The following is a 142,680-nucleotide window of genomic DNA, read 5'->3' as shown; positions in this document are numbered from 1 at the left end:
CCGTCTGCACAGGTGGCCGAAGCTCTGAGGAGGCGACAGGACTCTCTTTATTGTGTGCTGCTGGACAGCTCCTCTCAGTTTCACAGCAGGCTCCCTCTGCTGCTCTCTCACCCAGATGAGGAGATTAAAGCTCAGGTGGCACGGCTCCTCACCTAGCCTCTAAACCCGGCTTCACTTTGCCTTTAACTGCCACAGCCTTGCTGTACCTTATGAAGTCTGTTGCCTGGCCAGTGCACTTAGAAATACGCCTCGTACAGGTGTTCAAGGGGAATGCCTCAAAAAAAATCATTTTTCATGTTATCATTGGGTATGTCATGAAGACTAGCAAATTTTCAGTCAAACAGTGAACAATGAATAGTTGGTCTATGTAAAAAAATATAGAATTTTGGCCAGATTTCTCTGATAAACACAGAGGTGTAGCTTTAGCATTGGGTAGCAAAAGGGTTTCTGTACATCTGAGAGGTTTCATGAATTTCTTTCTCTCCTTTGTGCCTGTATCCCTCCTGGAAGGCAGCAGAGGAACTAGATGGGACACAGAAAAGAAATAGGAAGCCAGATTTCTCAGGCTGTTTTACAGCGAGTGGTGTTCGCTAAGCAAATTCCTCTAGAGAGTTTTGCTTTTGCCTTGTCTGAGGCTCATGATCTCACTGCCGAACCCTTTTCTAGCCAAGTGAATGAATGTTTCACTCTAGATGAATTCCTATGTCACACAAAGTGCTTCCTATACCTTCTCAGTCTGAAGAAAGGATTGTAATGTGTGGTTGCTGATATTCTTGCATTGCCTGTGAAATTTATGAGTGTTAAAAGAAATGATGGACAACGGGTGCATGAAGTAAAGGGTTCCATTTTTTCCTGTATGAGATATGCATGTTATGAGAAGCGTTTGGGATATTATCTGAATCTATTAAGCGTAGTGAGGGAGCTGTTTGATTGTTTTTTTTTTTCTTGTTTTATCTGGATCCCAGACAGCAATGCCAGCATTGTGAAAATATATATGTATTGTACTTGCCAGTACTTTGCCACACTGATTTTTTTTTTTTTTACCTGCTGTGATCGCGAGGGAATGACATTGTACAGTACAGTGTAACATGACAGTACAGTCATCGCCACTGTTGATGATGATTGGTGCTCACCAGAGACCAACAGCTTGGCTTCAGAGGAAAAAAAAAATATATCAGATAGGTTTAATATCGGCTTTGGACTGATATGTCACATTTGGAATGCTTGTTGTATAGGTCTATTTTAATTTATTTGTATTGACATTGGAAATAAATGATTTATTTTAAATGGATATTGCATGTACATGTAATGATTTGATAGTAGCTAATCTTAAAATTGGGCAGACACACAAACAAGAGGAGCCTAAGTAAACAGTGTGTGTGTGTGTATTTATATATATATCGCTGTTGTCGGAAGAAAACCTCGTATCTCCAAAATGGTAACTTCACAGGAGAAGGAAAAAAAACACTTTACTCTTAATGTAAGTCAATGGAACCAGACTTTTTGTCTCAAGACATTTTGGGTCATTTCTTTTAGTCCATTCAACATGAAATTTACACACAATGTAAAGGGTAACAGGCATTTTTTCAAATTATGTTAAAAACTGAAAAACATCAAAAATGGAGATACGAGGTTTTGTTCCAACAGCAGCGATATACGTTCTCATGTAGTACACAGACATCATGAGAAACAGGAAACCATAAACAAACCAGCACCATATTTTTGATGGTACTACTGCATTTTTATAGGCCATCGTCACTTCCCGCAGGTATACATGCAGACCAACAAAACCAAAAAGGCGCACAAGAGTGGACTGAGCATCACCCATGAGGCCGTATGTCTCACATTAGATGATGACACTGGTGATCTGAACCACAAGAGAGGCTATGCTGTGTGTGTTTGTTTGTATGTGTGTATATATACATATATATATATATATATGTGTGTGTGTGTGTGTGTATACATATATATATATATATACACACACACCCTGACTAATCACACTTCCATAAGTGATTCTAAGAGTGTTTTAGTGAATCAAGGTATTCATGTAACCCAACATTAGTCAATTATTTTGATGAAACTAATGCAGCCCAGTCTTTTACAATGGCTTCTTATTGATTCATCGGTGTCTGTAATACACTGCACGGCATATTGCAGTCATAATGTAGTAACATGACGGCAACACTAGTATTTTGTCCACTTCGTGCTGCCCTAGTTCCTCCCACCGTCAGTCATGTGGTTCTCCGTTTGGTCAGCAGGTTCAGGAGCTGTTCGTCAGTACCGCGGGTGTGCAAAAACTACAATTCCCGTAAGTCTCATGGTACGCTTTTAGCTCGTGCGGAGAATGTTGCCGTCACATGAGCTTTATTACTGTAGTGCAACTGGCGAGGCACAGGTTCTGAAATGTCCACAGACACAGAAACTCGGAGAAGGACAGTCAGTGACAACAGTGATATTCAAGGTAAAACTTTGAATTGTTTACATCTTACGACACATCAGTAACAGTGTCTGTTAACAGAGTCGCTTATCCGTGTGAAGAGAGCTTGTGCGATAACGCAGGACTGTACTGTACTTACCATATACAGTGAAATATGAGGAGAATAATGTTAATATGAGACTGATTTGCAAGTGACATCTCTCAAACGATGCTATTAGGTTAGTACTAACAGTTACAGCCCCTTTAACATCCTTGACAGCTTCATCCTAGCTTCTATATACATGAATGCCAGGACCCCTCCTGCACGTTTTGCCTATAAATATAATAAAACCTTGCTTCTACTGTGCATTGACTGGATTTCAGCCTGTCTAGACTGTCTTGGCAATAAGGGAACAGTGTTTGATTTCGCCCAGTGTAGTTCTCTGTTTTGAAATAGTTCTGAAACCTCAAGCTTTCTTACAGTTCCCCTGCTGATTTCCTCTCTTTGATCATGAAACTAATCAGAAGAAACCAAAAAAGTGTAAGTGATGATTTTAGACTCAGAGTTATGCAGTATGGGGGTTACATTATTCTGTTAGCAGCAGTAAACTGGAGCACAAGCTGTAAGAGTTTGCCCAGATGAATCTGGTTCTGTCATCCAAATTTTATTTAAAGCTAATAAAACCTGACATTCAGTTAATGTTTCCCAATATAGACATTATAGACATTATAGAAGTTGTTTTTGAAGCTTGGCAAACAGTGACTGTCACTGAGTATAACATCAGTTGTTCAGATGTGCTGTTCTCCACTGACCTAGAGCCTCCGCGGGACCATGGGTGAAGTCAGAGGTTGTGCTGCTGCTAAAGGTCACCTTCCAGGCTCCTGTTGTGACCGAGTGTGTATGGATCACTCATATTCAGAGACCCCCGAATGTCACCTGAATTTGCCCTGCAGCCTCCATTCCTGTGGCTCTTTCACACTCAAACACAAAGGTAAGGAAGCCCCTACGCAGTGCTGAAAACTCTTTCTTGTTTTTTCATCAGTACTGTTGTTTCTGTGCCTGATTTAGAGTAGTTTTTATAAGGATGTCTTTTTATTTGCCCCTTTTGTAGGACACAGCACACATGCAGCTGATGGGATATGGGAAGAAGTTCCAAGCAAGACCACCATAAGTGCTGAGAATGAGGTGGAGGCACAGAAACTTGCCAATAATTACAAGGTATGTAATTGCACTTAACTTTGAGTGTGAGAATGTGTAAACGTAAATAATGTTAATGTTTGATATGGTTATTTGTGTGTTTTCTTCATGTTAAGTTTGGATTCAGAAAGTGGAAGAGCCATGTGACCGAGAGACCCTTCGAGGACAGATCGGAGATTGTGAAGGAGCTCTATTCAGAGCTCAACATCATTAAACCAAACACAGGTCAGCTCACATGACATCGTTAAACCAAACACAGGTCAGACTCACTCAACATCATTTAATCAAACACAGGTCAGACTCGCTCAACATCATTAAACCAAACACAGGTCAGCTCACACTACATCATTAAACCAAACACAGGTCAGACTCGCTCAACATCATTAAACCAAACACAGGTCAGAGTCACTCAGCACCATTAAACCAAACACAGGTCAGACTCACTCAACATCATTAAACCAAACACAGGTCAGAGTCACTCAGCACCATTAAACCAAACACAGATCAGACTCGCTCAACATCATTAAACCAAACACAGGTCAGCTCACACTACATCATTAAACCAAACACAGGTCAGCTCACACAACCTCATTAAATCAAACACAGGTCAGCTCACTCAACATCATTAAACCAAACACAGGTCAGCTCACACTACATCATTAAACCAAACACAGGTCAGCTCACACAACCTCATTAAATCAAACACAGGTCAGAGTCACTCAACATCATTAAACCAAACACAGGTCAGACTCGCTCAACATCATTAAACCAAACACAGGTCAGCTCACACTACATCATTAAACCAAACACAGGTCAGCTCACACAACATCACTAAACCAAATACAGGTCAGACTCATTCAAAATGATTAAACCAAACACAGATCAGACTCATTCACTGTCATTAAACCAAACACAGGTCAGACTCACTCAATATTATTAAACCAAACACAGATCAGACTCATTCAAAATCATTAAACCAAACACATATCAGACTCATTCAAAATCATTAAACCAAACACAGATCAGACTCATTCACTGTCATTAAACCAAACACAGGTCAGACCCACTCAACATCATTAAACCAAACACAGATCAGACTCATTCACTGTCATTAAACCAAACACAGGTCAGACCCACTCAACATCATTAAACCAAACACAGATCAGGCTCACGCAGTATTATTAAACCAAACACAGATCAGACTCAATCAGCACCACTAAAACAAACACAGATCAGGCTCACTCAGCATCATGAAACCAAACACAGGACAGACTCACTCAGCATCATTAAACCAAACACAGGTCAAACTCAATCAACATCATTAAACCAAACACAGATCAGACTCATTCAACATCATTAAACCAAACACAGATCAGACTCATTCAACATCATTAAACCAAACACAGGTGAGACTCGTTTAACTTAATGAAACCAAACACAAGTCAGACTCAGTCAACACTATTAAATGAAATATAGGTCAGACTCATTCATCAATAAAGTTTCTGACCACAAGGATCCTTCATTGTTGCCTGGATAATTTAGTTTTCTCAGGTCAGCTGTGACACCGACATGTAAAAACTCAAACAACACTATTGTGCCTGACATACCACTGCCACTACCATGCCATATCACTATCCACCACCCAAATAATATCTGGCTTTTGGTGGTCTAAGGTTTCTATTAATAAATGGAATAGAGGGGGTGCTGATAAATTGTGCAGCAACAGTTGGGCTACAGTCTGTAACTGTAAACCTAAAAGGTGCATTAATATGGTGGGTTCACCAACAAACTGCCAACTCAGTGCAAATACATATGACATGATTTTATGTATAATAATCTCTCTGCTTTCCTCTATCTTTCTCTCGCACTCTGTCTTTCATGTTTTATCAGGCTCTTTAATTACCTGTGGCAACGTCCTGTACGTGTTTTTATTTGGCTGGTGGATTTCTCTGGTCTACCTTCTCATTGGTGTGCTGATGTTCATCACCATTATTGGAGTCCCTCATGGTAAGGTGTGGTTTTACTGTTGTTATTATCTCACATAAACCCTTCAACCTTTGATTTTCATTTATTAATCTAACTTGCTTACCTCTTTCTTTTTTAGGGAAGTTGTGCTTCAGACTGTCCTGTTATTTTCTATGGCCGTTTGGAAAAGCAATAGAAAAGGTTGCACTCTTATTATATTGAATACTACACATTGCCCTCTGGCATTAGCAAGTTTGCAAGTTAACAAGTTTGTAATTTATTTGAATGGGTTTAAATGAATGCAATAATATACTAGTCTAACAAGCCCTGTTGATAGTTACACTAGTCAGCTTTTAATGGCTTGCATACTATCTACTATGTGGCTACTCTATGGAAATGAGGTATGGGTTTATTATTGCTTTTTGGTTCATGAATTGCAGGTGCTGTAGCTGCCAAATGGACTCAGATAGTATTGAACAAGCAGCTATTGCATCTACTGCCTATCTGTCTATGTGGTGTTTTACTGAGTTCTTTTGTATTTGCTCATTCAGGTGAGTGGCTCACAGTCTAGTTTCAGTGTAATGCTCCACAATGATGGTCTTTTGGAGAATCATGATGAAGGGAAGGTAACCTCCCCCCTCCTGCTGCCTACTCCAGTGGAAAACAACGTGGAGGAGCAGCGCAGGCCTCCAGAGCAGCACTACTGGGTAAAGTGGTGTGAAAAAGAATATGGGAGAAAAACATGTCCCCCTAAAAAAAGTTTGTCTGTTTAAACTATAACGGGATTACTTAACTAATTACTTTTTGGTAAAGTAATCCAATAGAGTCTACTCATTACTTTGCTTTTGCATTACTCTACACTGTTTATTCGCAGTAAATATTTTACACTATTTGAAATGATTTACTGTAAATTTACAGTACTTTACTGGCAACAAAAACTGTACTGTAAAGTTAAGTCAATTTTAGCACCCATACACATCTATACCAATTGGAAAGTACATAGAACTTTATTAAGAAAGAAACAGCCAGTCACAGTAAACATCATTTTTGGCTAATCTTTATGAATACAATGTAAAGCTAACAGAGCTGTTCTTGAAGGAAAATTGAGTCTGGTCTGTTTCACTGATGTTGGGGCTTTTTCTCCAGCATGAAGATCTTTATCGAACAGTTTCAGATTAGCGTGATTAGACCTGGCGTGGATAATCAGAGGAAGTGTATGTTTTAAATGCATCGTGTGTAATTAATATTGTTCTCTTAGAGACAAAAAAGTAACATAATTTTTATTAAGTCAGTAACCGTAATGTGATAACAGGAATTAAAACTGTAACAGTGCACACTACTTCTCTCTAGATTTTCACTTAAAAAAGATCTGTTCTCAAAGCCAAATGGATTACTCTCTTTACAGCCCCTCCCTCTGTAATCATGTATTTAAATTAAACCTTTTCTTGTAAAACTCCAAAATATAAATGCACTATTATCAAGAAATTAGGTCAACTGTTATTATAAAGGTTCCTGGGAGGAAATTTCTATGAGTGCAAGGATTCTGATGAAATTAGCTGGAATGATAGCCATTCAGTAAATGTGTTAAGACTAGATAAAGTGTGTGTTTTCTTACAAATACTACTGAATACATCCACCAGCAGTTACTGAGTAAATGTATTGTGTTTTCTCTTGCAGAAGCGGGTGAATACGTACGTGTGGCTGTTTCTGGGATATCCCCCTCTGGCTGTGGCTCACTGTGTGCTGGGGCTGTTCTCCTGGCTTCTGGTTTTCACCATCCCTGTGGCCAAAATGAGTGCCAGGACTTTGAGGACCATCCTGCTAATGCCTCCCTGAGCAAGTTCACATAAGTTCCGGAAGGAGGGTGAGGTGCTACTTATTCCTGTGCCTCACTATGCCTACAGCCATAATGTTATAAAATATTATATACTAACATTGTGTTACAATTCCACATAGACCATATATATAAACATTTTGGCATCTGACATAATAAACCATTAGTATTCAGCTTCTATAGAATGCATATAAGCCATTTCAGAGAAAATCCGTGAATATCAGTATATGCATTGTTTATGTATTATGTATAATGAATTGCTGAAAAATAGATGCCAATTTATTAGCCATAACACTCAACCCTAGTGGATAGCTTGTCGAAAAACCTTTATCTAAATTAGTTCTCTGGCAGTCTTGATATGAAGATTGACCTACTTTCACACATAAACACTCAAAATGGAATATTAAAAGGATCAGTGCTAACAATTAGTGAAAGATGGTAGCATCAGTTGGTATAAATCTCATGCCCTTTTTGCTGTTATATATTAACTTTTTGTTTGAACCTCAGGAAGAGGAAGGGAAAGCCATCCTCTGCTGCTACCATGCAGTGAATGTCTACTACTACAAGTACACGGTCGATGGGATCAATGTGTTTGCCGTCAGTATCCTTCTAAAAAGCAGATTAAAGTCAATAGGCTCATTCACTCACCAGTCTATAGGAGGTCAAGAACTGGTAGCTACATTTGAATGAATTTGTTTCACATGGCATGGACTGCTCTGGCTAAGGGTTAATCTAGTGTGTGGTTCTCAGTTTGCATGTTATTTTCCTTAGATAACTGCTGTCTTCTAGATCTCCTCCCTCTAGTTGTCATCTCAATGGTGATTGGCTATGTGGACCAAGGCAACCAGGTTGTCAGCTCTGAGGTGAAGTTTGCCACAGCAATAAGTTCCATCATTCCATTATCCTACTATATTGGTATGGGCATAGCCAGGTGAGCACGCCTCCCACACCACCACCGCCACCACCACACACGGGTGTTTTTTGTACAGTTTGAAGATGTGAATATACATATCCCATATGTGTTATATTTTATATAGATAAGTAGCTTTATGTAATAATAATATATTCCAAATTCAGTCTGTCAGAACAAAACCACATATCTCAAAAAAGTGACTTTACAGCAGAAGCAAGAAATGTTTCTAACTTGCTAATTAAATGACAGTGTAAGCTCATCTTGGTGCTTACTTACATAAACCTACATTAACATAAACTTACATAAACGTAAATAAACCTGCATAAACATTCATAAAGGCTGCTTTTGGCAACTGTAATGTCAAGTTGACATAACACCTGTGTCAGGTGACATCGATTTTGTTTAGACACTGGGTTGTGGCATGCCACTTTTAAGGCGTTATAACAACTGACTTTGAAGCTTAGTGTGTATCACAATGACGTAATGTTAATCATGTGACATAGCTTAAATCTTATAAATGTAAAATAAAACATTTTACCTAAAGGCCACAGAAAATCTTTGGTCAACCAGTCTGACATGGCAATCTGTCATATTTTCAGCATTAAGTCATTGTGATGTACACTGAGCTAGAAAGTATATATTGTGTCAACCCAGAAAGTGTTATGACACAACTTAATGTCAGAAAATAATCAGTATTACCTGACATAGATGTTATGTCCATAAGGCATTAAAGCTAGAAAATGCAACCTTTATGACAAAATGATGAATGATACCAACTGGCATAAGTGTTTATATATGTTTATGTGGGTGTGTGTCAGTTGTCATGTGATCTTTAAAAATCTAATTTCCCTTTATTAGCAGATTTAATGACCATCATCAATACCTGCCTATTCTGTTGGTTAACGTTCGTGCAGCAGAGCTAAACTGAAATGGATTGTCTATGTGTGTCTGCAGTATATCAGCGCAGAGTAACTTTGCAGTCGGGGCAGTGGTCAACGCCACATTCGGCTCCATTACTGAGCTGACCTTTTACATCACAGCCTTGTTAAGGGGCCATCGCCAGAACAGCAAGTGCTTAGAGGAGATTGTGAAGTCAGCGTTGACAGGCACACTGCTTGGATGCATCCTCTTTATTCCAGTGAGGGATCAAAGACATTACATCAGTACCACATTCACTGTAAACTGTGACATATTGGGTTTACTGGGAAACCGGTTTTCTCACTTTCACTAAGTAAATTAACAAATTCATTTGAAGTTAAGTGTACAAATTTGTCTTCTGAAAACTTCACATCTTCCAGTTAATTATCAATTCTGTTGTAAAATAAGTAAACTTGCTTAAAGCCTCGTAGTAAAGTTTACCACATAATACAATGTATTTACCGTTCAATTCTTGTGAAGTAAATAAGGTGATAAACTATTAGTTTAAACCTGTAATTAGTTTAAACCTGTTCTACTAACTCACTCTCTTTTTTTACTCAAAAAAGAGAGAAAAATACCTGCATTTCTATAGTGCTTGTCACGTATTCCGTATTCAGCTCAAAGTCCTCTCTCAACTTCTTTTTCACTCTCTTGTTCTCAGGGGATCTGTATGATCATTGGTGGGCTGAAGCACAGGGAGCAGAGGTTTAACAGTCGCTCAGCAGGGGTCAGCTCCTCACTGCTTTTCATATCTATCGGAGGTGAGGGCTCACTCTCTGTCTGTCTCTTGCTCTGTACATATCAATGTATTTGAGTATTTCAGAAACCGTGGCTGTCCTGAGATTTTCAGTCTCTGGAGAATTGTGCAACAGACAGAAAAACACCCAGTGTGTGGCAGTTCTGCGAGCACCTTGTTGATAAGAGAGGTCAGAGGAGAATAGCCAGACTTGTTTGTGCTGACTTGAACAGTACAGTAACTTGGATACCCCACCTTTACAACAGTGGTGATTTGAGAATCACCTCTGACAATATTTAATTCTTTTTGTGATAAATTTTATTGTGATAAGCAATAAAACGCTTTTCTGGATATCGTCAGTATTTAAAGCATGCCAGTCGACTGCATGTTAATTAATGGATTTAGCGCAGTGTAGTATATGAAACAGTAGCTGCGTTCCAAAGCCTAAGCTGCGGGTCCTGGGTAGGATACATCTGATGCGTCCTTGAAATCACTCCAAACGTAGGCTGCATTTCTAGGCTGTAAACGAAGGATCATTCACTTTGGAACGGCCTTCTGTGACAGCCAAGAAATGCAGCCTACCTTGGCTGCAGCCTATGCTTTGGAGCGCAGCTATTGAATAAAAGTCATTGTTTTTTCTTATATTTGTTCCTAAGAAAGGTCCTAGGAAAAAGTCTATTTCAGACTCATGACGTGTTCTTAAACTGCAAAATTGTTTGCGCTTTGATGCTTTTGAGTGTGTGCAGATTCTGTTCTTACCTAAGAATAAATCACAAATAAGAAAACACTGGTAAATGTCAGAATCTTTGTCAAAACTGTGTAATTGGGTTTCAAGAAGGAATGTCTTCTTAAGAACGGTTTGTTAATGAGGCCCATTGTGTTCATAGTTTTTGATATCAGTTTGTGTCAAAGCTGATCAAAACGTGTGTCGTGACAATATCTAGAAGCATCTTGACGTAATATTTTTGCTATATCGCCCGGCTCTAACTCAGCCTGCCTTGTGTTAGCAGATCAGTGGTCTGGAGAATGTTTTCCTGGCGCACATTGGGCCGCTGAGGACCAGTCCAGTGTTGTTTGCGAAAAATCCTGAGTATTGTTGCTGATATGCATCCTTTTATGGCCACTATTTACCCATTTTCTCTGGCTACTTCTAACATGATCACAAAGTATGACTGGCTCCATGTGGTTGTTCCTCAATGGGCTCTACAGTCACCAGATCTGAACCTAGTAGAGCACCTTTGGGGAAACATGGTAGAAGTTTCACAGCATGAATGTGCAGCTGACAAATCTGCAGCAATTACATGATGCAATCCTGTCCAGATGGACCAGAATCTCTGAGGAATGTTTCTAGCACCTGATTTGAACCATGTCACAACAAATTTAGACTGTTCTGAGAGCAAATGATACTATCTATATTATTTGTCTTGCACTCTGTCTCTCATTATCTCTGTCCTATGTGCTCTCTCTCTCTCTGACACCCACACTCTCTCTCTTACTTTACCATTTTCTCTTCCTTTCTTTCTCATTATATGCACTTTTTTCAGTGATCACCGACACTATGCCATCTTCAAACGTACATTTATTTATCAACACTGTGTGTTTACTGCTAATCTAATTGACCTGTTTGTTTTTCTGCGGCAGGTGTGTTTGCCCCCACACTGTTTTCTAAAGCCTATGGGAATCTAGTGTGTGAAGACTGCACAAACTCCTCTGGGACCAACAGCAGCAATGGGTCATTCACTTGCAAAAACTGTCACTATGACCTGGTAAGATACTTTCAAACCAATTGAAAATGCCATTTTCATGGTGCCGTTTCTTTCTGTCCTAGGCTTGTGCCTGGTGATGGTTAACAGAGTTACTGTGTTAACAATGATGGCAAAAACTCATTTACTTATCGTTCTGTTACTGATTTATTTCACTCGAACCATAAGAACAGACTATTATTCCCTCACATGAACATGATGAAACATTTAAACCTGTTGGATAATGTGATATCCTTTCAGTAATACCACATTTATTGTACCTAACATAGATGAGCTTGTTCTAGATAGGCAGACATCAGATGAAAAAGCTTCAGGGAAAAATATATAAGGAAAATTATGTTTAAGTTCTCATACAATCAGGTGAAACAGGCCATTTCAAATGGCCTTGGGCGGATTGGCTTCAGAGAAGGAGGCCTCAGGCCTTGGATGGTAAAGTTCATGTTCAGTACAGTTTCATGGCCAAATTAAAGATGACAGGTTACTACAACCACAGCTTTGTTGAACTAGATTTGTTTTATTTTACAAAGATTAAGCCTCAACTCACACACTGCACACTGTGCTTGCTTACAGGATTCAGTATTAGAAACTGTCCCAAAATTACCACCAAAAATTGTTATTTTCCACATGGGTATCCAAACAAGAGGACTCTGTTACCGGCACAGGCCTGTTTACTTGGTATATGTATCTGTGTACCATTCTGGTGATAGGCTTATACTTACTGAACCACTGTATTTCTTCAGAGTGAAAACAACTACAACCTGTTTTACAGCCATATAGAGTAAGTAAGCATCCTGCTACCAACATATCATCTACTGCACTGCTAGTATTGCAACCTAGAATTAAGTGCTGTGTTTCTCCTCACTGTGGTCTGTGGATTTTCACAAATGTTTCTGTGTTTTAGACCGCTAGTGTACACAGTGTCAGTTCTGCTGCCGGCGTCGTACATCATCGGCCTTCTCTTCACTCTGAAGACCCACTCACACATCTATGACATCCACATTGGTGATAGTCATGGTGAGATTCTTTTCTACATCTTAACCCTTTAAACTGCATGTGGACCCACGTGTTAATTCCTCATTCGCATTGACAAATTAGTTTCATTGTAGTTAACACAAATCATTTTTAGAGATTACTGAATAATAGACCTTATAGGTGTTTTAAAGGTTAAATGCCTTAAATGACCAGAAGCTGCCAACAGAACCGTACCTTTGTTACACACTTCTGTAACCTAAGCATAACTGGTAACACGCTATTTGAACCCTACTGCATAACATTGACATTACTGTGCCAAAAACGTGGAATGGAAGATGTCATACATGGTCATGAGTTGTCATAGCAGATTTTGTTCAGTAGTATAACGCTGCCATGTTACCATTAGCAGTGATTGTCAATACAGATGGCATAGTGTTTGATGTCATAACAGCTTATCACGTGCTAAGTGTACTGTAGTTAGCCACCGTGACGTTAATCATTGCAACATATGCCATGACAATTAACAGTAACGATAACATGACACTTATATGACAGCATATTGAATCTTCTATGACATGTTTATGGCATGGTTATGTTAATGTTATGTAGCAGGGTTCAGTTAAAGTGTGACCAAATGATGCAGCCAGTTTGCATTGTAGTATGTAGGGTGTAATAAGCCTAGGAAAGAAGGGGCTAACAGTCATTAATAAAAGGTCCAGTCACTGATCGCTGGTCCTTTGTTGTAAAAACTTGATGTACAGGTGTGTGTGTGTGTGTGTTCGTGTGTAGCCTCGGGTCATCTGGATGCAGTGGTGCACTGGTCTCGCTGGAGAGCTCTGCTCATCCTGATCATCGCCACAGTGCTGATGTCCGTCTGCGCTGACCTGACCACAGAGCACATTCAGCCCATACTGAACCACCCCGGCATCTCTCAGGCACATAACACACACACACAGAGCACATCCTCCCCATACAGAACCACCCCAGCATCACTCGGCTGCATGCAGCTTTTAAGGCAGAAACATACTTCATGCAAGTATGCGAAGGCTTCGAGCTACATGAAATTTGATTTCCTTGCATTCTAACATCTGTAAGCTTAAAATTCATAATGCAATGCAAGCAAAATTCTGAGAATTGCAGAAAGATGGTGCATTTAGTGGGCATGAGGCTAAACGTGAAAGACTGTGCAACAAGTAAAGCAACACACACTCCTCAGTATTCATTGTTGCTGTGGTTATAGGAGTAATAGCAGATCCAGTTTACAGACACTCTAAAAGGGAGACAGATTTGGACTGTGGGCAGGCCAGTCCAGCACCTAAACTGATCACGCAGACATGCTGTGTGTTTGTAAATTTCATGATGAATGGACTAAAAGAAATGACCCAGAATTACTTGGAAAAAATCCTGGTTCCATTGACTTACATCAAAAGTAAAGTATGTTTTTTCCTTCTCCTGTAACATTACCATTTTGGAGATATGAGGTTTTCTTCCGACAACTTTAATGGTGCCTTCATAGATGTGCATGTTACCCATGCCATTGGCCTTAATAATATAATGAGATACCCTGGCCTTTGAAATTTGTGCTGGTAACAATCTAGATAGCCCTTTTCTTCTTTGGCTTGGAGAATGCAACGTCCATTATTTCCATAACTAATCTGTAAGGTTGATAATACATGCTTCCACTGTACATCAGACCATTTTAGCTAAGCTTGAGCGCAGAGAATTTCTGGTTGTTGTTGACAATATGGCTTCCACCGTGCATAGTGCAGTCTTAGCTTGCATTTATGGATGCAGTGACCAGATTCAGTTTATTTACAATGGTTTTTCATTAAAAGGGTAATCTTTTAATGATAATTTAATGATATTATCCACCATAGAGTCTGTCCCAGCGTTTTGCAGATGTCAATTTCAAAATGAGTGTATATTGAAGTTTATAAGGTAAACCATTAAATATCTTATCGTTGTACTCTTTTCCTTTGAAAACATGTCAAAGTGGATTTACAAATCACTACTTTCTGTCTGGTTTTTGCATTTCACATACCATGCCAACTTTTTTAGTATTGTGGTTTGTTCATGCGTCTGGTATGTTTCTGGCCTTACACTCACAAACACACACTCTTAGCCAGGCATGTAACACACTCTCATCACACATGCCTACGTCTTCACGTGCATAGGGCATGCAGCCTGATCTCAATCATCACAACATCTGTTATGTATAGTTGCATGCAAAAGTTTGAATATCCCTGGTCAAATTACATGTTTTGTTGATTTTCTAAGTGAAAGTAAGTTACCACATCCTCTACAGGGAAGAAACTTAAATATTACATTTTTCTACACATATTAGTGCTCAGTTTCTGTTTGTTTACAGAATTTAACATATTGGAAAAAATAAAACGTAAAATCTAAAACTGTGCCATAACTTTTGCACAGGCCACAATTATCTTTAATATATTCCAGTGTGAAAAATTCAATAAATAAACAGTAATTGTGCATTAAAAAGTGCAGTGCGTTCTCTGTAGAGGACGTTTTGAACTTATTTTCACTTAGAAAACAAACGAAACATCATTTGACCAGGGTCGCCCAAACTTTTGCGTAGAACAGTATGCATTGGAGACACACACTGACATATTCCACATTCTTATCTTTGCCATCATCTTTATTTGACTCTTTGCATGTGTGTTTTCAGTATTTTATAGGTGTGACCATTCTGGCCATGGTCCCCGAAATCCCAGAGATAGTTAACGGGATTCAGTTTGCTCTGCAGAATAACATCAGCCTGAGGTGGGTCTCTAACTCAACCACACAGACCAAGTGCATATTTATCATTATGTAACAGAAACATGATTCAGAAACATGATTCTACGTGGTTTCTTTGTTCCTCCTTTAACAATTCAGCCTTTCATCTTGGTTCTGCTTTTGTTTCTGGGTGTGTAGATTAGATGTGGCATTAATTCTCCACATGTTCTTCTCTATAGAGGGTGTGTGGTTGTTTGCCCTCACACAGCTGTCTCACTGCTCTGGTGTTGTTCTGTTGCAGTTTGGAGGTGGGGAGCTGTATTGCGGTGCAGGTGTGCATGATTCAGATCCCCATACTGATCCTCTTCAACGCCTTTTACGTGAGTCACTTCCTCAACCAGTCCAGCACAGCTGCCTCAGCGGCACCGTACTCATCCACAATGGTTAATTAACGCTACATCAATTATCACCTAAAATAATTCATTTAATATTCACACTGGACGTGTTGTAAGACATCATTGTCATTAGAAAATAAGAAAATTCATTTTTTAATGTTCTAATGTTTTAAATAATCTTTTTATACACAATTTGTGAACATTCCATGACAACCAATAGAAATTTTGAAAAGCAGATTGTTTATTTAATGTTTTAACAGACGTTCAAAGCTTCAGTGTGAGTTATTGGGCTCAGACTTAAAAACAAGTGTCTTTCATGTGGCCAGTGTATTCTATTATTATTTGTTATGTAATTTGTTAATGAACAATTGAGCTAAAAATAATAATAACAATAATAATAATAATGTTTATTTATATAGCACATTTCATACATTAAAAATGCAACTCAAAGTGCTTCACAATACGAAGTAAACACAACAGAGGAAGGAAAGAAAAAAGACAAAAACAAAAATAATAAATAATAAATAGCAGAAAAGGGGTATATTAATAATTACAGTGAGCACAAGATAAAAGTATAGTATAATATATAGTACAAAAAAAACTAGTAAAATGCTCAAGTGAAGAAAAATGTTTTTAGCTGTTTTTAAAAACATTGACAGAAGGAGTCTGATGGATGTTTATTGGTAATGTGTTCCAGATCTTTGGTGCATAAAAACAAAACACTGCCTCTCTTTGTAAGTTTCATGTGTGGAATATGGAGAAGCAGCACTAGATGGTCTTAAAGCTCGATTTGGAGCATCATCTATCAGCACTCAGAAATGTATGAAAGTGCTAAACCATTAAAAGATTTAAAAACTAGTAGTAAACTTTTATGATCGAGGAAACAGGCAGCCAGTGCAGAGATGCTAAAACTGGTCTAATGTTATGTTGTTTTCCAGTCCGTGTTAATATTCTTGCTGCTGCATTTGAGTGAAGGAAATACAAATATTACAACTTACCCCATACGAGGGTTTAATTGTAACAGTCTGCTTCTGTGTTGCTTCAACCAAACAAGTTTTCCAACCAATAAATAAATAATAAATATGATTAGTTAAATTTGTGAGAGTCAAACACATATTTTTTTTTTATCACAAAATGGAACAGGAAATATCAGCATATGACATTTTAATATTTATTAATATTACGTATATAGTAAGTTTTGATGAGTCTGTGATAAAATTCCCAACAATTAATCGCTTGAATTTTTATTAGGCGGGGCTTGGACTTTGTTTTTGGGAGGCTTAGTTGTAAAACTAAACTATGTTAAAATTGACCCTGCCGTGTGGAGGCTGTTCTGTATCCCGGCTAGCCCTCACTGTGAATTATTTATATTCTTCAAAATTGTGCTTCAACCACCAAAAGGATGATTATATATAATATAATAGAATAATATATAATACAGGTTTGATTTTACACACTGCTTATTCATTTAAAAACATTTACAGTGAAAGAAAACTTTCATGATAAAGGAACAGTCATCAGTGTGAATGGTCGAGGAATTTTGGCTAGATAGCTGTCAAAATTCACAGACTACATTGCTGTGGATTACAAGAAAGTGATCAGGAGCAGATTCTACTGAAACCTCTTCAACTACATTAAATGCCATGTTACATTTTACCCCGCGTTGGGTTGTGCTGCCCTCCTCCCTCGTTATGAGAGTGAGGAGTGGAAGTGTATATTGACACACAGGGCCTTAGAGTTTAAGGAGTTAAAGAAAGTATCATTTCAACAGCCACTGAACAGTTCTGGAAATATTCCCACTAGGATATTTTGAGCTACTTCATTGCTGTATGTTTTAGACGTGACTGACCTGTGTTTAATTGAGTGTGTTGTTTCTGCTCTTGAACAGGATGTTGGCTTTGTGCTCATCTTCAGTGACCTGCATCTGTGGGCCAGCATCTTCAGTGTCATCATCGTCAACTACATCTTCATGGACGGAAAGTCTGATTACTTTCAGGGTAAGAGTGGCTGACCTGGAGGATGTGCAGTGTAGTCTGAGCACTGAGCTTCTCCCTAATGATGGTCAGAGTATATTGACAGAGCAGGTTGGTCAGTTGTATGTATCGGTAATATATGCTATAGGGTTTGGTGGGTTTTATTGGGTTTATGTTCCATTTTTTATGCTAGTGGTGGACGATGTGGTACAAATATAATATTGTGACACTTAACAAGATACACACTGTGTGTCATGATATTCAGTTTTTCTGAGGTTTGCAAAGAAGTTGAAACTGTCAGAACATTCACTCTCTCCTGCTCTCTCTCCCTCGCACTCTCTCTTTCTCTTACACTCTCTCTCCATTACACACTCTCTTACACTCTCTCTCCTTTACACACTCTCTCTCTCCCTCGCACTCTCTCCCTCTCTCCCACACTCTCCCTTTCTCTCTCCCTCTCACTCTCTCTCTTACTCTCTCCTTTACACACCCTCTCTTACACTCTCTCCTTTACACACTCTCTCTCCCTTGCACTCTCTCTCCCTCTCTCCCACGCTCTCCCTTTCTCTCTCCCTCTCACTCTCTCTCTTACACTCTCTCTCCTTCTCTCCATTGCACTCTTTCTCTCTGTTACACACACTTTCTCTCTCACTTCCCATACACTCATTCTCTCTCTCCCCTCCCTCTCTCTCACTCTCCCTTTTTCTCCCTCCTCCTCCGTCTCACTCATTCTCTCCCCTCCTTCTCTCTCACACTCTCCCTCTCTCTCCTTCCTCCTCCGTCTCACTCATTCTCTCTCCCCTCCCTCTCTCTCACTCTCCCATTCTCTCCCTCTTCCCTGTCTCACCTTTTCTCCATCTCTTCCTATCTTTCTCTCTCTCTCACTTTCTCCGTCTATCTCTCTGTTCCCCCTCTTTCTGTCTCTCCTTTTCTCTTTCCCCCTTATTCTCCTCCTTTCCTTCTTTTTTCTCTCTCACTTTCTCCCTCTCTCCATTGTTCTCTCTCTTACTCTCTCTCCACTCGCTCCTCCTGCTCTCCCACTCTCTTCCCCTCCCTCCCTCTCACTCTCTCGCTCTCCCTCCCCCACCTTCTCTCTCTCTCCCACTCTCCTTTCACTTTGTCCCTCCCTCTTTTTTTCTCGTCTTCTCTCTCTCTCTCTCTCTCTCTCTCTCTCTCTCTCTCTCTCTCTCTCAGGTACTGCTCTGGTGGTTGTGTATCTCATCCTCCTTGCACTCTATTTTTTTGCTCCGTCTCCCGCTGGTTGTTGAGGAGGTGAAAGCTGAGCTGCTCTTATCCTCACCATCACTGAACCAAACTGAACCAAACCCACTTTAAAAGCGAATTCTGCATTTGACAATTTACTTAATCACATCTTTACATTCTTAACTGCTGCTGATTGTAACATGAAGAGCAAACTTACAGCTTTACGAAAATAAATGGCATCTAGGTACTATTAGTTCACTTGATCTTCTCAGATTGTGCTCTTTTAGGCTGCAATATTGTTAATTATTAATACTGATTTGTCTAAAGCACAGAGATGAGATGTTTTGCACTATTCTGAAAAAACTGTTGACCGTATTCTGTATGATACGAAATGAAAAGCACTTTACCGAAATGCATCAGAGCTTGCTGGATTTTCTTAAAAGCTTCAGTGGGTTAGTGGGCTTGGATTTTTCTTTTTCATGACCACTGTTGACCAGCCTTTTGTAAGCAGAAAATACTGTTTAGTCAAGCCCACTGGCCAGCTGTGATTGGTTTATGTGGAAAATTCATCACAAGAACATACGGCACAAACATAGAACGCAAATTTAAGGTGGAACGGGTAGTTTAGCCAGCTGGCTACCGAGGCATTAGCATACTATTAGCGATTTTTTATACTTGTTATGTAGAAAATGACCATAATACATTTAAATGACATTGAACTAAAACAATACAGTGGTTATTGTTTAACTGAGGAAATTCTCACATTTGTGGGTTTCTTTGGTTGCTTGTGCAGCCATCTTGTCGGTTTTTTTGTTTTTTTTTGTCATAACACTCTGGAGTGACTCTCTGAAAAACCTCAGTTTGGAGGGCCATGTAGCCCTAGCACTTCGCCCTACCCCTCTATCTCAACAAAAAAATCGGGACACACCTAGCCCCCAGGGCATGAACGCACAAAACGGAGGGGTAAGGGGTAAGTGGTAGGGGCAAGGGGGAAATGGGATTGGGCCCAGGTTATCTAAGCAATATGATGCCTGTGCTTTAGAAAAACATGTTTTTCTGTCCACTATGTAACAACATTGTCAAAGAAAGAGATATAAATATTTCTTAACACACAAACAAACAATAAATAAATAAGTAAATAACCTACTTTTATGTTGTGTATGTTATTGGATTACAGTAATCATTGTAATGTAATAATTCACTATTAATATTGTTTGTTTGTTTTCCTGTTGAGTGAAATTGTAACATTTTTAACTGATATTTTACAAAGTAGGACCATGAAATAGCTGATAGTTTTTCATGTCTCTCTCTCACTCTCTGTGTCAAGCAGTATTAAAAGACTCTGTAAGGCCTCCTGCTGCTCATGAAAAACATCCTCCACGTCACGGTTATTATGCGTTTACGTAATCAAATACTTGAACACATATTTATAATGTTTATTTATTTGACGATTACAAACATACAACCATAAAACAATAACTGTGCGTAATGACATTTTTGCTCTTCAATTAAATACATAAATAAATTATCAAATTTAAGTAAACTGTGGTCTGTAAATATGAAACTGAAGAAAATGTTAAAGGGGAAGATTTAAAAAGTCAGAGAGGTGCGAAGCAGTGCTGCATATTTCATTTCAAACAGAGGCAACGGGTGTTTATCTGTGCTTTGATGCTGACTGGCCCAACTGACAACTCCTTTCATTCATTTCTGTGTCTGATGTTGAATTGCTTACAAAACAAAATGTCAAATATGTAAAAATAAAGCTGATGTAAGACTAAAAGAGGATGTTTACTGTGGTTACTTTGGGACAGAGCCTCAGACATAAACCTCAGTGTTTATTTTAACTTTTCAAGCCTGCAGAAATTTGAAATTCAGCCTTTGAGATGCAGCTGCCCTCTTCACCTACTCATGTGAGATCCATGGATTTCAGAAATGAATGCAACTGATTGACAATATGACAAGTTTATCATTGTTGTCCAGAAATAAACATCTTCATTTTGGTTCATTTTTATTTTGTAAACACGGCAGCTGTCCTGCACATTCTGTGAAAATGTTATGATGAATGTTTGAATAGAAATGCTCCAAAATGACTTGGAATAAAACCTCTTTACATTAACTTACATTAAAAGTTAAGAAAGTTTGTGCCTTCTCCTGTAAAGTTACTGTGTTTGAGATGTTTTTCTTTGGACAGAGATGTTATAACTGAAAAACTGAAATTGTCTTCTATCTTGTAATAATTCTTGCCACTCCTGCACGGATTTACATCAGAAGTGAATCTGTTTGCATATCCAAACAGGACCACTGTTTGGCATATTTGGATAAAAGTTTCCATTTTTCATGTCACTGTTTACCAAACAGTGCTTTGCATTTGTTCTTCAGGTAGTAAAACTCGTTGCGGAACTGCGGGTTGACCGCAGCGTAAATGATGGGGTTGGTCAGGGAGGTCATGCAGGCGATGCACACCGCAAGAACCTCCAGCTCCTGAACGCTGTCCTCCTGAAATATTAGGGTTAAGAAGCAAGAGGTGTCAGTTTTGACAGATTAAACAGTGTCTATGACAAAAAGGATTTGAGAGCCGCAGATTTACACACGCAGTTTCACTCCAGCGGAACGCATGCGCAGTAGGACAGCGCGATTGTGCCATGTAAACAAAGTCCTCATAGGAAAGTTGAGCCTTTCGAGCGTCCCATTCATGTTTCAGCCATCCTCATTTATAGCGTCTCTGATGTAAACGGTGACTGTGCTGGTTGTAGGTGTCTCTATGCATATTACCATTCAGGAAGGGAGACCGTGGCCAATATACGAGTCTCCATTTTTATTATAGAGACTCCTATTTAAAAACCACCAGAAACCAAAAGAAACACTTAAAGGTTTCTCTAGGTGTTTTCAGCAGGGATACGTTCAAAAAAAAGTTAGTTTTAGCCTAAAGCTTAATATTATTCTCAGTTTAAACCTGCTTAAGGCAAAGTTTTATTCCTGCACATGTAATGTAAGTGTACACATAAAGCTCCCGTACTGAGGGTAAGTTAACTGAGCTATATGTCGACATAACCCATTAGTTTACCCAGGACACATAAAGCTCGTGTAATATTGACCCTGTGAATCTCTATATGCGTTTAAAACAAAGTTTGTTTCAGCCTAAAGCGTAAAATATGACGTTAGCCCAACGCTAATTTATCACAAATTAACCGGAAATCCAAACGAGCTGAAATGCTGATTAGCCTAAAACCCGCTAAGAAAAACCGAAACACGTGTCGCTGGCTTGAACCTGCTGGAGCGAAACTGTGGCTCTGCGGTTCTGCAGACAGATATTATTGTGTTTATGACCGCAGAGTCGCCATTTCTATTATAGAGACTCCTATTTATTATCTATACTGAGGCTGTTTACAGATGAACGGCTCGGACTTACGCCTGGACTCTCTTTTCTGTCCAGAAAGACGTTCAGCACTATCGTCCCGATCAGCGGCAGCCAGAAGACGAGGAAGGTGAAGATGATGTATCCGGAGCGCTTGGCCAGTTTACTCTCCTTCTTCTTGTTTGCTCTGTCCCTGTTGGCGAAAGACGGCGGCATCATGCACACCTCTCCCACCACCTCCTCAGCCTGGGGCGCGCTCTCGGGTGCGTTCTGGGGCGCGCTCTCGGGCGAGTTTTGTTGTACGTCTTCATGCGCATTTTGATGCGCGTTCCCGTGCGCGTCTTGATGCGCATCCTGCGGTGCATCTTGATGCGCGCTCTCGTGCGCTTCTAGGCTCGCGATCTGGTGCCCGTTCTCACGCGCGTTTTCGCTCGCGCTCTTATCTTTGGTCGGAGACGCGTCATCGCCCTCCACATGTGTGAGTCCTGGCGCGTTCTCGTGCGCGTTCTGGTGCCTCTCGGACACACTCTGAGTGCCATTAGGCGCCGGGGACGCGCATTCTACAGTCTGCTCTTCTCCGCGCTCCACATCTGTGAGTTCTGGAGCGTTCTCGTGCGCGTTCTGGTGCCTCTCGGACGCACTCTGAGTGCCATTAGGCGCCGGGGACGCGCATTCTACAGTCTGCTCTTCTCCGCGCTCCACATCTGTGAGTTCTGGAGCGTTCTCGTGCGCGCTCTGGTGCGTCCCTGACGCGCTCTGAGTGCCCCCGGGCGTCGGGGACGCGCGTTCTGAAGTCGGCTTCTGTCCGCGCTCCACATCTATGAGCTCAGGCGCGTTCTCGCGCAGCTCAGACACTAAGGTCACACTGTCTTGGGGGGTTGGAGTTTGACCTTCATTACTTGCTCGAGCGTTAACGGGCTCGTCGTGACCACCGTCAGGCAACACGGTCTGCACTGCTCCGTTTATCTCGGGTACTAATTGGGTTTTATCAAGCTCATGCGCGATCGGCACGTTCCCTTTCACGTTCCCCGAGCCTTTCTTCTCTTTTTGTTCGCCTATTTTCTTCCCGGGCGGGAGGAACACGCCTTTATCGAATACCTTCCTGCTGTGCGCCCTCACCACAATGAAAATGTGCGCGTAGCACACGGCTATGACCGCCAGGCACGCGCACCACGCGGGCAGCAAAACGTACCGGCCGAACGAGTCGAACGTGCGGAGGTCGTACGCGCGCACTCCCCTGCACTTCAAGTACACGGGCGAGTCCCGGGCGAAGCGCGCGCACAGCGCCGACGCGAGGGCAGGGGCGGCCCACGTGAACGGAATCCACGCGGCCACACGCTTCCGCCGCTCGCCGCCGCCTCCGCCGCCCTCGAAAGGTTTCGTGACGGCCCGGTGCCGCTCGACGCTGATTCCCGCCACGGTGAGCAGCTGCGCGCCGCAGTTCAGAGAGAAGCTGGCGAGCTGCGCGCTGCACAGCGCTTGCCCAAGATCCGCGCGCCCCCGCGCCCGCAGCACGATCAGCAGCAGCAGCGGGCAGTCCGTGGCGCAGCGCAGCAGGTCCACGAGCGCCAGGTTGACCAGAAGCGCGTTGGTGGCCGTCTGGAGGGACTTGTGGCGGCGCACCGCGTGTACCACGAACACGTTAGCGGCCGAGCCCAGCAGAAACGTCACGAGCAGCACCGCGTAGTCGGCCACGACGAAGGTCAACTCCACTTTACCTGCCCACGCGCCCCACTCGTCCACCTGGCTGAAGTTAGCGTTCATCTCCAGAACGGCGCGCGCGGTTTTAGGCCCATTCTGTCAGTGCCATGTTCACAGGGTAGCGGAGAAAAGGCGGCTCCGTTGCTCTTTGTACGTCCACAGAACACGACTGCTTCATTTTACCCTCACACAGAGCAGCTTATCCGCTCTGCTGACGTCCACAGGCCCATTCTGTGTAATTAACACCCTGCCAGGCCGAGAGCATCAGGGAATAGTTGTTAGTAAAACTTCACTCGTTAGCCGATATTTATATCCATCCTGGTGCAAAATTAATTACACACAGAGAGGGGATAGGACTAGGTTCTTATTCTTATGTATAGGTGGATAGTCTGCTTATAAAGCTACAATAGATAATAATAATAATAATAATAATAATAATAATATGATAATTATAATAATACAAAAGAGCAATGCTACTACCACTACTACTACTAATACTAATAATAGTACTAATAATAATGCTACTAATACTACTATTAATAATAATAGTAATATTAATAATAATAGCAATGCTATTACTTAGGCTAGTAATTTTTAGCAGTAATATATAATAATTACGATCATAACTACTATTATACACTGACCAGGCATAACATTATGACCAGCTACAAATAGTAGCACACTACTTAGCTACTCCCCCATCCCTATAAATTATATTATATACACTGATCAGGCATAACATTATGACCTTGTTTCTACGCTCATTGTCCATTTAATCAGCTCCACTTACTCTATAGGTGCACTTTGTAGTTCTACAATTACAGACTGTAGTCCATCTGTTTCTCTGCATACTTTGTTAGCCCCCTTTTACCCTGTTCTTCAGTGGTCAGACCCCCATGGACCCTCACAGAACAGGTACTGTTTGGGTGGTGGATCATTCTCAGCACTGCAGTAATACTGATATGGTGGTGGTGTGTTAGTGTGTGTTGCGCTGGTCTGAGTGGGTCAGACACAGCAGGACTACAGATGGACTACAGTCTGTAATTGTAGAACTACAAAGTGCACCTATATAGTAAGTGGAGCTGATAAAATGGACAACGAGCATAGAAACAAGGTCATAATGTTATGCCTGATCAGTGTATATAATATAATTTATAGGGATGGGGGAGTAGCTAAGTAGCGTGCTACTATTTGTAGCTAACTACATATTTTTGTAGCTAATAGCTGTTGCCGCTACAGTTTGATGAAATGTAGCTAATAGCTGTAGAAATAAATTTTTTTAGCTACACAAATTTTTGTGTAGCTATAGCGATAATTTTTGCAACAATTTTGCTACAAGCTTCAGACGATCCACGCAAAATCTGAACCATAGAACGTGGTCGTTAACTGGGCTGGAGGCGACTGTGCAATCCTGACTAAGCTGCGCACAGTTCAAGCAAACGGTCACACGCTGATCACTCCGTACTAGTAGGCTTAGCTCAGGGGTCGGTAACTGAAATGTTAAGAACAGCCATTTTGTCCTTTCAACAAAAATAAAACCACTTTGGGAGCCACAACATTTTATGTCCATTTTACCATCTTGGCTGTACATAAGTCACAGTGTGCTAATGTGCTCAGATAGGCTAACAAATATAAATGAAAGCGCAGACTTCAAACTCAAACTTTTCCGCGAGTTTCTTTTAAAATGTCTCTCAATGTTCGACTTTTCTGAGGCTGAAGTCGCTTCTCATTCACCAGCTTTTCGTTCAAATTGTCCTGTTCCACCTCAAACGTAGAATGTACTACTGCGCCATTTAAGGTGGAATGGGAAAATTCGAATGAGAAGCTGGTGAATGAGAAGTGACTTCAGCTTTGCAACTTGTTGCAGATTAAACGTATGAGGAAATCCACTGAGTAATTATATATGCGAATAAGTCTGTTAGTCTCCAAACTATCGATGTTCGTCTTAAATCTCTCTCTCTCTGCCTTTTCGTTATCTGCATTGCTATGTGACCAGCAGTCTGCGCGTCTTCAGTGTTAAAGGTTGGTGAATTAGCAGTTATACATTAACAGTTATAATTATATGAAAACTGTGTGTTATAACGATTTTACAACAAAGGAGGATTATTTTATGTTATTTTATCTAAAAATCTAGTTCTGCTGTGGAGCCGCAGCAGCTCTGCAGCAGTGGAGAGATTATTCAGGCCTGATTCTCACCCCAAACAGAGCCAGCGTCACTGATGAGGATTTTGAGGCTGAAGTGTTGCTGAAGTTTAACAAAGGACTCTGAATGTCATGCGTGTATATCTTGCTATCTTGTTTAAATTGGAGCAGTTTTATTTAAACAGTTGACAATGCTTTGCACAAAATCGTTTAGTTTGTATTCAGGTATTTTTGTTGACTTTACTTAGTCTAAATTTTTCTTGGATATCGCCTTTGGTTGTGTAAGTTTGATTTGTTGGTTACACTTAAACTCACTTTTTGGTGATATATGCAGCTTTTCAAATGCAGTGTCTTGTTCACATTTTCAGTTGGGCTTGTTTGGTGTGTCACATGGAGATACAAAACATTCTGACAATCACGCTTTGAAAGTAGCTAAAAAGTAGTGCACTACTTTTCAAAAATAGCTACAAAGTAGCCACTACTTTTTCTGGAAATGTAGCTAAATTGTAGCTAGCTACACATTCTAGTAGTAGTAATATTAATAATTTTTATTGGTAGCAATATATTACTACTATTATTACTACAATTATTACTACTAACAATGTCCTAAAGCTATTCTCATTATTTGTTACAGTTACTCAATACATTAATCATATTGTGGAGAGAGACTCTTTGATGTCCATGTACTGCATGTTAATAAATCTGGGATTAGACTTTTCACTCTGATCCTTCAGGCGATTTATATTAGCCTACATCCATCAAATCTACATTTCACCTCTTACTGTCTCCATCCTGTTACATAACAGACATATCACATATACCCAGTGCTGAAGATTTTATTTAAAAATCAAAAGCTTATTTAATTTTATTCATTTGCTGCTTTCTCCACAAAGAGTGTGAAATTACTCACTTCAGATGAGAAAACAAGAGTCACAGCCATGTTGTTAAAACTGCCACAATGTCCAGTATAAACCCAGCACTTTTTACTCAGATGGGCTATGCACTGAAAACGTAACCCGTCTTATAACCCACACATTTCCTTTTGTTTAAAGCATATCTGAGGATCTACAATACATAAGACCCACAATTCTGTACCATGTTTTGGACTTCTAATGAGTAATGTGTGATATTACATATGTTGCTTTACTGTAAGACTGCATTATTTTCTTAAAAATAAAAAAGTAAACAAAATCCCTCCAGAACTACAGTCAGCGCTGAACTGTTCCAGGCCACCTGCAAAAACCACAACACAACTACAGAATGTAATTAAACTGAGAAAGTTTACTGAATAAAATACTGATGTATACAGTGAAAAGAAAAGTGATTAATACAGCATACAGGGATATAAATCCTGTTTCAACAGTTTCAGCTGACTGAAATGGAATCAGTTAAAACTATAATGAAAATGATTATCTTCACTGAATAATTTTGATGAAAAATGTTTTGAACTTTAACAGTGGGGAGTGATTAATTAGTTATTAATGCATTGTGTCAAGTGTGTGGTCAGGCGGGCGTTATTCTGCTGTCTATGCTGACCCGACTCGTCCGTAAGGAGCCCATCTCCAGGCTGTCCGAGCTGCCACGGGGGATGTAGCGGCCGCAGGACAACACCTCCAGAGCACAGTCCCGAAACTGAACACATCACAGCAGTCAGTGATAAAAAGAAACAGATGGATGAATGTTTGTTTCCAGTATATTAAATTTCATACTCTATATTCATATATGGTATATAGATTGTAGCTCCAGATGTAGGTGTACAATATGATACAACTTCACAGAATTGAAAACCTACAAAAATTTAAACACAATCTGTGGGAAGTTACACTTTCTTTTTCCTATATTAAACCAGTTTAGATATCATATGTTTTTATATTTGTTACCATATGGCTACAGCATGTGACAACAGAATTGCAATACTTCATACTTTTCTGTATTCTTAAAACATTTATGCATAAATGGCAATTATGTACATGACTTGTTTTCAAGCCTGGATGACAGAAGTGGCAGATACCCAAAGGCAGTGCACTGGCTTAGTCCCATTGCATTATTGCAGATTGTAGGTATGTTGGTGCATGCTGTTGCCATATGGCAACAAAATGCAAAATGCAATTTTTAAAAAGAATCTAAAGAAAATGATAAAAAATGTATTTATATTTCAGAATTCATGCTGTAAAGGGTTAAAAAGGTTAATATTCATATCAATATTGATTCATATCTAGTGCTGATGAGTGCTGATATTAACAAGAGGATAAACTGCATGGCTTTGATATTATTCCCACTGTAGTACTTTTGATTTCAGTATAACACACCTGCTTGTTGGTCATGAAGTAAATTATGGGATTGTACACAGGGCTGGTTTTGGCGAAGTACATGGGCATGGTAGCCACTAGAGGAGGGATATGGAGCTCAGGGTCCACCACCACCACCATGGAGATGGCAGTGTAGGGCAACCAGCAGGTGAAGAACGTTCCAATCATGACCAGAACCATTTTAACAGCTCGCCTGTTCTCCTCCACATGGGATTTACCTCCCTGCAGCTCCACACTTTTATTCAGCTGTGGAGAGAGAGACACAGGACACAGGGAGGCATCACGACATCTTATTTATGATAAAAGAAAAAAACACTGAAGTCCAGGAGCTATTCTCATGGAAACATCACTGAACATTAGTAGATGTCAGATATGAGAGATGAAGACATTTGTTGCCTGGGTTTCTTTCTTATAACCCTCATTTGCTTGTGGTACACTAGGGGCATAGCTACGAGTGGGCCTGGGGCCACTACCCAGACTGACCAAAGACCTTCTCTGTCAAATGAGGAAAGAATATTCATTAAACCAAATTTTTTAAGATAATGAAGTTTGATTTATTGTCTGAGTGCCAAGCTCTGCCTATGACTGCACTGCTGTCAGGAACAGGCCTACATTACAATGTGGGACATTGGCACATTTGGAAATTGTATCTACCAAGTTGGCCTACCCTTTTTCATGGGCCTACCTAATAATCTATTTTGAGTTACACCACTGTGGCACACTATAAACCATTAACCTTCATTCAACATAAAAATGCACACTGAAAAAAGTCACGCATTGAATATAATTGAATGAATTCTCATTTTCATATTAACTGTAGAAATTATGCACTCGTGTGTAAAACAGTAGCCATTAAATGCAATTTCCACCTGTTTTAGAGGCCCCTCAGTCATGCAGTGTTTTCTTCAATAACATTGATGGACTATATTTTGATGGAAATGTGGATGTTATACTTTATTAATTCTACAAGGGGAAGTTGTCATTTTGCTACCCAACTCTGCTTACTCTGAAAGCAGCACAGCGTCGCTAACAGGGCCACCTGAGGCCTTTTTATCCTATTTTCTATTATGGCAGTTGTACAAAGTTTTTTCATGTAAAGAAAGCTGCAGTTGTGCTGTCAGTTTTATCTCAGCAAGGCCATTTTTGTGGAGAGAATTTTCACAGGAAGGGGTCTCCCCACTTCCCTTTAACTCCTTATTGCTCGCTAGCAGCTCAACATAAGGTCATAACATTTCACACACAGAGGGCCAACAGTGTCTTTGTTACTCTGATAAAAATATCCTATGAAACAGCCACTAGAGGGGCTGCATGAAAAGCTCCCCTGCTAATTTTAATCAAGTAAATTCAGAACATTACTTTTCCCAGTGTTCTTCATGTGGTAACACAGTTTATTCAAGTCAAATACATTCTTTGATTAAAACGAACAGTTTGAATGACCCAAATCTCTGTTCTTCATTAATCTGAAATCTCACAAACACTAGCAATTTCATCACAGCTGATACACTCTCTGCTTTGTAGACTCACTATGTCAACACTACCTTGCACATGGAGAGCAGAACGTTGGTGTAGCAGTAGATGATGATGGCTGTGGGGACAAGGAAGCAGAGGAGCGTATAAAGGAGCAAATAGCTGTAGTTACTCCACGATCTCTCCTCCCAGCCTAGAGAGCAGGATGTCCGGACCCCCTCTGGACCATACGAGCTCCAGCCTAGCAGTGGTGACACAGCCCAGAACAGGCAGAACAGCCAGATGAAGGCCAGGCCTTGACAGCTCTTGCGAACATTCAGCTTAAAGCCAGCCATGGGTTTACAGACCACGTTGTAGCGCTCATATGCCAGCAGCGTCAGAGTGCAGAGAGAAACCAAACCTAGAGGAGAAACATTCTGACTGTTATCTGCCATTCACATATATATGTGCCATGCATGTACCCCTCCACCATGCATGAATTTTAAAAATTATGTTCAAAACTGAGATTAACAGTATCTCAGGCATTAAACAACATATTCATAATCAATTAATGAATTAACTTCCTGTGAAGAGCTTTTAGAGGCATTCAACTCCTTAGTTGTCTGGTTCCTATCACCACCACTATGAACAATTTGTGATGTTCTCTACAACTTCCCTAGAACTTCCTTTAGAGCAAACCACTCTAAATGATCTTAATCAGTTAATTATGCAGAAATGTTGAAAAATCAGTGGAAGTCACCTTTCAGATTAATAACTGAATAATGCACACATGGTTCTGGGGAAGTTTTGTGAAAATATTACAATGAAAATGGAAAGAAAAAAGATAATATAGCAATTTTGTTCTTACAACACTTGGTGATGATCCATTGGCCCACAGTTATTAAAAAAAGTAAATAAGAATAATACTAAATATAATTAAAAAAAACCTAGGGTTAAAATAAAATAATTGGTATAATTGGTTAAATACTTGGCATCAAAAATGACCAAACATTCTCTCAAATCTTACATGCATCTATTTTGATAACTGTACCTGGAACAGCTAAGGGTCCACAATTCAATTCAGCAAGTTGCTGATGCTGCTGTTACACAAAGTTGCCGCTTCACAAGTCTGAGCAGTCTGAAATTTCTTTCAACCAAAAACGAAAAGCAACCGCAAAGCCAGTTAATGCTGAAAAAAGACCATTAGAATCATTTGGATTAAAACCTTCCAAAAGGTAATTGGCTTAATGGTTTCCATTTGAGACCACTATTTTCCTGTAGGACTTTTAGATTCCATTATAAAAAAAATCAGATGGATCTGGAATCAGCCCAAGAACACCTGTTACACCATTAGAGTCCTTTACACTGTGATTTCAACTCAAAAAACACACTACACCATTATTACATTATATACTATTGGACACCACCAGGAACCAACAAAATTTTTTTTCAGCAAGGAAGTGACACATGAATCAGGGTATTTAAAAATCCTTTAGAACTTACCAAAATAATTCACAGCAAAACCTTGGAAGATGCAGAATTCATCACCTAAGAAGAAGGAGCCTTTGTAGTTGGTGATAGTGACGATCGCAGAGCCACACAGGGCTATCATGAGGTCAGAAACCGCGAGGCTGAGGATGATGACGTTCATGGCGTTGAGAAGATGTTTGTTCTTCAGCATCACAGCAATCACTAGCGAGTTATTGAAGACAGAAAAAAGAGTGTTGATAAACATGAGATAGGAAAGAATGCTGTAGCCCACTCTTGGGAAAATAGTAGGCGCTATGTTTGTTGGTGTGTTTAAGTCCCCATCCATGGGAGAAGATCTGCTCTCCATTGTTTGGCTCCTGTCTCCCCAAAGTCTCTCAGCAATGCAATGTTCTTTCACCAAACAGCCTCTGCTTATCCATGTCCAATAGGCCTACCTATTCTTGTCTGCCCACAGTATAGATGGCTTGGATTTAATTGGGGTCACCTCATCATCCTTATCTTTGTGATCCTCTGTCATTTGATAAATTGCCTGGCAGTGTAATGAAGCAGCTTTGAGACTATCTTACTGATTAAATCCAGACTGCATAAAGACAAATGGAAGCCAACTGAATAAGGGGTCACTGCAAAGACTTACTGAATATTAAGTATCAGCTTAATAAAATCTAGGAGATCCATTTTGAAGCATTGATAACCTATTTTAGAAACCTCAAATGCCAAAAAGCTGGGAAAGTATGGTAATAAATGCTAATAAAAACAATAAGCAGTGACTTGTTAATTCACTTCGGCCTGTATTTAAATGAAAGTTACGACTGTACTATGCACAGCGGACGTCACATGTCAACATCATTGAGAAAATCTGAAATGGACTTATGCACAATGGAAACCTCAAGAGTTTAATAGCCAGGGTCTCTCATACTATGGGAGTATACTGGTTGCTATGGCATGGGTAACTCGCACTTCTGTGAGGGCAACATTAATGCTGAAAAATATACATACTGGAGCAATGTATGCTGCCTTCTAGATGATGTCTTTTTCAGGGACGTTCATGCTTATTTCAATGTGATGATGCCAAGCCACATTCTGCACATTATAACAGCATGACTGTGGGTGCTAGACAAGCTTGCCTCCAGTCTAGACCTCTCTCTTATTGAAAATGTGGATGCAAAATTTGTGTGACAGCAAAGGCCCAGCAAGGTAAAACCTGGATTAATCAGTGTCTTCAATCCCCAAATGATTATTGAGTGTTGTTAAAAACTGTCCCAGCTTTTTGGAATGTGCTGCAAGCATCAAGTAAAAAACAGGCATACATTTACTCTCCAAAAGTACTGTATTTTGTGCTTTTTTCAATTTAATATAGGTTAAGCAGAATGTACCAATGTTTTTTTTCTGTTTCTAGCAATTCGCATCCCAACTGTTACTGGAACTTAGGTTCTCAGATACACTTAAAGCTGGATAAAAAATGCATTTGAACACATGAATCTTTCAGGTAATTGTTTAATAAATACGTCACACATGTAACCCATTCTGAATGGGGGTGGTCACAAAATAAATCCAGCAAACTTCAAACAAAAGTCAAAACAACCTCAGAATACCGTAGTCACTCAAGGCTTTTGTGTCAGAGGTCCAACCCATCAGTCTGTCCCTTTTCATTCATAAGAAAGAAAAACAGCTACATCTGTTCATTGGGCATACACACAAAATGAACCGTATAACACCATATCTGAAAAACAAAACAAAACAAAAACAAGTGCAACGCTATTTCAGTTCCTTCACGAGTGATAAACATTTATATATCGTGTCATGTCATGTTGAAAGCTGGCCAGAAAAACAAAGTTTTACAATACACTGGTCATTAAACTGAGCAAAATGACAACAGGATAACCAGATAGAATATACACACACAGAAAACATCAGATTGTAGAATGAAAGTGAGCACTTGGGCCTCATTTTTTAAAGACAGAAAGCTCTAATTATACAGTATTCTATAGTCAATAAACCATCAATAATATTAAAATTACGTTCAGCAGAAAATGTAGTAAATCAACACAATGCATAAATAAAGCATACAAGGCATTTAATAGAGAACACCAGGTTTTCTACCGTCTTACAGGCATCTAAAGCACTTATGCATAAAACTTTTTCATAAAACTTTGTAACTTGCTAGAATTTGTGCGTATCAAATATTTTATTCAAGGACGCAAAGCAAAACTACAAAAACCAAGTTTAAAATGCTATGAAAGATAAGCTCTTTCTTCATTTCAACGCTGTAGGACAAATGCCGTACTTCAGATTGCTGTTCGCTTTGGTGGTGTGCTCAACGGTGTTGGTATAAGAGGCTCTGCTGTTGATCCAATGCTAGTTTTGGGTGTCACAGCACTTTCACAGTTTAGTGATATCCCTACTGGACGCCCACCTCATGCAGCTCATCAGTTAATTATTAATTATTAAAGCCTTTATGAGTTGAATCAGTTTATAAGAGCAGGGAAAATAATAAACTGTGCAGTGCTGTGGTCCTCTAGAATAATCCATCCCTGAGTTAGGGTTAGGATTTGGGTTTGAAAAATAATGCTGGTGACAGAGCAGAAGGGAAAGTTAGACCCTATATATTGCTCTTTTCAGCAAGCATGTAAAGCCAGAAAAGAAGACGACAACTACTCCCATTTTCCTATGAGCAGAGCACAGATTTTAGAGATGCACTAAATACAAACCGAAGCTATTGCTTATTTTTAAATCTCCACCACACTGAGGCACATTCTGATAAAAGAGCAAACACTTTAGCAACAAATCAACAAAAACAATCAAAAAATATGCATTTCAATTCTCCAGTTAATTAAGAGACACTAACTGAAGACCAAAACATTCACATAGAGTTCAGATATGCTGTAAATATAAAAATAAGGTAGTGACAGTTTTAAATACTAAAGAGCTATGGCTGTGTTTTATGCCTGGTGAAAAATTACCCACTCTTACATTCTTTTTTAAATATGTAACACTGGCGCAATGTGAATCTTTGACTGGCAACGTTAGTGTACTAACTGCATGATTGTTTAGCCTAGAATAGCTGAACTCTACCATTTTTAAAAATACATCAAGAAAACATGCAAAAAACAGTACTTCATTTTGTTTTTTGTTTTTTTTACAGTGGAAATACCTACATCACTACTTTAGGAGATGTGCGGCACGTCAACTGAACAAGGTTGTTTAAACTCCAGCATTAGTAAATACCACATTTATACAGCTGATTTGTCTGCTTAAATAAACAGTTTGGCAAAAAACTAATTAATTAAAAACGTATTTGCACAATTTTCTACTTACCCTAGGTTTAGCTGATCAGCTAAGACATGTTTGGCGTCCAATTTTGCATCTTTAATTCAGCATTGGAGCTTTGAGGCTAATATAGCTAACAAACACCAGAACTCAACAGTCAACCAAATCGTTTTTGTGATTCATCCCAAAAAACTTCTCTCAACCTGCTTAAACTGCATCCAGGTCTTCACTAACATTGTCCAGACTAGATGAATAAAGCTTCACCACTGTGGGAGCCATTTCAGTGTGGTTATAAATTATAGGACTGATCTTGGATCAGATTCCTTCATATTCATGATAGTCACTGTCACAAAAACTGATACTACATCAGCACTCCTAATCCTAAAGTGGTTTATGAAGAGATCCTGTTGTCTAAAAGGCTCCCCACAGTTTTTTTCATTTTTATAGTTCACATTAAGTCATACTGTATCCTAAACCACACTGTCAACTCTGTGTGACCTTAGATAGGTCCTGGAGGCAGTTTGAACAGGTTGGGAGAAGTTTTGGTGATGTATTTCCACAGAAACTATCTGGGCTATTTGGGTGACTACTGGGTTCTTGTGTTTGTTTACAATGTTTACATGTAGCTCAAGTCGTAAACCAAACAAGCAAAATTTAGACTCCAAACACGTCACCTTGGGTCAGCGCCAAAGTGTATAAATTAGCTTTTCGTCAAACTATTACTTTAAACACTAGTAACAGCAGTCGCACTGTGGTATATAAATATACACATTATAGATATATATTTTGCTCTATAACCGTAACGCCACCTGTCATCTGTCCAGGCTTATTCAGATCCTGCTCGCGTGCTCTGGAAGGGTATGTTCATGGCCCCTGCACTGGTCTGCTCTGGCCAGAAGGGGGCCTCGTGTTGCAGCGGAGTGCGTCTGGGGTAGAAAGTGTGTTGTAGGTCGTAGTTGAGCAGGCAGCTGATGGAAGCCATGTAGATGTCGGCGAAGCGGGAGAGGCGACGGGAAAAGTAGGTTGGATTGTGATACGTGCGGAAAAGACTTCCGAACTGAGGGTTGAAGATGTCTTTCGCCCGGGATCTGCCACAGCAAATCGTACAGAAGTTCATTCATACAGCCATTTAAAGTCAATGTAGAAAATGGCTTATACTGAAAAGAAAAAGCTCAGATGCAGCGATATAATGCATGTTTCTTCCTCCCATGTCTATATACAATGTTGCTTATGCATATACACGTGCAGAATACATGCTTCAGTATAAAACATATAGAATACGCTACGATGTGTTACCTCATGTCCTCCCTCTCTTTGACCCAGTGCTGAATCACTGCCTGTGAGGCAGCATCTCGGTGCACCTGCAACAGACACAGAGAAAGAAAAACGTCAGGAAAGCCCAGTAAATTCTACATAATCTTATATATATATATATATATATATAGGCACATTGCTAAAATATGTTACTATAAAGGCACACTATGTGGTGATAGACAAATAAGCTTACCACAAATTATTCAGTAACTACTTTGAAGCCAATATATAAAATAATTATGAAAGTCAGAGATGGATGTCTGGACCCAGTGGACCCAGTGACGGTCCCTCAATAGTTTAAGAGGGTAAACTATACTGAAAAATTAGCCACTTCCTAAAAATATCTGATATGAGTAGTCAACTGTGGCACTATATCACACAAAACGCAGCACAGCATGTAATAACGACGCATTAATTCTTCTCACCTGTTTTGTTAATGGTTCATCCTCTACATATGACTGAGTATCAGCTGAGACATTATAAAGGAGGAGGAGAGAATTCACTGGCTGAAAAAGTGAATAAGAAAGCTTGCAACACTAAATACGACATCTGTTTATGAAGAAAGTCCTGCCTTTTAATAAAAAGAGCCAACTGGCTTGCTTGTAAAGCAAGTGTGTTTTTTGAGCCAAACACTAAACTACTCATGTGGTTTTGGTCATATTTTACCAGTGATTTTAAATATGGTTTTGGAATGTTAATGTGGCTTTTAGTTTCAGGTTTTACCTCTTTACCCATTGTGAGAGATAGGAGTTTGGTCTTGTGTTACTGGACATAACTGCCCAGGGGTGTTTCCAAGATGCACAGACTTTCCTATAAGGACTGGTATGAGCAAACCCCCTACAGCTATGGTCTGCTCCTGAGTGCCCCCCCTCAGTCTCACCTGCATGTGTTCCAGCAGGTTGGTCAGGCTCTGCAGCCAGGTCATGGTGTGCACATATTCCTCCGTGTTCATGATCTTGATCTCCTTTCGCAACTCAGGGATGATGGCCCCAGTCCTCCAGCCATGCTTCAGAGTCAGATCCTAAACAGGGCATCAGTCTTCCATCTTAACACCACTCTTAAAATTAAATTCCAGTTCGTTAGCCCCCTTTTACCCTGTTTTTTAAACACCTCAGTGTCACTGCTGGACTGAGAATCGTCCACCAACCAAAAATATCCAGCCAACAGCGTCCTGTGGGCAGCGTCCTGTGACCACTGAAGAAGGACTAGGGGATGACCTATATAAATCGTGCAGCAGCAGATGAGCTATCGTCTCTGACTTCACATCTACAAGATGGACTGACAAGGTAGGAGTGTCTAATAGAGTGGACAGTGAGTGGACACAGTGTTCAAAAACTCCAGCAGCACTGCTGTGTCTGATCCACTCGTACCAGCACAACACACACTAACACACCTCCACCACGTCAGTGTTACTGCAGTGCTGAGAATGATCCACCACCCAAATAGTACCTGCTCTGTGAGGGTCCATGGGGGTCCTGACCACTGAAGAACAGGGTAAAAGGGGGCTAACAAAGTATGCAGAGAAACAGATGGACTACAGTCTGTAATTGTAGAACTATGAAGTCCACCTATATAGTAAGTGAAGCTGATTAAGTGGACAATGAATGTAGAAACAAGGAGGTGGTCATTATGTTATGCCTAATCGGTGTACAGCTGAATGCAGAATTTTAAAAACACTCCAGCTTAAACTGCATGTTTTCTAAGTAAAAATTAGTTAACACATCCTCACCCTCTTAACAAACTATGGCATTTTTCTGCACATTTGAGCACACAAGTAATTTCACGAGAGATGCCCAAAGTTTTGCATATGACTTTATACCCCATTATTTGTGTTGTGTAAACTACACGCCTAAATCATTAAACGCTTGCCTCATACATGCAAAATTCTGTTTGAACTATGCAGCATATTCTTGCCATTTTTATAGATAACAATGTGTCATACAGTGCCTGAAACCACATAAGCAAGTCTATTTGAGATTATGATTATTTAGGCAAGCAATTTGTACAATGCTAATTAATAGGGTATAGGCTCCCATTACTTGTTAACTACATTAGCCTTACAGCTTCAGAGCAACACTAAAGAGACTTCAGACACCAACCATGTCTGCTACATTTAGCGTGAGGGGGAAAGTTTTGCCCATTTGATTTTTCAGTGAAATATAACTTAAAGTAGTTGCCAAGTTTAGGATTCTGAGAAACTACTGCACTGCACAATTTTATGTTTGTAAAAAATACAACACTGAAATATTTTGAGTGCTGTCTGCTTTCATGCTGTCTCTCTGATACTCTCACTTTTGTTGCTTTGTTGCTGCTAACATGCCAATATTCTCTCTGCTGTAATGTGAACACAGGAGGTCAAATATGCCTAGCAGCATTATTTTTGATGTATGCCTGGTTCAAAAATGTTCAGCAGCATAGACATTTGTGTTGGTGCGTTGCTCACCGCAAGGTCACTGTAGATGTGGTCTCCAAAGTACAAAACCTTTGAGCCCCTCCAGCCAGTGAGTCTCAAGAACTCATACAAGTTTCCCTGGAAACAGGGAAATGCTGAAAGTCACTAGAAGTTTGAGAAAATTCCCACATAACAATGACAAGACTCTCATGCTGTACTTCAAACGTGTCCACATTATTCCTGTGGCCCACGATGCTTTGAGAGACTTACAGGCAGAACCTCCAGCAGAGTGTAAACAGACAATATTTTAAATGTTTATAACATTCCTAACAAAGAAATACAGAAATAATTTTAATAAAATAATATTTCAGCAGAAACCTGAACATGTGTGGGAGAAATGCTTTTGCCAGACAATTCTGTTTATAGCCTACATGAATGACTTATGGTAATAAAGTTATTTCACTTAAATTTTTTTTTATTTTGTTTATGCTAAAAGCCAAAATTATTAAGTGTATACCAGTGTTCTGTAACAATGTTTAATACAAAAATGTATTAATTCACTTAAGTCTAACAATAAAACCAACAAGAAAATGCAATCATAATGCTCATCCCTGCATTTTTTTTTTTTTACCTTAAATAAACAATAAATATACACTGCTAAAGCTCTCCTAATCACCTATTTTCGGCAGTAGCGCTTTAACTATGCCGACGTCCGTGTGGCTTCGTGTTCGTCACAGAACAACATTGGTGTCAACGCAAACATGAATGCAGTACTAGCGCCAAGCTAGCGTTAGCTCGCGGTATTTGACTGATGTCAGCTAGTTTACAGACATTTTAAGCTTGTAACGGTCATATAATTAACATTCTTTACTTTTCTTTAGTTGCACTATTACTGTAACTTCTTTTTTAAAGGCTTAAACTCGAAGTCTGTCTTTATTATTATTTATTACTATTGGAACGTTAGCCTGTTAGCTGGTTAGCTTTCCACTGACCTCCTCAGCCTAACTTACTCTCCTTAGGGCAGAATATTTCCAGTTACAACAACAATATAAAGTGCAAACCAGTTGAAGAGAGTCAGTTAGTAGTAACCAGTGATCTGGTTGGATTTTATGGGCAACTAGGCTTTTTCAAGGGGTCATTATGAAGCCAGTTTGTCTTCTGAATTACTCAGCTTTCTTGAGTACTTCATGCTTGTAAAAACCCTGGTTTATGCTTGTAAAAGTCCTGTACTTGCCATATTTTCATCTTCATTCAGCTGTAGTAGCAGCTACAAACTGTATGTTGTCCCAAAATGCCTCAGAGGCATACAAATTTAACATCTAAAGCAGCTTTTCTTGTTCTTTACTGTTGGTAAACACCGGATATTTTGGCCATTATCTCAAAATGAAAAACTCTTTTGTAGCTACTGTTGCCAGGCCAGGCAAGCTTTGCACAACAAAATAAAATCCTATTTAACGAGGGAAAGGTCACACGATTAAGACAGGTCAGAAATAGTCTTGTGTAATACAGCAAACATTATGGTGGCAAAATAGATGCTGCCTAGTCTAAATTTAGCTACAATGCAGTCCAGCTCGGAGGTGCTTTACACGTTAACTAGTGACTATATACAAAGATCTCTACAATTTCCCATTAGGTTCAGTGGGATTTCTGGCAGCATTCTCTAAAGCTTGTCTAACCTTTACACAAAACAGTAGCTACAAAAGAATGAAGTATGGATAGGTCACTTAGTGGAAAAACAATACAGACCAACAGTGAGAATATACATGAGCTCTCTGCCATTTTTAGGTTCAGCCCAGAGGCCATACAGCACCTGTTTATAAATCTGCCCTTTCTCCAGATGGTGAATCCTGTCCCATAGCAACACTCCTTTATCAGTAACTCGCCTGAATGGCCTTTAGGAACACAAAAAAAAACATAGAGAATTGGTACTCTGGTTTGGGCAGTATTCCACAGTTGTCATGGTTAACTTTTCAGCTTTGTCACATGCAACTGTGTCAGGACACGGGCAAACAAAAAGCCTGAGGGTGCTGTTATTGTGTAAAAACGTCATTCATACAAGTCTAATTCAGCACTGCCAGTTTCAGTTGAATTACTCGCTGCGTTTCCAGGAACTCACTTTCTGCGGTCGTTAAAGAAACTTGGCTTGTCAGCCTGCACTATGACCACATCGAATAGGTCCCTCCAGTCTTTTCCAACGATGTAGTTCATTCCTCGATTTCTAAAGAGTGACCAGATCACAAACACAAACCATTCTTAAAAATGTGGCCTCAGTCGGGTTAACGAAGGAAACAAGTACAGAGTCTTGCTCAGTTTAAAAATTTTGTTTATGTCTATACTGTCGTATGAAAAGGTTTGGGAGCCCCTGGTCAAATTACATGCTTTGTTGAATTTGTAAGTGAATACAAGTTAAAATATCCTCTACAGAGAACACACTTCTGCACAGTTTAATACAATATGACTGTTTAATTGCTGAATTTAACATATTAAGGGTGAAAAAAGGCGAAATGTGGATTGCACAAATGTTAAGCTATAAGCCATTTTATATTTTATGGTCTAATTTTCTCTAATAGGATAAGAAAATAAATAGAAATTGTGCACTAAAATTTGCAGAAAATGCCATATTTATTATATTCTGTTCCTTGTAGAGGATGTGTTAACTTGTTTTCACTTAGAAAATTAACAAAAACGTAACTTGACCGGGGGTGTTCAAGCTTTTGCATACAACTGTATGTAGAAATACGCCAGTAGTTGTACTTACACAAAGTCCAGGGGGCTGTTGGTGATCAGAAACATCTTCTTTCCATTATCTGAAAGCTTTCTTAGAACTGCATGGGTCTGTTCACCATAACAGATGTACTTCTCTGCAAAAACATTAAAAAGCAAAGTGTGAGTGATATATTGATTATATATTTTTCATATACTTAAGCTAAAAGTGACAAATTCCAAGTGAGAGAGATCGACCACAGTAACTCAATATTAACTCAATAGTAACTCTTCAATTATTATAGTATTTTATATTACATTAAGTTTCTATTTATTTGTTCAATTTAATCTGACGAACCTTGCCATCTAAACAACAGTATGGCATTCTGAGATAAAAAAACATTTTAGCATTACCAATATCTGCCTCAACAGCTCGATACATAATTCCCCTTACATGGACATCTCCTATGGCCTCCTGGAAGCAGAGAAAAATAAACCAGACACAAAATATCAGAGCTGAGAACAAAGGCACAGTGTTCTGCATCAAAAGAAGCCAGTGCGGCCCTGCCAGTGGCCCTCCTGTGCCTCATTAATTTACCTCAGACAAAGTGACAATTATAGGGACTTTTATCCAGCATAGAAAGAACACAAGATGAGGCTGCTTTCAGCGTTTCTTATTAGATCTGAAAAAAAGCTGTCAAAACTGTGGGCTGTTCAGTCATCAATCTTCTCTGAACCATAACCCTACACCCCAGCAGAGTAGGCGCAGATGGTGCTGGAAGACATGCCTCTGTAAAATGGTGAAAAACACAATGCATAACCCACACAAACAGCAATACTTAAGGCCAAATTTATTAAAGAGTGTTTATCCTCTTTATCTGAGAGTTCTTACATCTTTATCTTCAGATCGACTGACCATAAGCCCCAAAATGTAGCTGCTGGAGTTTTTTACACCACCTGTACATAACTGATGACTTGTTTTGTCTTCTGGTCTAACCTTGACATCTTTGTAGAGATGTACAGGCTCATAGTCGATGTTGTGCTTCATGAAGTAGTCATTAACACATGAGAGCAGGGTCATCTCAGGCAAAGAGAAGATGTCCATAAACTGCTTCATAGTGTGCCCATGGGAACTCTAAACAACAGTGGACAGGATATTAGCAGACAAACATGATTAAAACAAGACAAACAAAAACCTATTTTTGGACTATTTGATGGAAAAAATAGCAGTGCTTTTTGAGATTATTATGATTGTTTTTATGATGCTTAATGGAAATCGGTCCTACATAAATCACCAACCTTGCCATAAAAGTCACTCATGATCTCCAGAGGGACATGGGAGCCCTCATACATAGCAATGACTTCTTTATCTGAGACAGGGTGAAGTCCCCTACAAGAACACACACATGCTGATAAGTATGGACAATATGGCAAAAACATATGATACTTGAAGACATTTTCATAAACTATATGCATCACTATCATATTTATTTTCCTGAGGTTTGTGAACAAGTTAGAACACACAAAATGCACCAGCAAAACAGAACTGCCAGTTTCTCAGAAAAAAAAACAAAAACTGTAAACGAATGGTATTTTGCTAGGGACAAAAACGCAACCCAAAAGTATAACAATCCTCAACTGTTCCAATAAAAGAAACGTTCATTTGAAATCCCTTGACGGTTAACAAGATTATTTTTCTATTGTGAGAAGCCCACAAGCTTATTGTTCTGTCAAACTCCCTGATGTATTTGGATCAACATCATGTCGTGTGTGATTTTACAAGTTTATTTGGCATTCAGTGTTTTTCCCCAAGATTTTACAGGCCAGTTAGTAAACCTTTAGAAGCTAACAGAGACAGAGCTGTCGTGCATATGTGATGTCATGAAACGCATGGGTCTGGAGTAGTGTCATCATCCAGAATCATTTTTAAAAAAAACTAAGTTTTACATTCTCTATACATTTACATCCTCTAAACAGTTCTCATTAATTAGTAGTAATATTGTTATTTATAGTCTGCTAGTTCATGTCAGAAGAATTCATACACAACAGAACACTATGTTTCATACAGGGTCAAAGAATAATTTGCATGTATGTCTATAGAACTGTATAAAAACAGTATTAATAGTTCCTTAATAAGTACTGTTTGGATTGTCAAGTCAAGAAAGGCCAAATAGATCTGCTCTTCATTATTATAAACTGAAGAATGCTATAGGAAGTTTCTTATGTCTGCAAACATCCAGAAGGTGGAGCTCTCTTGTTATTACTCGTTGATAAAACATCAACCAATAAAACACATCTTTTAACACCATATTTCAATAAACCGCCACCAATAAATTCTGTGATTAATGCCTTCTGTGACTAACTTAGATGACAAAGGACTACGGTACAGACATTATAATAGAGGTAGCTAAACGCTGCTCCACCAGTACGAACTAGTTCAACTCTGCCACACACTGTGATATAACACTGCTGTCTCAATGACCAAATCTTATGATAATCTGAATTTAGTGCATCTTTAGTTGTAAAAACAGACTGAGAATAATTCTTTGGCCAAAAATGAGCACATACCAAATAAAAGCCGAAGCAAACAAGCCAGGCGGTTGTATGATGGCAGGTCAAATGCTGGGCATATATCTGGTATTTTTGTGCTTAGGCTATACATTCATTCCGTAATCACCACCTATAAGCAGACAATAGCTCTGCATGTCCTCTGTGCTGTTCTGCACACTTTCACATAATTTTGTGAGTCATGTGTCATAATGTGAGAAACCATTTAACCAGTTAGCATGTCTGCATTATTAAACAGAGAATTTGCTGACACAGTTGACAGAGTTTAACAATGGATTTTAATTTATTTTGATCATAAAAACCTTCAACATTGACTGTTTCATAGCTATATGCTGGAGCAATTTACTGATTTATAAACAGTAAAACTCCATAGCTTGGGTGTGGAGATGTGCATATCAATACAAGCACAACTGCTGGCTCTAATAGTTTTCTAAACCTACTATTTTATTATATCAGTTTACATAAAAAGGAACGATATTAACTCTTTCTTCATTTTGTTCTATCCAGTTTAGGAATGCTAAGGTGGGGCTAGAACACAAGACTGCAAAATCTTTATATTATGCATGCAACTGCACTATTAAAGAATATTCAGAAAAGTGCACTGTGGTACAATTTACCACAATAATCATAACATACTGACCAATCTCAGGCTTCAGAAACATCAATCTGGCTTTAATAAATAAAATAAAATAACATTTTGATTACACTGAATATTTACACCATGCAATTGGCTGAATTGAAATGACTAGTCTGTTAAATTCAGTCTTCCCCTTTCATATTACCTACCTATACACTGTTCCAAGCTGGATATAATGAAAAGCATCTATCTTCATCAGTAAAGCCTGAATAAGAAGAGAGATCAAGATAATTATACCATATAAAAGTGTGACCTAAACAAACACGCACATCCTCATCATATAAATCTATCAGCAACAGCTACACACCTTCTGAACATCATAGTGCAGCCCCCGAACCACAAAATCAGGGATGTACTCGTACTCCTTCAGTCCCTCTGGGTACTGGACCAAAGACAGAAATTAAAAAAAGGTCAAATATTACTGTGGACACTTGTATCTTTCTTCACATCCAGCTAGTACTAGTTCCAGTGTGTCTACACAAGTAACAGGCACACTCTAACCTCCTTATTGCTTCATACCAACAACTTTAACAGAGCATTCAAATGTCAACATATGCAAAAGCTCAGTAGTACTTTGTTCCTGCACACAATGCTCACATTGTTCTGGTGCATTTACAGGTATTTACACTGTAAGAATAAGTAAGATAAAACTACATTATAACTGACTTTAAATCTGTGCACTTCTTATGACGAAACTGAGTACTGACCCTGTGTTCTTGGATGAGAATATCCCGAGCGATGTTGAAGATCAGGGTGTGGAGATTGCTGGAATAGAAGGCTAAAGTGTAGTCGTAGTCAAAGCCATAGATTTCAATATCCTGCAAGCTCATCTCATTGTTGGCGAAGATGGTGTCCGGATTCACAAAGTTGTTCGATATTGCTGGGATTAAATCTGTGGAGAAAAACAGTGTTGTGTTAATTTTAGTGATCAAGAAACATTCATTTAAATGTAAAGCTATTTTCTTTCTCTTACTTAAAATCTCTTGGGTAAGAAGTGTTCTCTAGATACTTTTGTGCTACGCTCTTAAAAGAGATGGTGCTTTAAGGGTTCTTTAGTAAAGAAAATGGTTCTATATAGAACCATGAACACTCAAAGAACCCTTTGCATGATTAAAGGGATCTCTGTATCATAAAAGGGTTTTTCAGACTGATAGAGAATGTGCTGTAGATGGTTCTATATAGAGCCTTTTTGAAAAGCGTTCTTCTATTGTCACGATGTCAAGCCTGTAATAAAAAAAAGAACCCTTTTGGGTGCTATATAGAACCATTTTCAAAAAGTTTCCATAAAGAACCATCTATAGCACATACATGCATATCCTCCATCAGTCTGAAGAACCTTTAATGATGCTAAGAACCCTTTAATCATGCAAAGTCCACTTTGAGTGTTCTTGGTTCTATATAGAACGATTTTCTTTACTAAAGAACCCTTAAAGCACCATCTTTTTTAGGAGTGTAAATAAAAAAAGTTTGAAATCACTTATTCTGTTATCCATGTCTTGGTAGTTAGTCAGCGATTCATATCTGCATGTAAAATAACATTTTTGTCATGATGGGAATTCTGTAAAATCATCTTAAAATGACATGGATTACCCTTTTGAAATAACAGGAATTTAGTAAGTAAGTAAGTAATTAAGTAATAGTATTACAGTAATTTCGACAGGATTTCTTAGGTTCTTATGGTAAATTCAGTTTAATTCACTACGGAATGTTACGGAAGTATTATAGATTACTTCAAGATGGTACTACAGGAATATTAATATAGAAATTAAAATATAGATTACAGAAGTATAATACAGCACAACATAAATCTTACCACAGTTTTAAGTTTACACTGTAATAATACAGTTTAAAATATACAATTTAACTAGTGCGTCTATGACTAAAATTACAAGTTTTGTTCATATCCCCATGTACATAAAAGATCTGCAGTAATACTATAAGCAACTATATTTCTATAATGCTGTATAATACTTGTGTAAGTTAATTATTTATAACAGTTGCACTTGTGTATAATATTCCTGTGGTACTATATAATGGTAATACACAATAACGTTACATGTATAGTAGTAAACTAGAATGACTGTCTGAATTTACTATAAATTAAAATAAATAAATTCTGTAGAAATTCCTGTGCTTTAACTATACAGACCACTATAGAATCTGTAGAGAATTACATTATCGCTATCTTAAGTGTTTAGATATAAGCTACGAGACACTTAAGAGAAAACAACTGGCAACCCAAATTTAGGAAAATCAATCCCCGTATGACGGGGCAGAAATCGGTTGCCGTTGCACCTTAAATGGTGCAAATAGTGCTGCGGTTACAAGCACAAGGATGTAACTGCTACACCATTTAAGGTAGAACGGCAAAATTCGAACAAGGAAGCCGGCGAATGAGAAGCTGACTTCAGCTGCTTCCCCTCCTGTGGGGTGACAGGTGACAGTGGTCCTCAGAGGGAATTCACTAAACCCACCTTCAGTCTGCCGTTTGGTTTCATTGTAAACAGACCACAGCCAGCCGGTCACGTCTCCGTCCGCGGAGCTGGTGCTCATGCCGGCTGTGGAGAGCCGTGCCGGGGAGGATAGGTTTCGATACGCCGGTTGACATTTCTCAGAAATCCCTGTCCCGCCAGGTGGGTGGAGAGCCGTACAGCGAGCCAGCAGCTTCCCAACACCGCTCCCGCTTCTGGCGAGGCGAGAGAGGGGCAAAAACAAGGTCGGCATGGTTCCTCTCTGCCCCACAACCGTTCCCCCTGTGTAGGTCCTATCAACCGAGAGCGGCCACAGCGCCGGCTACATGAGCCTGAAACTCAGCTCCTCTCCGCCGGGCTGCCTGATAGTGCCCACTGCAACAGCCTGTCACGGGTAAAAATACTTGGGTACTTTCCGTTTTCACGCTCACAGCCTCATTTCATAATAAAAGTCATTCCATAAAACAGCAGAACCAGAGCCGGTTTAGGAGGAGCTTGGCCTCTCCTTATTTCTCCAGTTATGTCAAAAAAGCACTACAAACGCCAGAAGGCGCCCGCGAGCGAGTCATCGTTGAATGGGGGTGAACGGAACTAAACGGCTAAAAATGAAAAGTTAAAATATTTTCTAACCATTCGTCCAGAATCTTCCTTTAATTTTGAAAAGTAGAAAGCAGAAAAACAAAACAAAAACCGTGCCTATATATTTCCTTTTTTCAAAAGCAAATGGGTTTTGGGCAGTAGGATGCTAGCGTTACTGCTACTGAGTGCTGATTGGTTGGCGAGCGAAGCAGCTTATTGGCTGAATAAAGGGGGTTGCGCTTACTGACGTCGTGAAAGTACATAAGGCGCCGTTATAAACTCTCATAACTGGAGTTCACAACACTCAAAAATATAACAGCAGTGTTAAATTGTTTTCTGTGTTCATTAAATGTATACATTCTTCTAAATAAAAAAATGATTATATCAACCCATTCATTTTGGACTTGCTCAGGAGCGCCCTCTAGTGTTTCATAAACCCAGGACACATTACGGAGTGGCAATTCTTAATCAATATTCTCTGGTAGAACTACGAGTCTGTTGTGTGCACCCCTACACATTCAAAAATACATTAACAAATAAATAATTATAAACAAATAATTGTAAATATTACAAATATGAATGGCACTGGGGAGAATTAGTATGTTTGTTTATGTGCGCACATAAATGTCTAGATTTTCTATTTTGAAAATGCAAATTAACAGTTTAAACAGTTTATCAGGGTTCCTTAACTGAAGCACAGCTGGTGATTTAGCTACTCAAACACACCTCATTCTACTCATCTGTTAATAGCCAGGTTTAATGGGTGTGTTTGAGTAGGGCAATCAACAAACCGTGCTGGAAACCGGCCCTCCAGGACCAGAGTTGCACACCCCGAACACTTAATTCACTCTGCTATTAATATTACTATATGTATATTCTTATGTAACTAATCCTTTTGTTTATAATTGTGAATTTTGTGTATGTGTATACATTCGTGCAAAAAAAACATCAGTCAGATCTACATTGATGGCATCAGCTTTTGTTTTATATGGAGTGATTGTACAACAAATCTACAAATGTCTGTTGCACACACTCGACAAAGTACAAATAACTTTATTCCAGCATTATACAAATTCACAAGAGGATTCAAAAGTTGTCTGCATCATGTTTACAATATTCAGTGTATATGTACAATTAAATATAAAAAGTGACATCAGTGTTTCTCTGAGGCTGCCTGCTTTGCTTTCAGCCCAAGAAGTTCTGTCTGCAGTTCCCCAGGCTTTGGGGGGACCTCTGGAATAGTCTGAAAAATAATAATTATACTCATTAATTTATTAATAAAGTATGTTTCTACATATTCATAAAAATAAAAACAGATAAAACAAACAAACTAATAAAATCAAATGCAGCACTATCAAGATATACTACCAAATCTGGTTGGTAATACCGATGGACGACCTCGGCACCAGCAAACATGGACAATACGCTAGCACCAAACATTTTCAGGTATCTTGGCCATGACACACCAGCAGGCATCTTCTGGTTAGGGATTATGGACAGGAAAGTTTTTTTGCAACTGGATGAAAAAAGAGAACAGTTATCGTTTAAATTGTGTGCTTTTCTTGTATCAATACATATTTAGAAATATTTGGAATACAAAAATTAAGTATTTGTAATTAGTCCAGTTACAGTGTGTAAAGACAGTATACAGAATGCAGTTACTTTTTATATTTGTAGGAGAATGCTTTTAGAGTGCTTACCTCTAAACAATAAAAAAACATTATTCAATATAAACATCATTAATGCTTGTTTATTAACTATTTTAGAATCAGCACACAACAATCAGCAAACATGCTTGTTAAACTGAGGTTCTTACTAAAGCCTGAGTAGACTGATAAATCAATGTGACAATCGGTTATTAATCTCAGTGTTACTGAGCTCTGCTAAAGCCTGAGTAGACTGATAAATCAATGTGAGGATCAGTTATTAATCTCAGTGTTACTGAGCTCTGCTAAAGCCTGAGTAGACTGATAAATCACTGTGATAAACAGTTATTAATCTCAGTGTTACTGTGCTCTTTTAAAGGAATGATGAAACTAATAATCTCAGTATTGGACATTGGGTATTGGGTTTGCAAGTAATAGTGAAGTTTAGCATCAGTGTTGTACATCTGCACGAGGGATTGTGGGAGCATCACCGGACAGAAGCAGGTGGGTTTTTTTTTATAAGGATTTTTTATGAAACGTATCAACAGAATAATTATATGAAGAACAATAATAGCAAGTAACCATGTAAGTTAAAAAAAGTTTGTCCCATGTGCTTTATGGAGATGTATTATAAATGTATTCTAGATGTATTCTGAATGTGTTATGTTTCAGGTAGTGTAACGGAATACATTACTGAATACATTTAAGACACTGTATTCAGCCATCACTACTACCAACCATAATGGTGGTGTCCTATTTGACATATTATTTGTACTGTAGTAAGTTACGCGATTTGGACGCAGTTACATCATTGCCAGAGCTTCCCTTCCCTGGTCCTGGAGGCTCGCTGCCCTTCACATTTTAGAGATTTCCCTGCTTTCCCTGTTTTATAACACTCACTTCACCTCCCTGAGAGGTTGATAATGAGTTGATAAGGCGCGTCAGGCGTTACATGAGACATTTGGGATGACATTCAGAAGTCAAGCGTAGTGAACTATAAACACGAGCAAGCACGCTTCCAATCAGGCATAGAGCCTTTCAGATACAACAATAACAAATTCTTAATGTAGTAAGAACTAAATCAGCATATACGAACCTCTCTTATTTATTGGGATTAAGTTTGATGAGTCCTGGAGTCTACGTCCTCACATTGCCGATACTACGTTAGCAAGAAGCTGTAAAGAGCTGTAGGTGAACATGGCTCGTTCGTCCAAACCTCACGCCGTCCTGTGGCAAAATGGTCAATTCCACTGCCGAGAGCGGGGGAGATGTATATTACCGTACAGTTTAAAATGCACTTTCTGTACGATAATTACTTTTTCTAGATAATTGCCTTTAAAAACATTGTACATAATATTACAGAATCAATATAACATACGCAGAAATAATATTTTGGATATGAATATGTAGCGAACAGAAAGACAACTCCCCCCTAGAGTTAAAAAATTCCGTTAGGCTCTGAGAAGTCAACATTGCTAAGTTGTGAACATTAGAAATCTCTAGTTTATGTTGTTTGTTTTACTTTCCAGCGTGTATCTCTTAAATAACAAAATAAAATAAGCTTATACATTTATTCTAAATAAATACGACTTCAGTTCTTGTGTATGAGGGTCGAAAATCAGACACCACATTTTGAAGACCTTTAAGGACTTTTAATTTGAAAACTCCACCAATGCTTTGTCTTATTGGTACATGTAGGGAAGCCGGTTGAAGCTTTATGGTTTTATTTTTCTATTTTCGGCCTTGAAAGTCTTGATTGAGAAAACCCTGACAAGATTGTCTCTGACAGGTAAGTCTCTTTCGAATGTCTTGTGTATCTTTCGTCGTGAATTAGTTTTAAATGAACGTAGGATGTGTAAGTTAATTGATTTAGCTGGCTAATGTTAACCTAGCTCTGTAGTTCTCTTTGCTGTATCGCTAATAGTAAGTTGTCAGCGACGAAAATGGAAGGTGACTTATTTTGCAGCTCACTTCGTATGTAAAAAATATTTTCTGCATATATATGGAGACATAGATCCCTCCACGAGTAGAGAGAGAGAGAGAGAGAGAGAGAGAGAGAGAGAGACAGACAGACAGACAGACAGACAGTCAGTCAGTCAGTCAGACAGGTGTTTTAAAATGTAAACACTGCCAAACAAAGGGAGAATTGCAAAACGTGTGAGTAACATCTATACAAATATGAATCTATTAAAGTAAATCCACCAGTTAAGATGGAAGAAAAGCAGTATGAATATCAGACGGCCCCCATGGATTATTTTCAGCATTGGTGAGTAAACCCAAACTGCAGAAGAATTAAAGGGTCTGTTGACATTTCATGTGCACAAATTGATGTATTTACAGGTAGCACAATAGGTATATTTTTGATTTCATTTAACATGTTTTTATGTGACAGGTAAATAGTGTAGAAATGAGATTGTAACCCAGTATGGAAATGTATAATGTATGCCTGTGTCTGTATTCATGAAGCTAGAAGTGTAGGAGTGCTGATCTAAGATTAGATTTCTCTCAAATTTCAGATGGCCTTACAGATAGGAGCAGATCCTAGATCAGCACTTCTACTCTGAGAGGTTTCATGAATCCAGGCTCTGGACTCAGTTAGACTTTTGATGTGGAGTTTGACTTCCATCAACAAAAACAGGATTTTACATTGTTTTCAGTATGTGATAGTCCTTTTAATGATGAACCTTTTGGAGACTTTTGGGTACACCCAAAGTAAGCATTTTTTTTAGATAAGCATGATTCATAGCAATCATTCAGTTAATCTCTCTCTCTCTCTCTCTCTCTCTCTCTCTCTCTCTCTCTCTCTCTCTTTCTCTTTCTTTCTCTTTCTTTCTCTGTATTTGTCCTTCTTTGTTTTTCACCTCTCAGGTACCATTCCACTCCAGAACAGTTTCAGCCACAGCCGGTTCCTCAGTACAGCCAGATGGTAAACGCTTTTCAACACCAGCAGGAACTCGGAGAGGACAGAATCATGAGTGAATTAGCTGTGTATAAAGATCAGTATCCAGTACAAACCAGTCAACCCCACCAGCTGCCTGTTCCGCCTACAGGTACAGTCTAAGAACCTGCTAAATCAATGGATATCATCACATTTTATCAGATTAGGGAGTAAACTCTGTGTGTGTTCTGCAGCTCTTCCATCAACACCTAGCAAAGGGAAGAAGCGAGGGAGACCACCAAAACAGAAGCCAGAAGAGGGAGAAGAGCAGGCAGATACCAAAGACACTGTGAAAAAAGCCAAAAGAACCCTGGACAGATTTAATGGCATGTCTGTGGAAGAGGTCATGGCCAGAAAGCTGCCGGATATCATCACCTACAATCTCGACATTCTTATAGTGAGTATCCAGTTGTCCATAGACTGATACACTGAAGAATGTCCAACCCCAATTCCAGAAAAGTTGGGACACTGTGTAAATTGTAAATAAAAACAGAATGCAATGATTAACAAATCTCATAGACCCATATTTTACTTTGCAAAGACTTTGGATATCCCACCATCTAAAGTACATAATATCACCAAAAGATTCAGGGAATCTGGAGAAATCCCTGTACTCAAGGGACAAGGCCGATGGTCAGTATTGGTTGCTCGTGATCTTCAGGCCCTCAGGTGGCACTGCATTGAAAACAGGCATGATTCTTTACAGGAAATCACTGCATGAGCTCAGGAACACGTCTAGAAATCATTGTCTGTGAACACAGTTCGCCATGCAATCCACAATTGCAAGTTAAAGCCGTATCATTCAAAGAAGAAACCATATATAAACAGGATCCAGAAACACTGCCAACTTCTCTGGGCCAAAGCTCATTTAAAACAGACTGAGGCAAAATGGAAAATTGTCCTGTGGTCAGATGAATCAATATTTGGAAGTCTTTTCAGAAATAATGAACACTGCATCCTCCATGCTAAAGACCTCCCAGCTTGTTATTAGCACACAGTTCAAAAGCCAGCATCCATGATGGTATGGGGGAGCATTAGTGCCTATGGCATTCGTTCTATTGTGAATAAAATATGGGTCTATGAGATTTGCAAATCATTGCATTCTGGTTTTATATACATGTATTTACATTTTACACAACCTTTTTGGAATTGGGGTTGTTCATTCATTGGTGTTCATTGTAGTGTTAGTATTGTGTAGCTTAAATGTAACCATGTTATCAAGTGCTCTAAATATTTTTAGATTCAGTTATTCTATGGACTTTTGTAGATTGGGATCAATCCTGGACTGATGTCAGCATACAAAGGACGCCATTACCCGAATCCCGGGAACCATTTTTGTATGTGCTGTTTTCCTTTTACTTTGTTTATTCTTTTGGTTTTGATTTCTGATAGTAATTACTGTATATACTCTCCTGTAGGGAAATGCCTGTTCTTATCAGGACTCACAGATGAGCAGTTAAACTATATGCATGATCAGACTCTTCCAGAAAAGTATGGCATCGGCTTCACTAATATGGTAGAGAGGACTACACCTGGGAGTAAAGACCTCTCGAAGTAAGGACTGCAAACTAATGTCCATGCATACCCATAATTAATTCATTCATTCATTTATTCATATTAGGGCTCTATTCCTATGTTAGGGAGTCTATTCCTAAAAAGAACTGATTCTTTGATTCATGGCATTTGGGAATTGAGTCATTTCTGAAGCCTTGGACTTGATTCCACACAGCTTGTTTAAAGTTTGCCTGCACCCACACGCACACAGAGAGAGATATTCTGCTGTTATTCTCTAGACAGCCTGTCTGAAATATGCGTCCTTTCACAGCATACACGTCAATGCATTGGCTGTTTTTTACTCTGGACAAAATCAAAAACGCTTTAAATTTGCTAACACTAACTGTCCCAGTTTCCTTGCTAAGGTCATTTTATAATTAATATAGTACTCTTTAGTTTTACCAGATGTCCTTCTCTGTGTCTTGGTCCTTGGAATCAAAATTACTGTGTAAAATGGACTCTATCAGTTCCCAACATTTAGGAGCAGAGTTTACTCCACAACTTCTGTAATCAAACAGCTCTAATTCATATTCATAGGCATAGTTTAAAAGCTTTTGATTCATTAGGGATCAGATAAAAATGTGTGCCTTTTTTCAGTAAAGAGATTCGGGAAGGAGGTAAACAACTTCTGGAAAAGCTGCAGAAATACAGGCCACGAATAGCAGCATTTAATGGGAAAGGTAAGACAGTAAGACAACAACTATCTTCCTGAAACCTCTTTGCTCTGGTTGTCATGTGTAAACCAGTCATATTTTATTTCAGGTATTTATGAAATATTCTGTAATGAAATTTTTGGAGTGAAAGCCAAGAACCTAGAATTTGGACTACAGCCCTACAAGGTTCCAGACACAGAAACAGTATGATTTTCAGACCTTATTACCATACATTGTTAATGATTTTACTATCATTAAATATCATGAAATACTTACTGATGTAACATTTTCTACACTTGTGCAGGTTTGTTATCTTATGCCATCCTCCAGTCCCCGCTGTGCTCAGTTCCCTCGTGCTCAAGACAAAGTTCATTTCTACATTAAGCTGAAGGAGCTTAGGAACCAGCTCAAGGGTTTCGTGAAGAACCAGGAGGTTCAGGAGACCCAGTACACATTTGACTTGGCCATGGCTAAAGGTGACACAACTTGATTTGCTTGGATTTTTTGAATATAAGTAAGCCATAATTTTCAGCACTTAAGATTATTTGTGTTGTTTAAAGGCGGACTTTGTGGGCAACAGATTAACTTGTATTTTTTGCATGTTTTCATTACAGAGGATGCCAAAAGGATGGTCATCAAAGAAGAGCAGCATGATCCTGGCTATGAGGAAAGCTGTACAAGTGGAACTCAACAGGCCTGTAGTTTCTATCCTAATGAGAGAGGTAATCATACCCCTATTTATTTATAGCTTACATCCATTGCAAGTTAATAATCACACTCTGGCACATTTTCTAGCACAAATTTGTTGAAAATAGATCATAAAGATATAATGTAGGCTGCATGGGCTCTTTTTAAATTCAAAAGCCAGATGAAACAAAGATTTTTAAGAAAAAATGTGTTGATTGTATGATATTATAATGAATGAGTGACTCTAAAATGTACAAAGAGAAAGTTCAGAATGCCTACACTGCCAGTTTTCAGCTTCTTCAATATGATATAATGGTTTTATTAAACTGAAAATATTACAGGTGCTGCAAATTCAGAATACTCCCGAGTTATGGATCACATTAGGTCAAACCAGTGGACGGTACAGCCGTTTGAAGACCAGATTCCGGACATTAGATGCCCCAGCGATAATAGGATATCTTGACATAAGTAACTAATTAAAGAACTTTCATTATAAGCTAAGTGTAAACTGATTAAAGGACCAAATACAAACGTTTAATATGTATCTGTATTTCATCCATATTTTTTTTTGTTTCATAACTTTGATCTTGGATCATGTGCTCCAGGGTCAGTGTAGCCTCATTTCTGTACTATGAATGTCTATGTAGAGAAGCAAAGGTTTTTTATGTGAGTTATGTATTCCTACTGATAATGACTCAAACCCTTGCGGTTCAGTTTATTCTCAGATCTTTCAGATTGGAAAGATATACAAAACTTTGCTCTCAGGGTTTTATTCATTTTGTTTTTACTGTATTTACCCTCGAGGTCATGCATGAGTTTCATGCATGATTCTGTAAACTTGCACAGTATTTGGCCATGTTGAATCCTATTGGTGCTCATTCACTATTTCTGACCATTACCTCAGTTGAGTGGTATTATGTGTTTTATTCTCTGTTTTCAATGTGTTGTCATGTATGTGATTGTGTGTGAGAAATATTTAAAGAACGGTTCACAAACTCACAAAAAATTGAGAAGGCTGATTTAAAATGTGTTGTTAAATCAAGTGTCCCTTGAGTTATACCTATGCATGTGAATGCAGAATTAAATGTAAGGGTTTTAAGTTTTTCTACCATGTTTCACATGTACACTAAAACTGTACAGACTTTTTATATTTATTGTGTAATTACTTGATAGAATGTGACATTAAAAAAATACAAGGAAAGCTGTGTTTTTTATGGAATTGTTTGATTTGTTAAAAAAAAAGTCACAGCTGAGCTGTAAATAAATAAACAAATAAAAGATCCTAAAATCTGACCCTAGATTCGTCACTGTCAGAAGGGGATTTTACTGCTGTTTTCTCCTTCTGATGTCTAAGAAATGTCAGGTTTGGAGTTTTATTCACGGCTGTGGCAACCTAAAGATAGTTTTGTGTTAAACCTCTTTGACTGTGAATCGAGGCGATGTTTTAAAACATTAAATAATTTTAAAAACAGTCAAATGTAAAGACTTTAAGCATGTGTGAGTTTTATTATATGGGTAGTAGTTAACTTTATTACAAAATGCCTGGAGAAAACGGCATTTCTCGTAGAGCGACTGGCAACCAATAGAAATTAGGCTTTAAAACATTTAAACGTCAAGTAAGAGGGTAGACTGAAAAGAGGAGGGTTTGGAAGATAAGGCTAAATAAAAAAATAGCGCCACATGAATGATAAGTAAAAAGCACATACATTTGTAGACATACATCTTTCACTGCGCTAGAAAAGGGAAGTGCAGAATCGGGTGTTTCTTTAGTTGTACAAATCGTAAATGCGTTGATCCTCGAACCCCCCACAATCTCTCATTGGTACGTTCCAGTGCCAAGTTGCTCTTCGGCTGTGTGCGGGTCTTTGTTGCCGTCATCAGGATTTGTTTTGCTAGGATTAAAACTATAATTTTACTGGATTAGTATAGTTTTCGGTTGAAATCATAACGGTATGTATTATTTTACTCGTGATTATACTTTTATTATTATCTAAAGACGCTACTGATATTTGATATCATATTAGGCGAGCTAACACAGCTAGCTGACATCCATTCATTCTATAGGTGGCTAACGTTAGCCTGTTCGCTACGTCCGTCGGAGTTAGCTTGACATAAGAGCAAAGGCATTTCTCAGGTATATGTTCTAACATGGTCGATAATATAATAAATAAAATAAAATATATTAATTATGTTTTCAAATCCATGGTTTGTCGGTAAGTTAAGGTAAACTTAGTCCACGGGAGACGAGTTAAATGGTAAAAGGAACCAAGCTAACGCAAAGCTAGCTGAGCTGAAGTGTTCGCACACTTTGATGTGTAGCTACTAAATTAGCGTTCACCTTAATGAAGCTGTGGTTTAAGTGTAAACTAGCTAGCTGTGTTGTCAGTTACAGAAGATGTATTTAACGGTTATAAACGTGGTTATAAACTGTTAGTTTGTGGTGACAAAAAGCAGGCAGTGTAAATGGCACCTGCTAAACAAATAGACTGGTTAGAAACATTCTCCATGATTTTACTGTAGCTACCACTGATAATGATAACTGTTTAAATAAATATGAATGTTGGTTTATCACTAAGTACCCTAAAGATGGATGAAAGGAGTTACGGATCTTTGCCTCATGCCCCCTCGGATTATGTCCAACACTGGTGAGTTTTCCCCCCTTTGTCATCAAATGGCGCCAGGATTTCACTTTGTTTCCATCCGAATTTCTAACTCGTGTGGACGGAGCACTGTTCAGCTGCGCAATATCTTGAATGTTACTAACCAGGCTATGATATGTGTCAGAGGTTAACGTAACAATCATGCTGAATAGTATGAGAATGAGGCTTTGGTTTTGTTATTTTCTTGGCTTGTTTTTTGTTTATGTTTCTTGCCAGTTTACATACAGTGCGAGTGTTGTTTTACAGTTTTTCCTGAAGGTTTCTGAAGATACAGGTTACTTTAACTGCTTCATGTCAGGGTTATGCCTGTATAGTTCAGGTACTGGAGGGATAAGGTAAAAAAACGGACTGCTTCAGTGCTTCTTTTGCATCTTTTCTTAGGGTTCAGTCAGCTCAGCAGCATCTCCAGGCACTTCACGCTCAGTACTCTTATATGGCTAATGGTAATGCCGCCCAATACATGGAGGGACCCAGGGAGGAAGGGGTCATGGCACAGATGCCTGTACAGGAACAGATTCCTGCCCAGCTGGAACCTGGTGCTCCACAGAAAGGTACACTCAAGCTCCCCTAGTAATGTACACTGTTACACAAATTTACACTGTTGTCCCCTCATTGCTTTAAGTCACTGAATAATTTGTGCCACACTTCACATAGTCACATCTAGGGGATGTGAGAGTGATCCTGCTACTACTAGTACTATATGGTCACAACTTTTCTGTATTGATAAAGATGCCAAAGGTAGCTGTGATGGTGAGCAGTTTTTAAATATTTATTTTGGTTCGTTAGTGAATTACATTTCATTTTATATTTTAAGCCTTTCATTTTGTTGATTTTCTCCATTTTGGGGAGGTGGATGAATGCATGCCATCTGAAGACGTTTGGCTTGTTTAAGAAAATGCAAAAATGTCTTTATTTGAACCCACAGCTCCTGCCAAAGGGAAGAGGGGTAGGCCAGCAAACAAGGAGCCCAAGGCCAAAGCTGAGCCCAAAGCTAAATCTGAGCCCAAGGCTAAACCTGGTCCGAAGCCTAAGAAAGCCAAGGTGGACAAAAATGGCCAGCCTGCTGAAGGAACACAAGAGAAGATTGATGAAACGTTCAAGAAAGTTAAGAGGAAAGTGGACCGCTTTAAGGGCATGACAGAAGAGGAAGTTATGAAAAAGACACTGCCGGATATTCTTGCCTACAACTTGGATTATGTAATTGTAAGTATATTTGTAGTATTTTTGTGTGAAATGTCTGAACATGATGAAATAAATGAAAACGCTAAGGTCAGTCGTGACCTGCCTGTCATGTATTTGACTGTAAGTTGTTTTTCCTTTGAACAGATTGGAATCAATCCAGGGTTAATGGCAGCATATATTGGAAGATGGTTCCCTGGACCTGGAAACCACTTTTGTGAGTTGCATGTAGTACTAATTCAGTGGTCTCAAAGGCTTTCAGTTAGTTTATTTTAATTTCCATAATCTTTAACAATTTGTCATTTTGTCGGTATGATATTCTGTCTTAAAGGGAAGTGTTTGTTCCTGTCTGGGTTCACTGAGCAGCTACTAAACCATATGCATGACCAGTCTCTCCCTGAGAAATACGGCATTGGCTTTACAAACATGGTAGCCAGAGCGACACCAGGAAGCAAGGATCTCTCAAGGTTAGACAGCTGCTCAGCTGTGCACCTCTTTAAAATGTACACTGTGGCCTCTTTTCCAAATTCTTTTTTCTGCCTCTACAGTAAAGAGCTTCGAGAGGGTGGCAAAATTTTAGTGGAGAAGATTAAGAAGTTCAAGCCACTCATAGCAGTTTTCAATGGAAAATGTAGGTATCTAATGACTGAAAATTGTTAGGTAGATGTGATAAGAAATACAGTCCTAACATTTACATTATTTTACTGCAGGTATTTATGAGATGTTCTGTAGAGAGATATTTGGGAAAAAACCCAAAACCTTGGAATTTGGCTTGCAGCCTCATAGGATTCCAGACTCGGACACGGTAGGACATTTACAATTCCCATTACAATTCCCCACTTTTTACAGAGCAGGTTACAATGGTCTTGCATACAATGGTCTTAGGAGTCTTGCTCAAGGACTCTTCATGGTAAAGCAGGGGTATTCCTGCCTGAACCTTCAGTCTTCCGTGTGCATGGCAGTGGTGTAATCCAGATTCTCTATTCAGTGGTAGATATTGGTTAGATTACTGGCCTCGAAATGTAAACAGATTACTTTTCAGATTTTAATGTTTGTCATTGTAAAAAATGGACATTATCTTGACCGGTTCTTGGCAACAGCTGTAACACATGTTACTTATCCACTGTGGATCTTAAGGCGTTGTACCTGATGCCCTCTTCAAGCGCCCGCTGTGCCCAGTTCCCTCGAGCTCAGGATAAAGTGCACTTCTACATCAAGCTCAGAGAACTCAGAGACCAGCTGAAGGGAGTAGCCAAGCCCAAAGAGGTGGAGGAAGTCAATTACTCCTTTGATCTTGGCATGGCCAAAGGTGAGAAACCAGATTTGGAGCGGTGTTGGAGAGTTCTTTGTTCATTCACTAGACTTAATCTTTCTGTTCCAGATTACAATTATAATGTGAGCTACTGAACTATGCTTTTTTTAATTCTGTGTTCTTGTTTCCACAGAGGATGCCAAGAGGATGGCCATTAAGGAGGAGCAGTATGATCCTGGCTACGAGGCTGCCTATGGAGGGGCGTACGGTGAACCTGGATTCGAGGAAGGCCAAAGTAATGGCCACTGTGCCTTCTCTTCTGGAGAGACAGGTTCGTTGCTGAGTTCTGGACAGTTGTTTAAGCCCTGTGGAATTTACTTGTGGAAGCTAACCTCAGCCTTCAAAGGTTACTGAACAATATACATATTAGTGTCATAGTAATGATTATAACACATAATTATAGGAATTACTTGGGATTTAATAAATTAGTAGTAATAAGTAACGGATTGAGCAATAAGTAACTTGTTGAGAGTAATAACTGGAAAATAAGTCTAAGGTTCAAGAGCTTAAAGTTAAATGAGTGCTATCATTGTAAAGTTTGTTGACCATTCCTCCATTTATATTTCCAGAAACAGCAGAAAAAGACCCTAGAAATCCTAACACAGTGGGCCAGGTTCCAGAGGGCCAGTGGATGAACGAATCATTTACTGACAAGATTCCAGACATCAGCAGCTCTACGCAAGCTCAGCCCGGGGCTGTATGAGCCTCAGTTAGAGACTTCATGTGCAGCCTTATAGACAGAGCTCCTGTGTTCATCCTCAGCTGAGACACAGTGCCTCTCACCAGCTTCATCCAATTCAGGAGTCCTCAAGGAGTCCACCAACTCTTCCTGCTGACTTATTGCAAAGTTTGTTACGTTAGACATAGAAAGCAACTACAGTTGCTGGGTGCATAACTCGCTCAGCAGACCTGGATGGCAAGAACGGGTTTAAGTAATGGAGGCGGCTGCTTAAGCTTACACACAAGGAGAAATCAGTTGCTGCTCCTTTTATAAAGAAACTGTACCTCAGTCTTTCAACTGAAGACCATTAGCATGAAACACTCTTCGTCTTTGAAGAGACACACAATTATTATTATAATTTTTTTTTTGCAATGAATTTAAAGTAGACATTTTAGGAAGTAGTATTTCTATGGAACTGTTTTGTTTTTTAATTTTATGTCCAAAACATTTTGGTCATCTTTGTTTAGTGAGTGATGATCAGCACTGCTGAAGTTTTTATGCTTTATGTGATATCAGGGACTGATACTTGATTTTATTATGCGAGGACAGTGTGTAATTTGATTTGTTTGGATATAATTCCTCCTTTTTTTTTTCTTGTGCAAAATGTTTGCACACATTCTGCTCTGCGTATATGTTACATGGGAACAGTCAGGATTATGAGTAACAGCATTTTTTGTTGACAGGGATATAGTGTGATTGAGTAACACAGATGAAATTATCAAAACAATGGTGCCACCAATTCTGATATAAAGGTACATTTTAGAAGAAGACTGCAATTACTGGTAGTGCCGGTATTTGTGATATTGCGACTAAGAATTTATTAAGTGTCAAAGACAACCACTCAGCCTTCTTAAGTACTGTAAAACACCATGATTATGACACCTGATGCAGTGTGAATTTTAAGATTGAAAACAGTCAACGTACTGTGCTTTTACTGTTTATATGAAACACTATTGGTGCTATTTTGTTACTCTTCTTGTGAACATTATTAATGTTTTTTCTTTGTTTTTTCTGTTTATTAAAACTGCATTTCATTTAACTTATTAAGGAGGGTATGTCCATCTTTAGCACAGTTATTCATTTGCCTCTAATTACATCCGAGGAGAATGTAGTGCTCATTAGTTTTTTATTCATTTTGTCATACATTTACACTTCAGAAGCATACCTGACAAGTCATTCAGGCTTAAAAAAAACTTTATTATAAAAAGTCTTACTAAATCATTATAATGGATGTACAGTTGTCTCTGAAGTAATCTTCAGAGGTGTTTCTCTGAAAGAGAAAATCAACAAAAAGTAATATAGATTGAAATCAGCCATCTTAAAACGTCCAGTTATTCACGGTCATCATCCTTTCAACACATGCAGTTATATTTTTGCATGTCCAAACCTTTAGATCATAGTCGTCTCCACACCAGTCCCGTCATCTGCATGGTCATGTCCCACAGCCACAGCAGATCAGCCGCTATCTCAGGCATCCAGTCAGCAAATCTGATTGATGGTCATTGTTACAGACATATTTGTAAAATTGGCAAACTTCAAAAACATGGCCTAAGACTGGGATGCCCATTCCTGGTCCTGGAGATCTACCACCCTGGAGAGTTCAAATCCAGCTCACCTGGCTCTAATGTTCAGATGCTCCAAAAGACCTTCATTATTTGGTTTAGGTATGTTAAATTAGGGTTGGAGATCTCCAGCAGGATGGTAGATCTCCAGGACCAGGATTGGGCACCCCTGGCCGAAGATCTCATAAAATGGTTAATGGTGGTTATAAAGAAGTGGCCTTACTTCAGAAGTGTGAAGTAGATTATCTCAACAGGCAGAAGACACAGCATCAGTATGGATGTGACCAACTTCACTACAAATAGTTTCAGGTATCCATCTATGTTTGTTCATGCTGGCCGCAGAGAAAACTAAGGAATGGACATAACAGTAGATTTATGACTGGTTATGTTGATTATTTATGATCTCTCACCAGTAAACAATTTTCCACATACAGTTTTCATTTTGTACGCTCAAATACCTTTTTGAATGGGCTCAGGAAGCAGGCCAGCCTCATGTCTATCCAGCTGACAGCTCTGTCTCCTCTTTGATCCGTACTGTATGGATTCACTGTGGCTATCTTGGTCTGTGTCCACTGTTGACTGGTTGTGTACATTGTAGTGACTGAATGATTTGTCTTGCTTGTGAGTTATAATTAGATCAGTCCTAGTTGAGTCTATTTCTAGGAAATCTGAAACCCCAAAAAAGTATCAAATTTCAGTAAGCACAAAATGGGTAGTGTGTATATATATATATATATATATATATATATATATATATATATATACACATACATAAGCATTTTGCTATATGTAAAATACCCTTACCATTTTCTTTCAGAAAAGTTAAAGCATCTTTGTATCCATTTTGACAGAACTCTGCCATAACCTAAAAAAAAAAAACTCATAATGTTCAGTCTGACTATCCAGCCATTAAAAACTCCACAACTAAATGTCACTTTGTTCTGTTCTCTCAAACACAAAAATCCATTTTTCATAAGCTGATATTATTTGAAGTGTAATTTAAGTTTACCTCAGCTTCTGGAGGGAAGAAGGCCTGGATGACACGGTGCACATTCGCAAAGTTGACCTGGATGCTAACATTGCTATGTCGAACTTCATGGAAGTAAAATGGATAATCATACGGACAGATATCACTTTCTCCAGAAAACACAGAGACAGTGATGGTGTTCTTCAGACTGCAGTAAGGTAGGTTATTACTCAGGGCTCCATCCACATAGCGCTGAAAAAGAAGAAAAAGACAGGCAAGGCAGCAGTAAACCCGGAGAAGTAAAGTTCACTTAGAGATAGCAGGTTTTGGTTCATATATAGACTATTCTGCCAGATGAGTTCAAAATGCAGACTCACAGGAAAAAAAAACATTTTTTAAAAATCTTTATTTCTTTTAAGGTGAAAGGTTTTTAAAGTTGAAAAGTTTAGATTTGTCATGAATTCAAAAATGCTGTCCCACATTTTCGTCACTGCCAAAACACAGTTTTAGTCTGTAGGCGGAACCTTATTTGAACCACTCCCACTGCACTACAGAACAGGAAGTGAGACTACATCCCTGTCCCTCATGGCCACATGGTGAGCAGTTAAATCCCATTGTTTTAAAGTAAATGTGTCCCAAAGTCTGAAAAACAATGCAGAACATTAAGAATTGACTACTGAAACACATATTTTCTGCAAATAAGTAAACTTTTTTGTGTTTTAGTGAAAAATATAATGATTTTCTGTGTGTACAGCTGTTCAGAGCTGTGATATTATGTACTGGCTGGCATTTTTGCTCAAAATTAGCTAAAATTGTCACTACTAAAACAGTCATGATTGTTCTGTTAGAGACAGAATTAAGTGTTCAATAATTTGTTTTAGTAACCCTGTGAGAAAAAACAGCACAGACCAGCATGGCTGGTCACCAGCAAAACCAGTATATGTTGTGTTTTGGATGCTGGTGTGCTGGTCAGCTAGCATGACCAGGTTGGGTGACCAGCTAAACCAGCACCAGAACAACATAAACCAGCTTAAACCAGCATGGGATTCATGCTGGTCTGTTCTGTTTTAGGAGGGAAATCAGGGGTATAGGGTCATTCAAAGCAAAAGTATTTTGGTCTTAAGTCCAGATCAGTTAAAAGTCCAAAATGTGTTCTGAACTCAGACTTTGAATCAATTTGGTAGATGATCTATATAGAACCATACTTGAAAAACAACAAGTCATGTTAAAATTCTCATCATATACATGTGTATTCGAAACACCTTGTCAGAAAATATGTGCTGGTACATAATGTAACCTTTAAAGTTTAACTGTGCACTTTAAATGAGTTTTAGATGGGAAACTTTTGCAAACATAAAATTAAAATGAAAATGAAAAGCCTGGAGCCAAGACAGTTTCTGTGAAGTAAATGAAATTTAATAATTGCATAATAATAAATAATTGCAATGGAATATGGTGCAGTTATGTTCCCTAACTAAAGGTACTGAAGATGTACTGCCCCGGTGACAAGCGATGGACCCTGAAAGGTAAGATCATTACAAATGCAGTACAAATTTCACCGAATTATATAGAGGTATTTTATTTTTTCTTTACTACTTACAGTACCATGATAACTTGGTGGCACCACTCCACAGTAAAGGGGGAAAAAGCAGCTACAAATTAGAGCCTAGGAAAAAGCCACACAGATACAGGTTAAACATTTACACAAGAGGAAATGAGGATTTACAGTATACTGTAATATTTATTGCCTTGTCTAGAGTACCAGTGAAAGTGTTTAGACACCAGACAGACAGATGAGTTTTTCTTTTTTTCTGTTTTTACTCTTCGACATTTTAGAATAATAGTGAAGATACCACAATGAAATAACACACAATGAATCTTTATTTATAGAAGGTTAAATGAAGACCTGTTAAAGTGCTAAAGTAGCTCACTTTTTGTCTTAATTCTCTCAAGCAGGTGGGAAGTCCCACATATTCCTGAGATCTTCCTGGTTGCTGTTTGTCCAATTGGGAAATTCTTTCAGGTAATGTAAACACATTTTGTCAAGTGTGTCTAAACCTTTGACTGGTACTGTAGATCTGATCCATTATTCGTGTCAGATCTCTCTTTGAGGTGGTTGCGTTCACCTGGATGAGGTCATTTTTGCTTGCAAACTCAGACACCAGCACATTCTCTCCGTCTGAAACGCGTGTTAGTGACACACACAGTCTCCCACTGGCCAGGTGGTGAGCGTTAGTAGGGCAGCTCTTGGACCAGGAGCCTCCTAGTTAACTTCAGTAAGTTGAAGGACGGATGCATGGAGCCCAGTGTGCCCTTCCGAGCCTCTTTGGAAAGTTCCATCAGATTTTTACAGCACTTTGCTTCACAGTGAAAGATCCATTCATCAGAGCCATTCAGCTCCATTCATCAGAACATTCTTACTTCCGTGTTGGTGCTTATCTACCTTGTTATTGATTTAACAGCACACTCTTAAAATGAAAGGTTCCTAGTTGGTTCTTGGATCGGACATTAAAGGTTCTAGGAAAACCTTTAATTGGTACAGAACATGTACAGTATGTGGAGGTTCTCTAAACCTTTTTAAAAAGTTCTCCACAATCACATAATTTACAGAAATGGTTCTTTAGGGAACCAAAAAGGGGTCCTTCTCTGATTAATACAAAACATTTATTTTTAAGAGTGTAGAGTCCTGAAAGGGGAACTCCATCAAATGTTCAAAATTTCTGTATAGTTCAATCACTGTGTCTTTGGGGACTATTTTGCCTTACATCACCCTGCATGTACCTCTCTGTCACGAATGGAAAAAAAGTTTATCTCAAAGCTGTCAAAAACTAACGTGTCGGGCATCAGGCAGCGTGTTCTTAACTGTTTCATGTAATAACTTTCTGCGAGGGAGCTTTCAGAGCTGGACGTCTGGTTCCTGACAGCACCACTGTAAACAATTATGACTCGGCAAGTTTCTCTAGAACGGTGCATTTCACATTAAACCACTCTGAACTCTGAACCACTCTGACTAAGTTTACATATTAGCCATTTAATTATGCAGAAATGAGAGAAATTGGTGGAATTCCCCTTTTAATCATTAAGTAGCTGAATCAACAATGACTGTGAAAAAAGAAATACTACAGTTTAACAGTGCTCCCTTTATGAGGTAAATATACTGGATCTACTGAGGAGTGTGTTCCTTTTAAAAACATCTCTCAAACACCTTGATAATAGTTTGAACTGTAAAAACTTCTAACTCTGACGTTTAACTGTAGACCTGTTATTCAGTCATTAATCTTAAGATTGATTATTCAGTATAAATACAGTATGTAACCACACACATTCTCGCCTTTTATAATGATAAAGAAAAAGAGTGCCATTACTTACCTGGTGACAGTTGGCATGCTATCATTGCTCCTATCAGTGCTCCCGATGAAGCCCCACAAATCTTTGTTGTCCTTTCAATCAGGTCACGCGCCCGCTCCAACAGACAGACATACACTCCCAAATAATATATGCTCAAAAACCCACAGCCAGAAAAAGAAATAGTCCACTCTTTATTTGAGTTATGCATGTTTCTTGTGCCTCGCAGTCAGGACACCTGAATATATCTGAGGCTTTACTACAAATGAGGTGAAAGGTCATTCCTGTTGACGATGCCTAAAATATCACTTATGCAATAGAGGCGCTATATAACTGGTGACTTTGAACTTAGCATAATCTTAAAAGGGAATTCTACCAACTTTTCAAAGTTTCTGCGTTTCTTCAATGGTTGAGAGTGATTGATGTGAAATAGGTAACTGCAGACAAACTTATCAAATCCAATTTCTTTACAGTGGTGGTGATGAGAACCAGGTGTCGTGATGTCTACAACACAAATATAGCCATTTAATTTACTATCCAAAACCACCTCTGAACCCACATGTGTTTTCTGAATTTATATATATATATATATATATATATATATATATCTATATATATATATATATATACCAATTCCAAAAATAGTGGTAGTACTAATATCAAAATAGTATCTGAAAAAGGACTAATTTGCTTTTACACAAGCATGTACCTCTCTCCCTTAAAACAATTAAAAAAAATACACTTTAATCAGTAACCTGATCTTAAAACTATTGTAAAACAACGTCTCAGGCATGAGGCAGTGTATTCATAACTATTTTATTTAGTAACTTTGCTTAAGGGAGCTTTTAGAGGCATTAAACTCTTCAGATGTCTGGTTCCCATCATCACCACTGTTCACAATTCTGACTTGGTTATTTTCTCAAAAATAGAGCATTTCACATCAAACTATTCTGAATAAACTGACTATGAATATGAATGACTTTTTTTACATGCTAATGATTTAATAATGCTGAAATTTTGTAAAATCAGTGAAATGCTTCTTTGACTATTCAAAACAGGTTCATAAAACAAGCCTTTCTGCTATTTAAACTGTATTGCATCATGAGTTAAATATTTTATACACACCACACAGAACATTTAAAAAATTACCGGTGAACACAGTGATGTTACTGTGTGCTGTGTAAAGGAGAAGGGATCACTCACTGTTTGGCTCTTCTCACTGTCATTTTGAACTATGCTGTCTTTCAGGCCAACTCTATACAGTTTCTTACCAGTTAATTAGTTCTACTTTGGTAATTCCTTATGGTAAGAAAGAAAAGAAAAGTTGTTCTTTTATCCATTTTATTTCATATATTTATGCATTTTATTTCATAGAAGAAATGTGATGACAGTGCACTCATTTTTGGAAAATGCATAGAAATTCATTGTATGAAATTTTTCCCGAGATGTTCTTGTCCAAGAAAGATGTAAGATGAAAGAAATCTTCCTCCGAGATATTTACGTTGTACTGTCTCAAAACCTGTGGCGATAACAAACACTTTAGTAGTTTTATGAGCACTTCAACAAAGATGTTCCGGTCAGAATGATCAATGTGAACCGGAAATCACAACACACTCTCCTGTGCCGTAACAGAGAGGGTCTCTGAGCTAGGTGGTGGGACGGGGTAGGGGAAAACATGATTTTATTGACACACTGTGACACAAAAATATAAAACGATTTAGAGGCAGCATTAGAGATGGGATTAAAGATTACAGGAGAACAAGAATTTTGTATTTTAAATGGTACAGTATGATGAATTGTGTTTAATATGATTAGAGAGATGAACGAAGTAAAGTTCTATTTTGATGAAGAGGTAAGAAATACACTGGTTGTCATGTTTGAATATTCATAAATCAGTTTACTTAACTAAGCTCCAAAGTCCTAGACACTCATGCCATGTTTCCCAAAATTTGGGATAGGTCGTTATTGCATTGGGATCATTGTCATCAAGAACAAGTTCGATGGCAACAAAGTTAGCAAATATTATTCACCTTTCTGAAGTCCTGTACAGAAATCTTCCCTGTACGCTCTTTATCATAGGAGACAAACGTCCGTCTGATGGTCCTCCAGTTGAGCTGGATAGGACCAAACAGCCTGAGCAAGGCATCCACGCCCAGCCTGCTTAAGGGCCCAGCACTCATCTGAGGAAGAGAGACAGAGACATACAGCATGCTGGGCAATGCAGTCAAAATAAAACTTCACACCCTAAAAATTGCTGTCATTGTCCTTTTCATTCTACCACTCAACCACTGTTTCTAGTAATCCAGTCATCTCTGAAAGTGATCAAGTATGCAGTAATTAAAGGGGAATTCCACCAATTTCTCAAAATTAAGGCTACATTTACATTACCAGGCTGAAGTGACACAAATCCAATTCTTTGCCTTAATTTAACACAGATCAGATTTTTCAGAGCTGTGTTGACATACAAAGCTGATCTTTTCAAATCAGATCTGAGCCGCTGTCATACGTGGTCCTAGATCAGACACATATCCCATTTGTGGCCATGCGACCTTGGTGAGAAAGGCCAGATCAGAATTCATGAGGGTTTTTTCACTGCTCAGGCACCAACATTCAGTGTTAACAGCCAATAAATGCTGCAAAAGCATCTGACCCTTTTTTGCCTTCATCTTGCTCTAATAATGCGAAGAAGGCTTGTCCTGCTGGTTAATTTGTTTGTTGTTCATGACTCATGTGGTTCATTCATGTGACGTTATTGGTTAGGATGTGCGCATGCGGATTGTTTCAGGACACAGGTTTGTTCACACTAATGACAGATTTGAGTCACTTACCTATACAAATGTGAACCACAGAGTTAAAAAGATCAGATCTAAGCAAAAAATCATAACTGAGCAATGAGGCTCGTGAATGTAGCCTAAGATGTAAACAAAGTCATTCAGAGTGGTTTGATTATAGAGAAACTTACTGAGTCAGAATTGTTCACAGTCATCTTAGGCTACGTTCACATCATCAACATTACATATAATAACACAGAAGACAAGTGTAGGTTCACTGGTCATTTTGGATAGTCAATAAAATATTGTGACCCCTGGTTCCAATCACCACCACCGTAAATAAACCCAAGTCATTAAATTTCTCTACAGTGAACCATTTCACATCAAACCTAACTGACATTTTGTCAAAGCTTGAATTATGCAGACATTTTGAAAAACCATTGCCCTTTATGAGTGTTGTATACTGGTAAAGTCTAAACTACTATACAGTATCTTTTATAACATATGAGAGCCAAGTAAATTCAGTCATGTGAAAGAGTGCTACTATCATTCACAGCACAGTAATGAGTGCAGAAACCTCACTGGTGTTCTGGGCAGGTGCAGTTTGCGTCTGCCGGTGCAGGTGTTGGCCTGAGGTCTGAGCATGAGCACAAAGTGCTGCAGAAATTCTGAGTAGCAGACGTGTCCATTTTTGCTGATGTTATACTTCTCAGACAGCTGTTCAAACTGAGGCTGTGTCAGGTCAATATGGAGATTCTCCAGTATGTCTGTGGGAAACATACATACGAGCAAACATCAACTCTGTAACCAGGAACACTGAAACCACTAATGTATACTAAAACATTGAGTCCACAAGTGTTAAGACATTGTATTATATCATATTATTCATTTGATGGTATCCTTAAACTCTGGCTTATTTGCAATGTAGAAAACAAAATAATCCTGTAAATCGCTCTGGATGAATAAATGTAAATGTAAATGACAATGTGCTGGAATGGTAGTCCAATTTATTTCATTACAAAACATTGAAAATAAGCAGTGTTACACTGATTTGGCTTTAAACAACATTACCATTATTAACCATACCTAAGAAGGCCTCTTTGTCAATCTCTCCGGTTCTGCCAGGGTCGGCCTCCCTACACCTCCTCTGGACCCTCCTCCAACAGCCGCGGATCTGGGAGCGCAACGTCTGCTCCACAGCTTCAGGATCCAACGGCACCGAAATCCTACCACATACTGTGGAGGGACGCTTGGGCTGCTCTGGAGTTAATGACTGGGTTTATATGGAACACATACAAAAATAACAAAAAAAATTGAATCCATTTAAAAAAACTTACATTTATGTCATGATTTGTGAACTAATACATGTTGCCCTATTGTTATGCACAGCTCTGATTGTTTTAGTAATCTGAAGGCTTATGATTCAGCAAGTACAACAAATTATTTGGTAACTACTATGAAACTAATATATAAGGCATGTAGTTATGAGAATAAGAAAGGAAAGTGTGGACGTGAGTTGAAGGGGTTAACAAAAAAGAGTGAGGCGGTATAGACAGGCATATACTTAGAAACATATACAGCACCTTGCTTCGTTCAAGGATGCAGGATGCAGATTTAGGGCATTGTGGCAGAACAGCAGGTGAGCTCTCTGATGGGACTAAACGGTCTGGGGAAGGTGATACTCCAGGTTTTTCCTGTTCTTGCATTTCTCCACTGAACTTCTTCAGGAACTCACGGTAATCCAGGCGGCCATGTGAGTTGACAGGCAACATTTTCCACAGCTTTTCAAACTGGCAAAGAATGCATTTTTTATGACTCATAGGGTGGTGGAGAGCAAGAAGGGCTGATGACTTGGTAAAGCTGTTAGGTTTAGATTTAGTTGCGGTTATCTGACAGTACAATGACTTACCTGATCAACAGTAAGTCTCATGAAGTGGTGGTCACAGATGACCTTGAAGTGCTCTTTTGAAATGGCATTCATGCTGGCATAGTCCAGGTCCACCATCTCCTTGGTTATGGTGTAAAGACGAGCAGTGACCACCTCTCGAATCCTCTGTAATATATCACTGATTGGCAGAGGATGGGCTTGGTTAGGGAAGCGCATCTTCTGGACCTTCTCTAGCCATTCTTCGGAGGTCTAAAGAAGCAACAAAATAATTATAACTTGACATAACAGGACAAATACTGCGCAACATAGTTTGTTATGCTATTTATAGTAACTTTTTTGGTCTTTATTAATTTAATCAATGGTGTAATAGTCATTAATACGTGACATGTGTATATAATGTCCTGTGTTTGTCAGCTACTGTTTTTCCCCTTGAGGAAACTCTATTTGTCCATCCATCCATCCATCCATCCATCCATCCATCCATTTCACCTCTTGATTGCGAAGATTGAAGGTTTGCAGAAACTGCTTCCAATCTACCATGGTTTCTTCTCCATCTCTGACTGAGAGTTTAGCCAGAAGCTTCTTGTACTGCACATCAGAGAGCCTGATGCAGAAATGGTCCAGCACCCGCCGAAATTCAGGCTGAGCTATCATGCCATTTTTAGTTTTATCAAATGCTTTAAAAGCCTGAAGTCACCAAAACAATAGAAAAGAGATTTTTGGTTATCGCACCACAATTCAATTTGTTCATTTTAATAAAATTCAAATACAGATGATAAAATCAATACACGAAGCTTTGTGTTTTGGATTTAGGAATGTAACCTGAGAATTTGATTTTGGTCGATACATGCATAATTTCGTTATTACACCCGCAGTTAATTCAATCAGTTACCTTGTAAGACCACCCGCTGTTCATTACCTTGGAAAGAGTGTCTGAGAAGGTGGTGACCAGCTCTCTGACCCTCTGTAAGGCTCTGTCAGGGCTGAGTTCTCCAACATCTTCTCCTGGTGTAGGAGACCCTCTGGATTGGCTGCGTGGAGATGCCATTACAGCTCCAGGACCAGCAAGATGCTCAAGAAAATCAAGGTAAGACAGCTTACTGTGTGTGACATTAACTCCAAGACTGAAGAGAAGCAGAAAGAAGGAACAAGAACAGAGAAAAAAGAGGACTTATACAAGGGCATTGATGCAGAGAACAGTTTCAGCTAACTCATATGTTTTCACCTGTATCTTGCTGAACTCCTAAACCACTCCAAAGTATATGTGGACCAGGAACCAATCAGGTTGTTTGAAAGGTGTATATATGATTATTTTTGTGGATGTTTGTCATACTTGTTGATTAGATGCAGTAACTGGAATTCTTCTATCTGGAAGCCATGTCTATTTAAAAGAGACAGCAGGTCTGTCACTGTCACATTGCCATCTCTGCTCTTATCCATTGACACCAGGCTGTTGCTCACATCTTCCAAGCTGAGCTTTAACCGATCCCTATAAAGAAATAAAAAAAATATTTATTTGTATATTTGCCAGTGAAGACAGTACATGATGTAAATAAGTAGAAAATAAGAAATAAGAAGTAAATAATGCCTAAACATCAAACTGAAACTAAAGCTAAACTTCCTCAAAATTAAAATTAGATTGGATTTTAAAGGGATTTTATTGGGACTAAGTAGAAGATTACTATGCATGTTACTCACCGCAGCCTGTGCAGTGTGGTCTCTGTGAGGGGGGTCGTACAGGCTGTTCTGTTTGTGGGCTTTTCTTTCGGACTCACTGGCTGCGTAAACTCATTCGGTACGATATTTAACTTGTCCAGGAACTCTGTCTGAGTGACGTATCCTTTCCCATCGTCATCGTACCTAGTAGATATAAGGCACCTGGGATCAGTTATCCTTACATCTGTCTTGACTCTTCTATTTATGAGCAAAAACTGGCATCCAAAAGACATGATGTCAATGGGCCTCATTCACCAATAAAAAGTTTTTTCTAAATTTGTTTTTCGGAAAGGTCCTAAGAAAAAGTCTATGTCAGATTCACGATGTGTACTTAAATCGCAGAATTGTTCACACTTTTGTGCTCTTTAGTGTGTGTAGATTCTGTTCTTACTTAAGAACAAATCCCAGATAAGAAAACATTGGTGAATGTCAGAATTTTTGTAAAAAAAACTGTGTAAGTGGGTTTTAAGAAGAAATTTCTTCTTAAGAACGGTTGATGAATGAGGTCCAATGTTCAGACTTCTATAAAAAAGCATTATACATACTAGGAAGTACACAGTGTTCTTTACCTTGCCCATATTTTCTCAAATTCTCTTGGAGTGATGGGCAAGTAGTATTTGTAAAGGACATTCCTCAGATCATTCTTAGTAATTATACTTTCACCATCCTCACCATACTGGCAGAAAGTCTGTGAAGAACGTATAAAAAGAGTTTTAACTTCTTAAATGCCCAGGGTCCAGACCTTTAATCCTTACTCCTATAATTTAAGAATGATTTAGCCAGTGTGCATTGGTTTCAGTGTTATTACTAAATAATATGACTTAGTATGTAATAAACCTTGGAATTTAATGAGTTAAATTACTGTTCAGTCTCATTAGTGTAAATACAAACACAGTGGAGAGAATAAAAAACAATTGGTCACAACAATTCTTTAGAAGCCAAAACACCAAATTGGTAAATTAAGCTTCAGATTAGGCATGGACAATAAGTAAGAAATATATCATAATATATCATAATATATCATAATACTACATAATCAAATTAACCAAGATTAATTATCCATTCTTTGTTATAAAGCATGCAGTTGATCAGTCAGTGTTCTTTAAGCACTGAAGATACACTCAGAAAAACTTGTGACATATTGTGATGTAATTTATCGTGACAACAATAAAGTGTCATACTTGAGATATATGAAAACAGATGCAGTGGCACAACAGTGCTTTGGAGGCAGCAACAGATAAAGAGTGAGCAGAAGCGGCTTAGAGAAATGTACCAGTTACCTTTGAGAACTTTCCCCACTCTGTGCGTACAGAGGTCATTAGGTAGGTGTGAACCTGCTCACATGCTCGTTCAAGCAACTGATCGGCTCTGGCGACACAAATACAAGAAACAAATTTATAAGTGGACCTTCTCTATGTTGCATGCACAGTATTGCAGCCGTTTCACAGTGTGAGAAATTTGACGCACTCACGTCATGTTAGTGATGAGCTGTAGTCCATTTCTCTTGTTAGGCTGGATCTTGTGGAAGAACTCAGCGTAGTTAAGATTGGAGCCAGGCTTAAAGCCCAGCAGCTTCAGCAGTCTCTGATATTCCTGTTCCTTAGTGACAAACTTCAGGCTGTCAAACAGAACTCTGAAGTCGTTCTGATACACCAGTCCATCTCTGTTCCTGTCCATCAGCCGGAATGCTGTTAAAACATCCTGAGAGAAAACGATGAGACCTTTTTTTCACCTTCTGTTGTAAAGTCAGTTTTTGAGTAGTGATTTATTCACACTGTGATATTCTTGACTTCAGACTAAACATATAATCATTCCACTAAATCAGAGAAATATCATACCCCGTGAACATCTTTGATTCTCTTCTCAAGTTGATTGAAACAGTCCTCTGCGGACATCACACTGCTGGCTTTAATATTGCTTGACTTTATTCTTTGCTCTTCATTTTCTTTTTGCACAGCATCTGTGTGGAAAAAAAAGTTATGTTAGAGATGCATTACCAAGTTCTGTCAGTCATAGGTCATACTGAGGCTTTGCTAGCGCTCTCACCTTCATATTTGGCCACAAATTCTGCAAAGGAGATCTGTCCATCACAGAAACCAAGAGCCTGGATGAGGATCTGAAACTCTGGCACTTGTAGGGAAATTCTACAGTCATCCAGAATCTAAGACAGAGGCAGAAAGCATGTAATGACTGAGCAATACAGAGTGCTTTTATGTTCTCTCTTAGGCCCTGTATTTCCAAATGTGGATTCTTTACAGGCATGTTTGAGTTAACCTCTTACATGGCCAGAGCCCACAGGTTTTATTACACACTCCTATTACCTAAGAATAGCTCAGCCAGTTTGCATTGAAGTCCTGTAGTTACTGAATAATAAGGCTTAGTATGTAATAAGCTTGGGATTATAAGGGTTAATTACCTTCTGGAAGTCTCTCAAGTCAAGCATTGCTGCAGACCTGCAGATGGCCATTAGATAGTGTTCAAGAGTGACTCCATGCATCTGCAGCCTGTCTCTGAGCCTCCTTAGAACAACATCCACCACCTCCTGCTTCCCAGTCCTCTCCATATAAGCACTCTCATTTCTGTAAATCAAACAGTGCATAATGACTGCCACTTAAAACACTATAATAGAGAAACTGAAGAATAACAACAAGGCTGGCCTATTTTTATCGATCAGTACATCATATAGAATATAGAACGGTACATCATACAATGTCAGAAACCGTAAGCAAGTCTATCTGAAATTACTTAGCAACTTGTTTGAAGCATGAAGTTTTAGGCATGCACTTTGCTAAACGGTAATCAGCAGGGTCCATTAGCTTGCAAAAATAAAGAAGCAAACGTTTTTGATTGATAGAGAGGGAGTGTGTTATCGTGAAATAACATCACAGCTGTGATTTGGTCGCCGTAGATCATCACAGCCGTGATGTTATATACGATAACACACAACCTCGAGTGTTCTGTTGCTTTTATACAACAGTTAAATAAAAAAGTGAGAAATTAATAAATTTGGATGTGCACAGCCGGCAGTTCGTTCTCCAGCTCCACACAGACCAACTGACAGTTTGGGAATTTAGTGTAGCCTCATCTTCAGAGTCTGACCAAATCGGCTGTCGGTCAAATGTGATCTTAAAAGTATCCATTTTCTGCTTGTGCGCAAAGTAAGAAGTAAAAACGTTCAAATGGCTTGAGCGTCTCCTACAGCTGTCAAAGTCGTTGCTTAGCAACTGCGTCTCAGTGGAGTGATACAGTGTTTGTGAAAAACCCGTGATGTTATGGCCAAATATCAGCGCGGTTAGAATGCTTCTCAACCAATCAGCTTGTGTGGTCGGAACTAACTGTTGTATAATAAAGGATGAAAATGTGTACATTGTTCTCTAGACTTTTGAGACAGAGTCTTAGAACAGACCTTTCTATGATGCTAGGACTTTTGTTAGCACTTCTTATCTTTCTAATCTTGGAGAGTCCAAGGCTCATCATCAACAGCTTGTAGTTCACTCCTCCAGACTCTATAAATGGCTCACAGAGCCTACAGGGGAGCAAAAAGGAGAGAAAAGTTCCAAAATGAATAAAGTCTGTTCATGTTGAAGTAATGCTAGGTCTCCGTGTAACACTGTGGGAATCTTACTTGTTGAAGTGGCTGTCAGACAGTGGCAGCCCATACTGCTGTATGAGCTTTCTCAAGTCTTCAGGAGGAACACAGCAGCTCTGCATTGGGTCCGCAAGGCTTAGAGATACCATCAGTGAATCATATTGCTCAGACAACTTCTCCTTAAGAATTTCCTCCACCTACAAATGAAATATATAATAATTTAAGAGTTGCTCTGGACATAATAAGGTCTCTTACATGTTGGCACGCAAAAACCTTGTGTCCATTTTTTTTTTTTCTCCAGTTACACTTTGCCTTGAGTTAGATTTCATGACGAATGGACCCGTAGAAATTTCATAATACTATTTTTCCCTTCTCCTGCAACATTATCCTTTCAGAGATGTGAGGTTTTGTTCCAACAGCAGTGATACACTCTTCAAATGTTTGCTAACTTCATTCAACTACAGACTCAAGAACTGTAATGGCCCTAAGAATAAAAAGTGAGCCATTTCAAGAGCATCAGGCCCCTGGTTGGCTAAATTTAAAAAAGTAATCTGAAATAAACAGTCTAATCATCATGATTGTGCTTTTCTGCCCTGGTTACATTTAACCAGGTTAACATGTATTTTAAATGGACTCATGGACGCAGGGGTGGCAAATTGTGGGTGGAATTAGGCTCTGCGGTAAAGAGCTCTCCAGGACCAGGTTTGGAGACCTTCGCCATAATAGTACAGATCGCTAACATATTAAGTGAAATTGAAGGAAAGAGCATGGCACAAACTAACATATGATCTTTTAGTATCCCCATAGCAGCGTCACCTGCAACTGTTGGCAGTCAAAGATCATTTTTCGTATGATAAGTTTGTTTTCTCATACTGATTTTTGAATACTGCTTTGTCTGTATAAATCACACAATTCACACCAATATTATATATATATATATACATATGTGTGCTATATATATATATATATATATATATATATATATATATATATATATGAGACACTCTCTCTTTTCAGGAATCATATTTATGATGATGAATATATTTTTATGTATGTATTCTGGTTTAAACGACATAGAATTGTACTGAATTAACTGTGTTTTGCATAAATATGCCATAGACTGCTACAACCAGTCCCTCAGTCTGATACAATTAACCCCACCTAGTTGTAACGTTTAGACTCCTGCCAGGAGAATAGGCTGTGCCCTATTCTCCCCTACATACCGTAGGCCAGGTTGCTGTGGATGATGGAGATACAGCAGAAAGCTGACACTGGGTCTCTGGCTGCTCTGGAGGCTTGCTACTCTGCTCCTGACCCTGCAAATGACACAAGAAAACAAAACTGCTCACACAACTATGCTGAAAATGTAAGCTACTGCATGTTCATTATGACCTTAGAGTGAAGGACTATGTATTAACAGAAAAAAAGAAGGAGAAGAAAGAGATCAGCCAGTAATTTTAGACAAATAGTCAAATTCATTTTGTGAACATATAATCTATTTGGTTGGGCATATCGCATTGCAAAAATGTTACCACTGCTGGTCTTTTTTGTTGGATAAAGTCCATGAAGTGCTGGTAGTTGACTGTTCCTGAGTTTGGTTCACAGAAAAAATCTATCAGCCCTTTGAACTGCTCATCTGTCAGCCTTATGGTCAAACTCTCCAGAAGCCTCCGCAGATCAGGCCTGCTGACCACTCCAGTTCTGCTCTGGAGTTAACAAACAACCCAACACATTCACAAAATTGAATGCAAGTAGATTTCAGAGTTCACGTTTGTAATTTTATAATTATGTTAATTTTACAACAGGTGAAAAATGACTGATAGTGGAACTAAGAAATTTAATTTCTGTCATGCTACATAGTTTACAGTACAATTTGAAACTTTTAACAAACCTCATCCAAGACCAGGAATCCTCTCTTCAGAAGAGGGAAAACCTTAAGTATCTGCTCTCTTAACTTTGATAAGACTTCTTCAAAACTGGACAAGTCAGGGGTTACAGCACCTGTGTCTTTCCTGATGGATACAAAAATCACGAGGTTGTAAACACTTTCACTCTTCGTTGCAATTATTTATTATTTTAGTATCTGTGTTTCACTGAATTTCATTGTTTACATGAACTGCAGACTTACTGTTCACCAATTAATGAGTTATTATTTCATATTACTAATATTTAATTGGTAATGTCAGTGAGGAACAGAAAGCATAGACTCGCTGACAGGTGCTTGGAGTTTAAAAGGTTAAACAGAAATGTTAAGACTTTGTCTCACCCCACAGGTGACATCTTCTCTTCTTCTCTGAATAGACCAATGAACTTTCTCCATTCCACAGGTTCTGCAGGGTTCACTCCAAATCTGACCAAAATAAAATGCAGATAAATGAGTAAAGGTAACCATTACAGTGCAGAATCAGCTCCTGTTATACAACTAGGGAATCATACCTGCTCAAGAGACTCGGAAAAATTCTGTCACTGATTGGGAAAAGGAAACTGCTCAGGACTGACTTCAGGTCATCATGGGAGACAACACCTCTGTCTTTGACGTCAAATGCTTGAAGGGCTCTTTCCACAAAGGCATAATTTGAGCTCATCTATTGCACATAACACAGTGTATACTCAGGTTACAGTATTTTGTTATGATGCAGTTTAGTTGTAGTTTGAGTGGTCACACATACTCACTTTTTTCAGAAACTTGGTGTGGATTTCATCCAAAGAATCTGCGGTCTCAGATGAAGCAGTCCAAACTGCTGTTCTGCTTTTGGGCCTTGCTGTTGATCGGTTTACTGCATCCCAATTCAAAGCTTGTGCAAGGTTTTTTGTAGAGACAAATTAAAGGGGAAAGCAGAAAACAACTGTGATTATAAAGTGGAGCATTGTAACAGAGCAGTAAAACCTCAGCCTCAAAACAATTCTTCAAAGAAAAAGGAACTACTGAAAATTGGCCTATTTAAGGAGGGGCAAAAGTAAAAGGATAATGTTGCCGGGCTAGCGATCATCAGCTCCACTGTGTTCCCTGTATGCTCACTGCACACATATCCATGTTAAGGACCCATTAGGACTGTTATAAAACTCCACATCACACCGCTGTTGAATGCAAAGTTTCTTGCTGCTTTAGTTGTGTCTCTGAACCTGTTTGTCCCCAGCTTGCTTTTGTTATTTAAGTACTGACCTCTACATGTTGTACTGACCTCTTCATGTTGTACTGACCTCTTCATGTTATGCAAGCCCTATAGCAGTCTGCTTGCCTGGTTATTTGACCTGTTATAACCCCTACACTAGCATGTCTAACCTGTTATTTGGACTGGTTATAACCCCTATAGTGCTCGGTTTACGTGGTTATTTGATGTGGTTATAGTTGTAATAGTAGTTTCTATAGTAGTCTGATATAACCTTTATAGTTGTCTGTTTGACCTGGTTATGACCTCTATAGTAGTCTGTATGGCTAGTTATTTGACCTGGTGTAATCCCTATTGTAGTCTGTATGCCTAGTTATTTGACCTGTTTATGATCCCTACAGTAGCATGTCTAACCTGTTATTTGGCCTGGTTATAACTCCTATACTAATCTGTTTAGCTGGTTATTTGACCTAGTTATAATCTTTATATCAGTCTGTTTGCTTAGTTATTTGGCCTGGTACAACCCCTATAGTAGTCTGTATACCTAGTTATTTGACCTGGTTATAACCCTATTAGCAGTCTCTCCAATGCATCACAGCATCACAGCATCGTATAAAACTCAATAGTCATTACCAAGTTTTACAGAGTCAGGTGCAATCTTCCTGTAGTTCTCACAATCAACACCAAGCCTCTCAAGAAACTCCTTGTAGGATATTGTTTGTGAGTTATTTGGACTGTAGTGTGACCAGAGCCTGTAATCATCAACAAATAACAGTACATGTAATTGTAGTTATTCAAATTAAAAAATCTTGACCCTATTATTGATGGACAGTAATGGAATGGGTGGACCTGTGAAATTCCTGCTGGCTCAGAGGAAAGCAGTAGCTCTCCAGAACTCTCCTCAGTTCATGCTGTTGAATCCGCCCATCTCGATTATAATCAAACAGGCGAAAGGCTCTTGTGATGTTTTTTAGGTTGCCTCCAATCTGTTAGAAAAAGGAAAGGCTATTTTAAAAACTTAACAAAAACATGCTTTGCTGCTACATTTCAAAGGGGCAAAATTTTCCTGCCTTGTCCTTCAGGCGGCACTGTAGCTCTCCCAGTGGCCACCTCCGGTGACTACCACCTACAGAAGGTATCCTGTAGCAAGAGAAACTGATATGTTTCTATGATGATTCAAGTTCATATTGTTAAAGAAAAAAAAATTAAACCTGCAACTACAATACCTAGTTCCTGATGAGACCCTGCAGTATTGTCGCAGGAAATCCAGGTAAGGTATTGTTCCATTTCGCTCTCTTTGGAACCTGACATAAATACAATATTACAAAGAATATGGTCAAAAATTTAAACATCCACAGTTTGAATCTGCACATTCCAACTCTGAACATAAGTTCTATGTATCCAAGAATCTTGATACTTTCAGCTCACTCACAACATTATATATTTATCAAAGTAAACTAGCGACCGTACTTAACATCTTAAGAAATTTTATCCTTTAATTTGCTCACCTTTGCTAACAAGGCTTCAAACTGTGACTGAGTAAGTGGCACAAGGAAGCCCTCTATAACACGGCGAAATTCTCCTTTGGTGATAGTTCCCCTGCTCTCCTGGTCAAAGGCACGGAAAGCTGCCTTCAGGTCATCCTTCCTGATCTCCCACTTTCTGTGAGAGCATGCTCTCAATGTCTGCTAAAGACAGATTCTCATCTGCCACTGACTGCACAGAGGAGGCTAGACAGGACGAGGAAAACAAGGATAAAATTTACAACACTTTCTTAATGTTCAGAATTTGATAGTAGTTAATACACATTGACCTGGCTTTTGAGTCAGATTACGTCTTGGTCAGGATTGTAAAACAAGAGGACCGTAATTGTCCACTAAACATCTACTCTACTGAATCTCTGGCCAATACAGTTCTCAGTTAAGTTGTTCCATTAAGATGGAAAAGTGGCCCATTAATCCTCTGATCTCTAGAAATGATTTAATAACTACAATGAAACTAATATATACGTTATGAGAGTGAAGAACTAAAGTATAGGCCCACATTTAGGCATCTCAGGGTTTGAGAAGTTAAAATGTAACTGCTTGTCTTGCCCTAAGGTATAGGCCTAGAGGTAGGCAGAGCAGCCTAAACCCATACTCAAGTAAAAGCATTGGTACTGCTGGGAAATAATGATTCAGGTAGGAGTTATGGTACTTTTCCAAAAACAATAAAAAAATAAAAGTACTTATAGACCTTATACATATAGAACTGCAGTGGAACTTCTTAGTACATCCAGCATCTATTTGCATTGGAAGTGAAAGTTGTTAGGCTCTATTCTTTCATTATTTCTTCTTTTTGTGAGAATCTAAATCACTCTGAATTTAAAGGGAACCCTAAATGTTAATACATGGAAGCCTCAATATAGTATACATGTCTAATGCTATTAACATATGTTGTATAAACCAACCAAAACACTTCATGAATTATTAAAAATAGACCAAATCCCTCTAATAGTAGGTTGTCATTTTTGTTACAGCATCAAATGGTTGCTCTCGCTCTTGTTTATTGTTCAAGGAACAGCAAGCAAAGTATGTGGTTTAACTCAAACATATCATTTAGCTTTTCAACCTTTAGCTAGAGCGTGAAAGTACAAAAGAAAAGTCTTAAAAGTCTTAACTTTCAGAGTTCCCTTTAAAATAACATGATAAACTTTAAAAGTGTGACATAATGACATTAACCACAAATAAGAAATTACCATCTAGAACAGTATGTAAAAGTAAAGGTTCATGTCTACAAGTAGTAAAAAGTAATTACTTCCTGCACAAATATATTTGAGCAAAAGTAAAAATGTAATCATTTCAAGTACAAATTTATCAAAAGTTTACTTTGTTAGTAATTTAATGTAACTGAGTAAATGTTATTAGTTATGCACCTTTTGTTAGGCGACATTTATGCTTACCAGAGTCAGATTTGAGAGCATTTTTCCACTGAAGGTCTCCACTGGGTGTGCGAGAGGTGCTCCTGCTTCTGGGGATGATGGCAATTCCTTGAGACGTAGGCCTCAAACTCTCCAGACTTGGACTGAGAGGAACTACCGTGAACATCACTGCTGGAAGCTACACCACAAAAGTTTATTTAGTTGTTAACTTATTTCACTTTTGTACTGATTACCTGGGACTGTGGATGTTAAGAGGTATCTTACTGTGACAGATACATTTCAGAGTTCATTATTTTTGTATCCTTTCTGTGCTTTAAATTATTCTCAACCTTTGAGTTAAACAGAGAAACATGCTTTATAGGCATCGATTAATCAGCTTTAGCTGGTCAGCACACTTGTTCCTGAGCACAGGTTAGAATGTGAACACATGATAGTGTTGTTTGTTAAAAATACTCATTTAATCAACCTGAAGATGGAAACTTCACTCTGAAAGCTTACCTAATTCTCCAAAGATGACTAGGGAGGAACAAGTTTGATGAATCCTTTTCTTCTCGTCCTATTTTCACTCCATTAGCATTAGCCTGGTTGGAAAATCACACGTTACAATGTTCACTGTTACCAGTCGACGCTCTGTGTTGTCATGGAGATCCACGCGCCACGTTCATTCTGTCAGTCAGAGCGAGACCCCGCCCACTGATTCAAATATCTCCCAGCTCCCCACAAAAGGCACTGCAAAGGAAATAAATGACTTTTAAACTTAGTTGTCAAAACACTTAAAGATACTTAATTTTAAAGTTGGTTTGTGTCACTCTTTTCAATTTGACGCAATTACATACTAATGACGATTAATATTTAACACATTTGACACAAATTATTAAAAAAAAATCTACTGGACGATCTGTTTAAATGTTTCATTCTTGGTTGCCAGAAAAAAATGTAGGAGCTGGTCATATAGTAAATTTTGTAGTAATTTGAAATTTAAAGAAAAGGCAACTTTACTAAGTTGTAACACGTTACTCTGAACTGTTGGTGTGAACTTGTAAAATCCAGTTCCCAGTGCCTGTGAGAAATAAATAAATAAATAAATAAATAAATAAGGTGAATTTGAACACATGACCTTATTGACGTATTTATATAGTATGTTGAACACTTTAAAAGCTTTTAGATCTACATAATATCACCACTGGTATTAAGCATGTGCATTTTGGCCGCTTCATCTCAGTGCAAAGTCAGACCTGGCCACTTTCACTAAAGGGCCCACACCTTCAGGAAAAAACATTTTTTCCTTTCTTTCGTAAATAAAAAAGTTTGATGTAGTGTTTGAACACTGTTAAAACTATGCTGTTCACTTCTCAGTCCATATGGTCCAAAACTAAGGTGCACGAAAAGCCCACTTTTAATTAATTGTTTTTGTGATGTCATGACAACCAATTCATTTACATATATCCGCCTCTGCAGCCTATAGCAGCTTCGCCCCCGCCCATTCATGCAGAAGTTACAAGGAATGCGCTGCTTTTTGAATGTGGCTGTACAGAGCAGCCAATCAGAGCAGAGATTATTTACCTACACCAGTCGTAAAGGCACAGCAACAGAACAGGGGCTTCAATTCCAAAGGATTAAAAAAGATCAGAAATCACAACAGTTCTGGTACATAAAACCACATGTTATGAGTGGACCTAAAGGGGAAAATTAAATACGAGAAAAATGTAGAACCTGGGCCCTTCAAAAATGTTTCACAAGTGTTTTTATGGACAGTTATTGTTTGAATGCTTAAGAAAATAAATATAGTACGAAAGAAAGAAGAAAGAAACAAGAAAATAAAGAAATAAACAAACAAACAAAGAAATAAAAAGAAGGAAAGAAGTTAGGGGTATGACGTCCGCTTGGCTCGTCACACGGGGGGAGGAGTTAAGAGGTGTCATGGCGGCCTCCTGGTGACTGTTTGAGGCGTTAGCAGTCAGAGCCGCAGAAACTTCTCCAAAACTCATTCACGAGTCGTCGTAGTTTTAGGGACATCTGAATGTAACAGAGCTTTTAGACATGGGGGCCGTGCACGCCAGAGTAAGTGAGGGTGTTTTTCCGTACTTACTGGAGAAAACAGAGCAATGACCTCTGATAAGGGCCAGCGCTGAGCTCCTGCTCGGGCTATTACTGACAGAGCAGGCTGGAAGTTTCATTACACATCTGTGGGTCAGAGAGAATCAAGGGCTGTGTGTAAATATTCAGGTCGTTGGTTTACATTGTCAGCACAGCTGATCCACAAGACGTGAAAGAATCATTACGAAGCTTAAGTCCGGTTCTTGTTCGAAGTTACAGCTCCACCTTAAATGGTGCAGCAGTTACTTTCTGGCGCCTGAGGGGAAAAATCGAATAAGAAGCTGCGAAAATAAATTCTGTGAATTCCTTCTGTTCAGATATTGTACATAAAGAAAGCGGAGTGGGTGCACCGTGCTGTGCTGTAATGTGCTGTAATTACTCTGTTTATTACAGGTCTCGCAAGATAAGACTGGTATCAGTGCGCGCGGATGAATACAGTGAGCTTTAACTAGACCTAATTAGACTGAATTAACTAGAAAAGTTAACATACCTTAATGTGACGTAACGTCCGTAGTAAATGTAATGTTTCTCTGTTTATTCAGTTCCATGTACTTCAGCAAAATTTGGACGCACTTCTACGTTTCGGAGTATTTTACCAAATAATATTTATACACAACAAAGTTAAAGTTCTAATATTATGTTAACAAAACATTATTCAATATGGTGCATTATGTCAGCTTATTGTTTGTTATTTATGTCAGTAAAATCTAAAAATTATGTTAAATTGTTAAAATTTTAAATGTTAAAATTGCCAGGTCAACGTACTTTTTAAGTTAAAATCTAATTTCTTTTTTGGTTTTGTTTATTTATTTATTTTTTTGTACTCTGTGTACAATGAACATTTGTGAAGAATAAAAGCTGCCTCATATGTAGTTCCTCATTCATTTTTGGGCTCAAATTCATTCTGTCCTGTTGCTTCATCACCTGATCTCTCATGTTTGGAACTTTTGGAGTTATTTTAATATAGACTGTAAGAGATCCAATAGATATATGAATATCACCTAACAAACTTCACTTCTTATAGTAATAGATGATGGATGTGCTAGAAGTTCCATTGCAGTCACACAGGAAATATAGGCCTAGCATTTGAGGGGTTGTTTGTTTTAAACTGAAGATTTTGTGTTCTTACTGAAGTTGCGATTTGGAAGCTTCTTGCGCTTCTGCTTGAGTCATTATTTCATTGAGGATGGTTTTATGCTACACTGTGCTACGTCTGTTGTTAGTTAACATTGTGAGAACAGGCATTGCATCCTTCTCACAAAATGCTACAATCTTCTCCTTTAGAGTTTAGACCCTCTACCTATGCAAGGACCTGAACTGGGGGTGCAAGCAGATGACCTGGACTTGGTGGAACCAGAGCAAGAGCCTCAGCAAGAAGTTCTTGAAAACAAAGATGTGAGTCTGGTTTATTTTCTGCAAAAAGCAACAATGTTTTATTGTTTTAGGTCAGCACTTATTGAATCCTCTGTGATTGTTTAGGTTGTAGTCCAGCGTGTGCATATAGATGGGCTTGGAAGAACAAAGGAGGACATCTTGACATATGAAATTGCAGATGTTTTCCGAGCCAAGAACTTGATTGATGTGAGTATTGTGTATTTATTATTGGAACACTGCGATTAGAGCTGATCAAAGTTTGGGAACCCACAAGAAAGAGTGGATTTTGTTGTATCTTCATTACAGGTGATGAAAAAGTCCCATGATGCCAGACAGAAACTGCTGCGTCTAGGAATATTCAGACAAGTGGAAGTTGTCATCGATACTGCCGAAGGTACGTTATTTTGACAGACAGTGCTTATTTGCTGCAAGTGTCAGAAGTTTGAAATGCTGTATGACATGACCGTAGGTGAGGATGCACTGCCCAATGGACTGGATGTAACATTCGAGGTGAAGGAGCTCAGAAGAATGACTGGAAGCTACAACACCATGGTTGGAAACAATGAGGGAAGCATGGTGAGTTATCAAGGTGCTTCTGACTAAGTGTACAAGCACAGAATAGACAAAATTCTTTTTATGTCATTCAGATGCTTATTTTGTTATTCTCCTTATCATAGATAAATCAAAGTAGCAGTGTTAATAATAGTTAATATTCTAAAAGGCACCTTCATGTCCTCAATTTTCTGTAGAGAATATTCATAATAGCAATAAGAGAAGCCTGTCAATAAAATAAATTTATTATAGGAAGTAAAGCATGGCTGTTTTTCTGATCTGATTTCAGGTGCTGGGTTTGAAACTGCCAAATAGTTTTGGCCGTGCTGAAAAACTCACCTTTCAGTTCTCTTATGGTACCAAGGAAACGTCCTACGGCCTCTCCTTCTTTAAGCCCCAGCCTGGACACTTTGAGCGCAAGTATGCTTAGTGGCCTCATCGTTGCATTGAAGGGGATTTCCACTAATGATTTAAAATTTCTGCATAAATAATTAATTAAGATGTAAACAAAGTCATTCAGGGTGGTGTAATGAGAAACTTACTGACTCACAGTAGTGGTGTTGGGTACCACACATCTGAAGAGTTAATGCCTCTAAAGGCCACCTAATAAAGTTATTACATTAAGTGGTTACGAATACACTGACTGATGCCTGAGACATTGCTTTACAGTTGATATGAAATAAGTTTTTGGCTTAAAACATTTTTTTTAATCCAGCCATGGAAGGCGGGTACCTGCAGAATGTTGTAAAGTAAAATAGTCCCTGTTATTTTGGATTTACTACTATTTTACCATCAGCATTACATATAAAAACTCATAAAACATGTTCACTTGTTGTTTTGGATAGTAATAAAATGGCTATATTTGTGTTGTGGACATCACAAGTTCTGATCCCTATTATCACTATTGTAAATTAGAACATCTGTGTCAGTAAGTTTCTCAACAATGAATCATTTGTTTACATCTCAGTGATTGAGTTATGCAGAAAAGCTGAAAAATTGGTGGAATTCTCCTTTAGTAAATGTTTCATTATTAAGGGGATCTTTTGGTTATAAGCCATTATTTAATTTTGATTTGGTCATTGATACAGAATGTACTCTAAATTAGTGCCCCCCTAGTCCAGTCCACAATAATCCATGGACAGTTCATGTCTTCTTTGTATCAAATCTCCCAAAGCACCTATACCAAGTGATCATGAACATGTAATAGCTGGTATATAGACTGTGGAATATATGAAGGGTTGGGAAACACTGGTCTATACTGTAGTTATCATGGTTTTATTCCATCCATAATCTCTGTTTTATGAGCTTTAAAAAACTCTTCAGTGTGCCAAACTGCCCCTGTTTGCTACTAACACTCAGATTTGTTGTAGTTTCTCCATCAATATATACAAAGTCACAGGGCAGTTCCCATGGAGTTCACTGAGGGAGACTGACAGAGGAATCTCCACAGAGTTCAGTGTAAGGCTCTTTTCTCTCACTAGCTAAATTTTAATCCAGTTGTTTATGTGAATTTTTAGCATATCCATCTAAAAAGATTCAATAGAAAAAGGCCCAGTATTCACACCATGTGATTTTTTTTTTGCAGATGAACATGTTTTAAATTACAATGCAAAAGCATTTGCTGAATTAATAATGTGAGCACAAATAGAACACAGTCATATGACTGAACATGTATGTCTATTTTTGTCTGGCTGTCGCTACAAAATTGACAGAAGGCAGCAGGTACCAGTAGACTGGCAAAGAAATTAAATGTGTCTTATCATAGAATAAAAGCATAACGCAGATATTAGGTGGTAAACAGACATAAGCTGATTAATGGACATGTCCTGAGCCATTGTGTTTGTCAGTGCATGTCATTTCTGCACTCTTGTGATGAAAAATGCAGACATAAAATAAACGAAAAAACAAAAAGGAGAAGTTGCTCGACATGTAATATTTTCTCTGGTGACTCTCCATATTTTGTAGTTTTTACGTACATGACATAGAGAGTTTTATTTCCTTGTACAGAAGTTTGAATATCTTTTTGTGACATTTTAGATATTCAGTTCAGATTTAACTTGATAGTCAGATGGAAACCTGTCAGAATGACAGAGTAGTTTTTTTCTTGCCATTATTTATTTCTGTGAAGAAAAAGTATCAGAGAATGATGTGAAGGCAAAGAGAATTGAATTGAAAATATGCTTAATATGTACATTCTCCAACCCCATGTCATACAGTATATTTATATGCTGATCTGTTCTATTCTGGCAGTTCCCAATCTGGAGAACGAACCACACGCTGAAGTGGGAGGGTGTGTGGAGAGAGCTGGGCTGTTTGGCACGCACCGCCTCCTTCGCCGTCAGAGAGGAGAGCGGCCATTCACTCAAATCCTCTCTCTCAGTAAGTCTGTCTGTGAAATACTGACAGATTATTTTAGTGATGCTTGTACTAAATCATTTGAAACATTTGCACAACGTGAATCAGTTGTTTGAATTAATATTAGAATTATGCTTATTCACATGATTCAACACTTTCCTAAATTATATTGACAAATTCTCAGTTTTAAAGTTTTTTTCCGTCTGTTCATTTCAGCACTTTATTCAAAAGTGCTGAAAAGCGCCGATCTTTAATTTTTGTGGCTGATTCCGATATCTTTACAGCCAAATTGACCATTGGCCAATTTATTGGCAGATTTTTATTGGATTTTTTATTTGAAACTCACACCATGTAGGGTAAATGGACACAGGAAACACACTAGCACATTTCTAGTACTTTGTATTAGCTAAATGTGCAACGTTATCAACATTATTTGCTCTTTAACGGGGCAAACTGGCATTTTATATTTTAAAATTATAAATCAGTGTCTTTTCATAGTAACTTCAGAGAATTCTTTACTGATGTTAAACTCCTGAAGCAGAAGTTCTGACCCTGTAAATTTTCCCTCTTCAGCATGCAATGGTCATTGATACACGCAACTCTCCAATCCTCCCCAAGAAAGGTGCCTTACTAAAGATCAATCAGGTGTGTATTTTTACTGATACTCTGCGGGTCGGCTGTATTATGTAAAAAGAAAATTGATTCTGAAAGATTTTGTGCTTGAGTTAAAGCAGTTTTTCTGACATTGCAGGAGTTGGCAGGCTACACAGGCGGAGATGCTAGCTTCCTGAAGGAGGACTTTGAGATTCAACTCAACAAGCGTCTCTTCTGGGACTCGGTGAGAACCAATAGCACAGTTTGAATTTGAGCTCTCTGGCAGTGCATTGTTGGGTTTTAGACTGGCGTGGGGGAAATGTTTAAATGCTGTCTGGTTTTCTCTTCCTTGTAGGTTCTCTCTGCCTCTCTATGGGGTGGTATGCTGCTGGCCATTGGAGACAAACCAACATCCATTTGTGACAGGTTAGTGCAGGGATATTCAACTCTGATCCTGGAGGGCCGGTTTGGTGACTTCCCTGCTCAAAGACACCTGTTTCAGCTCATCTGGTAATTGCCAGGTTTAGTGGGTGTGTCTGAGTAGAGGAATTATCACCAAACTGTGCTGGACTTCAGGACCATTGCTGAATCCTCCAGGGTTAGAGGATATTCATCCAATGCAAGTCATTTTCTTAATGAGAAGCGTGAAAATGGTTCACGTCAAACAAACAGCTGAAGTCACCTGTTAAAGTGACATCATTATCTGCATGTTTATCTTTTAAAATAATTAATAGAAATGAATAGTGCTTCAGGGTAGTAACATTGTTTGAATGTGGACAGGTTTTATCTGGGTGGTCCCACCAGTGTGAGGGGGTTCAGCATGTACAGCATTGGACCACAGAGTGAAGGTGAGAAATCTTCAGGTCTAGTTGTATGCTTTGATTGATTTTGTTGCTTTTCTACGTGAAAATAAGTGAACACATCCTCTACAGAGGACACACTTCTGCACATTTTAATGCATAGTAACTGTTTTTATTTTTCTGAATTTAACATATTAGGGGAAAAAACATAAAATGTTGCCTCTGCACAAGTCATGGGACAGTTTATAATGGGAAATTTTTATGTTAAACACAGCAAATAAATAGACATTACACACTAACATTTGCAGAAAAGTGACGTATTTAATTGTGTTCTCTGTAAAGGATGTGTTCAAATTAAAATAAATTTGGGATCATTAAAACAGACTTGATCTTAAAAACATTACTCACATTCTCAGTTTACAAAATCCACAATATCAGTCAGGATTTTAGCACAAACACATTTTGTCACTTTGTCAGCAGCTGTTTGGTTTCATGTGTGGTTTCTGAGTTGGGAAAAATGACCCTGTTGTCCCACTCTTTATGGCAGGTGATTACCTAGGTGGGGAGGCATATTGGGCTGGTGGGCTCCACCTGTACACCCCTCTGCCCTTCAGGCCAGGCCGAGGAGGCTTTGGGGACCTCTTCAGGACACACTTCTTCCTCAATGCCGGAAACCTGTGCAACCTCAACTACGGTGAGTCCCGGATTTAGAAAAATAACAAAACCACTGGGTAACATTTTACATGTTTGTTTTCCTGCTATGTAAGCTCTAGCTATGCTACTAGAGTGCAGAAGTTTTGTGTTGGATATTTCACTATAGCTGTTGTTCCTGTTTAGGTGAGGGGCCACGAGCCCACCTAAGCAAGCTGGCAGAGTGTATCCGCTGGTCGTATGGAGCAGGGATCGTGCTGCGTCTGGGGAACATTGCTCGCTTGGAGCTCAACTATTGCATTCCCATGGGTGTCCAGAGTGGAGACAGGTACACACTTACCTGTCAGACTTAATGCTTGTCCATTAGGGTGTGTTTAACATAAACTGAGATCCAGTCGAGCAAGTTTGACTTGGAAACGTTCTTCTATTTCAGTGCTGTTATGAAACTGAGCAGTAGTGATGACACAGTCACATGGCCTAACGTCAAGGAATAGTGAAAGACATGAAGCTCAAACATTAATATATGACATATTCTTTTTGTTTTTTTTTATAGGATATGTGATGGAGTGCAGTTTGGAGCAGGCATTCGCTTCCTGTAACCTCCTGAGGCCATTAGCATGTCAACTTTGGACAAATGAAGGCTTTTTACATGTGGATAAAACATGCTCAGACTCCAGTGCGGAGATCAATGCATTATGCTTCAGTAGTTGTGTTGGCAACAGCCAGATGCATTGAAAGGACAGTAGGCTACCAGCAAGAAACATCTGAGATCGATCAAAGCACGATTATCTATGGAAAAAACTACCCATCAGTGCTCTTATGACTTGTCATATTTATTTGTCTAAACAGCAAAAGCTTCAATAAATCTCTTCTCCCTTTATAGTCATGTCATTTGATTTGTATTCCTCTCCTAGTGTTTCCACTCCACTGTCGAGCACAAAAATGTTTATTGTCTGCATAAATTGTGTTTGTCTGCTGCATAATTTCAGCTCCAGGCTGCCTGTCTGCTCCAGTGAAGTGATGGAATATTGAACATCTGCACCTGACCTGCATTTCCACACACCTGCTCACAGCAGTGTTCAGTTCTCAGTTTGAACAGCAGGTGTCTCTTTACTCTCGATTTTGTATTTAGGCTTTCTTTTGTTTCCTTTCCGTGTATGAAGTTAAAGATCGATGAATGTAACATAACTAAAGTGCAAAATGCAGGACGTTATCAAAAATAGAAAGGGTTTAGGTTCCTATGCCTGTTCATTCTGTATTTTAAGAGAGGAAAGGTCTGTGTTTTTCCTCCTCCCTATCTTAATCAACATTTTTCGATATTAATACCCATATCAGCTAAAGAATGAATCAGTTACTCAAAATAAGATTCTCAAGACTGTTTTCGTTTCGTTAGTATTTTCTAGGACATAGTGGCCTTGCTAGGTTGGTCCCTTTGAGGTGTGTGCATAAAACCTGGCCTTTTTTACCCATGCCACATAGGCCAGCTGTCTTAAGATGTAATTCCTGAGGAAGAGTTTTAAATCTTTTCCTTGCACCATTAACATTTCTGAAACTGCTTGATAGGCTAAATCCCCCCACCAGCTCAATTCAGTTCCATTTAATATGCTCATTACAAGAGACATTGTATCATAGCAGCTTTTCAGACCCTATGTTGAGGGCAACAGTGGCAAGAAAACCCCTTAGGAGCATGAGAAAGAAATGCTCCAATTCCAATTCTGGGAACCAAGTCTCCTGATTTTTTTTTTTTTTAAATTTGATTTTCTTCTTCCTTATGTAAGGGTGGTCTCTGACTTTTGCACAGTCCTGTTTGCAAGATGCCAGATAAGAGAACATGTTGGAAATAGAGTTTGGTATAAATGGAAAGCAAGAAAAAAAGGGTTTTCTCTGCTCTGGTACATCTGATTCATTTACCCAACAAATAATCTCTTCCTGAGTCTCTGGAGTATCTAAGTGAAGCTTTTCATTACAATAGTAGGTTAGCTTAGGCCCTGGGTTGATGCTTCAGATGTTTTTCTGACCTTTCCACTCATCATCTGACAATACCATTCACCAGCAGCTCAGCCCCCTAACATAGCACAAAGTTGTTAATTCCTGTTAGTGGCAGGACCATTATGTGCCCACTAGATGTCCTTGTCCCTCAGCAAAAGCCACTTCTTGAGGCCCTCCTGTTCACTTTGCAGTGATTGGATGGACAAAGCCCTGCCTCCAGAACCCACTGCTAATCGTCTTAGGGCCGACAACTCTCTAACTCATCCAATCGTCTGCCTCTCCCCAGCTGTACCCCCTCCCTCCTAGTGCCCCCCTACCCTCCCCCCAGCCTGTGAACTCGCTGTGTGAGGAGAGTGTAATCCAAGTGGATTACGCTGCAAAGCGGCGGATTGAGTGCTTTGGCAGCGAGTCCCTGTAGCTACCTTGTCAAAACTGTGGCTCTTCTGCACGTGGATGCTATGGCTGTTCTTATTTTGCCGTATGTATGAAGCATCACATTCTCACGTGGCTGCCAGACCACAGGAGAATGTAATCACCTGCAAGTCAAAGTGCTTCACCATATTTGGAAAATATGATTTCTTTTTCACTTGTCAATTTTACAAGTCAAAAGATGAACCGGTAGAGATTGGATTATCTGGATTATTGAATTTTTGTCTCTTTTTTTTGGATTCCCTCAATCATCATGAAGAAACAGGATTTTATGAAGAAAAGGATTGAATTGGGCCAAACCTGTCAACCTGCAAACATGCATTTGACCAGTGGACCTGTGAGCTGGAGCCAACAGCGCAGTAGGTGATCGAACTGAGAGAAGTGTCGAATTCGTGGTGAGATCAACATGAACAAGTGTGAATTCTGGGATGAGAGTGAGTCTTTAGCGAAGTTAGTGGAGCTGTGAGTTCCACTGGACTGCTGGTGGATGGCAGCGCTGCAGAGGACACAGATGTGCTTCACTGGGACGGCTGTCGGCACTGTCCGGCACAGGACCGGGCCTACATGGGTCACTCTCTTTGTGCTTTACTCAGGCTGGCTCTGCCTCTTGACCAAGGCACAGATGAAGATCCCACCAGAAACGTAAGATGCACCAGATGCAGTATAATTCATTTGAACCAGAACATGGTGAAGTTGGCCTACAAGAAAAACAAGTGCACACTTTAGTTCAAAAAAGAAAAGTCAGATTTCCTAGAAAAAAAAATGCTAAAATGCAAACGAGGTCGCATTCATTCCTTAAACAATTGTGTGTGTATATGTGTGTGTGTATGTATACATATGTGTGTATGGCATATATATATATATATATATATATATATATATATATATATACACACATGGCATACACACACACACGTGTGTATATATATATATATATATATATATATATATATATTAGTGTAATAACTGACCATTAGTGATTTTTTTTTTATATCGCTTGATGATGCTAAATACAATTTATTTCCTATAAACATTCGGATGCAAATGTTTGGGTGCCCCTGGTCAAACGACAGGTTTTGTTGATGCTCTAAGTGACATAAGTTGTATAAGTTACATTCTCTACAGATTTGAATATTTTAACTGTTTATTTGCTGAATTTAACATAAATGCTGAATTAAAGCATAAATGTACAAAAAATGTCATTTTCTGTCTTTTTTCTGATAAACTCAGCAAATAAATAGAAATAGTTATGTTTGTTCCCTGTAGCGGATGTGTTAATTTTTTTTCCACACAAAATATGTAACTTGACTGGGGGTGTTCAAACTTTTGCACAGGACCACATACCCACAGTATACAAACTCCTCCCAAACTGAAACTCTCCCAGCTGCTACAACAACTGCAAAAGCAATGAGTCTCCAGGATTATTTGGGGTTTAAATTTACACCAGTTCAATTCCATGCAGTCTGGCATTAGAGAATAAGCAGTGGCAGGGAAGCGGTTTGTGCAGTTGTTGGGTTGTCTTTGGTAATTCCCTCATCGAAAGAGTTTCTCTGTAAAATCCATTTCTCATGAGACTCTGACATCATTCAGCAAATGAAGGGGAAAAAAGAGAATCAGGCCATTTGACAGACGGCAGTTTTAGACCCTGCATGCAGCATGCAAAATGCTCTAGGCTTGTGATGTAAGGCAATATTAATCATCAAATGATTATTCATCAGTTGATTATAATTTGTTTATATAAGCTGAGGTGGAACATGACATTATTATCAAATTCAGAGATTCTAGCAGGTTCTGTTTTACATTTGCCATGTTGCATGGCAGGTGTTTTGTTAGCTCCCTGGACTGCATGCTAAACAAATCATGTATGATATCAATGTCTGTGGATGGTGTGGTCCAGTTTCCATCTATGGTGCCATGCTGGATGTTGCCCTGGTTAATATTATGCTGGAGAGCAGCCAGATACTCAAGGCTGCACACACAGATGGTCATATGGTTAGCCACATGGACACAGGAACTTCATGCTAACACTCTTCAGGCCTTCCTTCCTTACTTTAATAATAGTATTCTCATTTATACTCTGAGATTTTGTATACTCTCATTTCATTCCTTAGTACCATATGAGCCTAAGCTGTGGATTTACAGTGATTTGACTGGAGTAAAACACAAGTTTGTGCCCTATCTCTGAAAATAGACCTTTTTTGCTGCTGCATGCTGAATTTGTTTGATTGGTCTAAAAGAAAGACAATAAGCCAAATTGCGATTAAAGATTAAGATGATTCTAGATCATTCTGTTAAATCATATTGTTTTTGCCAGTGTTTTTCTATCCTGGTCGGAGTCTTCTGGGTCTTTGATAGCTTAATGGTGTCACAATCCAATATGCTGCCAAGCCACACAAACTCCTCCCCAGATACCTCCAAAATCCCAGGCGCTGTCAGGTCAGAGGCAGTTCTTGGTTCTCGCTTGGGTCAGCGCTAACTAGCTTACCTGGTCAAGACGTCTGAGTGTTTTCTTTTGAATAGCTGTGACCATGTTTTCCTCATGTCAGCTTGTGTGGTTCCATATCCAGATTGTTTTTGGGAGGGTAAATGATCTTGTAGATGCTGTGTACATCTCTTTGCTGAGTTCACAGAGTTTTATTAGGTACAACTACCTTGTATCTTCAATCACTTATTGACAAAACTATCAGATACACCTACCATACAGGCACACTTTGCAGGTTTACACACTTTGCAGGACTACAGCCCATCTGTTACTGCACAATTTATCAGCCCCCATCACTGATGGAAAGGGACCATCCTAGCACCACTACCAACAAGATATTATCTGAGTAGTGGTTGAGGATGAACGACTAGAGGATGTCATAAATTTCACATGGGAAAAGATCAGCTATATTCTACGTTATGATTAATCAATTAAAATCAGTTAAATTTAAACAATTTAAATTTATGTCCACGATTAATAGGCTTATTAATTTGCAATTTTAATGAGAAACCTAGTATACGCAGGTCATCATAACGCCATGTTTAGCAGTCTGAACATTCTCCACAAGGGGGAGCTACTAACACTCAAGCCCCTTTTAACTTAACTGAGTGCAGAAATATGCTGTTTATCAGACCATAGAAAGAGGAGTCTGACAGGATTCCTGCTTCCAGAGACAGCAGTGATGATGTGAAAGTAAGTTTAAAATGTAAATCTTTAAAATCTTTGTTTAGCCATTTCTTTGTTATTTACTGAACATATAGCCATGTTTCATATTGAATGATATGACTAAGGAAGCTTAGGTTAGCTAATTTAGTCGAATATAATCTGGTTTAGTATCGCTTAACGTTAGTTGGCGTGTTATCTCGGTGTTTAATACCAATTTATATCGAACTGTACATTTAATATCCTTTAAGAATCAGGGAAACCGGTTTGTTTTCTCTCTGTTTAACACTTTCAAGCTAGTCTCAGTGCGTCAAATACACACGAGGCTTAAATTTGCTCCTTATTCGCCAGCTTCATGTTCGAGTTTTCCCGTTCCACCTTAAATAGCGCAGCAGTTGCATTGTCGCGCCTCAGGAAGCCAACTTCACCTGCGCCATTTAAGGTGGACCGGGAAAATTGGAACAGGAAGCCTATTTAAGCTTCAAGTTACTCTGACTATGCGAGTCCTCACGCTGTCTTTCTGCACTGAAAAACAACTGAACTTTTATTTTGCTGCTTTCTTTGTGTGACCGTTGATAATTTCTTTATGTGTCATGCTTTAGTTTTTCAAAGAAATGGACAGGCTCTTGAAATTGTAGCTGTCTAGGGAGAGACAGCTTCACTGAGCTGCAGGGTGTGATGGGGTGAATTTTATAGCCAAGCAGGCTATTAACTTACCTTCATCACTATACGTTGAACATCGTTGGTTGTAGTCAGGTCGTTGCATATCCTTGTTCATTACTAATAAAAAAAAACAAAAAAAAACAAAACTATTTTTATTATTTATTTTCGATATAACAGTTAGATGTCTATCACATTTTCAGTGCCCATTTTTTTCCTTCAGTCTTGTGTTGAAATTGATTCCTTGGTTTTGTCATATTAAAGTATGGAGCCCTGCTGGTGACATGCCATATAAATATAAATAATGCATGGCCACGCCTTATTAACGCTGGGAACAAGAGATCCTAATGCATGGCCACGAATTAGTAAGGCGAGGGAATGGGATCATGCCTTACAAAGTTGTGGCCGCACATTAGGATCTCGTTCCCACACCTTACTAAGTTGTGGCCACACATTATTTTTATTTATACAGGATGTCACCAGCAGGGCTCCGTATTAAAGAGGTGGGACTCACCAGTGAAATAAAATCAACTTGTAATTGTCATTTTCCCTGGTATTATGATGAAACGTTTTGTTAAAAAAAGGGATAAATTGCCGTCTAACTGTTCTGGTTTGACCTCAAACTGGTGGCCAAGGGAAAATCTCAGAATTTGCATCTCTACTTTTTTAAAGGGCCCATGTCCTACATTTCTCTTGCATTTTTCCCCCGAGGTCCCCTAATAACATTTATGTGGTGATAATTTTCCAGCCTTTCTGTATCCCTTAGAACAGGGGTGTGAAATTCAGCCACTAAAAGCGCCATATTAAAAAATCTAAACAAATCCATGGGCCAGCTGTGTTTTTATTTCATTTTTGCTCAACATTTTGCCATGACCCCAGCTGACCATATTCAAAATATGCCAAAACTGCAACACTAAAATAGAAACTAATTACTTGAACTATAAAAAATAATTTTAAATAAGTTAGCGACAGATAACTGCTAAACCTCTTTAAATGTCCCCAGGAGAAAAAACCTGCCTGTTTGCTAGAACTAGACGCCTGACATCTTTTCTTTTTGTGTAACCACTGGCCGAATGATTGTTATTGGAGGAAGGGACTTAGAGTGCATATTATGTTGCAGTGCATGCTGGGGACTGTAGTGCAGATCAGGGTAAAACGAGCTAATAATAATAGGAAATTAAAATAGTTTCGCAGGCCGAATTGGATTAGAATGAAAGAAGCTGTTTTTTTGTCTGTGTGTCTTTAACACTAATATATGCAAAAGACCTCTGTTCTGATTAGCTAACCAGTGTTGCGCCTCATTCAAGCAGTCCTGGCTGAAACACTCCCTATAACTTCAGCGTGAATGAGCAGAGCTAAGCTGCTGTAGAGGATACATGTAAATGTATTCATTTTTGTGACTTACTTTCCACAAGAGACAGTATGGAGTGGGGAGGGAATGGTACGTTTTGAAACGTTTACATACTACACCTGACTGTTTTATTTAAAATTCAGTTTTCCACAATATGGACCGTTTAATTTTTTCAGTTTATTAAATCTCCTTCATTATCTAAAGTGTGGCGCTTGTTTAAAAACAGTAGATGTTAATAAATGCTATTAAAATGAAATACGTACTAACTAATCACAATTCATGGCCAGACCTCAGCCACTAAACAAGTTATCTGAAATGTCATAGAACATGGAAACGTCTCAATGTGCAGGTCAGTGGTAACGAGCAAAAATAGACATGGTTCTGGTCAGACGTGGCCCTCGTTCGTTAAGTGAAATTAATGGCTGGGGATGAGGTGGGGGGCGTAGGGGGAGTGTGGAGTACACAGTGTCACTGTGCCTGATACACTTGCACCAGCTCCACACACGCTGCCCGGACCAACAATATTTGGTCAGCAGATGGAGAAAGTAGAGTGGGCTGATAAACTGTGCAGCTGGCCAACAGTCAGTAACTGTAAACCTACAATGTACACTTATGTGATAGGTGTATCTGATAAAGTGACCCTTGAATATAGGTACAAGGTAGATCTACCTAATAAACTGCCACAGTGTATTTCTATGCAACATTACAGTGCTTGCATCTGTGTTCAAATCAAGACAGCAGGCTGGGAGCCTTAATGTTAATCTTAAATGTTTCTTACTAGATGCTTTACATAGCAGAAAAGCTATGAAGTAAAGTTATAAAGTATAAAATAGCTCAAAGCTAACATGATTTAGCTGAATTTGTACTGTTGCTCCCCCAGTCAGAAAAAGGGACGCGCCACTTTACTCATTTAGTCATGCACACCAAACCCCATGTCTTTTTCTGAAGAGTACTGCGTTTTCAATATTGCGTCTCAATAGTAAACAGAGTTACCTGTGCTGTAGTGAGATCATGACCAAAAGTTGGGCATGCAGATGCATAGAGGGTAGAAATGTCACTGTCCGGATTGGCTCAGATTGTGATGTGGACACAGATTTGGCCTGTTGTCTACACTAACCAGGCATGGTTTTCACTTGAAACAAGTGACAAGTTGAGCTGAGATGACAAACATATTGGAATGCACTGGAACGAAATGGCTAGCAAGATTATATAATCCAAATGTATACGCTGCTAGTGTTTAGCATAATAAGCAGTGTCCATTTCTGCTGAGTCCTGCAGTCTCCCAGACATGGGGAGCACCTCATTCTCTCATTGTAAGAACTTGTTGGGGACCATTTGATGTTGGAGAGCTTTTTAAAACAGCCAGCGTTTGAGCCCCATTCCCTTAGAATACAACTGGGTAATGTTTGTCTGTTCGCAGCAGTTTACCCCTTGAATAGATTCTATAGAATAGATTGAAAACTATCACTACATCTGCAGCAGACATGCAAGTGGTTAAATCAGTTTTCTTAATGTCACAAGAATGAGTGCTTTGATTATGTCCATTGATTTTTTTTTCTCCTCAGGGTTCAAAAATGGGCCAATAGCCTTTCTGAGCAGTTGAATGCAGTTGCTTCAAAATATTCAGGAGCTGCACTACTACAGAAGGTAAACTGATCATCTCTTCAGATCGTCCCATTACATGACCTGCATTTCTAAAACAGCACAAATAGACAGCAAATGTGTTCTGTGTTTTTTTTGTGTCTTACTTTGGACTTTATGTAACAGAACCATGCAGATTTTGTACATGATGAGCTGTTGTCTTTCACTTACATGAATTGAGACCTGAGTGTACAGCTGGGTCCTAACCCCGAAATCCATGAATGCCTTATTTAAAACTATATGCATTCTTTGCCACATTAACTCAGTTCACCTGCTATTACTCTGTTTTGGAGGAACACATGAGCAGGTGTCATGGCAGTCCATCTCTTGATTTAGATTTAACCCTCAGAAGTTAACATAGTCATTGGTAGTAACAAAAGTGTGGAATTTGATGATATTTTTTACTCATAGCTCATTGAAATTTGTTAAAAGTGTGTTTTCTGAACTTTTTTGGATCCAGAAAGAAAAATAAAATTTATATTTTTGCCATGTTTCTGCCTCTTTATGACAACAAAATAAAGAGAAGAAAGTGCAGATTCAAACCCCTTAATACATAAATTAAATTTATTGAAAAAATACTAGTAACTTTTAGTATTGATATCCAATGAGCCAAGGAGCACTTTACTGACCTTTATTGGTATATCTGAAGTAAGTCACCTGAGCACTCTGAAGAGATATATTTTTGAATTGAATGTTTATATTAAAATTTTAAAGCAAACAGCAGCAGTACCTGTAGATTCTAATGGTTAAGAGTGTGAGGGTGAGCTTTATTAGAAATTATACACTCATCCACTTAAAATCTGCCAGTAAAAAAACTGGCAGTCTTTTGTACCTCCAGGCTTAAATGTCATTTAGTTTCAAATTGTTGAGTCCAAGGCCAGTCACCAGACAGTAAGGCTCCTCTTCAAACCGTCCACTCGTAGAAAAGCCTGTGTATTGGTTTAAAATGCCTGTGTCCTAAATCAGTGTAGTACTAGTTCAGCGCTGACTCTGTTCAGTAGGACTTTATGGGTCTTTTAATTGTGGGAGTGGTTTGGGATCCTCTGCTGACTGACACACAGTGGCAACACTAACAGGATCTACCTAATGCTCTGGTTTAGTGCTCAGTGCTCTTTGCTGTAATGCTCATGAGGATTTGGTAACCTAAGCTTGTTTTAGTGCATGATTTCTAAAGTCTACATTTATTTGATAATACTATCATCTTTCAGCCTCCACAATCTCCATCACTCAATAAGATACCACAATACATTAGTATAATAATTTAGGCAACAGTTTTCATGGCCGTTAGTTCCCAATGTAGAATACATGAGCTAGTGTTCTTACAACTTCCACAAACTGGCTAGATAAGATATTTTATGCATGGGTTTAGGCTCAGACGTGCATACATTGGCAGCAAATCATCACTGTCATAACAAAACCTCTTATCTTTGAACTTTAGAGGAGAAAGAAAGGCCAATCTTAACATGAAACAATCCAAAATGACTCCATTTGAAAAGACTTGTGGTCCCCGGACAGTTTAGCTTCAGAAAGCAAAAGTCTGGCCAGGAAGGAAGGCCAGTCTGGACTTTTACTTTCTGAATCTAATCCTGTCCACCTCTGCAAGTTCACTGGAGAGTGTGGGAGATAATGCTGAGGTTTCTGGCTGCTTGTTTAATTCCTCTCCATGATACAATTAATCCACAGATTAAGTCAGTCAGATTGAGAGTATCTGAGATTTCGTCCAGCGCTTTTAGTCTCACTGAGAAAACAGTTGGAACAAAGTCTTTCTACTGACATCCAGCCCTTCTGTTGTGTGTGTATGCATAGCCTCACTTTGGGCAAAATTCCAGGCCCAGGTGAGAAACTTTAATTACCGTATAGGCATGTATGTGACCATATACAAGTAATATGCTCTTGCAAACATGCTTCATCTTAAATTAATAATACTACTGTGGGTCTGTTATTACATAATCACCTAATCATAATTATTTGAGATGATTGCAATAATCTGAGAAGCTGACTGTGATCATTTTCCGCAGTCCATTAAATTTCATGTCATGTTATGCCGCAAAAAGCTAAATGTGAATTGGCTGTGCTGGTTGAGGCTAATATTAATAATATTAATAATAATAATAATAATAAATAAAAATAACAAATAATACATTCATTGAGACTGTACATGGGAGGCCTAACCTCTGACTTGGTGCTCTAACATGTGTAGAGGACTGTGTCAGTGTTTAGTGTTAGCTATGTAGCTAATTGTAGCGTTTGTAGGAGGTATGCTGGCAGCTTTTTGGCTTATATTTTTACTCTCAAGAAATAAAATGTAAGCTTTGCTTGACTCTACACATAATTCTATGTAACTGGACATTTGTCCGAGTGGGTCACTGTGCGCACAACAGTGTAGCTTATCATTTCAGTACTTCAACCAGTGTTAGCTGCTAAGTAAACACAGCTAGGAAGCAGGAGAGCTAATAAGCCAGTTTGGCCACTTTAGGTGTATACTTTCATTGTTGCTTACAATGAACAGGAAAAGACAATTAAATCATTAATCGCAGTTATTTATATGACAATTAATTGTCATATTTTGAAATGTCATGATCGTGTAAGCTCTACTACTATCTAACAGTCTGTTGATTCAACCAGAAACTCAAAGATGTGGAGCCCATTATCCGGATAGAAGATGTCGATGGAACTGCCTTGGTCCAGGAGTTTTCAGATGAAATCGAGAAAATGCTGGGAAGCAAAATGAAGTCTGTTAAGGTGAGTAATTCCTCCTGGGATAGTTGGAGGCCGTCTTATCAAATGTTTTGATAATGGTGTGTTATTTCAATGGATATTTTAAGAATGATGCACTGTTAAGCAAATTCAGGCTGAAGTGATGTATGATGTGTGTGTGTGTATATATATATATATATATATATATATATATATATATATATATGTGTGTGTGTGTGTGTGTGTGTATGTATGTATGTATGTATGTATATGTAAGTAAATGAAAACACAGTAAAATTATCTACACCATCTTATTAATTAATGGAACCCTCCTCATGTGATCTCTCTCCAGCGGCTGGCAGACACAGCAGAGGATGCAGATTTATATCACGAGTTTAATGCAACTTTAGAGGTGAGATCACTGTGTTCTTTATTTTTTTAAACACACATTTTCATATTGCAGTTCAGTGCCATGACTGAATGAACTTGTATCACTAAAGCATTTTAATAACGCATCTTAAACTTTAAATAAAAATATAAATAGGCTTTTATGTACACATATACATATTTTATTTGGTCTCAAATAGTTACCTGGACAAATCAGATTATCGATTATAAAATATTTACGGAAAGTGTCTCATCGCTTGATGTTTTTTTCACTTTTCACAGTTTGACTACTTCAACTCCATGCTTGTAAACACAATGGACGAGGAAGGCAACTACATTGAACTAGGTGGTGAATTTCCTTTGGAAGAAAATGAGCATTTTAACAAACTCTCAGTCAACACGCTGATGAGTGACATTCAAGTCCCAACCAATGTGTACAACAAAGGTGATGCCTCACTAACAGCTGAAACTCATAAAGAAAACTCACTGCTACTATAATTGCTTGATTTATATGTCAGTGAGAAAGACATTACCACTCTGTGTCTCTCTTTCTGAGTTCAGATCCAGACATTCTGAATGGGGTTTACATGTCCGAGGCTCTGAATGACGTCTTCATCAGTAACTTCCAAAAGGACCCCACGCTCACATGGCAGTACTTTGGCAGCTCCACTGGTTTCTTCAGACTCTATCCAGGTACAGTGAGAAAACAACATGGTCCCACTTCTGTTGGTTCTCCGATTTAGCCACTGCTGAACCTTTACCACTGTTTACCAAACCTAATTCATGATAATTACTTTAATGTTGTAGACTTGTTACTGCACTCACCATACATAGCACGAATTACATACATTGAGTTGTCACTATATTAGACACGTTTACATGTACCGACTCTAATTGTCTGTTTTATCAGGTATGCACAGAGGTGGGTTAACTAGTTACATTTAGTCAGCTCTAGTAATTTTCATGGATTTATACATTGCTGAGTATCTTCATATCATAATACTCGTATGTTTACTTTCAGTATATTTGTGAGGAAAGAAATTACAGTTTTCAGGTTTATCATTGTATTTTAAACCAAAAGTGCATTGAAAAGAGAGGAATAGTGGAAACTTCTGTTCCTCTGCTGATAGATACTGGATGTACTAAGAAGTTACACTGCAGTTGGATAAGTTACTCAGTATGTAATTAGTTTTTGACGTAGTAGTTTTGTACTTCTACTCAATCTGATTTTTGAAAAGGTATGTTCACTTTATTTCACAGAAGTAATAAAACTTTTACACCTATCAAATTTTGTACATTTACAGTTACTGACTGTAGTCGTGCTAGAGCTAGTGTTTTTAAACACTGTGTACATTATTAAAAAGAAATTGGAGTGTTCAGTTAAGGACAATGTAATTTTTTTACGTATAAAAAAAATATTTTATAATCTAAATTAAACATAACATAAATATATGATAAAAACATGAAAAAAGGAAGGAAAAATAAAAATGTAGTGCAGAATTTTTTTTTCTAAAAATAAATAATTATAAAAATAACAAAGCTCAGGAAAAATCTAAAAAAATGATTTCCTGTGCTACAATTCTTGGTTTTTACATTTTCATGAGTACTATTTTTATTTTATACTTACTTATTTTTAATGATACTTTGTTATTTTTTAAAAATTATTATCTGTGTTTTTGTTTCTTCTCTTATGCTGACTTTTTTGTGCCTTCCTTTGAGCTGAAAGCACTTTGAGCTGCATTTTAATGTATGAAAGGTGTTATATAAATAAAAGCTATTATTGTTAATATTGTTATATTTAACACATCTTTTTTAAGAGTTCGATATCTTTATTCTATCCCATTAGGCATCAGATGGACTCCAGACTCAAATGGAGTGGTTGCCTTTGACTGTAGGAACAGAAACTGGTGAGAAATTGTTTGCTGATGCTGCACTGTACTTAGCAAAGCCTCGAGAATACTCGGTATTAGGCTGCCCATTCTGTGCCTGCCCAGGGTGGCAATGGCAGATTAGCTGTGTGGATAGCACCCAAAATGTCTGCTGCTTGTAGCGGGTAGGAGCACAGCCAATGAGGCCCTGATCCCACTCAAAGACTTTAATCCTGTCCTTAAGTGGTTAGCAGCTCAATAGCCAGGTCAGTGGGACTCACATGGGCACCATATGTGACTGTTTATACAGCCGTACCTAATATCCATGAAGCTGGTTCAACAAGTCACATTACTCTGCTGGGAGGGTTCTAATGCAGGTCACATGACTCTACTGGAAGGGTTTTAATGCAGGTCACATGACTGTACTGGGATATTTACCTGCACCCTGCAAGCTGTGCTCAAAGATGAATGAACCATTTATGTTTTTTTTCTTTTCTCATTCAGAAATAATTCAATAATTCAGAATCGGAGTAGCGTTTTGCATGAGATGTCACATCGTATGATACATTGTATTGCAGAGCAAGGATGACAGCAGAGATTATATAACGGCCCATTTGCAAACTGTTGTAGTTTACCTTGCCTCAGCTAGTTTACTGCATGAGCGAACTTGCTCAGAAATAGTGTGGCCAAAGTTTTAGAATGTGTGACTGTTGCTGTGCCCAACCGTTGTGAGATTTAGCTCCTCACTGCCTCAGGTACATCCAGGCTGCCACCTCTCCAAAGGACATCATCATAGTGGTGGATGTCAGTGGCAGCATGAAGGGGCTCAAACTGACCATTGCCAAGCACACCATCAACACCATCCTGGACACTCTGGGGGAAAATGACTTCGTCAATATTATTGCAGTAAGAGGCCTTTAGTTGATCCACTTTTCCACAGTTTGAAGGGTGATGATATTTGTGACTACAGCTTTGTAAAGGAACAGTTTGGTAAAAAATCAAATTTAGCCAGTTTTCCAATTACACCAGATGTAGTCGATTGTTTCTTTAATTTACAGCTGGAGCTACAAGTCTAATGTTGCTAATAAAAATAAACACTATAAACACTAGAACTCAATAGTCACCCAAATAGCTGCAGTTGTTTCTGTAAAAACACATCCCCAAAACTTAGACTAGATATTGATCATATCTGTTGTGAGGACCTTTTGATCAGTGATCATAAATGTATTTTTTTGTTTGTCTGTAAATGCTGACCCTTTGTATCTTAAAAGAACATTTGATTCTCGCATTAATACTCTATTCTCAGCACATTTTTGTTGTAATCTTAATATAAATGTTAATGATGTTGAGTTTTTAATGTAGTCTTTTAAGGAGCATTGCTCTGTGCTGGACAGATAGTCTCACTGGATGGATGATGTGGATGATGTCCGCTGCCTGAGACAGAAGTGTCGCAAGGCTGAACGATTTTGGAAAGCCACTGAGCTAGAAGTGCATCACCTATACCTTAAACATTTTCTGTGATTTTCTTTTAATGCATTAGTAAATGAGGCCTGGTCTGCTTATTTTGCTAATTTAATTTCCTCTTCTAAAAGAAATCCCAAGATTTTATTTGTTACTACAAATAATATTGTTTCACCACCCCTCTCTACAATACCATATTTTTCTGTTAATGATTGTAATAAGTTTCTTACTTTTTTTGTCAATAAGGTAATGGCTGTTAGGTCCAGTATTCAGCCTGTGATTCGCCTATCCAACATTAGCCCCTCCACCCGTATCCCCTACTGCTCTGGACTCCTTCCAACCTATCAACTTAGAAGATATGATAGATTTGATTAGGAAAATGAATCCATCTCCTAGCCATCAGAATGTTATTATTGGCCCCGCAGTATCAGTTATTATTAGGTCTTGAGTGTCCCTTCCTATTTTAAGCATGCTGCTATCCAGCCATTAATTAAGAAACCTAATGTAGACCCTGCTGTGCCTAAGAACTATAGGGATTCATCTAAACTCCCATTTTTTCAAAATTCTTAGAGAAGAATGTGGCCAAACAACTCACTGCTGCATTGTAGAGATGTTAGTACTACACAACATTAGCTCTGCATTTGATACAGTAGATCATTATATCCTAATTATTAGGTTACGAGACTGGGTGGGCATATCAGGCACACTTATATCACTGGGAGGAGTTTCACTGTGACTGTTGGAGATTTTGTGTCTGATTCCTCTCCACTATCCTGTGGTGTCCTGCAGGGTTCAGTTTTGAGACCCCTGTTATTCTCTTTTATATCTGCTGCCCTTAGGACAGATTATTAAAAAAAAAGCAAAATTATATATCGCTTATTTGTATATCTAGCTCTACATTTCATTCAAACCTAGTGAGGTTCATTGATTATCAACAAAGTCTTGGCCTTCTTCCTTCTGCTGCCCACTCCAACTTGTTTAATTTAGGGGGTATATTTGATCAATCCTTGTTGTTTGATGCCCATGTTTAGCGGTTGACCAGATCTTGTATTTTCCCCTCAATAGATATTAGTAAACTGAGATCTGTTGTTCCAAATGCAGAGCTAGAGATGCTCTTTTTTCCTCGCTTAGTATGTCTTCCCTTGATCGTCTGCAGGCAATTCAGAATGCTGCTGCAAGACTACTTACTACGTCTGACAGAAGGTCTCCTATGACTCCTTTGCTAATATCTCTTCACTGGCTTCCTGTTGCGTATAGGATCCAGTTTAATTATTACTCTTACCTACAGAGTACTGCACGGTCAAGCTTCACATAATCTACTTTACCCTCATTTATCAACTTGTTCTCTGGGTCAAATAAGTTAAATTTACTGTCTGCTCCACATACCCGCTTAAAGACCCTTGGTGATCGAGAGCACCTAATCTGTGGAAACCTCTGCCCACTCTTTTGAGGCCTGCTGATTCTGTGGAATCTTTTAAAAAGCAGCTAAAGATGCATCTTTTTAAACAGGCATTTGGGTAATCCGCATGCACCAGGTCTGCATTTTATGTGTGTTTTTGTTTGCAGCCATTTATACTGGTATTCTGCTGGCTGGTACTCACAAAGCAGGACTTCTCTTGCCTCAGATTCTTCCATATTTATGACAGTCACTGATTCTAGATCAGCACTCCTACTCCTGAGGTTTGTAATGAATACAGAACCTGATGTAATTTTTATACTTCACAGTAAGTCATAGTGTATCCTAAAACCACATCTTCAAGTCTGCGCAACCTTAAGGAAGACCTGGAAGCAGTTTGAGCGGGTTGAAAGAAGATTTGATGATATATTTTTACAGAAGTTATTTTGAATGTTTGGCTGATTATTGAGTTCTAGTGTGTGTCACTGGTGTTAGCCTCGCCACTCCAGTTCTAAATTAAAGAAGTAAACTTTGGACTTCAAACATGGGGTATATAGAAAATTGAATTTTTCACTGAAAAACTTTAAAGGGCTCATAACATGGAAAAACACTTTTTCCATTGCTTTCTGAAATGTACACGGCTAAAGTCTATGAATGTAGCATACAGTCTATGTATAGGAATTAAACTGCCTATTTTGATTGAATCGTGGTTGTGATGTCACAGTCATGGATGCATTTACATAAAACTACCTATTCATCCTTTAGCAGTTTAGGCTGCCCATTCATTTTGAAGTGATAGAGTTGTTACTGCATACAGTCTGTTGCAGAGTTATTAGAGAAGATGATGTGGGGAAAACTATTTAGCACTGTGCTTTCCTGACTGTCAGGAAGTAGATGTATCAATGCATAGACATGACTGAGGTTTATTGTTTCAGGGATTTCAGGGACAATATAGGGCAGCTAAGATCATTTACGTATATTACGTGTATATGTCTTAAAGGCACAGTAACAGGAAGTCTGTTTAATTTTAATGGGTAAAAAGAGCTTTAAAACTGGTGATGTAAACCTAAAAATGGGCTTCAAAAATGTAGAATATTGGCCCTTAAACAAGGCTTTTTATTAATTCTGGTAGTCCTTATAAGGAGGAACCTTCAGAGAATATTCAGTTATTTTTCACACAGAATTTCAGTATTTTTTAACTTCAGCCTGTCAAACACTTCTTTTTTCTTCAGTACACTGATTACGTCCGCTACGTGGAGCCCTGTTTCAAAGGCACGCTGGTGCAGGCGGACTTGGACAACCGTGAGGTAAATTGATTGTCTGTGAGGTAAATCGATTATCCATGAGATAAATCGATTATCCACGTCGCTCGAGCTCGAGCCACCAAGGCAGTGATTCATAAAGAGGCACAGCAGGAAACCTGAAGCTGAATCTGCAGACTTTTTTTTAACGGGAAAATGCCTCTTTGTTTTGACACTGTCATTTCTTTTAGTTGAAGATAGAGTGCCTTGATCTGATACGCTGGTCTACCTGCTATATTTCAAAGGCCATGTAGGGACATGGTGTGCTAATCTCAGAATTACATGGTCCTCTGATTTGGGACATTCAGTAATCAGGTATTCAGTCAGTGAGCATATTAATAATAGTCACGTCAGTCTACCCAAATAAATCAAGCAGTAGATTAGATTTTCTTTGCGGATTTGAGAGGCACCAGTTAAAGGGGAATGACGTAACTGATTCATTAAGATGCAAACATAGTCATTCAAAGTAATTTGATGTGAAATGATTCATTGTAGAGAAACTTACCAACTCAGATTTTAGACAGGAAACAGGGGTCACAATGTTTACAACTCCAATAGGGAAGTTTGCTGTACAAAAAGATCAATGAACCTATATGTGTTTTAATTTTTTATTTTTTTTGTGAATCTGAAAAATTTAAGTTTTTTTTGTGACCATTCGGCTGTATAATACTCTGCATGTACCTCTCCACCCTGAATGTATTAAAAAAACATTTTGGGCCAAAATCTTATCTCAAAATCATCATAACACAACGTCTCAGACATTAGGCAAATTATTTGTAATCATTAAATATAATCAGTTTCTGTGAGGTAGCTATTAGAGGCATTAAACTTCAGGCATCTGGTTTCTAACAGCATCAGTGTTTGACTCTTGAATGGAGCATTTCACATCAGCATGTGTCGCATCATAATGATTTAATTATGCAGAAATTCTGGAAAAAACTATGGAGTTCCTCTTTAACGTAGAGAAAAAGTATCAAGAAAATTGAAGACAACAGAAAACACAGGTGAACACATTTTTTTGCTAAATATATCCACTACAACTTGAATGATATATTGGAAACAAATAGAAAGAAAAGGTTCATGTATGGACTCTTAACTAACTTAGACTTCAGGCTAAAATCCTTTCGCATGGAATGACTGAATACCTTAATTATTTTTATTTTTCCCATTTGTTACTACTAAAACAATCATAACACAACTGAAACTGAAACAAACACAGCTTGGTACAGTTGTACCAAGCTTGGTACAGTTGTTCATATATAAAATCATATTTTTCATCAAAAAAATCACTTAGTTGCAAAAACTATGTTTCGGTAGTGACAATTCTTAAAGTTACACAATGATTCTCAGACTTTGGGACACATTTAATTCAAAACAATGGGATCACCATGTGGCTATGAAGGACTGAGATGCAGTCTCACTTCCTGCTTGCCTTTTAATGTCACTACCGAAACTTGGTGTTTCAGTAGTGACATTAAAAAATGGGACAGGATTTTTTTTGCATAGTTGTTTTTCAAATTAAATCCATGATAATTCTTCTAAATCTTTCAAAAATGTATTTATTTATAGTTTATCTCAATTAACGCCTTGGGGTTTAATAGATCATAACATAATCCTTGTAAATATTTATGGTCTGAATACATAATTTTTTTTTTTTTTAATGTAAGACTGCAGTTTTAGCTAATTAGTTAGAATGAGATCGACTTGTTTAAGTGTTGGCAACATTGTACTCAAGTGCTTGTGTAATATTTGTGTGTGTGTGTGTGGTTTATCATGTTATATTCTCATTACCATGGTCAATATATGTGATAAGCCTATGTTCAAGTCCACAAGTCTGTCCTGTAAATGGCTTTGCATTATAGTGGCTTTGCCTATGTCTATATACTGGGGAAGGTAAGTGTGCCAGGACCTGCTCAGTGCAAGCAGAGCTTAACGCAGGCTGGCGCAGCTGAAGGTAGAGCTGGTAATGATATTCTGGGTCTTATCTACATCACATCTGCTCGCAGGACTTCCTCAGATCCTCTTAGGAAAGCTCTGGAAGAGAACCGCACAATGAAAGAAACATAACAGTGGTCCAGTGGTCCTTCCTTTAGCCATCAAAAAGTTGATAAAGTCAGAAAGTTGAACACTGAGAGTTCATGTTGTTGCTGTCGGGACAAAACCTCTCATCTCCAAAAAGGTAACTTTAGAGGAGAAGGAAAAACCTTAACTTTGAACAGGAGTTAATGGAACCATGTTTTTTCCCCAAACAATTTTGGGCATTTTTTGTTGGTCCATTTATGTTAAATGTTGATACAATTTAAATAGCAGCAGTATTTTCATATTATGTCAACAAATTAGAAGTAGAGATCCACGGTTTTGTCCCTAACAGTGATGATATGTAGAGTGGTTGTTTCTCTTCAGGGCTTTTGATAGCAGAATAAAGTCTAGCCGGCTGTTTTTTGAAAAAGTGAGTTTTGAATGAGTGAAAACATTTTAAAACACTTGCATTCCCAACACTTGCGTTTCTCCTTCGCCTGTTTTGTCCATCTGCAGCATTTCAAGCTGCTGGTGGAGGAGCTGCAGGTGAAGGGGGAGGGGAAGGTCAAGAAGGCCATGAAGGAGTCCTTCCGGGTGCTGAATGAGGTCAGTATCAAAGTTCCGTTTTAATACAATTTTTAACACCAGCTTCTACTCACTGCTTGGAAATGTGTCACACCATTACTGTTTATCTACAGAATCTAACATACTGGAGGGAAAAAACTCTTGTAGCCTATCAGAAAAAAGTGTCCTACCCAAAAGTATGGTACATTTTATATTTTATGTTTTATTTTAGTTCCAATATGTTCAGCTCAGCAAATAAATATAACTTGTATACTAAAATTTGAAGAAATGTGCCATATTTAAATTTGTTTTCTGTAGAGGATGTGTTAATGTATTTGTACTCATAATTTGACTGGAGGTGTCCAAGCCTTTGCACATGACTGTGTGTTACGCAAGTGCAGTAGAGGACAGTGAGAAGAGGATTTTGCATTTAGAGCCCAGCTAGGTTGGCCTTAATAAGATATATAGCTATTCATGCAAACTTCATAAAGAAAATGTTTAAACATAACATGCTACCTAAAGCCCAGTCTGAACATAGCAAATGTGATTGTTTTGGAAATATTGAAATATTGAAAAATATTTACAGCATTCTGTTGCCATGGTTTATGAACAGCTTTGTCTGCCATTATTTTCCATTTTGAAGAGGGAAATGTGTCAAGTTAAAATGATTTCTGGGCAAGTTCTACTGCTGAAGTGGACACTTGTGTTCACTCGATCCTTCGCTCCTCTGAGTGCTCATCTAATTAACTTTACTTGAGATAATAAAGTAATGGAATGACCTTTAAGATGGCATTGAGGATTCCCCTGAAAAGAAGTGGCAAGTCCAGCTGGACAAGGGCAAGTTAAAAATGGAATGGACGTCAGACTTTTACAATTACATATCCTGACCCATATACATAACTTTGTACTGTAACTTAAATCCATTCATGTCTAAACACGAGATTTAGTTCAACAAATAAATGTGGTATGTTAAGGTCTAAGTGATGAAATATTTATTTATTTATTTATTTATTGAGCCGTTAAAAAACAGCAGTTTCATTTGACCTAGGTTGAATATAGCATCATCAATTACGTGATAAAACACACATCTAAGCACGGAAAAAATGGTGCTTTGATTCAACGGTGTCAAGTGGTTGCAAATGAATAAAATGTATTACATGACAAAGCCTGTAAACTTAAATAAAGCAGTTGTGTTGATGTAGTATATTTTATCAGTGTGTAGTAAATTATGATTGTGATACATTTAAATCATGAACTCATTTTTCAGTGTAGCGTGAGAGCATATGACTTTAATGAGTTAATACAGATTTGTGAACACCATACATAACATTCTTTAAGCTGTATTTCTGCATCTATTGATTTAAAATTAAGATTTAAAAAATTTACTCTCACGCCCTCCCTCTCCCTCTCTCTCTCTTTCTCTCTCTCTCTGTCTCTATCTCACGCACATATGAAGCCCATCTCACTCTCTGTGTGACTCCTTCTCTCCCTCAGGCCACAGCGAATGGACAGGGCAGCCTGTGTAATCAGGCCATCATGCTGATCACAGATGGAGCTATGGAGGACTTCAAGTCTGTGTTTGAGGAGTTCAACTGGCCTGACAAGAAGGTAGTGGCCATTTTGTTCAGTCAACAGACATGCAAGGTCAAGAGGATGCTTGAGTAAAAACATATAAAACATTATCCTCTAAATCCTAAAACCTTCTCTAACTTCTGTAAGTGATTGCTAACTCAGCTCTGACCGGTTCTTACAGTGTAGAACTTTAGAAATGTCAGTATTTCTTCATGAATGGCTCCTAAGCAGTGATCTGAGTCATCATTTTATTCCAAGTGTGAAATGTGTGTGAAGTTTCTGCAAGAATTTCTCTCAGTGTGAAAATTAGTTTTTTCTGACTGCTGAATCTAAATGATTTCATATGTTTCACTGATGTCTTGCATTACTTGTTTGAATTTTAATAGAAATTGTAAGTCACTTCATTCAAACTTTAATTATTATAACACATAGTTAGTGAGGTTAAATTATTATTTTTGACTTAAAATTTATCAAATGCTGGATGAAAGGTTTTATACACACAAACACACACACATACACACACACACACTCATACACACATTCACAAAACCAAAAATAACATAAATGCTGGTGTAGTTAGCAAAATAATAAAAGATTAAAAATACTTCTTTTTCATTAGAAAAGTTACTCATCTGCTGCAACATATGTTTACAAAAGATACAGTTTTAACAAATTAATCAGTTCACATGTATCTCACAGGTGCGGGTCTTTACTTACCTCATCGGCCGAGATATGACCTTCGCAGAAAACGTGAAGTGGATCGCTTGTAACAATAAAGGTGAATTTCACTCTTGTCACATAAAGGTGAATTTTCCTAAGTCTTTGCTAAATGAGTGACTGTGACAGTGTAGAAATGTTATTTTATCGATAACATTTAGTTATGTTATTTAGAATGTGTTATTACTGACTGTTTTTTAATGAGATCTTTTCTCTTTAGTCTTGAATCTCTAAAGTTCTGTATTTTCTAAGCGACGTTATAATTGGACTCCAGGTTACTACACACATATCAACACATTGGCCGACGTGCAAGAGAATGTGATGGAGTATCTTCATGTTTTGAGTCGTCCAATGGTCATCAACCACGACCACGACATCATCTGGACCGAGGCGTACATGGACAGTGTGGTAAGGACAGATGATGTTCTGGCTTTTCAGTAGATCTGATGTTTCAGGAAACAAAGTAAATGGTTTATCACAGAGGGCTGTCACAGTTACTCTGTTAAAATTGATTACTTCATTAAAAACATTTGTTTGCCTTCTAAGCATTGACGCTGTCAACAGGAGATTGACAGTTTGCGGTGATGCTACAGCCATTCATGGCCGAGAATCCAAAAGAGCACAATTGGCTTTGGTCTTACTGGGTGGCCCCATTCCTTAGTGTGATGCTAGCCAGCGCAGGCACCTGTTAGCTGATGTAACAGAATTGGCAGTTAGTGTTCTACTCCAAGTGTTCGACTGTCCAATGATGTTACGTTAGTAGCAGTCTGAAAAGATGCGGTGACTGGCTTCACATGGCTTGTGCTAGCCTTCTAGTGCTGGTGGAATCACACAGGACCAAACTGGGGAGAAAATTGGAAAAAAGCCAAAAGAAACAACAAAAAAAATCTATTAACATACATGTTCTTAATGAATCAGCTTAGTAATCAAGCTTTATGATAAACAGGGTAACCTCAGGTTTTCTCAAGCCATGTTTAACAGGCTGAATATTCTCCTCAAAGGGGAGCTGTTATCACTCAAATCGCTTTTGTGATCACTGAAATGGAGGAAACCCACACCAGCAGAATCTCACGAAGGCACGCGTGTACATATTTACAAATGTCGTGCATACAACGTTAAATTAAACGTTTGCTTTTACAAATTGTGTGCTTGTGATGTGAAAGTGAACTGAACAGCTCAGCAGACAGCTAACAAGCTAACAGACTCCTCCAACAATATTCATTTAAGATTTCCTGTAAAGCTACAACATAAAAAGTGGGATATTCTGCATGATTGTCTGTTACAAACATCAAATGCTTCAAATGTCCATGTTTAATTAAAGCTGGCCTAAATAGTATTAAACTGTGTGTGGGAAGTGAATATACACCACCATTAACTTGGTGTGAACACTACACTGATAATCCCTTATAAATAACACTTATAATGCTTATAAAGTAAACTGCTATATAATAATTGGGGCAGCAGTGATACATTTGTTAAACAACTGACTCAAAGATTAAAGATCACTAAACCTGATGGAGACACATATTTGTAAACCACGTAGTGCTTTTAAAGCCTTTTTAATCTTTTTAGAAAATCTTTGAAGGGCTTTGTATAGTATGTTATTGTTCAGTTAAACCATTTTTATTGTTTGGTGTTAAAAAAGATTACTTGATTAATCATCAAAATAATCGGTAGATTGTTCAATTACTAATATAATTGACAGTGACAGACCACTATCACACGGACAACTTGCAATGATGAAGAAGGATATTGCGCTTTTGTTCAACACATTTGGGAGCTTTATAGAACTGTGTACTTTTGATCTGCGCTAAATTTAGCTCTGCAACTGGATGTATCTGTTTTTACCATGTATAACTACAAGTTAACCTAAAATTCAGAAGCTCCACAGGACCCAGAATGCTCAGGATTATTGCATGAATATGTAATATTCATACTCCTACTTGCTCTTACTTTCTCTTGCTGGAGTGGTGTGTGTGTGTGTGTGTGTGTGTGTGTGTGTGTGTATGTGTGTGTGTGTGCTCTGATGTGTGCTCTGATAATCCTCATTTCATGCTTGTGTTGACGCATTTTTCTCCCCATCCTTTTTATCTGCTGTCTTTTTTCTCGTCCAGCTCCCCAACACTAAAGAGGTAAAGGGGTTTAGAACAGTAGAGCCCTAAACAGCTGCATGAGTCTTTCCAAAGTGCCACTACACTCCAATTACTTTGTAGTGTGCTTTGGATTTGTTTTAGCCTGGCCCATAGTCTGTGTAACAAATCAGACATAGCTGATAGTCTTTGTAGAGAAGTCTGGTGTAGTGAGAAGGGAAACTGCTGTTTCGCAATGCCCTCTACTGTTGACTGTGGATATTTGCTTGAGTTTGCTTGTAAAATCTGCTTTTGTCTGCAGTAGCCCAGTGTAGGAGGTGGATTTGGCTAATCCTTTCTAATTTCTCCCATAGCTCTTTAACAGCATGGCTCAGAGTCTGCTGTTGATGACCACAGTGGCAATGCCCGTCTTCAGCAAAAAGAAAGAGACGCTGTCTCACGGCATTCTGCTGGGAGTGGTGGGGACCGATGTTCCTCTATTGGAGGTCATGATGCTGGCCCCTCGATACAAGGTACAGGATTAAAGGAATAGTTTGCAGAAAAATCTAATTCACACAATTTTCTCCTTACCCCAGATCAGCTGAATTTCGCTTCTGATGTTTGCTTCTGTAGTTTTCCACTGGGCCTCTGAGGCTAATGTAGGTAACATGTAATAGAATCTTCTAGTTCATCAATTAGCATTGCACAAACTGCATGCCTAAATTATTGCATGCCTCAAACCACACTGAGTTGTTAGATCTGGTTATGTGGTTTCTGACACTATTCTGGCACTGTAAGACCTACGGTTATGTGTAAAAATGGACAAAAGTAAAAGTTGTGTAGCTAAAAAGAAAAGTAGAACCTTTCATTTTTTATCTGTAAGCTTCTTTTACTAGTTAGCTACATCAGCCTCATAACCTGCAGTGCTAGAACTAAAGAAGCAACCTCTGGACACCAAATATGTCTTGGCTAATTGACCATGTTTGGGGTAAGAGGAAAATTGTATCAGCTAAATCAAGATTCTTTTTTGTGGAGCTATTACTTTCAAAACACCTTGCTAGTGTAAGTATGAATAGTACAACAGTAACAACAGCGGTGCTAATAGAGTGTGTCTCCTTTAGCTTGGAGCTCATGGTTATGCCTTCCTCATCACGAACAATGGCTACATTCTTGCACACCCCGATTTAAGGCCTCTAGTAAGTACATCTGACGTCTGTCTGTGTTTGTCCACAATTAACTGAACATCTTTTTCTCTTTTGTTAAAACCTTCTAGGCATCATGTTCATTCTTCTTTGTAGACTTAATTATAATGCTTGTTGTTTGTTTGTCTCTCATGTTTTGTCATAGTATAAAGATGGAAAGAAACTGAAACCCAAACCAAACTACAACAGTGTGGATCTATCTGAGGCAGAATGGGAAGACACTGAAGAGATAGTCAGTCTGACTCATACATTTACCTATATGCTTGTATGTACAGTACCAGCAGAAGGTTTAACATCCCACTTCAGAAAAGTTCTGATTTTAAAAATTATCTCATTTTAGAATAAAAATGAAGACATCAAAACGACAACCTTGTTTACAAATAAGTTTCAATGCTGTGAAAAATCTAAGTAAAAACAGAATGCAATGATGTGCAAATCATTTAAACCCTTTATGTAATTGAAATAATACAATGGCAACATATCAAATGTTGAAAAATATGTCCCTTTTTGAACTTGATGCCTGTAAGATGTTTCATACAAATTGGGATGGGGCAACAAAAGTCTGGGAAAGTTGTGCAATGCTAAAAAAAAACACCTGCTGAAACATCTCACAACTAATTAGGTTAATTGGCAACAGGTCAGGAACATGATTGGGTATAAAAAGAGTATCCCAGAGAGGCTGAGTCTTTCAGAAGTAAGATGGGGAGGGGTTCATCACTCTGTGAAAGACTGCACAGGCAAAAATCAGTGCAAAAATTGAAGAATGACGTTTCTCAACGTAAAATAGCAAAGAATGTGTGTATTTCCTCATCTATACATAATATCATTAAAAGATTCAGAGAATCCAGAGAAATCTCTGTATGCAAGGGACAAGGCTAAAAACCAATATTGGATGGCCATAATCTTTGGGCACTCATGCAGCACTGTATTAAAAACAGAGATGATTCTGTAGTGGAGAATCATGAGCCCAGGAACACTTCAGAAAATCACTGTCAATACCACATATAAACAGGATCCAGAAATACAGCTGCCTCCTTCTCTGGGCCCGAGCTCATTTAAGATGGACTAAGGCGAAGTGGAAAAGTGTCCTGTTGTCCAGCGAATCAACATTTAAAATTCTTTTTGGAAATCAAGGATGATACATCCTCTGGGTTGAAGAGGAGAGGAACCATCTGGATTGTTATCAGTGCACAGATCAAAAGCCAGCATCCGTGATGGTAAGCATTAGTGTGCATGGAATGCGTGACCGGCACATCTATGAAGGCACCATTATTGCTGAACGATATATATAGCTTCTGGAGCAACATATGCTGCTATCCAGATGACATCTTTTTCAGGGAAGGCCTTGTTTATTTCAGCAAAACAATGGCAGTCCGTATTCTGAAAGTATTACAGCAGCATGGCTCTGTAGTAAAAGAGCAGCTGAAATCTTTTAGCAAGAGTGTTGTTAATAGAAGAGATGATGCAGCACAGTGGTAAACATGTCCCTGTCCCAACTTTTTTCAAATGTGTTGCTGGCATCAAATTCAAAATGGGCATACATGTTTCAAAAAACTAATAAAACTTCTCAGATTCAACATTTGATACATTGTCGATTTTCAATTAAATATAGGGTTTAAATGATCTGGCACATCGTTGCATTCTGTTTTTACTTACATTTTTCACAGCATCGAAACTTATTTGTAAACTGGGTTGTAATAACAAATATGAAATTATGCAGTGTCTCAAAGATGTTAAACAATCAAAACTGTCTTCTGTTCTAGGCTGTTTTGGACATCACTTCCCCCTTTGTTATGTATTGTTGCTGTCCAAGGCAGAACTAGTATCTCAAATAGTAACTTTACAGGAGAGAGAAAAAACACTCTTTACTTTTAATGTAAGTTGATGTAAAGAGATTTTATTCCAAATGATTCTGCAGCCTTTCTATTGGTTTATTCATCATGACATTTTCACACAATCTAAAGGACAGCTGCTGTGCTTAAATGATATAGAAAAATAAAAATTGAAAAAAATGGTGACAGATTTTTTGGACAGCAACTATATGACATACGCTTATTTAAATTACAATTTAAACAATTTAAACAATTAAAACAGAGTATAAGCTTATGAATCATAACGTCTTTATGAAAAATATACATTCAGTCAGATATATCCGGATTTCCTCTGGTACTGTACATACACAAGAAACAATGAGTCTTATTGAGTCTTGCGCACATACAAACATTCTCACAAGTACGTTTCTCTTTCAAACAGTTGAGAACTGCCATGGTGAAAGGAGAGACAGGTACCCTGACTTTGGATGTAAAGACAACTGTAGACAAAGGGGTGAGTCAATGTTTATAATCTGAGACCTTTTAAAAAGGTTTTGTATAATGTGTTTTTTCCATTTGCATCACACATACTCGACCAGTATAACCCTACTGACGGGTCGACATTGCCTGTTTCCTGGTGAAGGGTCTGTGGCCCAAGTGACCACTTGCCTTGAGGGGTTTTTTTTTGCATTCTTCTTCCGTTTTGGCAAACCTGTTTGGTCAGACATGGAAATAAATGCATCAAATTAGATTTTGGCAAAAAAAAATTTTTAATTGTGACCACTGCAGTAGCTGATGTGATTCTGTGGTGACTGTGGTGGTCTCCTTAAAATAAGGTGTTAAATAAGCTGGCATTATCACTGTAGAAGCTAAACAGTACTTAATGACATAACCTAGAATGTCAGGGTGGACCCATGGTCATTACAACGAAAATGCTCTGATTAATTTAAAGGTTGTTATAAATATTTCCTTTTTCAAAGCAACACCAGTCTGTTTTTTGGTACATTGCTATATGCTTGTTTATATGTATATACTTGTACACTGGTTCGGTGGCCTGAGAGGCCAGTGCAAATTTGAATAATATACTGTCTATCGTGACTTTAGAAAGTTTTCTTCAAGAATTCTGACTGTATTTATTACCTTTCTTTTTACAGAAAAGACCCTTGTTCCTAAAAAATGATTATTTCTACACAACCATCAATGACACGCCATTTAGGTAAGATATTCAGCTCTCTTTTCCTTTCCTGTATATCTCTAGTTTCCAATATATAAGCAAAATCATGTGCATCATTTATATACCTTCAAAACATTATCAATGTGCATGCGTATGTGGTTTCAGTTTTGGGATGGTGCTGACTCGTGGCCATGGAGAGTACATCTTCTTTGGAAATGTGTCTGTTGAAGAGGGTAGGTTTATCATTTCTGACATAAAAAGATATTGGAGATTAATGTCCAAAATTTAACCCTTCTGTGGTGTTTGGGTTTGTGGGACCCATTTTCAATGTTCACCAAAAGAAAAAATGATGTGATTTATTATTATTTCAACGTCAGATTTCTTGCTCATTTTCTGTGAAGAACATATGAAATAACACATTTTCAGTGTCTTCACACTGTTCACCCCCCACACATTTATATTACACACGTGGTGTTGGGTGAACCCGCAGGGAATAAAAGTGTGGAGGTGCTGTGTCCTTCACTCTGTTCTCATCCTACATGGCCTGCTTTTAGTGCGTGTGTGTCTGTGTGTGTATGTGTTTGTATATGTGTGTGTGTGTGTGTGTGAGGGTGGACAACATGGACAGGCTGCTGACTGGCTACAGCTGCTAAAGGTGAACCCTACGCTGGACACTTGTGATAATTTAAACATCTGGTACTTTTACATAAATTGTTATGGCCGTGTTGGTTAAAAAAAAACAAGAATGTGATAGGTCCAAAAGACCACTGAGTAACAAACACAACAACACCACACAAGGGTTAAATGTTTACCAGACTGAGCTCTTGAACATTTTAGTAAGGTAGCTGGTTTTCTTCATCATCTGAGCAGTAAAGACTTTTGATTGATATTGATGAGATGACGTTTGTTCTTCTCTGCAGGCCTTCACGACCTCCAGCAGCCAGACCTTACCATCGCTGATGGGTGGTGAGTACAACTGAAATATATGTATATATCACTGTTGTCAGAAGAAAATCTTTTATCTCCATTTTTGATGTTTTTCAGTTTTTGACATAATTTGAAAATATCTGTTACCCTCTACATTGTGTGTAAATTTCATGATGAATGGACTAAAAGAAATGACCCAAAATGACTTGGAAAAAAGTCTGGTTCCATTAAGTTACATTAAAAAGAAAGTATGCTTTTTCCTTCTCCTGTAAAGTTACCACTTTGGAGATACGAGGTTTTCTTCCGACAACAGCGATATATATATTTATATATGTATTTAAAGCAGCCAACCAGCATATACTTATCTTCTTTACTCCTGTGAAAAAGCTTCCCAGGTGGTTCCTCTCACAGAACTATGTGAAGGCAGGCCGTGGGGGAGGCTTCTCTGAAGAATCTTACATATAAGACTGATAACAGTTACAGTCTTGAGGACTATTCTAAGTGTGGAGAGTAGTGAAAATAAGGAAAATCTTTCTATAAGCAGATCCACAGTTTTGACTGGTATTACATTTGTTCTGTGTTTGTGTTTTGCTGTGGTTTGTATTTACAGCATATAGAGGCTGTATACTACTACACTGGTACTGAACAAATGTGATACAAAATGTGATCTTGCATCTTGTGAATCTTAACCTGCGAAAGTTTTTGGTTAATATAAACTTTAATATAGAAAGATCTGTGGCTCTTTTTTGCTAGGACCTACTGTGAAACCGATATTGACCCCCATCATCGTAAACTCACACAGCTCCAGGCTGTAGTACGGTACCTGACCGGCAAAGAGCCCGATCTGGAGTGTGAGTACTACACATCACTTTATAGTCGTAGGCAAAAGCTTGGATGCCCTGGTCAAATGATGTTTTGTTGTTGTTTTTTTTTTTGTTTTTTTTTTGGTGACTTGCAGGTAAAAATGTCATGTTTATCTTTGTCCCCTGTGAAGGATGTGTTTATGATTATTTTCACTTTGAAATTCAACAAAACATGTAATTAATGAAGGGTTTTCAAGGTTTTGCATGCAACTGTAGCATGGCCAGCCTTTTCCCTTCAGTTTGATGTATACCATTATGTAAAATACTTTTCGGCAGGTGATGAGATTCTGCTGCAGCAAACTCTGTTTGACGCCGTGGTAACAGCTCCTCTGGAGGCCTACTGGACAGCACTGATGCTGACCGGTGATGGGTGAGAGCCTTGCAAATGCTGCAAAAATGAAGGGACAGTTGACTAAACATATCTTGGGAATAATGATATATTTTATATACAATATACTTTATCCCCTTTTGTGATATCAGCAAACCTTCCAGGTGCTTAAACCAGCAAAAAGAGTTTCAATATGTGCTTTTAACGGTAGTTTGGAGAAGAAAACTGTCAAATCATTATTTAGGCGAAATCTGCTCTTCATACCAAGGAAGACACTTTGATGAACATGAAACTGAGTGTTACAAAATATACTCAAAGAATTAGCAAATAGCTGTACGATAATAACAAGTTTGCAGGTCTATTTTATTGCTATGTTGAAAAGTGAAAATCAGACATTACATGAAGATTACTAAAGAACAAAACGTTTCCCAAAACTTTGACAGACAGCATTACACTTGCATTTCTGTGGCTTTGTTCTTACTATGGTCAGAGGCTTTCTACTGAAGCTAGGGGTCTCAGCTCTCTTTTATTCCCTTTCTCACCTACTTGTATCCTGCAGTGTGGAGGATGGGATGGAGACGGCCTTCCTGGGGACCCGCTCGGGCCTCATGCGAGTCACCAGATATGCTGGCATTGAGAAGCGAAAGGGAAGGTGAGTAAGCCTCAAGGTGGTAATGTTCATTGTCTTTGTACAACCCCGTTTCCAAAAACCAGACATTTTGGACATGGGACATTTTGAATTACAAAATGTAAATAAAACCAGAATGCAATGATGTGCAAATCATCTAAACCCAATATTCAATTAATTTGTTTTTTTTTTTAAATATATGCCCATTTTGAATTTGATTCCAGCAACACATTTAAAAAAAAGTTTGGGGACAGGAGCACTTTTAGCACTGTGTTGCCTCACCTCTTCTTTTAACAACACTCAGCACACAGCATTTGGGAACTGAGGAGACAAACTATGAAAACAATGACATTTCTCAGTTTTAACATTTGATACGTTGTCTTTGCACTATTTTCAGTTAAACATGGGGTTTAAATGATTTGCACATTATTACATTCTGTTTTTATCTATATTTTGCACAGCGTCCCAACTTTTTTGGAAACTGTAAATTGACATCAGTACTGTTCACCAATCATAATTTCACTTTCTCTGATATTCAGATAAAGCATGCTTTTGCTTCTCTATGAAATAGCTCAGATTTATATTACCTTCATGAGATCACTTTAACACTATAACCTACAGGAAGTTCTTGACCAAGGCAGACAAGGAGAACCTTTTCACTGTGGATCACTTCCCCATCTGGTACCGTTTGGCAGCTGAAAACAAACCGGGACAGTTCTTGTACTATGTACCTGATGACGACATCAACAAAGGTAAACATTACTATGATGGTGTATTTAGTTTGATTCAGCAATGACCTTCAAAATGGTAGTTTGGACAAAACTGATTGAATATCTTAAAGATATTTCAATCTAACAACTCATGCTTAAATGTTTGACATTTGTTTCTAAGACAAGCATAAATTGTAAAATCGATGAAGTTTCACCAGACATTTTTCAGACACCGTTGAGCAGATGTAGTATTGTAGGTTTTTTAGCCTGGGATTTAAAGCCTTATTTGATGTTTGTACAGCTGTGTGTTATTTTCTGATCATCTTCACAGCTCATATTAAGGCTTGCAGTGCTATTCTATGCTGTCTAGAGTACCAAAGGTCTACAGCTCAGCCCAAAAAAAAAATCTAGTAGAAACCAAAGACATAATGCCCGTTAAGACTGTCAAAAATATAGGATTCCAGAATCACTAATACATTATTGCAAGAAATTACATGTAAGTAGCTAGCGAAGATTCTTTCTCTGGATAGACAAAGCACTTTTTGTAAGTCGCTCTGGATAAGAACGTCTGCTAAATGATGTAAATGTAAATGTAAATGTAAGTACAGTGGATTGCAAAGGTTTGAATACCACTAGATCAAATTACATGTTTTGTTGATTTTCTAAATAAAAAAAGTTACATCCTCTACATAAAATATAATATGCTGCGTAACTTGTATGTTAACGGCTGTGCATGTATTATCCTTTTCTTAATAAATATTGTAAATATTGTGATAATATTTAGCTTACCTTGTGTCACAGTTTACAGTATTATTACAATTATCGTAATATATTGGCAGATATCGAGTGCAATTGGCTTATTACAAAGTTCTACATGTTATTTCATAGTTTTGATGCCTTCAGTATTAATCTACAATGTGGAAAAATGGTGAAAATTAAGAATAAACTGTGAGTGTGTGTCCAACCTTTTAACTGGTTCAGTAAAAAATAAAACTTAGGTAAATGACATTCACAAAGCTTTTACTTGAGACATTTCAACTTGATTTAACCAATACATTGAAATTTGAAGTGAAGCAAAGTGTGTAAAGGCACTGGAGATCAGTAGACTTGAAGCAGATGACTAAAGTGACCTCTCTCCCACAGGCAAGGACACGGTCATAGCAGTGACTTCTGTGACCGTGACTGAAGGGAAGAGGACGGCAGTGGCTGGAGGTACGGAAGGACTCCATTTCTTTGGAAATTACTGAGGGTGCTACATGGCAATATAGGCTACGATACAGTATGCTTGAATATATCTTTAATGTTAGACATGTTCTTTCATATAAATATAATGTACATACAATTTTACTTTTTAATGTACATACAAAGTATGAAGGACTAGATTCATATTTTAAAGAACTGACACAAAGAAATAATGTTCATATTTTGTTCAGACAGTAACATCTCCACATGGACAGACTGAGATGGTAAAATGAGGGAGATGAACAGTATTTTGTGATACCAGGGAAGGAAATTAATCTTTTTGATATTTTGCACAGTTCTGGGTAAAGGGGTAGAGGTTAAAGGGTGACTTATGTTTCCTGCAAACCCTGTAAAAGCTCTGCTTAGTGCATATGTGTATAAGCTTCTGAAAAGATTATTGAGTTCTTTGGGCTGCAGTTTTGCTCTGTGGCACTGTGAAGTTTAGCAGAGTGAGTACAGCAGTACGCTGTGTCTTGTCAATCTTCAGTAGTTATTTAATACCCTTGAACTATAATGCAGTATATCTAGGCTACACATTACCTGAGACAAAACACTTTTACATTAGCATCATTTAATTTATTGCCATCGTAAGAGTCATGGTACAGTTGTCTTAAACACGTGGCCACCCCAGTAAAGGGCCCCTACATTCTTCTTACATTTTTTCACATTTTTCTTTATTTTGTTTTATTTTTCTTTCTGAAATCTGCTTTTTGTATGACCATATTTCCAACTCCTCTTTATTCCTTAAAGGGCCCATATCATTAAAAAATAAATACAACTTAAATTCCTTTGCTTTTTTGAAATAAAGAAGTCGTGAACATTGTCAAAATGTACACTCGTCCCCCACATACAGACCATATATGGAAATTAAGTTGCAAAAACAGCCTGTTTTGAATACATTGTTTTTGGAATGTCACTTTTACATATATCCACCTATTCAGCCTAGAGCATTTTAGCCTCACCCATTCATGCTGAAGTTATAAGGAGTGTTTCAGCTCTGAGTGCTTTTTGAATGAGCCACAATACAGAACAGCCAAGGCAAAGTTCTTTCGCCTTATATCAGTTTTAAAGGCCCAGTAACAAAATAGCCTCTTTAATTCTAATAGATAAAGAGAGGCTGAAAAATAATCATATAAAAAATCTCTGTTTCAGTAGACAGTTCAGTTTCGGTATACTTCAAACAAAAACAGTGTTTGAAGCCAAATGATGTCTTTTTGGCCAAAATGACAAGGTGGTTGGAGTTTGCATGGTGCGATTTCTGCTGCTTGCTGAATAGAACTCGTAATCACCATCAACTCAGTCTGAGACCTCCCCTGACTTTGATTGGTTGACTTTACAATACTTCAGCCACTCCTTTTTGGATGTCTATCATTTGGAAGGCTGCAATAATACATATGCTCCCTTCTAAACTGCTCTCTGCCATGTGAACACTTTTTATTACTTTAGCATGAATGCGTAGGCAAAACTGCTGAGGCCTGAATTGGAAGTCATACGTAAATGTTTTAATGGGTATGACATCACAACCATGATGAATTCAAAATAGACTGTTTTTTTTTTCACTGTTCAGTTTCTGTACTTGGACAATGTGGACCAAGTTTTTAAAACTCAGTATGTCAAAATTTTATTTTTAAAAAAGAAAGAAAATTTGGTTTCCTTGAAATGGACCCTTTAAAGTATAATATCTCCCTAAGACACAGATAAGACTGACATTACTCAATTGGCATGTTGGTCCATAATCATTCACAGCTGTCCCAAGTCTGCACAAGTGCATGTCTCAAACGCAGACCTCTGGTGGAAACGCTATCCACTCTGTGCACTCTGGAGCCTTTTCTGGAGCCTCGTCTGGCGCCGTCTCTTCCTCTCCTGGCTCCGCCTCCCTCTCTTCCATCAGCGGCTGCTGCTGAAGCTGCAGACTCTTATCCAGTAGCTCCTGCTGCTGATGGGCTGCTAGCATGGCGTAGATGCAGCCATAAGTGGCAGCCACCACCATCATCACACACACTATCCCACACACCACCCCAGCCACCACCACGGTGACAGGTGCTCTGCGAACGCTGATGGGTCTGTGGCGCTGCCGGAAACAATCTGCTGCCGGGTCAGCGGAGACCAGGAAACCCTCAGCTGTCCGGAAACAGGCGGAAGGATGCCTGGTGTCTGAGAAAGGAGGCTGGGAGCAGTGTCTGAACATCTCCATTGGAACACGGCGGAGATCTGTACCTTGTAGAATGGGAGGGAGAGAGCACTGTATGGAATCCACATGGCCACCTAGAAAGAAAAAGAGGAAGAGAGAAAATAATAGTGATAATCAGAAAAAATCTTAGGCTACCACACAAACCTAAACTACTCACTGAGTCCAGATTACTTAGCCCTAACTCAGACCTGTCAAAAACAATAAAAGTGAGCCATGTATTTATGCAAATCTTTCTATATCTCTATCTATTATATATGCCTGTATATCTATATATCCGCCCTGTCAGTAAAAGTGATAGTTTTAGAAAAATCTACAAACTATATACATGATTTTCCTTCCCCCGTATGTCAGAATTTGCTTCTTTAATTCTGCCCTGGAGCTAGAAGGTTAATGTACCTAACAAGTAAAGGGAGCTTTTGACCACCAAGTTATCATCTTGAAAACAGCAATTGTTTGAAAAGATCTTACTAAATTTTTGATAGTTAGGCCTTTCCTATCACACAATGCTACCAAGCTGGGAGGGTGAGGGCTAGCACATGCTTCCTCCAGACAGTCGTCATCAACATCATTGGATAGCTCAACGCATCTAGAATACTAGAGGAATACAGTAACTCCCCCCAACCACCCCACCCCATAACCTCCCAGAATTGTGCTGAGTGATAGGAGGATGATCATCCTACCCCCTTAGAAAGAGAAAGGCCAATTATGCTGTTGTGGATTGTCAGTCACTGATAGTGCAGGTGCTTTGATGGTTGTGCCTCTCAGGAACCTCCCAAACTGCTAATTTTGTCACTTTTTTGTTCTTTTTTAAGGCAGTATGTCATACAGTGTCTGAAACCACATATGCAAGACTAGGGCTGAAAGATTAGTTTGGAAAAAGTTAATGTAAAAATGAATTGTGATTGTTTTAAAAAATACATTTAGATGTTTCCCTAAATTGTTCAACACTACCCAAATCTATTTGAGATCACATAACAGCTTGACACAGTTTGTAGCAAATGTATTATGATTTGAGCTTGCAGTTTGTAGGATGTCAAACCTGTGGCTATAAGCTTCCATTATTTGTTCGCAATATTAGCTCTGTAGCTCCAGTGCAAAACAATGGAACGTTTGTGGACAACAGTGAAGTTACTGGCTGGTTGACTGTATTTGGGGTGAGGGGAAAACTATGTAAATGTCATAAGTCCTCTCTCACCTCTGTATAGCATCCATTCCAACCAGTGTCTGAGTGGTATTATACTGCAGCTGCAATTCCAGTGGTTTCCCTCCAGCTGAAGGTGCTGTAAAGCAGTGAGGGGCTCCACCACTGATCTCTGCAGGGTCAACAGCTTGTTCCCAGCCAGTGAGAGCCATGCTAGGGCCTGTGGCCCATCCAGGAGACCTGGGGGCAGGGTGGCCAGGCTGTTGAAGGAAAGATCCAAGTGCTGGAGTTCAGTCAGGCTCTGAAACTGTTTTGGGCTCAGCGTCTTTAACCTGTTGTCTCTTAAAACCAGCTCTCGGAGGCTGATGAGGTCAGAGAAGAGATCTGCTGGAAGGTTCACTAGGAAGTTGCTGGAAAGGTCTAGAAGCTCAAGGCTACTCATTTGGGAGAAGGTGGAAGGGTGGAATGTGAGCAGGTGGTTTCTGGATAGATCTAGTTGCAACAGCCTGCTGAGGTTGGAGAAGGATCCTGGCTCCATCACTGTTATGTTGTTTCCAGAGAGGGTGAGTGAAGTGAGGTTAGATGGAAGCTGGTTTAGAATAGAGTCGATGGATATCAGGTCGTCAAGGCTGCTGCAGTTGGAGTTGGTGCTGTTGCAGGTACAGGTGGATGGGCAGCCTGCTGACGGTCTGGACAAGCTCAGAACAGTCAACAGTGCTGCATGAACTTCAGGAAAGAGAATTTATTTAGAGAAATGTAATTTCTCAAAATGTTAAAACATCTAGCAGTGAATGAGACCTAGTAACAGCATTCCTCTACATTCCATGTGTTTTTGTGATTGTGGCTGGGTATCAAAATTCAATACTTTTATAATCCTGACCAAATTACTAATGGTAATTTTCAAACAATTACCAAAACAAGTATTGAAAAAATTCTGTATTATGCAGTAACAAATTTCAGTATCTCAGTAATCAGTTTTAGCAGCAAATGTGACCCAAACATGATTGTTCCCAAATCTGCACTGCTGATTGGCTGTCTAAATTGCACCCATTTCTAATTTTAAAGAAGATATTGAAAAAAAGTACGGCTCAGGAACTGACATTGAATGCAAGGTACTGGTATTAAGATTTTTCCGATATGTTACACTACTTGTATTAATTTTCACTTTAATTAACAGAACATGACATTTGAATCTTTTGCATGCAACTATATATTTACCATGAATGTTCATCCTGGTCCTCACAGCCCACTTACACAGCATGATAATGATTTGACCCATGGTCCAGCACTTTGTTGAAGCCATCATGAAGGTTGCTGCAAGAAATGAGATTGACTTTGAGTTTATTTGTATTTTTATTAAATGCTGGTGGTCTCTTTAAGGAAAGAATGCTGAATGAGTATCAGGGTGTGAATTAAAATTGGTGGTCATTTAACTGATAGTGCATTTCTGCAACATATAGCTTGGAATTGAGGCCTTTAGAAAGACTAAGGAGAAAAAAAGTAGGTCTGTGGGTGTGTATCTTCAAGTGTGCTTGTGTGTGAGCATGTTTAAGATAGTATTTGGTCTAAAAGCAGCCCAGAGGCTCTTCCTTTATCAGAGCAGTACAAAGCCAAGCCAGCCTGCTCTCATGCTATGAGGAGTATTTTCATGAACAAAAATCACATTTTTACTGTTTTCTATGAAAATGTGCTCACTAATATACACTATAATATGCTCTGTTACATGATAGAAGAACGTTTTTAAATATGTCTGTAAAGGTTTAATGATAGGTCGTGTTGCCTCTGTTATAACTCTAGCTAAAAGCCTTGTAATATACTTCTGTCCATGGCTGAGACTGAAACAGATATATGCCCCTCTCTCTTTCATCATTTCCCGTTTTTCAGCCACAGCTACATTTACACGGTATACCATTAGCCCGTACTCAGAGGAGCTAACAGCGGCAGCAGGAACATAATCAGGGAGAGATGTTCAAATAATCCATAACAGAATGAGCACATCCTAAAACCTACAGCTCAAAGGTTTAGACAAGTTATTTTTAGAGACCACCAGCAAAATGTAATTGCAGACATTTAAACTGTTGTAAATTGGTGGATTTGTCCTTCCAAAGATAATACATATAAATAACTAATACAATAATTATAGGTGTTAACTGTTTATTTGTTACAGAACAATTTAGAATATGAACATCCTTATTGTTTATTCCTTCTGCCTTTACACAGTTTATGAATATGAACTGTGCAGCTAAGAATTAAAATGCTTTGGCAAATATTGATCCTTAAAACTTAACAGTAATGAGACTGAAGCACTGAACCTACCTTTGCTCAGCAGTCATGCAGGTTCTGAGCTGGACGAACATTCTCAGAGAGGAACAGCTCCTGCTTCCAGCGTGCTCGTCTTAATGTGTGTGGGTCGCATCAACCATCAGCGGGTATTAGAACAGTCTGCGCCTGCCCATTTATTAACGAGAGAGAGTGAGGCAGAGAGGAAGGGAGGGTGAGAGAGGGAGGAAGAGAGAGAGGTGATGAGTGTTGGGAGAGAGAGGGTGGTCAGCAGCTTGAATGGAAATGTTAGCCTCTTTGCTGCCATGCGTTTTTGTCTCATGTTGAACGAATATGAATTATTACTGTTTGATATTAACAGCACTGAGCAAGAGTCAGAGATCCCCTTTCATTTATTTGATTTCCAGTCAAAACAGCTTTTAAGTGCAAGTTATTCATTTTCTCAGGAGATATTTCTGAGCAGATTAGATAGAAATAATCCACTTGCCTGAGGAAGAAGAATGTCAAAGGAGAATAAGAGTTGAACTGGAGTTCAGCTATAGAAAAAATGGGACTCCTAACAACCATGCAAGACCTCATCTTTGAGAGGGAAGGGGAAAATCAAGCTGCTTCACATCTGAAAAAATCCACAGGTGTTTCTGTCCGTCCTTCTACTGTGAGAAGATAACTCAGTGCTATGGGTCTGAAGGGATGTGTAGCTGTCAAGAATCATAAGAAGCAGAAAATGCAACTTCTATGAATGAACTTTAAAGGCTTTGAAGGTGTAGAAGAATATTTGTGCAGGTTGCTTCGAAAAAATGAAAGCAAGTCTCCTGAAAAGAATATAAGCTGTCAGTAAAGCAAAGGTTGGACACAAATAACGAAAAAAATTGATACTGTATTTAGTTATTGAGGCTTTTGTTTAATTCACTGTGAAATATATGCTTTTTTTCATGATCCTGAGAAATGACACACTTAATGGCCATTTTAACAGGAAATGAAATAAATAAAGGGTGGTTTCTGACTTTTGCACAGTATAGTAAGTCTGTTATTTTTGTTTATCCTTGACTGTGTTGGCTAAAATGATAAAAGCAAGCCTTTAACTTTCTGAACTGCAGGCTTATTATTCAGTTATTATTTATTATTTATTATTACAGTTATATGTTATCTTAAGGCATTGTATCCAGTAAAAAGCCTACTGTGAGTTACCTGGTAATCAGACTTCTATTCCATAACTACTAAATGCAGGTATGGGCCACTTACCCAGTTTTATTTCTGTTTGCACAAATAGCAATTGGAGTACAAATGTCTTTGGACCTGCTGGAGAGAAGATTCTGGGCCACGGCTAAACAGGTGAATACCAAACTCGTGGTGTTTCATACGGTGAAACCATGCACATTAACACGGTCCTGTATATTTACTCTTTACCTCAAAACATCTGTGAGTAATATAGCATATCTTTTCAAATGAACTGTGAAATGTTCATGCTTACTAGCTATATCTGATTTCACACACTAGTCATTTCTCCTCACCCTTCTTTGCTTCATTCTTTTTCTGTCTTTCCCTCTGGGCAGGCGAATAACACAGATGTAAGTATGCATCTCAAAGCAACAGTCTACCTCCTTCTTCCAAAATTGCACTCATTCTATTTTAAGATAATGTCTATTAGATCATATTTCAGATGTTACGCTGTACGTTACCTTGAATATAATATGTCCATTACAACATAGAAGAACCGATGTATTGCCATATGGATTCTAGTTATTAACTGTTATTGAGAGTTGCTAGTGAAAGTTTTCTTCCTCTTGTTCTTTGCAGTGCAGTAATGTGGAAGGTGTATGTCCACTCAGCTGTGAAAGTGTTGTGAGTACATCTTCCATTTATTTTTCCTCATTTACTGTGTTCATTTTAAAAGTAACCTTGCAGTTTGCGAAGGGGGGGATTCATAATAGGCTTTCAAAAACTGAAGAGTTTCATTACAAAATGCTGTATATTGGTTTGTAACAATTTTGAATATATATATTATATTTCTCTAATGAAGATGGTATTCATCATGATATGCGGACATATACAAAAGAGCGTGCCCATAGTCAAATTACACGTTTGATTGATTTTCTATGTGAAAGTATGTACACATCTATCGAGAAAACACTTATGCGCATTGTGGTGCACAGTTACTGTTTATTTAAGATATTCCAGCCAGGAACAGCATAACGTTTAATCGTTTTCCCACATTTTCTGCTCCAGTAACTTTGCTGCAGACTGTCTGCAGTAACCACACTCCTTAAGACTTCAACAGACAGGCTGAACTGCTGTACACTGAGTGGGTGGTCATATACGAACCTGTTTGTGGTTCTGACGTTATTTGAAAAAAGCTTTTGCCGCTTCATTTCCGTATGTGGAGTGGGGGACTGAATGTTGTACACACTTGTGCACATTTTAAAGCACAATTACAGTTTATTTAAGATATTGGAAAAATTACATCAAATATGGCCTGTGCAAAAGTTAGGGCACATGTTACTTTATGGTTTATTTTTTTTTACAATATGTTCAACTCAGCAAATAAATAGAAATTGTGCACAAACATCTGCAGAAAATGCCATATTTATGTTCTCTGTAGAGGATGTGTTAACTTATTTTAATTTAGAAAATACAACAAAACATGGCATTTGACGAGCTTTAACATATGATTAACGTTAAAGTAGCATTGATATTTCTTGTATTTGTAGATATATATTCCCAACAATGTAAATCCTGAAAAATAATAATTCCTTACAATAATAATGTTTACAAAAAACAGAACCCTTTAACTCTTTATTTCCTGCTTTAACATTGACAGGAAATTAATTGTTACCTGGTGGACAACAACGGCTTCACAGTGATGTCTAAGGACAGAGGGGATGTGAGTTTGAAACGCCTGAGAGTCCAGAGAGTCACATTTAATGATGTCATTTACATTTACACTTACACCATTTACACTTAGATGATCAGTAAGAATAGCACAGAATTTTGTGTTGACATTGATTTTATATGCATATACACAAATCTTGAGGGTACTGAACATGTTTAACAGTTTAATATTTTAAATATGATGATTAATATGATGTACTGCAACTCCATGATGTATGCAGCAACAGGGCACGTAACATATCTACGGTAACCGTGGGATTACTGCACACTTATGGAGCTTAATCCCAGCTTGATGTGGCATGGCTGGGGGCAGCACAGTGGGTCTTAGACATCTGTTAGCACATCTGTAGCAGAGAGCATTAGTGTGTGTATGTTTGTCTGTGGGGGGGTGGGGTGGGGGGTGCGTGTGGTACTGAAGTAGGTTAAGCATGAACACATTGAACTATTTCTGTTAGCACAGGTTCTAGCTCCATGCAGGTCTGTATCAGTGTTATGGCATTTGCTGGCCCCAAGCCCAGCTGCCCCACATCTGTATACACACCTGGGCCAGATTTACTAAATGTGTTTGGCTCTTATTAAAGATGTGCGCTGTAGCCGTATAGCTGAACATGAAACGAGTAGATAATCACTCATCACATAATCGCTATGTAATCAGAGCAAAGATGTGGTGGCAGATTGAGAGTCAACTATGCTTTTATATACATACACACAGAAACACAGTGAACAATTTGCCGTACATGCCTCACTGTATTCCCTCATCTGCAGATTGGAAAGTTCTTTGGAGAAATAGACGGCTCAGTGATGGCCCAGCTCCTCAAATCAGGCTTATATAAAAGGTAACTTGTCTTCCCTTATAATTATACTATACTATATTATACTATGCAGTTTTATCTCCTAAAATCACATGGGCTGCTTTGGCTACTGTGCCTTTAAGACTGATATATGTAAATTATCTATGTTCTGGTTGGCTGACCCCTTCCCTTTGCAGCTTCGTTTCCATATGTGGGCTGGGGGATTGAAGGTTATGTTTTGAAACTAGCAATGTTTACATAGTACATCAAACTCTTATTAAAAAAAACAAGGAAAATTTGCTTGACCATGATATGGGACCTTAAAATGAAACACAGTTCCTATCCTTCATTTATCCAGTGAAAACAACTATTAATTACAAGTTACAAGTTCATATTTCAGCATCAGAAAACAATCATATTTCACAGAAAATCACAAAGAAGCCTCAAGAACTATAGAATAATAAATGATTCAGTATTTAGTGTGTCAACACATTGACTTTATTACAGCTTCCATTCTTTTCAGGAGTCTTGGTTTCAGTTTTTCAAAGAAATCTGCAGGGATATTTTTTCTGTACCTCCAAAGTTCAGTCTTAGAAGTTGGTTGCATTTTCTGCTTCTCATAATCTGAATAAAGAGGTTATTCTTATATCTAATCTCCTCAGAAATATCTCATTTTAGATGCACCAAAAAGACATTTGAAGGCAGCTGAGGTGTGTTTGGGTAGTTCATTGTGTGAATGTTAGTGCCTTGTTGAAGGGTAACATAATGGCGGAGACTCCTTTGGGAACAGCTTTTGCTGGGAACAACTGTAACTCAGTTTGAATACTGCAAAGATGGAAGAGTTTAAGTGGCAGTAGATGCACAAAAGTAAAGAGTGAACAAATGAAAGATTTATACTTAGCGTTGGAGGCTTTTGTGTAATTTTCTGTTAAATATATGTTTCGTGCTTTTTTTCCAGACACTGGAAAATGAATTGTCTTTATTCCAAAATAATGATAAAAATGATCCTTTGATAATAATGTTTCTGTCCACAGGGTTGCTCTATATGACTACCAGGCCATGTGTAAGAACAGCCATCATCACTCCAGTGGAGCCCGGCCCCTGCTCAGCGTAGGTATCCGGCAGTACAGTCAGGAGAGCCCACTTATGCTCCATGAGATAATCATAAGAGTAGAATCCCTTCTGTTGGACCTCTAATATTCATACTGGGTCAGCACTGTTAGATTGGAGTAGACCTCTGAAGAAAGGAAACTCTTTGGGAGCAAGATGGGTCATTCATGCCACACATAAACATGCTATTCTCTTTGGTGTCATTCACAGTTACTGTTGTCATGGCAAACCATTTCAGCAGTTAATGTCTCTATGTTTCACTCTGCAGCCTTTCTATGGCCTGATGGCAGCGGTCAAGTGGCTCTTCTCAAACCTCATGCTGTAAGTCCTGATTCCAGATCCTCAGCAGCTTTTCTCTGCATGAGACTGGGCTATTTAAACTTTTCTGATATAATTTTTTCCTCATTGAAAATTTACTGCTTTTAGGTTTTTGTTGGAGTTCAACATATGTGGACTGTGGCATAATGACTACTTTGCAGATGGTAGGTTATAGCACTGAAAGCATGGTATTATCACAACCTGTATTTCATCATGATATGACGAATGATGAAACCCCCTCAGACCATGTAAACATCACCATTCTGTTGAACTGCCTCCATAAAACAACCATGCTGTGTTATCCCATGCACTCTGCCTTTCTCATTTCATGTCATTTCTGCATGCTCCCCTCATCACTACCTCACTGTGCCTTTGCCTCTGCTGCCCACCGTTCCTGTTTCTCATTGTGTCACAGCCAAGTCTACATACCATGCTAGTAAGTATTTTTAAAGGTTTTGAGTATTAACTGTAGGTTTGTATACATTGTATACTCTTTTGATTTGGTGCCGCTTTAAATTGGTGTTAGCTGAGGCCTATTTAAAGCATCTGTTACGATCCAGACTTAAATCCTTGACTTGCAATATAGTGTTGATTAAACGTGCTAATGCCTTGTTTAATACCTTAAGATTTAGTCATGATTTAGAGGATCCAGACTTTCTTGGCTTACATACCAACATGAGAGTTACACACATGAAGAATCATTGAAATTGGGGCCATTCCTTACGAACACATCTAGATTAAGCACTTCACTGCAGTGCATTATGTAAGGGCAATTCACACTGAAAGCACTGCTGAAGATTTTTTGGTTGTCCATCTTATGGAACAGAGTTGTATGCAAAATTTTGGGTGCCTCGGTCAAATTACGTTTTGTTTTGTAAGTGAAAATAAGTTAACACTTTGTCTACAGAGAACAAACTTCTGCACATGTTAATGCAGTGTTAGTGTTTCTCTGCTGAATTTAATATATTGGGGGAAAAAAAAACTTAAAATGTGGCCTGTGCAAAAGTCAGAGCACCTTTTATATTGTATTTCTTAATTTTAAACATACAGTATCATATACAATATGTTAAACTTAGCAAAAAAAATAGAAATTGTACACTGACATTTACAGAAAAAATGTTACATTTACATTTATTCTCTGCAGAGGATTAATTTATTTTCACTCTTGTTTTAATCAGTGCTACAGTCCACAGCAGTCTTACATTCGCCAATTTATTTGTTTAGGACTAATTTTTTTTTTTACCTTGCTTTTGTGAGTGGAATGTACGCTTGTCTGAAATCCATAAAAATCACTATTTTCTGTAGTGCATCTACTACAATGTTTTAATCTTCTTGGCCTAGTAGCACAAAACCATTGATTTTGATTTCATTGCAATGAACAGGTCTTCTATTTGTGTAATCAGATATTTATACCAGCTATAAAACCTTTTAATTTTGTAAAAAAAAAGAAGGAAAACAAAAACTGATATACCTACCTGGAGCGGCGGTGCTAACTGGTCACTTGCACTATGCTTTAATGTCGCTAACGTGTCTGGTGTGAATTCAGCGTTAGCATATTAGCATAGTAGATAAATCATATCAGTGGAACGTCATCTGATTTGCTTGTTACTGTTGTTTTATAGCCAGAACGTTTCATAAAGATATGCCTGTAGAAAAAGTAATTGTTTTTTCATATCATTGTTTCATCAAACCTGACTGCACATCTAACTTCCAGCGCACAGACAGAAGAAGGTGGAGTCCATGGTGCCCTGCAACACAGAATACCCTGGATTCATCTACGACACCACCATCAGGGAGACCAACAGCATTATCAAATGTGGTCGCTGTCAAAAGTGAGTCACTGTGCCAAGCAGTCCAGAAGTTTCCAAATCAGTCCTTGATGACCTCCAGACTTTTAATTCCTGGAATACCTGAGCCAGAAAAAGAAGTACTGGTTAGTCTGGAGTGATGGGCTGGCTGGGATTCAATAAAAACAGGGTTAAAAACCAATAGTCATTTCCCCCTAATAATTGTTAGTAATGATGATTAAATTAATAGAAATTAATAGAATAATAGATTTCTATACATTATTAATGTTAATGCATTATGTTAAAGGGCCTGTATCATGGATAACCATATTGTTATTATTGTTATTATTATTTTATCAAACTACAAATACATAAATATTGAAATAAGACTTTTGATGTAGTATGTAAACATTATTAAAGTTTCAAAAGGTATCATTCACTCCCCAATCCATGCAGTTCATATGAGGAAACTAAACTGCAAAAACAGCCAGTTTGGAATTCAATGTTTTTGTGATGTTATACATTCGCCTGTTCAGCCTACAGCAGTCTAGCCTCACCTGTTCATGCTGTTAGGAGTGTTCCAGCCCAGACTGATTTAAATGAGGCACAATTCAGCGGCAAATCAGAACAGAGCTCATTTACATATGCACTATATGGCCAAAAGTATGTGGATGCCCCTCCTAATTGTAGAATTCAGGTGTTTGCCAAACTCATTGCTAACAGGTGTATAAAATCAAGCACATAGCCATGCAATCTCCAATCTCCTGATTTTGCAATCTCCGTTGTGTTGAAGTGCTCTCTTGGGGTTAATGCTTCTTGTCCTTGTGTTCCAGGATGTTTGTGCTTCAGCAGGTTATGAACAGTAACCTGGTGATGCTTGTGGTACAAGCGGACTGTGACTGTTCCCGCCAGTTCGCTCCCATCACCCTCACCCCGAGAGAAGTCAAATATATCCTACACATCACTTTACAAACAGCAGTTTCCTTTGTGTCTACAGGCCGGATTACAGATGATGATGAATGTCTTTCATGCAGCTCAGAAATTGTCAAACTGACATTGTGTTTTCTGTCAGGAGATGGTATTTATGTAGTTCTCATTTATGCAGTGTTTTGTATTCACAACTAAATGTTCTGTGTACCGGAGATTTTTTTCTTTCATCATGAGAAACTATGTTGGTCTTTGGTCGCTTATATTTTGTTCTTCGTGTAGAGGCTTAATTTTATAGCGTAAAGGATAAGAGTCACGTTTGGCTTTTATTTTAGTGCCTGAAGGTGCTGTCATGCTACACTGCACAAAAGCAGAGTTTTCTCTTTACTACTTAGCTCACATCTGACTCTCTGCTCGCCACACATAAAACCCCAGACAGAAATAGCCCTGCACTCCACAATAAGAGTCCTTAGCAGAATAACCCTGTGCATAAATGCTGAAGAACAAATAATCTAAAACCAATGTGCGAAACATTTATTGAACACACTACAATGTATAATTTTGATGTGACTGGTCTAGCGACGTATTTACATTTTCAGAGAAGGCAAATAATATTTAACCGAAATTTCCTGAGAGGGTGACAGAAGAAAGACGACAACACAAACAGCATAACAGCATAACATATTGTAATTGTTAACAGTTACAGACAGCCCCTCTGGTTTTCAACTTTTGGTGATGTTTCTGTCGATAGTGTCCACAAAAAGAATGAGCTTCAATCCTGCTGAAAAAAAGCATGGCCCAGTGCTGATTTAGCTTGTCACCCAGCATGGTCATACTGGTTGACCATCATACCAGCATCCAAACGCAACATATGCTGGTTTACTTTCTTTTAAAACGTTCTTTGAATCTGTTGTGAAACCTTCAGACTTGAAGTGTTTTGAACACTCTTGTTCTGATTACACCTGATGGCATGTTTGGGTTGTTTATAGCAGCCAACCACTTGTTACCTCTTTCACAGTCCTCCAGTGGTTTGTGATAAAGACTGACCTTTTTTCCTGCACGTTCTTCAACAACACAAGTCAGCATTTTGACTGACTGTGTAAATATGTTTATTAATTTTATAGAAAATGCAGCTGTATCAAGAGGAGTGATGCAAACTCACAGTAGATGAAGGAGCATGGCTATGCCAGGCAGTGCTGATTTAGCCATGCCCCTCTAAGCTGAAACAGTGCAAATGAACTCTGGGAGATGTAGGAATCAAGGTTTTTTTAGGTTCTACATGCTGAAAAGATGATTCCTCAATGGTTCTTTAGTAAAGCCAGTGGTCCTACAAAGAACCATGAACACTCATAGAACCATTTGCATGCTTAAAGGGTTCTTTGCATCATGAAAGGTTTTTTTCAGACTGATGGAGAATGTGTTGTATATGATTCTATATGAACCATTTTGAAAAGGGTTCTGTATAGCACCATGAAAGGTTCTACTATCGATATAGTGTCAGGCTAACTATACAACAACCCTTTTGAGTACTAGATAGAACCTTTTCAAAACACATTCTCTATCAAGCTGAAAAACCATTTCACCATGTAAAGAACCATTTAAGCATGCATATGGTTCTTTGAGCATGCATAGTTCTTTGTAGAACCACTGTCTTTACTAAAGAAGCCTTGAAGAACCATCTTTTTTAAGACTGTATGATGAAACTGTTCAAAGTCTAGGATTACATGCCGAAATATCCAGATTTTTGTTCTGAATGTTTATTTAGAGAGCTGGAAAATGGATTAAGACTATTTGACAGTGTGACTGTTCGCCTTCGATCCTGGATCTTGTGAGATTTTAGTTTTTCAGTTTAAGTATATGTGTGCAGTCTCGTGGGAGGTATTGGCCTTAACTCCTTTGAACATAATGCCACAGTGAAATGTAACAGGATGAAGTCCCAGAAGATCCGCAGACGCCCCGAGTCCTGCCACGCATACCATCCTCATGTAAGGCTTCATTAGTTATTACAGTTTATATCCCTTAACTACATTTAATGACTCCAGCTGTACTTATAAAATGAACTACACTGCTATTTCCTGAACACAACAACAGAAAATATAAAAAGCTCATATATAGTGATTATAATAGATTTAATTTTGTCCTATCTTTGGCACTTGCAGTGGTGCTATATTCTACGATGTAATGCGAGTTTTAAAAATGTCCAACTTTTCTCAACCACAGGAAAATGCAAAGGACTGCGGTGGAGCATGTGAGATATCCATATCAGTGGCTCTCTTCTTCATATCCCTGGTCACATCACTGGCTCTTCGCTGATGAGAAAAGACAAGCATCCCTCTGCTGTGACTGCTAGGGACCCTGAATGTCTTAGATCACTTCCTCAGTGTCTGTGAAACAGCTGGCTTCTGTTTAAGAAGAATCATTGGTGAACGGGACATTATTATGGATCAGCAACAGTGGATCTGTAGCATTAGGAATTCAACCGAAAATGTCTGTTTTTGCTCTTCCAAGCCAAATCTGCTTCTCTTGCAGCAGTAGGGAGTTTGAGAACATGAACTATTTCATGAACATGAACTATGTGTTCTGGGTGTATTTCATAGGTGACTGCAGCTGTGTGAAAGCCTACCAGCTATTAAACCGTGTGTCACTCATCAAAATTCTAGGACCTTGTTCTTCATAAAGGAATTATTATAAAAGAATAGATTTTCTTTCCTTCCAGAGAAATGGCAATAAAAGTAGCTGATTTCAGTTTACACCAGAAATGTGGTTTTCTTTGATGGTCTTAATGCCAGATTACAGCTTGAACCTTGAGTCACTGAGCCATTTCAGAATAACCTCTTACACTATAAAACACCAACCTGAAACATAAAACACCAACCTGAAACACGTTCCTTCAATTCAGAATCCAAAATGTCTTCTGTTCAGTTTGACATAGCGCAAAGGAGATGATCACAGTGGCCCAGTTTTAATCGAATTCTCTGAGCTCATGTGTGTGATCACATTTTAAGCTTTTTCAAATTTGTGTCTTTTAATTTTTAAAAGAATTTAAAATGCAGGCATCTCAGTTTCTCTAATGATCTAGCCAACAAAAGCAGACACAGTCATATGCGAAAGTTTAGGTGGTCAAATGACATTTTGTTGATTCTGTAAGTGAAAATAAGTCTACACTCTGTCCTCTACAGAGAACACGCCTCTGCACATTTTAAGACTTTAATAATTACTGTTTATTTGCTGAATTTACATTTTGGAAAGAAAATAAATCATAAAATGTGGCTAGTGCAAAAATTAAGGCACATTTTATATATGTTTTGACTTTTGAGGTGTTGACTTATTTTCACTTGGGAAAATCAACAAAACATATAATATGACCCGAAGTGTTAAAACTTTTGCACGTGAACAGATTACAGTGCACTTTTCTTGACATAATAACGTTTTCATTGGTCAATATACCAACGTTTTGTGTTTTGAAAATGAAAAATATTTTCAATTTTATGAAATTAATCTTTTAATCTCCCTTAATTTGGTAATGTATCCCAGGGGAGTCTACTACATGACACTTTAAAACACATGAAATATTTGTATGTTTTATTTTTTATGTAATTTAGGCCTATGTAATCACCAGCAGCACAGGGGGCCCTATCACTTCTCGGTGAGACTGAATAACCAGTTGCAGATAACATGAGCCAAGCCATTTAACACATGCGCTAAACAGATGAAAGTGATCATTTATTGCATGATTGTGTAAAACCTCTTGCACATCTCTTATGAAGGAGAATGTATGCTATGTTTCACGCTGCCTCTTTAAGTTAAAGAACACATTATGTCAGAAGAATCATTCAGCTAAGTGAATCAGTGAGATGAGCACAGATATTGAATTAGTAGTGATTAATGTGTAAAGAGAGACTGTCCTCTCTTCAGTGAGGTGATGTAATAGTAAGACTGTCATCTAGTGGACAAACCCTTTCAGTGCATTTTAACACTGATGCTTTGATTTTTGTCAGGAGCCATGAAAGACTGAGTTATGACATTTAGCATCTATATTTTTGTTTTTCCCAGT

General features: G+C 38.4%; 11 protein-coding genes and 1 pseudogene across 14 annotated transcripts in view; 6 read left to right on the top strand and 6 right to left on the bottom strand.

The window, feature by feature from the left end:
• armc10 (armadillo repeat containing 10) overlaps nt 1–1,291 on the top strand; it is a 3,576-nt gene extending 2,285 nt beyond the window's left edge. The window contains exon 6 of the mRNA XM_036568276.1: nt 1–1,291. This exon is cut by the window's left edge and continues 96 nt beyond it. Within this exon, the coding sequence (XP_036424169.1) occupies nt 1–156 (156 nt within the window). The 3' untranslated portion in view covers nt 157–1,291.
• A 1,010-nt stretch (nt 1,292–2,301) lies between these two features.
• Nucleotides 2,302–19,771, top strand: cax2 (cation/H+ exchanger protein 2). The gene is given in 20 exon segments (XM_036568275.1): nt 2,302–2,464; nt 3,237–3,411; nt 3,532–3,638; nt 3,734–3,842; nt 5,508–5,624; nt 5,722–5,783; nt 6,134–6,289; nt 7,260–7,466; nt 7,924–8,017; nt 8,206–8,347; nt 9,284–9,467; nt 9,909–10,008; nt 11,625–11,749; nt 12,487–12,524; nt 12,648–12,760; nt 13,508–13,653; nt 15,405–15,499; nt 15,756–15,834; nt 17,738–17,846; nt 19,017–19,771. Coding segments are annotated over 20 exon segments (2,349 nt in total). The 5' UTR covers nt 2,302–2,347; the 3' UTR covers nt 19,091–19,771.
• Nucleotides 19,772–27,677: 7,906 nt separating this feature from the next.
• On the bottom strand, nt 27,678–31,815 carry parietopsin. The gene is made up of 4 exons (XM_036567949.1): nt 31,482–31,815; nt 30,071–30,399; nt 28,533–28,778; nt 27,678–27,855 (listed from the first exon to the last, which is right to left on the bottom strand). Exons 1-4 carry the CDS (start codon nt 31,813–31,815, stop codon nt 27,727–27,729), a joined length of 1,038 nt encoding a protein of 345 aa, XP_036423842.1. The 3' UTR covers nt 27,678–27,726.
• Nucleotides 31,816–32,949: 1,134 nt separating this feature from the next.
• Nucleotides 32,950–47,216, bottom strand: nt5dc3 (5'-nucleotidase domain containing 3). The gene is made up of 14 exons (XM_036568274.1): nt 46,825–47,216; nt 45,058–45,242; nt 44,658–44,732; nt 44,500–44,555; nt 42,445–42,535; nt 42,143–42,280; nt 41,560–41,620; nt 41,201–41,303; nt 40,559–40,660; nt 40,253–40,334; nt 38,494–38,580; nt 36,931–37,071; nt 36,033–36,097; nt 32,950–35,824 (listed from the first exon to the last, which is right to left on the bottom strand). The coding sequence occupies exons 1-14, from the start codon at nt 47,072–47,074 to the stop codon at nt 35,563–35,565; spliced, it is 1,698 nt and encodes a 565-aa protein (XP_036424167.1). The 5' UTR covers nt 47,075–47,216; the 3' UTR covers nt 32,950–35,562.
• A 1,143-nt stretch (nt 47,217–48,359) lies between these two features.
• Nucleotides 48,360–50,278, bottom strand: cunh12orf73 (chromosome unknown C12orf73 homolog). The gene is made up of 3 exons (XM_036567802.1): nt 50,143–50,278; nt 48,769–48,916; nt 48,360–48,643 (listed from the first exon to the last, which is right to left on the bottom strand). The coding sequence occupies exons 2-3, from the start codon at nt 48,874–48,876 to the stop codon at nt 48,554–48,556; spliced, it is 198 nt and encodes a 65-aa protein (XP_036423695.1). The 5' UTR covers nt 48,877–48,916; nt 50,143–50,278; the 3' UTR covers nt 48,360–48,553.
• A 401-nt stretch (nt 50,279–50,679) lies between these two features.
• On the top strand, nt 50,680–56,064 carry tdg.2 (thymine DNA glycosylase, tandem duplicate 2). 2 transcript variants are annotated; one of them, XM_036568272.1, is made up of 11 exons: nt 50,704–50,835; nt 51,240–51,312; nt 51,915–52,096; nt 52,179–52,381; nt 53,252–53,321; nt 53,403–53,538; nt 54,136–54,218; nt 54,301–54,395; nt 54,496–54,667; nt 54,806–54,913; nt 55,220–56,064. In XM_036568272.1, the coding sequence occupies exons 2-11, from the start codon at nt 51,257–51,259 to the stop codon at nt 55,339–55,341; spliced, it is 1,227 nt and encodes a 408-aa protein (XP_036424165.1). In that variant the 5' UTR covers nt 50,704–50,835; nt 51,240–51,256; the 3' UTR covers nt 55,342–56,064. The 2 variants fall into 2 exon arrangements, with proteins under 2 accessions (XP_036424166.1, XP_036424165.1); XM_036568273.1 differs by lacking the exon at nt 51,240–51,312 and having other exon boundaries at nt 50,680–50,835.
• A 467-nt stretch (nt 56,065–56,531) lies between these two features.
• Nucleotides 56,532–61,793, top strand: tdg.1 (thymine DNA glycosylase, tandem duplicate 1). 3 transcript variants are annotated; one of them, XM_036568269.1, is made up of 11 exons: nt 56,533–56,828; nt 57,455–57,523; nt 57,920–58,089; nt 58,464–58,741; nt 58,865–58,934; nt 59,049–59,184; nt 59,266–59,348; nt 59,428–59,522; nt 59,855–60,026; nt 60,163–60,300; nt 60,599–61,793. In XM_036568269.1, exons 2-11 carry the CDS (start codon nt 57,465–57,467, stop codon nt 60,730–60,732), a joined length of 1,335 nt encoding a protein of 444 aa, XP_036424162.1. In that variant the 5' UTR covers nt 56,533–56,828; nt 57,455–57,464; the 3' UTR covers nt 60,733–61,793. The 3 variants fall into 3 exon arrangements, with proteins under 3 accessions (XP_036424163.1, XP_036424162.1, XP_036424161.1); XM_036568270.1 differs by lacking the exon at nt 57,455–57,523 and having other exon boundaries at nt 56,532–56,828; XM_036568268.1 differs by lacking the exon at nt 56,533–56,828 and having other exon boundaries at nt 57,417–57,523.
• Nucleotides 61,794–61,859: 66 nt separating this feature from the next.
• LOC118806739 lies at nt 61,860–66,905 on the bottom strand (annotated as a pseudogene).
• A 1,115-nt stretch (nt 66,906–68,020) lies between these two features.
• On the bottom strand, nt 68,021–83,254 carry efcab6 (EF-hand calcium binding domain 6). Its single transcript, XM_036567948.1, is given in 32 exon segments — nt 68,021–68,143; nt 68,655–68,804; nt 69,978–70,162; nt 70,482–70,668; nt 70,979–71,185; nt 71,305–71,532; nt 71,773–71,970; nt 72,203–72,407; nt 72,617–72,772; nt 72,982–73,143; nt 73,569–73,687; nt 74,280–74,367; nt 74,471–74,700; nt 74,838–74,959; nt 75,046–75,160; nt 75,416–75,556; nt 76,366–76,525; nt 76,625–76,785; nt 77,812–77,904; nt 78,121–78,294; nt 78,480–78,612; nt 78,876–78,938; nt 79,025–79,173; nt 79,262–79,383; nt 80,332–80,450; nt 80,548–80,684; nt 80,769–80,838; nt 80,925–80,989; nt 81,207–81,347; nt 81,349–81,428; nt 82,640–82,796; nt 83,117–83,254. Coding segments are annotated over 31 exon segments (4,428 nt in total). The 5' UTR covers nt 82,785–82,796; nt 83,117–83,254.
• Nucleotides 83,255–84,498: 1,244 nt separating this feature from the next.
• On the top strand, nt 84,499–91,923 carry samm50 (SAMM50 sorting and assembly machinery component). Its single transcript, XM_036568267.1, has 15 exons — nt 84,499–84,679; nt 86,000–86,110; nt 86,195–86,296; nt 86,396–86,483; nt 86,559–86,665; nt 86,931–87,061; nt 88,012–88,099; nt 88,892–89,020; nt 89,570–89,641; nt 89,748–89,834; nt 89,946–90,016; nt 90,371–90,438; nt 90,938–91,084; nt 91,228–91,369; nt 91,595–91,923. The coding sequence occupies exons 1-15, from the start codon at nt 84,659–84,661 to the stop codon at nt 91,638–91,640; spliced, it is 1,410 nt and encodes a 469-aa protein (XP_036424160.1). The 5' UTR covers nt 84,499–84,658; the 3' UTR covers nt 91,641–91,923.
• A 1,941-nt stretch (nt 91,924–93,864) lies between these two features.
• cacna2d4b (calcium channel, voltage-dependent, alpha 2/delta subunit 4b) lies at nt 93,865–141,492 on the top strand. Its single transcript, XM_036568266.1, has 38 exons — nt 93,865–94,101; nt 100,181–100,262; nt 102,882–102,998; nt 103,306–103,365; nt 103,623–103,785; nt 103,902–104,033; nt 105,187–105,247; nt 105,964–106,114; nt 109,298–109,372; nt 111,902–111,991; nt 113,444–113,557; nt 114,221–114,299; nt 114,513–114,646; nt 116,682–116,840; nt 117,429–117,503; nt 117,655–117,741; nt 119,763–119,834; nt 120,475–120,536; nt 120,660–120,727; nt 121,415–121,460; nt 122,175–122,272; nt 122,561–122,654; nt 123,172–123,264; nt 123,862–123,992; nt 125,094–125,162; nt 132,075–132,136; nt 132,358–132,372; nt 132,602–132,646; nt 133,623–133,685; nt 134,459–134,529; nt 135,519–135,594; nt 135,863–135,915; nt 136,021–136,076; nt 136,328–136,348; nt 137,627–137,744; nt 138,533–138,648; nt 140,529–140,611; nt 140,847–141,492. Exons 1-38 carry the CDS (start codon nt 93,947–93,949, stop codon nt 140,937–140,939), a joined length of 3,339 nt encoding a protein of 1,112 aa, XP_036424159.1. The 5' UTR covers nt 93,865–93,946; the 3' UTR covers nt 140,940–141,492.
• LOC118806349 (leucine-rich repeat and transmembrane domain-containing protein 2) lies at nt 126,967–129,803 on the bottom strand. Its single transcript, XM_036567756.1, has 4 exons — nt 129,743–129,803; nt 129,031–129,250; nt 128,579–128,958; nt 126,967–127,457 (listed from the first exon to the last, which is right to left on the bottom strand). The coding sequence occupies exons 1-4, from the start codon at nt 129,801–129,803 to the stop codon at nt 126,967–126,969; spliced, it is 1,152 nt and encodes a 383-aa protein (XP_036423649.1).
• Nucleotides 141,493–142,680: the final 1,188 nt, after the last annotated feature.

The sequence above is a fragment of the Colossoma macropomum genome, unplaced genomic scaffold (assembly GCF_904425465.1).
Source record: "Colossoma macropomum unplaced genomic scaffold, Colossoma_macropomum, whole genome shotgun sequence".
Classification (NCBI taxonomy): Eukaryota; Metazoa; Chordata; class Actinopteri; order Characiformes; family Serrasalmidae; genus Colossoma; species Colossoma macropomum.
Note: the sequence above shows the minus strand (reverse complement) of the source record. Positions and strands in the feature narration are given on the sequence as shown.

Coding starts and splice junctions, on each gene's coding strand:
- parietopsin (XM_036567949.1), bottom strand. CDS start 31,815: ATGGAGAGCAGATCTTCTCCCATGGATGGGGACTTAAACACACCAACA. Junction 30,400..31,481: donor TTTTGCTGTGAATTATTTTG/GTAAGTTCTAAA, acceptor TTTCTCCTCTAG/GTTTGGTTTCTCTCTGCACT. Junction 28,779..30,070: donor TTCTGCTCTCCATGTGCAAG/GTAGTGTTGACA, acceptor CTCTCTCCACAG/CTGAATAAAAGTGTGGAGCT.
- nt5dc3 (XM_036568274.1), bottom strand. CDS start 47,074: ATGCCGACCTTGTTTTTGCCCCTCTCTCGCCTCGCCAGAAGCGGGAGC. Junction 42,536..44,499: donor CAGCTTGGAACAGTGTATAG/GTAGGTAATATG, acceptor GTGTTCTTGTAG/GGGACTTCACCCTGTCTCAG. Junction 36,098..36,930: donor ACCTGCTGGAACACATGCAG/GTGAGACTGAGG, acceptor TGTCTGTTGCAG/GTGCACCGAGATGCTGCCTC.
- cunh12orf73 (XM_036567802.1), bottom strand. CDS start 48,876: ATGCCTGCTGGTGTGTCATGGCCAAGATACCTGAAAATGTTTGGTGCT. Junction 48,644..48,768: donor GGTATTACCAACCAGATTTG/GTAGTATATCTT, acceptor ATTATTTTTCAG/ACTATTCCAGAGGTCCCCCC.
- tdg.2 (XM_036568272.1), top strand. CDS start 51,257: ATGGAAGAAAAGCAGTATGAATATCAGACGGCCCCCATGGATTATTTT. Junction 51,313..51,914: donor ATGGATTATTTTCAGCATTG/GTGAGTAAACCC, acceptor TTCACCTCTCAG/GTACCATTCCACTCCAGAAC. Junction 54,914..55,219: donor TTTCTATCCTAATGAGAGAG/GTAATCATACCC, acceptor AAAATATTACAG/GTGCTGCAAATTCAGAATAC.
- tdg.1 (XM_036568268.1), top strand. CDS start 57,432: ATGAATGTTGGTTTATCACTAAGTACCCTAAAGATGGATGAAAGGAGT. Junction 58,935..59,048: donor TGGACCTGGAAACCACTTTT/GTGAGTTGCATG, acceptor TCTGTCTTAAAG/GGAAGTGTTTGTTCCTGTCT. Junction 60,301..60,598: donor CTTCTCTTCTGGAGAGACAG/GTTCGTTGCTGA, acceptor TTATATTTCCAG/AAACAGCAGAAAAAGACCCT.
- samm50 (XM_036568267.1), top strand. CDS start 84,659: ATGGGGGCCGTGCACGCCAGA. Junction 90,017..90,370: donor CCAACATCCATTTGTGACAG/GTTAGTGCAGGG, acceptor GAATGTGGACAG/GTTTTATCTGGGTGGTCCCA. Junction 91,085..91,227: donor CCTGTGCAACCTCAACTACG/GTGAGTCCCGGA, acceptor GTTCCTGTTTAG/GTGAGGGGCCACGAGCCCAC.
- cacna2d4b (XM_036568266.1), top strand. CDS start 93,947: ATGGCAGCGCTGCAGAGGACACAGATGTGCTTCACTGGGACGGCTGTC. Junction 103,366..103,622: donor AGTTTAATGCAACTTTAGAG/GTGAGATCACTG, acceptor CACTTTTCACAG/TTTGACTACTTCAACTCCAT. Junction 134,530..135,518: donor AAATCAGGCTTATATAAAAG/GTAACTTGTCTT, acceptor TTCTGTCCACAG/GGTTGCTCTATATGACTACC.
- LOC118806349 (XM_036567756.1), bottom strand. CDS start 129,803: ATGGGTCAAATCATTATCATGCTGTGTAAGTGGGCTGTGAGGACCAGG. Junction 129,251..129,742: donor GACCAGGATGAACATTCATG/GTAAATATATAG, acceptor TCTTTCCTGAAG/TTCATGCAGCACTGTTGACT. Junction 127,458..128,578: donor GGAATGGATGCTATACAGAG/GTGAGAGAGGAC, acceptor TTTTCTTTCTAG/GTGGCCATGTGGATTCCATA.